The sequence below is a fragment of the Pan paniscus genome, chromosome 13 (assembly GCF_029289425.2).
Source record: "Pan paniscus chromosome 13, NHGRI_mPanPan1-v2.0_pri, whole genome shotgun sequence".
Lineage (NCBI taxonomy): Eukaryota > Metazoa > Chordata > Mammalia > Primates > Hominidae > Pan > Pan paniscus.
Genome location: NC_073262.2, coordinates 51,972,574 through 52,116,752, shown reverse-complemented (window position 1 = coordinate 52,116,752; position 144,179 = coordinate 51,972,574).

The following is a 144,179-nucleotide window of genomic DNA, read 5'->3' as shown; positions in this document are numbered from 1 at the left end:
ACCTACCCAATCAGAATTAGTTTTCTCTTTATCAGAATTCTCACATAGTTTTCTGTCTTGCATACATTTCTCATTAATTTTTAAAATTGTGGTAAGATACAAATAATGTAAGCTGTGTCATCTTGACCATTTTTAAATGTGTAGTTCAGAAGTATTAAATAGATTCATAATGTTATGAAATCATCATTGCCATGTATCTCCATAACCCTTTTCATCTTGTAAAACTGAAATTCTTTGTCTTAAAACTTAAACAAGAGCTCCCCATTCTCTGACTCCTATCCCCTAGCAACTACCCTTCTACTTACTAGGAATTTGACTACTTTAAGTACCCCTGTGTCCCAACAATTGTAGTAAGTACTGGGGATACAACAGCGATTAAATAAAATATTTGACAATTTTTTGAGAGCAGTTAAGCAATATTCACTATCATAAATAGGTATATCCTTCAACACAACAATTTGAACAGAAGAATTTAACCAAAACATCTCAAGTTAATTATAGAAAATTGCCTGGTACAGTAATATTTTTAATAGAAAAAATAAAATAAAATTAGCTTTACATTTACCCACAGTAGAGAATAATTTAACTACCTTATGCTAAAAATACAATGACAGAATATTCTATAGATGGCAATAAGAATTAGCTAGATTTTATTAAAGAACCAAAAAACAGAAGCGTTCACTGGACTACTATTATATAATACAAATGTGCATGTGTGTATCTGCCATGTATTTATTACTTTTATCAAGAGTTTATAATATGAAACTATTAACTATAATTCAGGAAATTAGATGCATGAGTCTAGTTGGCAACGTGTCTTACTATAACTTTTACAATATTTAAAGTTTTAAACATTTTGATGCATTTTTATTATTTAAAAGACTAAGAAATGAAAATATAAAGATTAATATTTTCTAACTAAAATGCTGTGCTTGATTTTACCTTATGCTCTCCTTATTAGGAGCTGTGTGATCTATTCCTTATAGAGTTTGATATGAGATAAAACAAGGGAAGAAATCTATGCAAATCTGTCTTCCATTTTAAATCTGTTAAAAGTATCCAATCTATGTGAGAGAGAAACCATTCTACCACTATTGGAAACAAAGAGGGGCTTGATAAAGACGTGTATAGAGGCATGGAATGAGAGTAGAGAAAGGGAAATTAGAAGCTCACTTCCCTAACAGCCACCATTCACCAAACTCAGGTGAGACTTCCCAGGGGTTTTTCTTAGCTCTGCCTCCATTCACACAGTTTCCTTATTTCCCTTTTCATTAACATTTTCCGAATTAGATTAGACTCTACAAAGAAAGATAAGCAAAACATACCAGAAGGAAGAAATTCTAAAATTTAACTCTATGAAACTTTAAAAAAATTTTTTATCTGGATGCAGAAATTTAAATTCAAATATATAATTAAACCATTAGCAGACTAAATCTAGGATTTATATCTTTCAATTGAATAAGGAGGTGAGGGTAAAACATGATTGATAAAACTAGAAGTAAAGAAAAAAATGCAAGGAAAAAAACATAATCAACAGAGAATATAGAAAAAGACAGAAAAAAACAACCCTTACGTATGAGTATTTCATAATACTACAAGGAAACTGATGTGTGTGTGTGTGTGTGTGTGTGTGTGTGTGTATGAAAGGATCTTGTGAAAATCTAGCTCAATCACTTTTATTAATATAGATGTAAAAACATGAAATAAAATATTACCAAATCTAATCCAGCAAGTCATGATCAATTACAGTGTCATAAGGGAATGCAATTTCTTCTAAAAGCATGAAATTTATTAATGTAGTTCATAATGTTAATGTATTAAAGTAGAAAAAGAAACATAAACTGGATCAGTATTTCTCAGCAGGGACACTGATTGCAGTTGAATATGATATTGCTATGTATGGAAGTACCATTGGTATTTCTGCTACTTTCCAGTAAATTCCTGTAATAGTCAACAGTTACCGGAACAATCAAAAACACCGCTTCCCTCTTTCACACCACACTCAAATGCTTTCTATGGGAGACTAATACTACCTCTGGTTGAACATTATAAGTCCAGCCAGATAGAAGCTGAAAAGCTTTTGTAAGATCTAATATCTATACTTTTTTTCAAGTATTGATAAACCAGGAACAGTTCAGTTTGTCTGTGGGAGAACAATAGCAAGTATCATTTTACAAGATGAAATGGTGAATATGTGTGGCATTGAAGTCAGAAAGAAGAAAAAGAAGCCTGATTTGACAACTAATATTCAACATTGTTGGAAATTGATGTCTATGTGGGTATAAGCATTGGGAAAAAAGTAAAACAAACATGAATGATAGTGGATGTGATTGTCTCCCTGGCAAATCAAAGAGACATATATGAATTAAAAATAAATAATTATGTGTGTGTGTGCAAGCGTGTGTGCATGATCTAAGCAGTGAAGGAAGCCAATAGAATACATAGATAAATACATAAGTTTGTCTACACATCAGCAGTGAATAATTTAAAATGGAATAAAAAGGAAAGCCCAAGAAAAGTAGCAAGATACGAATATATTTAATATGAAAAAGCAAACAATAATTTGGAAGACCTAAATGAAGGAAATACTAAACTTTACTCATGGACATAAAGAAAATTGAATTAAATTGAGAAACATTCTGTGTTCTTGGATTTTCTCCCAAATTAATCAACAATTTTAAGCAGAACTATCAGAGATAGGAACTTAGTGTGTGGTAAAACTGGCATTTCAATTCATTGGTGATAGGATATATAATTAAATGAAAATTTTTAAGTCAAATTCTTAGTGGATTTTCATTATTTACTTTATAGCTTGACAAAATAATTCTAAACTTTACAAGGAAGTACAGTCTCTGGAGAATAGACACAATATTTTTAAAAGAAAACAAATAATCAGTATTTGCCTTAGAAAATGTTAAGTTTCATTACAAAGGTATGTTAAATATACCAGTGTGGTATTAATATAGAGGAAAGAACAGATTATAAAATTCAGAAACATTAAACTAAAAAGAAACACTTAAAATATAATAAACATGTCATTTCAAATTACTGGAGGAAAGATATGTTGTTTAAAAATAAGAAAGGAAATCAGTATATCAAAGAGATATCTGCACTCCCATGTTTCGTGAAACATTATTTGGAATAGCCAAGATTTGGAAGCAACCTAAAGTATCCTCCAATAGACAAATGGATAAAGAAAATGTACACAATGGAGTACTATTTAGCCATAAAAAATATGAGATTCTGTGATTTGCAACAACATGGATGTAAATGGAGTTTCTTATGTTGTAAAATAAGCCAGAAACAGAAAGATAAACTTCCCGTGTTCTCATTTATTTGTGGTATCTAAAAGTTAAAACAATTGAACTCATGGAGATATAGAGGAGAATGATGGTTACCAGAGGCTGGGAAGGGGAGGACAGGACAGAGAAAGAAATAGGAATGGTAATGGGTACAACAATATAATCAGATAGAATGAATATGATCCAGTATTTGATAGCACAACAGGGGCACTATGATCAACAATAGTTTACTGCACATTTTAAAGTAGTTAGGAAAGCATAATTAAAATGTAACAACACAAAAAAAGGGTAAAATGCTTGAGTTGATGGATACCCCATTTATCATGATGTGACCATTAAGCATTGTACGCTTGCATCAAAATATCTCATATACACCATAAGTATACACACCTACTATGTACCCACAGAAATTAAAAATAAAAAATTAAAGTAAAAATAGATTTAGGTCAATATTTTAAAATTTTGATTCATTTGTTTTGATCTATAGATACTTTATAATTTTCACCAAAATAACTTGTGGGATGCTTATATTTGAAAGTATAAATAATGTTCCAAATCTACTGGAGTAAAATTTAGAAAGGAAATACACACAGATACACATGCATGTATGCACATATATATTCATAGTATTGGAGAAGTTTTAAGATTCACAGTTAAGTAAAATGTGCAAAGAGAAAGACTGATAGACCTAGCTACTTAAGAATGTAATGTTTCTTAATGGTAACTACAGACAACAAATTAAAGACCAAAAACTGAACTAACAAAAGTAATGAATGATTCAGATATGATAGCAAAGGATTAATACTGCTAATATTTAGGACCTTTTAAAAGATCAATAAGGAAATAAAATGACATTTTTAGAAAAATGGGCTAACATATTAATGGACAAAAGTTTAATGTACAGAAAAGACACGTGAAAAGATATTCATCCTCACCAGCAAAGAAATGCAAGTAAATGACAAAATGCCTTGCTCTGCCTAGGAGAGTAGGAAATATAAATAAGTATATACACACATGCACATGTACATACTTGTACTAACCGGCATTGATAAAAGTAATAAAAACAAACTTTCATTTGCTTCTTTTTTTTTTTTTATTAATGAAGAGTTCTATTGTAAGCCTTTGTCCAGAAATGTGATCTCTGTCAGGGGATTCTAAGGAAACACTAGGAGAAATAGAGAGGATATAAACAAGAATGCTTACTGCAGCACTGTCTTAAAAAGAAAAAAATAAGGGAAACGAAATTCTGTGTCTCTGTCTCTGTCTGTGAAAACACACATACACATAAGATTGTTTAATCACTTAATATTCATACAAAAATGTTATACCATCATTAAAATAACTGAATACTTTATTTCCTGACATTATGCAATGCCCATGACATATTGTTATAAGCAAAAGCTGTAATATGAATATAATTGCATCCAATTTTTATAAAAATGTATGCATAGTAACAATTTTGAAAACCACAGCACATGCCCACATTAATGTTTAGTATCTCTGGACTCTGAGATTATGGGTATTTTTATTTTCTTTTTAATAATATTCTATAAGTCTTTGAAATGTAAACACATTACTTTTATAATTATTAAATAATAAATTATCAACAATTCTAATTGTTTTTCTAATTAGAAGAAACAATAAAGCTATTTCCCTAAGCTTCTACAATTATGTAATATGCCTAGTTTGAAGATTTTTTCATGTTTTTTTACATTTATATAATGAATTCTGTTTTTCTCTTTTTGTTCAGGCTGGCTAGAAGCTCAGAAGCTGTTGTCATTTTCTAGTAAAAAGATTATTTTAGTCCTCATATTTTTATTTCTTCTCTTTTCTAATGTAGTATCTTTTTACACTTCAAAACTTCAATTTTCATCATTATTCCAATGACTTTCTTTTTAATATTTTCATTGCAAGTCAACTCAAATTCTACTTGAAAGTAGTCAGAATATCAGGACATAGATAAGGAATATAATAAAAAATGATGTCCTATTTCATGTCTATTGTTTCATGATCTATTGTTTTTATTTCACCTTCTTTCTACCCCCTGCTATCCCCCCAAAAAAGGAAGTAGGGTTGTGTTAGACGGGAAGCTAAGAGAGAAAGCTTTTTTGTCTGATCACAGACAAGTTTAAGTATTTACTAGCAGTGCACTCATGCTTCAGAGATTAAGTTCCCAAAAAGTGATAACATACAAAGAAATCAATAATAAAATATTCTGTGAGGGAATGTAAATTCTTAAAATTTCAAAACAGTGATATTCTCTCTCCAAGTATTCCTCTTACCCCTTTTTGATAAAGTCTATTTTCCTCAACCTAATCATACTATACACTTTGTATTTAAAATGTTTTGACTTAGTTTTTTTAACATACTAAAAATTCCTACAAGGTAGGCATTATTATATCTATTTTTCATGCTAAGAAAGAGAGACTACGGCAGGTCAAGTGACTTGCCCAAGATCAAATAGCGAGGAAAAATAGCAGAACTTGGTTTTGATCTCAGTTTTCTTAAAAATTTTGACTATAGTCCTACTTGTCATCTATCAAGATGCATCAGCTGCATTGTCAGTGAGAAAGATTTAAGGATTCTAAAGTTGCTCACGCTGCATGGTTTCAGCTAAATTTCCAGTTCCTAAAGGGATTACAATGTATGTAGCGTTAGTTCATCTTTGTAATCTAAGCTGATTTAAAATTTTAAATGGCTCGATGTAGTGCTGTACTCAAAAGAAAAGTGCTTCTTTTAGCCTGCCTTCTGATATTTATATATCAGAATAAATTTCTGTCAGAAATTTATTTTATCTTTATTCATTGGAATTTGTTAAGATTAGTTAACAAGAAATTCATTGCTACTAAACTTCTTGGTGACATTTGCAATATGTCGAGTCATTTACGAGGTCTACTTGTTTTGAATATATTGATGAGGAGGTTCTCTCCAAAAATTTATTTAGGTGGAATATGGACTTTGAAGTCATGGATAACTGGGCTAATATTATATTTCAAACAATTACTAGCTTTGTTACTGTGGACGAATTCCATGTTCTTTTCAAACCTCAGTTTCCTCAGCTATGAAATGGAGCAATTCCCACCTCTCAAGGCTGTTGTATGGAACTAATGACACAATTGAAAGGAAGCATGTAATCTAGTATTTGTCACACAGTGTGTACAGAACAAATATTAGTCTAAAAATTGAAGTAAGCTGTATAAGCATAATAGTAATATTTTTATCTGCATTAATTATATCTGTTCTAATTATTTATCATAGACACTGTCTCCGCTATGGAATATGATGAGAAAGATGATGATCCTATAGGTCAGGGTCCCACCTGGAAACAAATGTCTCACTTAATATCAGCATTCAAAGAGAGTTTCATAAAGGGACTATTTACAAAAGTGTGCGCAGCAGTAAGAAAAGCACATAATGTGTGGTGAAGTATCTCTTGATTGCACACAGTCACTACTGTCCTAAGGTCTGAAGGGATAATAACTGCAGCTGGAAGAAACAGCTCTCCAACAGAAGCTGTGGCCCTGGTGGATCACTGAAAAATTGGTCTAACATGGAGGAAAGCAAGGATGATCACTTTCTTCATTTGTCCTGTGATCTGAATGAACCCAATTGGATGTAACATGGCAAGACAGCTAGGTTCTATATGTCCGTAGAAGGCAACTTCATGGACACTGAACAAGAGTGAGAAATGAGTCTTAGGAGTCAAGACTTAGTAACACTTAAGCAAAAATAAGATATCATATATTAGAATTTGAAAGAAGAAAAAAAAGTTGCTCACATGTCCTTCTCTGTGCAGTATTACCTGTGGAAGCCTTTGAGTCAAATGAGCAAAAGATTATAAGTTAAACATTAAATCAAATGAAAACACATGTTATTTGAAAAATTAAAGATGAATAATAATAGTGATGAGAATGAAGAAGAAAAGAGGATGGGGAGAATAGAGAATTAGAAATGGTCAGTGAATGGGCCAAAGAAGAAAGAGAAAAAGAAAGATCATGGCCATGGTCTCTAGAAGAAATAAAAAGAGATAGATTTGGGGTGGAGTTTTTACTTGGAAAAAAGTTGGGGTTACTACCAACATAATTTTTGGTCTACCTCTTTGAAGTGTGTCTTTCACTCAACAACCCTATATCTAACTCCCCTCTTTCAATCTTTGAACAGTGGCTTAATAGTTTGTAACCCAATGACCTCTATGCTGACTTTTTTTTTTTTTTTTTTTGAAACAGAGTCTCACTCTGTCACCCAGGCTGGAGTGCAGTTGTGCAATCTCGGCTTACTGCAGCCTCCTCCTCCGGGGTTCAAGCAATTCTCATGCCTCAGCTTCCCAAGTAGGTGGGACAACAGGTGCACACCACCATGCACAGCTAATTTTTGTATTTTTGGTTGAGATGATGTTTCACTATTTTGGCCAGGCTGGTCTTGAACTCCTGAGCTCAGGTGATCCACACTCCTCAGCCTCCCAAAATGCTGGAATTACAGGAGTGAATCCCTGCTCCTGGCCTGATCATTCTGTTTCACATTGCACTCCTGATCTCAATACCCTGTTCATTTTTTCTTCTTTGTAATATAGATGTATATTACACACCATATAATTTGCTTCTTTGTAATAGATATTATGAACACTCTATCAACCCATGTAAAACTAAGCTCTAAGGGGCCAAAAAATGTGTTTGTTTTATTCATCCAGGTATCTTAAAAGTCTAATACAGTGCTGGGCGTAGATTAGCTGTGTTTCTGTATAGCAGCACAACTCTGGCAAGTTCTCTTCAACATATCTAGTCCTTTTGCAAACTGATTAGTTTATCTTCCCTGCATCAGAGTCTCCATAAGAAAGAATGATGCCCCTTCCTTGTACAGGCTTGGCTTATTGTGAACTATGTGACCAGATATAAATGGATTCTTATGCTGCTTAGACATTTATGACTTAGGGTAAGACATGCAGCATCTTTAGACATTTGAAAAGTGTTAAGTATTAATTCTTTATTTCTCAGCCTGAGAAAGCCACCAAGTACAATATAGGTACCGAATAAGTCATTCCAATTATTTTTTTAATTGCCTTCTACTTACGTCTATGCTCTTGCTTCCAAATGGATCACAGATCCAAAGAACCATGAAATATTTTGTGCCTTAATGGAGCAAACATCAGTACCATCCCTGGAGGCAACCTGTAACTGGGAAATTTTTCTCTCAGCATTGCAACTCTGGTGTTTGAAAACTTTGGCAAAGGATCAGACATGCAGCCATGGGCTTAGATACTTATCCAAAATTACCTCCTGAACATTCTGAAATTTTCTAATTGCTAATTGCCAATCAAGGGCTGTTTTGTAAGGCTTGATTCCTACCTTACTCCCTCGAATGTTAGCAGACTTTTAATTTAAACCTAGAAATGAAAACTAGTCTCAATTTTGATATGAGATCAGACTTTAAAAGTTTCCACTTCATTACTTTAATGCACGTGTACACACAAACACACACACGTATGAGAAACCAATTTGGGCAAGGGTCATAGCACCCATTTTATTAATATTAATTCCTTAGCAGATGCCAATCTTTAAATTCATGTTGGTTTTATAATATTCTTTATGTAAAATAAATAAAAAGAAATAAAATTAACGTTTTTTGAAGTTATAAGTCAGAAGAAATTGAAGTTTCTGGGTCCAAGTATAAGAAGATTAACAACCACACTATATATCAACCCAGTATAAAAAAAACACAGCATTGACTTTAAATAAACCATCCAAGAGATGGTGAACTTCCTTAAATGGCAAGAGATATATAGTTTCTCATTTCTATTCTAGACTCAAATCTTTAAATATTTTTTAAATAGCTGCTGTCTGTAGGAAAAGAGCAGTTAAACCAAGGTTTTAGACTTCCTTCAACAATCATAAATATATTTAACTAAAAGACTTGTTGTTATTATATCAAATGTGTCTTGGAATGGGTAACATTTACCTTTTCTGTATCACTACCTCAACTATTTCTATCTCCGATCAGTTACACAATGTATCTACGTTTGTTCCTGTGTTTGTGTGTGTGTGTGTGTGTGTGTGTGTATGCGCACAGAAGCAGTTTTGTGCAATATAATGTATAATGTAACTACTTTTCTTAGTGTTTTTAAGTGCCACACATCACTCAGCTCTTCCCAGGCTCGGGGTAGTATGGAATGTTCCAGCCTCGACTACTTGGTTTCTTACCTGTGGTGGAACTAGAAAAAGACAAACAAGTCAACGTATTCAGTTTGGATTGATTAAGTTTATTTATGTCAATGAAAAGATGTGGCAGACAAACCAAGGAAATTGCTAAAAAGAGAAGGATTGGAATAACTAATAGCTGCCCATAGGGATGACTAATCCGGCTGCCTCAAAGATAGCATCCCTTATCACAGGCACTGAGAGTGAGGCTAGTCTTCAGTGCACAAGTCTAGTACTGTACAAATAAGTGAGTTAAATGGTTCCTTTACTAACACAGACTCCATCTCCACCTGCTCCCTGGTCACCTCTCTTTCTGGTCATTAGCAGATGGAAAAATGTTAGATTCTGGGCCTGTTTATCTAACCTTTTGGTTTGGAGGCCAGGAAATCAACAAAGATCAAAGAAGACAATGTCATTTAGGGCAGTTTTCATGTCTAGTCTTCTTTCCTGCTGAAAGATTTAGATAAGCTGGGGATTAAATATAACTCATGCCCTTTAGATGGTGGCACTTTCATCTACAAGAGCATTTGAAAATTTAATTCTAACAAAGGCTAAAAACAGGCATTTCCATTCACAGCATGACAGGAATAGTTTATTGGGGAAAGGGAACCTTTTGGTAGATAAAAGAGAAGGGTTCTCCTAACCTCTTCCTACAATGTTGTTAGGTGTTATTTTAGTTTATATATTGTAATAACAGCTATAGTCTGGTTAAAATTTCTGTTTTCAAGATATAAAATCAAAGATGTTTTACAAAAGTTTAAGAGTGGCATTTATTGAAAGGACCGTAGGTTATCTTATGGAACCTGAAGATACAATATGATGCCAGGGTTGTTCCAGAACTCTTCATGGCTCTTTGTTTCTCATGGTCCAGACACTGTACAATTTTTGTCAGAGGACCTTCCCTGAAAACTATTGTGGAATTGATACATAAAGAGGTCCTCAGCCAGGTGTGGTGGCTCACACCTGTAATCCCAAAAGTTTGGGAGGCCTAGGTGGGCGGATCACTTGAGGTCAGGAGTTCAAGACCAGCCTGACCAACATGGAGAAACCCTGTCTCTACTAAAAATACAAAATTAGCCGGGTGTGGTGGCACATGCCTGTAATCCCAGCTACTCGGGAGGCTGAGGCAGGAGAATCGCTTGAACCTGGGAGGCCAAGCTTGCAGTGAGCTGAGATTGCACCATTACACTCCAGTCTGGGTAGCAAGAGTGAAACTCCATCTCAGAAAAAAAAAAAAAAAAAAAAGATGTCCTCCCCTGCACATATCCCCACCCAGTTGTCTATCATGCCATCTGTGTTGTTTTCTACATGGTACTTATTAATATCAGTGCATGCTTGCTTACCATCCTCTGTCTCAGTGGCTCCTAAGATAACAAAAATCTTACAAGCAAAAGGGCTCTTTTTTGCTCAAAACTGTTTCTGTAGCAGCCAAAAATGTGTCTTGTGCATAATGCATACTCAGTAAATATCTGTTGAGTGATTAACTTAATAACTGAAAATAAAATTGAAAAAAATTGAATGTTAGCAACTATCTCTCAGTTTACCTTCAAAGTTGCTCTTTACTGTACTCTTGTATCTTCCTTACTCTCTTAATGTTTTCTCACTTTCACTTTGGCAGCTAATCTTTAGCATTCTTCTTTTCCCTTTGACCTCATTCACATGATCTCGTCTGTTTTTTTATTTTTTTTAACATGTCGACAGTATTTATTGCTCTTTGCAAATGAGTTTTCTCTACTTTATCCATGTAGTGGTAGAAAACAGCTTTCCTCATAGAATCCTAGTTGATAACTTCCCCAGAAAGAATGTAGACTAAATTGGGCTCTATACATCTCTATTATAAATTTCTGAAAGAGAAATTTTGGTAGACCCAGCTCGATATTCCACATTTGATCAAGTCTCATGTGTTCAGAAATGCTGTATAAGATACAACAGAAGCTGCTGTGCATTTCCAATGCTGAGAGGTGAAGAATCTCACAAAGAAGCTACCATGAGTTCAAGAGGCAATTCAAAACAGTGCCTGGTACATGAATGGATTTCATCCTAATTTTGCAGAAGAAAAAACTAAGACTTAAAAGCTAGCTAAAGACTAAGCAAGTTGCAGAAACCATTAGTCATCAAGCGCCAGAGACAATTTCTAAAGTCAGGATGTTTGATTCAAGACATCTATACTTAATCATCTTGGTCTAATTATGCTATTAAACTATCCACAGGAAATTGAAAACCTTGTGAATATGATAAGCTACCCTTCTCTTGCTTAGTTATGTTATGTGACAAAGGTGAAAGGATTTTACAAATGCAATTAAAATTCTTAATCATTTGACTTTGAAGTAATCAAAGAAAGATATCCTGGGTGGGCCTGACCTGGACCTAATCAGAGAAACACTGAAATAAGGTCCTAGAAGCCTAAGAAAATTTCCAGCCGTCTTGAAAGAAACTAGTCCCTATGATTTTGACAGTCATGAGGAATCGAATTTGCCAAAAATGATGTGATCTTAGAAATGGGCCTTACACTTCAGATGAGACCACAGCCCAGGCTGATAGCTTGATGTGAGACCCTGAGTAGAGGATTTGGATAAACTGTGTCCAGATTCCTGAGACACAGAAACTGAGATAATGAACATTTGTAGTTTTAAACTACTAATCTGTGATAATTTGTTATACAGCAATAAACAATGAATAAATATTAAGTAAACATAATGCAATCATTGGGAAAATTACACAGATGCGAAGTTCTTTTTTTTCTCTTTCTTTCTTTCTTCCTTCCTTCCTTTCTTTCTATTTTATTTTATTGTGGTAAGAACACCACATGAAATCCACCTTCTGATATATTTATTTTAACTATGGCATTTTGAGCATGTCTTTTCTACCCTGTGAGCTTAATTTTTCTTACCTACAAAAATGAAAGACTTGGGCTTAATTTGTTTTTGTTTCTTTTTCCAGCTATCTGCTTGCAACATGATATATCTGATAAGAGAACCTTCAAATATTGAATATTGGGGAAAGATGGAACTGTAAAAAGCATTTTTTTCCAATATCCTAAAACTCGCAAGGATATGCCTTTTCTCCTCCTCAGAGCTGCCCATTGATGCCTTGCTTTGCTACTTCTGTTTATATGCCCCACCTTAAAACAAATCTCCATAAATACATTAGAGTAAATGGTTAATGCTGGGTTGGAAGGCCCCATCATGAGGCTTTACAACTAGGCCAGAGATGCAGTACTTCCCTTTGGGTAAGGTAACTGTTTCTATTAATAACTTAAAAGAGCCCATTATAGAAGTCAAACTAGAATCAATTAAAATGAATAATATACTCAAAACACCTGGGGAGACTGATCCTAATTCCAAGAACAGTAAACTTGAGAATAAAATATCATGAGAACTCATTTTCAATTAAATTATATTGAATGGGGTTCAAACACAGAATGTTTGTATAATTACTAACTAAATTACTATTATCTTAATGTTGAGATTAAATATTCTCCCCTCACCTTTGATTTCCCTCTTTTCCTGGATTCTGGTGCATACTGAAGCACCAACTGCTAACAAGGGCATTTGGTAGTAAGACTTACATCAGAAAAAGAGGATGTTACTCTCTTAACATGATTATGCCATAAGGAGATAAATACTGAAGTGCAAAAGCTCTGATTTACTAGTGGAAACCACACCTACAGTAAAGCAACATATTCCTATTTAAATTTTAGTAATATTATTCTGATTGTAATGTAAAGGTTAACAATGAGCAGTGGAAAGGCCTAAAGGGAGATCAGTTAAGAGAATTTTAAAAAGGCCTTAATGAAGATGATGGTGAAATAAACTGAATTAAAACAATAGCATTGGGGGTGGAGAAAAGCATATAAATCAGAAGGCACTAGAGAGATCAAAATGACAGGATTTTTGATTGATTAGCAAAGGGGGATAATAGAGGGGAAAAAAAAATCAAGGTGATACTTAGATTTCTGTCTTGAAAAAAGAAAACAAAGACAAAACACCTCAGGAAGGGAGGTGGAGAGATGACCTGTATTTTTAAATTTATTTTGGAATTTGATCGCTTGTGGAACTTCTTAAATTTAGCTACTAAAGAATTAAAGTCTGCATCTAAAACTCAGGAGGTAGGTCTGAGTGGAAGGATATTTGAGAAACATCAGCACTATCGCAAGGACAAAAAAGCAAACACCTCATGTTCTCACTCATAGGTGGGAATTGAACAATGAGAACACATGGACACAGGAAGGGGAACATCACACACTGGGGCCTGTTGTGGGGTGGGGGGAGGGGGGAGGGATAGCATTAGGAGATATACCTAATGTTAAATGACCAGTTGATGGGTGCAGCTCACCAACATGGCACATGTATACATATGTAACTAACCTGCACGTTGTGCACATGTACCCTACAATTTAAGTATAATTTAAAAACAAAAGAAATTAAGGAAGTTGATTCAGTTCCTCAGTGAGAATGGGTTATTAGAACAGTGCCTTTTCAAGAGAGGGGAGAGATTCAAGGAGAAAGAAAGTGTTGAAAGTTTCAAGTACCGCTGAGGTATTTAGAAGAGTGAGAACATTGTTGCACTTGGCATTAGGTTTATGGGCAGGTTTCACTGTTATGTTGCTATAATAAATAAACGTTATTTTCCATCACTGCCTCTTAAATTTACGTGGCAGATCTGTCTACTTCTGATCAAATTTGTTGTCTCTTCTTTGTGGTTATAACTAGATAACATTCTCAAGTGTCCCTTCCAGTTGGCTGAAGTTATGTGACTGAGTTCTGACAAAAATAAAACAAAGTTTTAGTCAAAATTTGCAAAAACTGTTTATTTATGATGTTGTGGTGTAAAGGAATCCCTCTGCCATCACATTCATTTCAACAGAGGTTCAAAGATGATTGAAAGGAAAGTGAGGTTGATATTTTAGCTCAGGTCACCATAGCAAACACCATATACTGCATAACTTAAAGAAAAGACATTTATTTCTCAAAGTCTGGAGACTGGAAAAGCCAAGATCAAGGATGCAAAAGATCTGGTACCTGATGAGGGCTCTCTTCTGGATTCCCACATAGCTGTTGTTGCCTGGGTGCTCACATGGCCTTGCCCATGAGCAGGCACATGGACAGAGAAAAGGCAGCAAGCTCTCAGGTGTTCCCATCATGAGCACTGTACCCTTATGACTTAATTACCTCCCAAAGACTCCAGCTCATCTAACACATCACAGTGGAGTTAGGGTTTTAACATATGAATTTTGGGAGGACACAAATACTTCATAATGTAGAGTAAAAAGAATAAAACACTGAGGCAATTTCTGAATGGCAAGCATGCTATTAGTGTGGAATTCGGACCAGCTGGCACCTGTTCTCAGACTCCCAGGCTTCACAAGATAAGAAATAAGTTTCTGCTATTATGAGCCACGCAGTTTAGGGTACTTTGTTATAGAAGGAGAACAAGGTGGTGAGGTGGTATAGAGATTCCGATGTTACCTCAGGGTTTTCCATACCACCTTCTTTTCTTTCAGTCTACACAACTTATTTTTGAGGAAGTTCATTCACCTGTATACTATTAATTGTTGTGTGTACAGCAGCCTCCCCTTTTCCTTGAGGAATACATTCCAAGACCCCAGCAGATGCCTGAAACCACAAATAATACGAAACTTAATTAGGCTAAATTGGAAAATGTTTCTGTTTATTTTTTCCACTCACAAATTTAGTGCCTTTTTCATCTTAATTAAGCATTCATCACACAGTGAGGCTATGGCTTCTGCAGTTTGAGGGGAAATGGCAACACAAGCAAGAATTTCATTTTCCTTTTTCACAACTTCACAGATAGAAGATTTGTTCTCACCTTGGATCTTAGCAATCTTTGTATGTGTTCTTTGTTTCTAACTAGGTGGAGAACTTTCACTTTTTCACTTACAAGAAGCACTTTATGGTTTTTCTTTGGCATATCCACATTGCCAGCACCACCACCATTGCACTTTGAGGCCGTTGTTAAGTAAAATAAGGGTGACTGGGTCACAAAGACTGCACAACAGTGGATCTGATAACCAAGAGAGCTACTAAGTCACTAATGGGCAGATAGTGTCTATAGCATGGATACACTGGACAAAGGGACAATTTACATCTTGGGCACAAGATTTCATCACCCTTCTCGAACTCATTATTTCTGAAATTTTCCATTTAATATTTTTGGACTGAGGTTGACTCCAAGTAACTGAAACCTTACAAAGTGAAACCTTGGATATGGTGGAACTACTGTACAATGATAGAATCTAAATCTAAACTCACATTGCCCTACTGAACTTCAGATAAATGTATGGAAATGCTTACTGCACATCACTATTTAGAACTTCCTGAGATATATCAAAAATATGCTACAAAAACTTATAACCCTTCACTACTATCATCATCACACACACGTAACCACACTACTGTTCTTTCTACTATGTATTCTCCAAAGAAACCACATCACTATTTCTTATTGAAGGCAAAACAATTATAACTTTGGCATCACTTTTATTTAATCCCTTGAAACAGAACAGCTATTCCATTCCAAGTCATGCTAATATTTTTATCTAAATATTTTTCATACACACCCACCACCCACTCTCTCTACCCCTATTCTGACCTCAGATTTATTATTCTGTGGTCTATAGAGCTGTGACTCAAGGTTATCAGTGGATCTAATTTTTATTCAGACAGTGCTAAGTTCACTGTGGTCCTCTGGAAGTCTGTGGTGGTCTCTGACAATATCTCAGAGCCTGGCCATACTACTCGAATTGCAGTCAGATTTGATGAGGCTCTCATATAAGCAAAGTGGGCTGAAGGACAGAGGCCAATTGGAGCTGATAAATGCCCTTAGGAACCTGGTGCCAAGAGATTCTTAATGAAGTGTTTTGGGATGAGCAAATGTTCGATAACCATAACATCATAATTAGTGATCTCAAAATGGAAGAAAACAATGAATATAAAAATTTGCTGATGACAATAAATAAATGGAGAAGTGTTGGACATGCTATTATGAGTCTAATATTTATAAAAGATTTATATGATTAGGCAAAATTTTAGAAAGTGATTTAACTCTCCAATTTGCAATGGAATATATTTCTGAGAGGCCGGCTAGACAGTAATAGGATGTAATGCAAATCTGTGAGGCAAGACATTTAAAAAAATAAATGAATTATTTAGTTTGATATTTTCCCACTAATTATCACACTATTTATTTTTATTTTTTTCAGAACAATTGATGAAAATAATGGTGGCTCAAAAAGTTGAATTAAAATCATAGTTACTTTATGGTAAAAATAATACTATGTTTTGATAGCTTAATTAGTGCTCTAGTATTATCTCAAATAATAACTAATCTGGAGAACCAATGCAGAAAAACCAAAAGCACAATATTTATCATCATTTTCCTCGTATTTGTATTGCCTGTTATGTAGAGCACTATACTTCATACTGTACGTTTTGTGTTTCAGAGATAAAGTCCATTTTCCTGGACTTCTCAGGTAAAATGAATTCTCTGGTTATCAGGAGAGAAATATAGGAATGTAATAGACAGAATAATGTTTTCCCCTCACCAAAGATGACCATGTCTTAATCCTCAGAACCTGTGAACATGTTAAGTCACATAGAAAATGGGACTTTGCAGATTTGAGTAAGGTTACAGACCTTGAAACAGTAAGATTATCCTGGATGCTCCAAGTGGGCCCATTAAAATCACATGGGCCCATGAAAGAAGACATATTCCTCAGGTTGCAGACACAGCAGAAGGAGAGTGGGAGAAGAATTTAGCTCACCTTTCCTGGGGGCCACAAACAAAAAATTGTGGGTGGCCTCTAGAAACATAGTACAACCATGAGGTGATAGCCAGCTCTAAAAGGATGTTAAATTCTGCCAACAACCTGAAAAAAACCTGGAAGCATATTCTCCTCCAGTCTGCAGTAAGGAAGGCAGCTCTGTGTATGCCTTCATTTCAGCCTGGGGAGGAGGAAGATGAGCCAAGCTGTGTGTGCACTGCTGATCCACAGAAATGTGAGATAATAAATAGGTTCTACATTTGATCACTAAGTCGTGGCAATTTGTTATAACAATGATATGCAACTAATACATTCAAACAACTAAAGGTGCCGATTAATGGAAATTTGTATTAGTCTGTTTTCATGCTGCTAACAAAGACATACCAGAGACTGGGTAATTTATACAGGAAAAAGGCTTAATGGACTTACAGTTCCACATGGTTGAGGAGGCCTCACAATCATGGCAGAAGGCAAAGAAGAGCAAGTCTCATCTTTTATGGATGGCAGCAGGCTAAAAAAGAGCTTGTGCAGGGAAACTCCCCCTTATCAAACCTTCAGATCTCATGAGATTTATTCACTATCATGAGAACAGGATGGAAAAGACCTGCCCCTATGATTCAATTACCTCCCACTGGGTTCCTCCCACAACAGGTGGAAATTTAAGATGAGATTTGGGTGGGGACAGAGCCAAACCACATCATTCCACCCTGACCCCTCCCAAATTTCATGTCATCAGATTTCAAAACAAATCATGCCATCCCGATAGTCCCATCAAGTCTTAACTCATTCCAGCATTAACTCAGAAGTCCAACTCCAAAGTCTCATCTGAGACAAGGCAAGTCACTTCTTATGAGCCTATAAAATCAAAAGCAAGTTAGTTACTTCCTAGATACAATGGGGGTACAGACATTGGGTAAATACAGCCATTTCAAGTTAGAAAAATTGGCCAAAACAAAGGGGCTACAGACCCCATGCAAGTCCAAAATCTAACAGGGCAGTCAAATCTTAAAGCTCCAAAATGATCTCCTTTGACTCCAGTTCTCACATCCAGGTCACACTGATGCAAGAGGTGGGTTCTTGGGCAGCTCCGCCCCTATGGCTTTGCAGGGTACAGCCTCCCTCCTGTCTCCTTTCATGAGCTGATGGTGAGTGTCTGCAGCTTTTCTAGATGCACATTGCAAGCTGTCAGTGGATCTATTATTCTGGGGTCTGGATCTATTATTCTGGGGTCTGGACGACAGTGCCCTTCTTCTCACAGCTCTGCTTGGTGGTGCCCCAGTAGGGACTCTGTATGGGGGCTCTGGCCCCACATTTCCCTTTCACATTGTCCTGGCAGAGGTTTTCCATGAGAGCCCCACCCTTGAAGCGAACTTCTGCCTGGACATCGAGGCATTTCCATACATTCTCTGAAATCTAGGCTGAGGTTCCCAAACTCCAGTTCTTGACTTCTGCGCACTGGCAGGCTCAACACCATGTGGAAGATGCCAAGGTTTGAGGCTTGCATCCCCTGAAGGCATGACCCAGGATCTACACTGGCCCCTTTCAGCCATGGCTGGAGCAGCTGGGACATAGGGCATCAAGTCCCTAGGCTGCACACAGCACAGGGAGTCTTGGCCCAGCCCTCAAAACCAATTTTTCCTCCTAGGCATCCAGGCCTGTGATGAGAGGGGCTGCCATGAAGACCTCTGACATGCCCTGGAGACATTTTCACCATTGTCTTGGGAATTAATATTCAGCTCCTTGTTACTTATGCAAATTGCTACAGCCAGCTTGAATTTCTCCCCAGAAAATGGGATTTTCTTTTCTATTGCTTTGTCAGCCTGCAAATTTTCCAAACTTTTATGCTCTGCTTCCCTTGTAAAACTGAATGCCTTTAACAGCACCCAAGTTACATCTTGAATGCTTTGCTGCTTCGAAATTTCTTCCACCAGATACCCTAAATCACATCTCTCAAGTTCAAATTTTGCAGATCGATAGGGAAGGAGCAAAATGCTGCCAGTTTCTTTGCTAACTCATAACTAGAGTCACCTTTGATTCAATTCCCAACAAGTTTCTTCTTTCTATCTGAGACCACCTTGGCCTGGACTTTATTATCCATATTGCTACCAGCATTTTGGGCAAAGCCATTCAACAAGTCTCTAGGGAGTTCCAAACTTGCCCACATTTTCCTGTCTTCTTCTGAGCCCTCCAAACTGTTCCAACTTCTGCCTGTTATCCAGTTCCAAAGTTGCTTCCACATTTTCGCATATCTTTTCAGCAGCACCCCGGTACCAATTTACTGTATTAGTCTGTTTTCACAATGCTAATAAAGACATACCAGAGACTGGGTAATGTATACAGGAAAAAGGTTTAATGGACTTACAGTTCCACATGGCTGGGGAGGCCTCACAATCATAGTGGAAGGCAAGAGGAGCAAGTCACATCTTACATGGATGGCAGCAGGCAAAAAAAAAAGATCTCATGCAGGGAAACTCCCCCTTATAAAACGGTCAGATCTCATAAGATGTATTCACTGTCATGAGAACAGCATGGGAAAGACCTGCCCCCATGATTTGATTACCTCCCACCAAGTTCTTCCCACAACAGGTGGGAATTTAAGATGAGGTTTTGGTGGGGACACAGCCAAACCATATCAAAACTTAAATATACAAATGCCACTTATTCATTTAGTTATAGGCTAGAACCCTATAGAGGCTAAAAAGAATGTAGAACCATTGGTTGTTTCCCTTAAAATGAGATATTGCTCAAAGTTGTTCCTGTGCAATTTTCTGTTCTATCATTTATAAATGTTGATCAAATACTTTTTTAAAAAGTAGGTAATTTTAATAACAAAAGTAGTATGTGCCTTGAAAAAGATGCAATACAGAAGTTTGCAAATTTAAAGTCAAAGTTGTTCCGTCATCTGTACTTCTAATATATAGAGTAAGTAGTGATAATTTATCTCAGATATGCTTCTGTATATTTATCTTCCTAGTTTTTTCATTCATTTTTAGTAGATAACACATCATGATAGTTAAATATTCAGACAAATATATGAGAAAATCTTTTCCATGTCTGTCCCTATGAAACCAGGTCTTCCCCACCCAAAATGAATAATCACATTTTTTTATTTCTGTATTCATCTGAAGATTTTAATGTATCTACAAATACTAATACACATTTCTTTTTATACTTTTTACTTATTTTTAAGATGCTATGCATCTCATTCTCTACTTTGCTTTTTTATAACTTAAAAACATATTTTGAAAATTTTTCGTATCATTAAATAAAGCTCCTAATTCAAGCAACATGATTGTATAATGATTACATTAAGAAGAAATTCTGGGCACAGAACAAATTACAAATGTACATAAACATACTCCCTTTCACTAATAACTATTTCATCTAGCAAATGGGTAGAGGAAGTAGGAAAGAGCTATCATGTAAAACAGTTCCAATAAAGCCCACAAGAGTAATGTAGGCACTAAACAGTGTAGAAAATATTGGTAGAAGGTCACTTTCAAATAGGAAGTTTTTATGTGTGTTCGCAATTGAAACAAGTAATTTATCCTGGCTAAGAAAACAGGAAAAAACATTCTAGGGAGATGGCAAGGGCCGGATCAACCTCATGGTCAGAAAGTGTAGCATTATGGGGAAAAAAGCAAATATAAAAATGGCCACATAAGGTAATAAAGATTGGCATATGAAGGTGTTTGAAGGTATTGGCTCCTTCATGATTGCCCTATGAAGGGAACTGAAGTGAAAACAGACCCAGTGTCAAATTCTGGCTCCCACCTGTGGCCTTATTACTGGGTCACCTAGGAGAGGAAGGAGTTTATGTTTGAAATAACCAGCGAAAGCCTTTCTGGAAAGATGCCTAAGTAGGGAATTAAATGGAGTGTGATGATGTAAGTTATGCAAGTCCCATGTGCTATGGACTGAATGTTTGCATCTCCACAAAATTCATATGTTGAAGCCCTGACTCCCAATGCGATGGTATTTGGAGGTGGAGCCTTTGGGAGGTGATTACGTTTAGATGAAGTCTTGAGGGGAGGACCATCATGATAGGATTAGCGCCACTCTAAGATGAGACAGGAAGACCAGAGCTCTCATTCTGCCTGTACCATGTGAAGGCACAGTGAGAAGAGTAGCATCTGCAAGCCAGAGAGTGAGCCCTCACCAGGGATCAAATCAGCCAGCATCCTCCCATTGGATGGCCCAGCCTCCAGAACTGTGAGAAATAAATGTCTGTTATTTAAGCCACTCCGTCTGTGGTATTTTGCTATAGCAGCCCACACTGCAAATGTGATGACATGGAATAAAAAGGTAGGTATGGCTGGGGTATAGGGAGCAGGAAGTAGAGTGAAATGAGGTGAGACTAGGGAGGAGAAGAGCCACAACTCATGCGGATTGTGTTCACCAGGATAAGGGGTGTGTATTTAAGAATACAGGACATGTGGCCGGGTGCGGTGGCTCACGCCTGTAATCCCAGCACTTTGGGAGCATGTCTCTACTAAAGATACAAAAATTGGCCAGGCATGGTGGTGCGCATCTGTAATCCCAGCTACTTGGGAGGCTGAGGCAGGAGAGTTGCTTGAACTCAGGAGGCGGAGGTTGCAGTGAGCAGAGATCAAGCCATTGCACTCCAGCCTGGGCAACAGGGTGAGACTCCGTCTCAAAGAAAAGAATACAGGACATGGAAATCTATTAGAATGTCTTAGACTAAACATACTGTATATAAAGAAATTAGTACTGTTTCTGCCCCATGGTTAGTGTCAAAATGATGACTATTATTCTTATTTATCCTAGATAGTAAGGTTGGCATAGGCATCTTTTCAATAAATTATTTCCACAGGACCTTGATAAATTAGGATAGATTATAAGCTATGTCATGGTACATGGGACCAAAATTAATACCGGATTAATATACAACCCTACTAATAGAGAATCAGAAGTATCTTTATGTACATAGAAAAGAAGAGGATGGGTTCCGAGTGTGAAATGTTAGGAGTTGCGGTCGGCAACAAGACAGGGGCTAAATCAGGCAGAGTCATGTAGGCCTTGGTAAAGGGTTTAAGCTTTTACTTTGAATGAGATGAAAATCCATTTGAGGCTTTGAGTAGAGGAGTGAAATGATCTGGCTTTAAAAGTTTACGCTGACTTCTGTGTGGTTGGAGGAGAGAAAGAATGGAGATCAGTTAAGAAGACGCTAAAATCACCAAGAACAAAGACAATAATAACATGGACCAGGGTGGTAGTTACGAAGTGCTGTTAATTGGTTAGATTTTGGATATATGCCAGTGGAAATCAAAATAAGTTTGCTACTTGATTGACTGTGCTCTGTGAGACGAAAAGAAGACACAAGAATATAATGCAATAAAATTGTACTTAATGTCTGTGTCTGCCTCCCCAAAACCCATCACCCCAGTCTAATAAAGGGAAAAGCAAATTCTAACAGAGGGACATCCTACAAAATACCTGACCATTACCCCTCAAAATTTGCAGGAACATCAAAAACAAGGCAAGTCTGAGAAACAGGCACAGCCAAGAAGAGTCCAAGCAGATACGATTGTTAAATTGCCTTCGTCAGTTCAAGATTCAATGACAAAAATACAGTAGACTGGCTGGCTTAAACAGAAAACATCTTTCCTCATGATTCTGGAGGCCAGTTAGTCCAAGATCAAGGCATCAGCAGATTTGGTGTCTGCTGAGGGTCCTCCTCTTGGTTCCTAGACAGCATCTTCTGATCTCTTAGATCACAAGACATCTCTTGATCTCCTTATCAGGTCACCAACCCCATTGTGGGGCTCCCCTGTCATGACCTCATCCAAGTCCAATTACCTTCAAAAGATCTCACCTTCAAACCCCATCACATTGTGACCTCAAAATTTTAATTTGGGGGAAACACAAACATTCAGTCCATAGCATAAATGTAATGTCATATCTTGGATGGGATACTATATATTTTTTAAAAGTCCATTAGTAAATACTAAGGCAAATTGAATGAAGTATGGACCTAATTAATTAAATGTGTCAAAATGTATTAATAGTTACAAATTTTCTATACTAATGTAAAACGTTAACAATAGTGGAAACTGGCTAATAGCTAGATCTTCACTTTTTTTGTAAATCTGTAAAGGAAAGCCTATATATAAGAAAAAAAGTAGAGTCCAGAATGACTTAACTTTTATGTCCTGAGCAACAAGACAAGTGCAGTTGTCATTTAGTAAAATGGAAAGAGTTGGGGGAGGAGATCTGGTGTTCTACAAAGTGGTATGACTTGCTTCTCCCTTCTTCCCAGACATTTATCCACTCCATCCTCAAGACACAGAGACAGAGGACTTATTGCCACATGAGTACCCAAGGCTACAACAGTCAGGTTTAAGAAAGTTTCAGTTTCTCGGGATGACTTCTTGGAAGAAGTGGTGACTGAGGAATGCATTGAAGATGGGAAGTATTTGTTTACATAGAGAGGATAAAACACTTCATTGCAAGGAACTTCATTCCTACCTTTGTAATCCCACATTTTTATTCTGCATATTTCCTTGCCTCTTTAGTTGATATGTATTCCCATTTAGTAGAGTTGTTTTGATTAACTTTTGCCCTTTATTCACGTTCATTTACTCTCTTTTTCTCAAAGCATGTTTATTATTAAGTAGTAGATAGCCCTTTGGGGACACATTAATTTTCTTAGGAATCCTTTCCCATGCTACATTGGTGTCCTTTATCTTCTCGTTCCATTTGGTTGCAGTCAGCACTTTTTCCTGTCTCGTGAAATGTCTCTGATGAATTGCATTGCTCTCACTGCTATTATTACAAATAGGTGATGCAACTCCCCACCATCTGTAATAACTGTGCTTACAGAGACACATTAGCTGCATTTAAAATTATAACTCCTTCATAATATTCTAAATAATTCTTCTGAAGCACAGGAATAGAAATAAACTGTGAGGTTGCTGATTCCCAGCTATGTTTACTTCAGGCAGCACTGAACTAAATCTACTACAAATATGGAGGCTTGCACATATGTAACAAATATACTTATCAATTTTTACCACTTTTAGGGATTAGTCATAGTGTCTCTCATGGCATCCCTTTTCCTTTTGGAATAACTGGAAAAGTCTATTTTTTAAATTTCCATATTTTACTACCCTATTGCCAATGGGAATCAGAAATGAATCAATTATCTTTGCCAATTTCATATATCATTAACAAATTTCTCCTTTCTCTTTTTCCAATTTAAAACCCAGTAGGTAGAACTATTTAGCAAATGGCAAACTATAGTTTGCTAACATAGGTGATCAAGTGTGAGAAAAAATGATTCAGGGAGTAAAAATGATCGTGGTAAAGTCTAGTTGCTGTTTACCCTTAACTAGATTTTGTCTATATTTCTAAAATGATTTGACTGCTCATCTAAGTATCAAGTAAGGATTGTAAGGGCCAGAGGATGCACTCAAGTTACAGATCAGCTCAGGGTATTACATTTTGGTTATGCCTAAAAATCGAGAACTGGCAAAATTTAATAAGCAAGAGTTTTTACAGCTGCCTCCTGACATATCCAGGCTGAAATAGAAAAAACATTGCTTCCAGCTAAAGGGTTTTCCCACAGCCTCATCCAATGTGTTGTGGCTGACACCTGCTAATGGAGGGGATAAAATGGACATGCTGCCACAACCTATGGGTGTAATGGCACTGGCCATTCTTATCTGCTCAGAGGCCATGTTTCTGTCTGTGGGTCATAAGTATTGCCAAAGTGGCAAGACTGCAGAGCTTGGCCCTGCTGTACCATTGGCATAGAGGGGAACTGGAACAACATGTGTTGTAGAGAGCTGAGCGGGTGTGTTTGTGATCTTTACCAGTAGAGCTCAGGTGGCTGCAGATGTTATTTCACCACCCACTTCAGTCAAGGTACTTAACTGCAATCTCAAAGCTGCATCATCCCAACATAATCATGTAACCCATATAAAAGAAGCCATATTACATGATGAGTTTGTATACTTAAAGTGACCTATCATGGCTATAAGATTAATGATAGCCACAGGCTCACTTCTCACTCAAACATCTCATGGGGCCTACACTGTGTGTCACTTAGCAATGTGATGTAATGTGGTCTGGGGAATTCCCACCCGTGCCCAGGGATTACCTGATCTTTATAATAATGAGACCTAAAAATACTGGTTCCCCCAGGGACAAGGCCACTTTAGCACAGATGCAAAATGAACCTTAAACAAAGCTTATCCTTACAAGAATTGCTTAAACTTCCTTCATGAAAGAAATACCTGGTAACTGACCTGAACTGTACACAGATAAAGAAAAGGGGTAAGAATCCCCTGAACTCTGAGAACAGTCTCTGGATGGATAATCTCGCAAGTAGGGGGGTCATCTGACCCCTCTCTGTATCTGGCCTATGCCACTAGCCATAGGCATAATGCATATGCTCCTGCTATCCATCTTGTACGAACATTAGCCATAGGCATCTAGCATATGCTCCTGCTATCTATCCTGTAAGAACACTGCCAGAATAAACTGTACAAGCATCACATGGTGTCTAAGACTCATCATAGGTGGGAATTGGAGGAAGGGGGAAAGGTGCCCCTAGGGAAGCTGGTTAAGTAGGACCACTCTGGGGAAAGATAGGCTCGAGAGCATCTTTCAGTGGTTTTTCTCCCATTGTACTATCAATCGATCAATAGAAATGAATCCAACAATAAAATAACTAAATAAGTATATCTTTTAGTTATACAACTGGCTTGTTTGTAACACAAAGGATAATTGCTTGAGGGATGGATAACTGAGTCTTCATGACGTATTACGCATTGCATGCCTGTATCACAACATCTCATCTACCTCATAAATATATACACTTACTATGTACCCAGAAAAATTAAAAATTAAAAAAAATATTCTAAAAAGGAAATGCAATAGGTGATTCTAGGGACAGCATGGAAGTCCAGTATTAGCTGTTAAGTGAAACACATTCGAAGGACTCCCAGGGTATGTTTTATAAAAAATGTGAAGAAAGATATTCTAAGTAAAAGAGGTGGAGGAATATGTATGTGATACAAATTCAAATGCTATCTATCTTACGGAAGTTATAGAGCAATTTTAACGAGAGCTTGCTCTAAGTAATTCAGCACATCTTCGGAATCGTTTTCTGTGGCCAATATCCAAGTACCTACAAGATAGGACTGCATAATAAATAATACCAAAGGTAGCTAACATGCCTGTGTGAAAAAGTGAGAGCCTTTGCTACTTCATAATCCAAAAGGGAGGGAGGAAATATTCCTCTCTTGAAAAAAGGCAACAGAGCTCATCCGGGTACAAAATAGGAGCTGTTAAGAGATAAGAATCCATGCAAGGAGCCAAAACAGCCACAGAAAGTTAGTGCTGAACAATATACCTAAATATCTGTTGAAGCAAGAAACTTCAGGACAGAAACCCAAAGTCATTTCTGGAAATAGCAGAGAAGAGTATTTGTTGGTTCTCAGAAATACTTGTGACCCAACTGAGGCATTCACAGTATTGGAATATGAGGCTGGCTTTGCACTCTACCATTTCATAACTGAGAGCCAAACTGGAGCAATTATAGTTGGTTTCCACTCTTTCAGTTTGATTTTACACCACAGGTTGATGTGAGTAGTAGAAGTATGGTCTATCTAAACAATTGAGGAGTTACTAAGTGGTCATCCTTGGGCTTGTCGTTGATGAAGAACAAAAATGAAGCCCAAAGCTTTGTCACTTCATTATTCTTTAAGTTCTTATTTTTAGGTTGTTGAATCATGAAGTGTTTGTGAGTAACTGAACCTAGTTTTAAATTCTTCCTTACTCGCTTTTTAGCTCAGTGTCCTTGTCAAACCCACCAAACCTTACAAATTTCACTTCTCTAATCTGTGAAGTGGGGATAATATTTTATGACATATGTATTGATATGGACTAAGTTTGTCCCCTTAAAATTAATATGTTAAAATCCTAACCTAGTGGGAAATGGCAGTAGGAGGTAGAGCCTTTGGGAGGAGATTAGGTAATGTGGTCAGGGCCCTCATGATTGGCATTAGTGCCCTTACAAAAGAGAACCCAAGAAGTTCCCTTGCATCTTCCACTATGTAAGGTTACACTAAAAAGATTTGTCTACATACTGGGAAATGAGGCCTTCACAAGACACAGAATCTGCTGGTGCCTTGATCTTGGACTTCCCAGGATCCTGACGATTCTGTTCTTTATAAGCTACCCAGTCTACAATGTTTTGTTATAGCAGCTTGAATGGATTAATAACATTCAAATATGAAGGTCAATGATTTATTTAGTCCTTTATAGAATCTGATGATCAAGGTTAGTGTTTTCCTTAGTGAGGAGGATGAAGCAGCAATGACCCCACAGGCACAATTTTAGATTGACAGCCTCCTGTGTCTTCACAGCTCCCTGTGATTTCTCCTATCATGCTACATCTTCAGTATAGCATCTGCCTTCATGGATGCCTCCCCACTAGACTGTGAACTCCTAGAGAAAATAAATGGTGTCCTAGTCACCTTTGTATGTCTATTATCTGGCAGAGATCTTGGAAAATATAAGGACTAGGAAAATATGACACAAATAAGTAAATGAGGTCATATACCATGACACTTTCAGTTAGGATAATGTCAAATAGTAGCATATAAAAATTAACATATTGTTTATATCCTAAATCTGAAATAACACAGATAGCCTCAAATAAAATTTCATCAAGAATAGCATTCATTCAAGGTAAGATTTGAAAGTATATTCAGTACAGCCAGTTTAGCTGCTGTTTGAAAATATGCACCCTGTGGGACTCTCAACTGAAGCTTACGTTGTTCACAAAGGCCAGTCTTCCCTAGAAGAACTTGAATTACAATTCGCATCCCCTCCTGTCTCCTACCCCCAGTATCACCCAAATCTCTGGCCAGCTTATCAGCCACCAGTTTCCGCCTGGCTTTCAGCCACTATGCCAGTTATGACAAATGAGCTTGTTCTTAAAGAGATCTCTTGCCAAAATTTGAACTCACTTCTTTACACTTCCATTCTCTCAGGTATTCTGACCCTTTTGTGGCTTTCTCAGTTGCTTTAAACTGTAATTCTTGTCCCCAAAGCACTCTAATTTCTACCAGCTTTGCTCAGCTTCTCAGTTTCTTTGAAGCTGCTTTCTTTCAGTTTTTCATCCTCTGGAACCCATTTATAACTTATGAATCTGCAAATGCCCTGAGGGGGGAAAATAGTGGAGCAGATTGGAAAACATATTATTGGGTATTTTTCTTTTTGCCAGCATCTTTGTTTTGAAATCCCTGGTAACTTTGATAGCTTTTCAATACCTAAAATCAGAGATTTTTAAAAATATACATGTTCTTCATTTTTCTGATTGTCAAAGACTAAATCTAGGCTTATTTTTCAGCAATGTATTTTCTGCTGTTATCTAATAAGCGTCTAATCTATGGGTTCAAGTCCCTGTTTGGGGCTAATAAATCACCTGCAAATTTCAGTCCCACTTCTCACATGGGCTTTATCCTTTGCTTCCTCCTCACTTGCTCACTCAGTTCTCAGACTCTCAACTAAATGATGCAAAGTGGAAGGTTGAATAGGAAAGGCCTACGCTAGTTCTCCTCAGTTGTCTTGTTGTTTAATCCAAATATTTAACACATTTTCAAGCCTGTAAGATCAGTTTTTCACAATTTATTCACCGGACCATGAAGCAAATGCAATGTATATCAGGATTCATTTTTTGATAACACTCTACTTCCATTGCCAATTGCTGTAGTATTCATGGAACATTACAGAAGCAACTACAACAGATAGATCCTGAATTTTCAATTGATTAATATTATAAAGGCTAAATTCTTGCTCACATCACATTCAAATGGGACTGGGAAGCTCCTCAGGGCTGCTCTCCATGCAGTGACTCAGGGATCAAGGCCACTTCCATCCTTGGTCACATCATCTAGAACCGAGGGTCTACCATATCCTGGCGGGAAAAGTGAAATCTCGAGGATCTTATGAGTTATTTAAAAAACTATCCCTGAAAGTGACTTATGCTACTTCCCTCTTAAACTCTTGGCCAGAATTAGTCACAGGACTTTAACTAGATGCACGAGGCCTGGGAAATGAGGACAAACATTCTCCACTACAGGTTGTGCACTAAAATAGTCAATGACCACCAAGCCTGAAAAGAACATTCACTTTATATGGAGAAGTTCATTTAAACAAATAGATGGCTTAAAAATATTTTCTAACTTTACAATTTTACCTTTTCACTCACCTTTCTATTCTAGTTATCATGCAATTTTACTGAAAGCCTGTAAAACAATTGATAATTTTAGGAATAATCTAAATTTACAGTTATTCATAGATTATTAAACTATTTTTATGTATCGTGTATATTAACGCAAAGCATTTAATTATGTCTAATGCATTCCTTATAATTAAGCACTTAATTTCCTCTTATTTTTAATATTACAGCCCTAGTATGAATAATTGTCAGAAACGTAAAGCAGAAAACTCTTAAAAAGTCTATTTATTTGATGAATATGTTCAAGGATTTATAAATGAGAATAGAATCATTTCATTCTATAACATGATTAGTAAGAGTTGAAAAAATTGGCATGATTAACATACATTTTTGAGCAAATAGTTAATTATTTAAACCAAATTATCAGAGACCAATTTGCTATCAATGCAATTGCAGAGATCAAATTGGTTTCAGAGCACAGAGCTTTCAGCCTCTAAATCGAGAGTGTGACCTTCATGCTTCCTGTGTTGCATCAACTCTGAAATACCAAAACCCAGTTTCCATGTGATTTTAAAGTTATACCACATTTATAATTATAGAGCATAATTGTGAGATTAACTTGATGTTTTATCTGGTACGCATTCACTCTCTTTTCCTCCCCCTCATGTGGTGTTTCTTCTGCTTATTCAACCTGGGATTGTCAATTTAGTTCCTCACTGCTTTGTCTTTGGGTTGCATCTGTGTTGTACTTTCCTATTTGTGAGTTTCTGCCTAGGTCCCTCAATGGGAACATTCATGTTAAATCCTGTTCATAGTTCTTCAGCCTCAAGAGCACATCCATATGACTTAATCTGTGCATGTATTGTGTATGTATATGTATATTTACATATGCATCCAGGTAAACATATTCAAGAAATATGATGTAAATTGAAGATGGAGAGATTAATAAGTATTTTTATTCTTATGTGTTTTCACTTTTATATTTATTAGGGATGCTAATATTTTATGGCCACAGATGATGGATAGTGACAGGATTGTGAGAGGAGGCAAAAATAATTTGGACATAGAATGAGTGATGTATCATATAAGTGGCAGAAACTGATATCCTTGGCTACCTTATTAAGATTAGATTGAGGGAAATGGCTGATAGGGATCAGAACTTAATTTAAATGCAGAAAAGCAAGAAGAAATTTACATAAAAGCTAAACCCTCCAACAGTGAATCTAAAAATGTATAAAACTTAAGAGACCCACGCTTCTCATTTGGGTGCTCATTGCTTTCATATTTTGCAGAGAAAGGGGGAAGCAAAAAGTTGAGAAAGAAGCATTTCACTTAGCTGTTTTTTCCACCTAATCAACTTCTGTTGTCAAGCTATATCTTAATTATTTGGTGGCCTGAACCATCTCTAATTTCTCCTCACTAAAGTTGACAAGAATGAATTATAGTTTTGATGTAATTACTAAAGTTCATGCAATTTTATCCTGTACCTTTATATGACCTAAATTACATAACGTCAAAAGGGATTTGATAAAAATTTCACTTCATGGTAAGTGTATATTTACTATTATATCTATGTCATACATTCGAACAAATACATTAGAATGGGACATTTGGAACAGGCTAAATTTCAGGAAGTCAGATTGAATGATGTTAAGAGTGAATATAAATCAGCTGGATATCACAGCACCTGAACACATGATCCTGTGTTTGAAAGGTAGCCTTTTTCTAAGGTCCCATTTTTATTGATCCTGATAGCTTTTGTGTTATATCCATCAATTCCATCAAATGAAGGAGGAAGATTAGGGTCATAAGAAAGGAAGTAGTACCCAGTCCATTTGTCTAGGTTGGCAGTAGAGCCAAAAGGAGAAACAAGCCAGAGAAAAGTTGAACTGAGTCTAAGCTTTGTATGAGCAAACCCTTAAGTGCTCTTTCTCTATACACAGAAGAGGCTACACCTGCTTCCTAAAACAACAACAACAAATAATACCCATAAATAACATACAGTTCCTAGGATCATTGTTTAGGTATCAAAGAGTGACCTCCAAGTTTTATATGATACCCACGTTAAATAAATATTCCTTAGCAGACTTAGCAAGATGGTAAACACCTCTAATCAAGTGACTTTTATTAGTTACTATGAAAGACCCACCATTAAAGGAAGAAAAAAAAGAAACGAGACCCTAAAACCGAGTAATTTAAATAAGTTTATTCCTCTAACATGGCAGTCTAGTTCATTAAAGTTGACTGGTCACTTTTTCTTCATAAGGTTTACAAAGTCCCAAGTTCTTTCCACCTTGCTGCTGCAGCAGTCTCTAGATCGTTGTATTCCACAGTGTGGCAAAAATTGACTGATTGCTGCATCTGCATTTTAGATCATGGGAAGGGGCAAAAATGTTAAGGTCCAAGAACAGAGGCTTTTAAGTTGGAAATGGCTGAAAGGATGCTCATGTCCTAACTTATGCACCTTTATTGTTCCAAATCTAGTTGCATTGTCCTAAGTAGATGCAAGGTAAGCGGGAAAATATAGTTACGTGTATTAGAAAACTGAGAACACAGCTTCTTAGGGATACTAGCCTGCTGCCACAGGACTGCATCAGGATGTGACTTCCCTAATCGAACCTCTTCCATCTTTTCTAAATGCCTATCCCTTTATGAGACAAGCATTGCGCGCTAATGGCCTTGCTTTAATGGATTAACTCACAACTAACTATGGGTCAAATAGTTCCTATCTGCCCATGTGTGTCCACTACCTGGAAGTCAGTAAGAGCTTTGATTTCTCTTTTCTTATCAAATCCAATAAATCTACAAAATAACTGCATAAGCTTGTAGCCGCAAACTGACCACATTCCTCATAAAGTAAGAGTTTGCCTTGCTATCCAACAATGGGCATGTAATAATATCAGGACCAAGGAGGATGTGGGTTTGAAAGTTGATTACAAATTTCCAGACTTCAGACACTGAGCTGTATTTCAAAATTCACAGTGTAATTGACTTAAAATCAGAACTCTTGAGTAAAATAATAAACTAAGTGTTTAAAAAGATTAATGACAAATAAAAACCCTAAAACTACTCATGCAGCAAGTCGAATAGCTCAATCAGTAGGAAATTCTTGTCAGACACTTTGATGTGATCATTTTTACCAAAAATATCTCTGTAAATTGCCATGTGATTAAACCAGAATCATTTATTTACAAATTCTAATTTTTAAGACATCGAGCATATGTTTTCCAGTCTATTTAATTTTCCTAAGTACTCTCTTGGACATTTTGATATTAACAAGATCTTTCTTTCATTATATAGCCTTGAATAATTTGGCCATAGTAAAAATGATTAATGAGCCCAAATGGAGATTGTGTGCATATGTTGTATATGAGTACTACCTATACAGGAGCTGTTCTTTACCCAAGATAAAGGTTTCCCCAAAGAACAGAGAGATTTTCTGCAGAGGTTACTTGAAAAGTCAAAGCAGCATTAGTGAGCCTCTATCAAATTCTGCACAAGGATATACAGTTTATTAAGTATTGTATGAAAAATACCTCCACCAGTCCCTCCATACGCACATATGTCTTCTCAGCTGTCAGAAAAGTCTCTTGATTGCTTGCCAGTCTTTTTCTTATAGTCCCGGGGTAACCACAACAAAAAAATGATAAAATACTTGTGTCAGATACCTAAGCCAGCTCTGTCTTACAGCCTGGCATCCAAGTCAAGCCTATAAATCCTCTCTCCATAAACATCCCTAATTTGGCTTCTTCTTCCATGGGCCCACTCTCTCACCCAGCTGATGAGTCAGTCAACAATGCCAGGGAAATTATAGCTTTGAAAAAGATAAGGAAGGGCAGCACTGTCATTTATCCCCCATAGAGTCTCACCTGTCCAAGTGCTTTCTGATTGCTGGCTGGTCCAGAGGAAACTCAAGGTAGAAGTAGGGAAATATCATGTGGGAGGAAAGACATAGTCAGGGCAGAGAAACAGGCAGGTCACTATAGGCATGACACCACTGGTTCTTCTTTACTTGATTTGCTTGTCAAGGTTGCTTTAGGTTTAGAGTTGGGTTAATAACATAACCACAGAAATTTAGTTGGGACAAAAAGTAGGCAGCTTGACAGTAAAAAAGTTTCCTTTAATAAGTCATATTCTGTTATTTATTTTGGCCAATAATGTCTATCTATAAGATATGCACAGATAGACAAGAGTATCTTTAATGCTGTCATGCCAAGTATTTCAATTATTTTCTCCTTTCAGCCACATGGTACAATTGCACTCCTTTTGAAGTTAGTAAGCCAAACTTGACTTGCTTTGAGTGATGAGACAAAAGAAGCCAAGGTATAGACTGTTCTGGTACCCACAATTTAAAAGAACCACTGTCCATGCTCCCCAGAAGGCTTTATTCCTTCCCCATTCAGTTTCCATAAACAAAGGGGAAACTGAACCCTTTCCTCATAAATCCCTAGTAGAGACATGCACCAGCCTGAATGATTTCCTTATTTATTCCCAATGCCAACCCGTGCTCCTCCCCTCATCATAATCAGTGACTCAAAGAACAATTCAGTTGGATTTAAAACAAGCTCTCTTGATAAAAGTGAAAGGTGTTGACCTAAGCCAAAGTTGTTTTTTGTTTGTTTGTTTTCGTTTTTGAGACGGAGTCTGTCTCTGTCACACAGGCTGGAGTGCAGTGGTGCAATCTCAGCTCACTGCACCCTCCACCTCCCAGGTTCCAGCAATTCTCCTGCTTCAGCCTCCCGAGTAGCTGGGATTACAAGCACACGCCATCATTCTCAACTAATGTTCGTATTTTTAGTGGACACGGGGTTTCACCATGTTGGCCAGGCTGGTCTTGAACTCCTAACCTCAAGTGATCCACCTGCCTTGGTCTCCCAAAGTGCCGGGAGTACAGGCATGAGCCACTGCGCCTGGCCTAAGCCAAAGTTTCAAATGGTGCACATTCCCTAATAATGGTGCCCTGTGAATTAGTGTGTGATTATATGCAAACAGATGATCATGAAATAATTATAGATAGTAGGCAATAAACGGCACAAACAGACAATATTGTAAGAAATCAGGAAGCAAGGGGGATTTAAGTGCTCAAAGAAATGGCCTATGAACAAATAGTCTGTGAGTTTTTGAATGTGACTGCCATTGTAAAGAATTGCAAAATGTCTTTTAGCATGCCTCTAACATGGTAACCATGTTGTTTATTTTATTTTATTTTATTTTATTTTATCCTTATTTTATTTATTTATATAAGAAAGAGCTGGCGGGGCATGGTGGATCACACCTGTAATCCCAGCACTTTGGGAGGCTGAGACAGGTAGATCACCTGAGGTCAGGAGTGCAAGACCAGCCTGGCCAACACAATGAAATCCTGTCTCTATTAAAAATGCAAAAATTAACTGGGCATGATGGTGAGCCCCTGTAATCCCAGCTCCTTGGAGGCTGAGACGGGAGAATTGTTTGAACCTGCAAGGCGGAGGCTGCAATGAGCCGAGTTTGCGCTACTGCAGTCCAGCCTGGACATTAGAGTGAGACCTTGTCTTAAAAAAAAAAAAAAAAAAAGAAAAAAAAAGAAAAAAAAAGCTGACAAGATGTTTACTAGGTTTTCTAACCCTGAGATCAACTATAGCTAATTAGGCTGGAGGGATCAAGAATATCTTCAGAGATGAAGGGCATCTACTTGCTTCTTGAATGATAGAAAGGCTGATTCAGGCAATCCTGTTGCAGAATAAGTAAAATTGTAGAAGTTGGGAAGCACAAAAAAAATTAGCGATGAAATTGATGATAGGTAGCACTGATTGAGTGCTTACTGCTTGTAAACAATAAAGGGACAGTTTTACATGGATAAAATCACTTAAGTTTCTCAATCTGGTGACGTAGGTTCTTTACCCTCATTTTATAGCTGTGAAAACTGAGACAAAATGAGGTTAAGTAACTTGTCCAAAGTTGAAGGTGTAACTGAAATTTCCCACTTACCTACTCTGCTCTATTTCCTTTGACAAACTGAACTGAAGGGAAGGTCATTATAAGGGACACTGTAGAAGTAAGAATGGAAAGCTAGAGCGAGGCCAGCTGCTGGGGGAGCCACACATGCCAGGCTAAGCAGTTCGTGCAAAATCGAAAGATATTAAATCTGCTTTCAGGATTCTTATATTTTTGTTGAGAGAGGTAAACATTAGCAAAGACTAAAATGACAGTGTGTAGCAAGAGATATATTGCACACAAGCATAGGTAAACACCTAGCACAGACAATACAAGTGCAGGTCATTTAACTTGAGCTTGAATTAAAAATAAAGGGACATCTTACCCAAGCCTTAGAAGATCTTACATTTTGAAATTTTGAATACATTATTCTATACGATAAATTGATTACAAAGGTGTGGGGAAGCTTCTTTAAATTTCTCTATTTAAAGAAGCTATAGAATCTTCACTTTAGCAGCATTTAGATGTTATTGTGTCAGTATCCACTGGTATAAAGCTGGTTTGGCTAGGATGTATTAAATCGGAGTTTCACCCCTACCTAACTGGATTATCCCATTTCTGATCTTAAATGTTTCAATCTATTTATTGGAAGAACTGTGTTTTATATCTAGCTGAAGAAAAACATAATTACACGCTATAGCAAATATGCAATCCTGTTTCCTGGTTGTTCAAATTTTCTGACCTTAAATACAAGAAAACTCTGTGGATTACTGAACAGAATATTCTTCTCGGCATTAGTAGTAGCATTCCATATAACCTACTAAAGATAACCTTTTATTGCATTTCTCATAAGGAGATTAGAGGGGATGGTGAACAATCTTCCTATAGCTTTTCTCTCTTTCTAAAAGCATACATTGCATCCCTGTGGAGATAGAAGAAAGGAAGACCCTCCAACCTTTGTTCCCTTTTGGTCATTTTGTTTTAGGGCAATCTCCTCTCACATCTGCAAGCAACTGATCATGTGTGACTTATTCTTGCTGGAAGTTTGTGACTAGTTCTCATATTGAGCTGCAAATGGCTCCTCTCTGCAGGACTACTCACTGACAGCCCTCTTGTAATAGGGAATGAGATTGTTTTTCCCCTCTGTGGGTTTTTGTTGTAGTTGTTATCGTTGGCTTTTTTCCCCCCAGTGGCATCTTGAACAAAAAAATAAAAAAAAAAACAACATTCAACCTCTAACTTATTGAATTTTGGAAACTCAAAATAGTATGGTGAGAAGATTTGTAATTATACCTATCTCTCAGGGCATAATGACTTAATTAATATACCCTTCATGAGATTTTGCTCTGTGGGAAGCACACAGCTGCACTGGCTGATGGAAATTAAGGTATCGTGAAGTGCAGAACTTGAGTGTTTTGATTGTGTGTGAGTTTTAAATGTTTAATAGAGATTTTTTTCTTCCTTTTGGTTTAATTTGTGCACAGAAATCAGCTCCTCCCCTTCATCAGACTGTAGATGATAAATGGTGAGGAGGACAAATGTATGGAAAGTTGAAGCTGTTCAAGTTGCTAATGACAAAATCAATCATAGCTAGATATCCATGGCTCAAGGCTATTTCAAAACACTTATGCTATTTGTTTTATTTTGCACAATTATTCAACCTAAGAGTCTTCCCAAGATGGTTTGGAATTAGATTTTTATTTTCACTCTCACCACCTGCCTGGATTCTTTAGAGATCTCATATTTCTCTGTTTTTTCAGTTTTTGAGAACTCATGTAAGTGTATGCCTTCTTCCTTTTAAAAATAAAAGTGACTTGGCCAGGAGCGGGGGCTCACGCCTGTAATCCCAGCACTTTGGGAGGCCGAGGCAGGAGGATCATGAGGTCAAGAGATCAAGACCATCCTGTCCAACATGGTGAAACCTCGTCTCTACTAAAAGTACAAAAAAAAAAAAAAATTATCTGGGTGTGGTCAAGCGCGCCTATAGTCCCAGCTACTCAGGAGGCTGAGGCAGGAGAATCACTTGAACCTGGGAGGTGGAGCTTGCAGTGAGCCCAGATCATGCTGCTGCACACCAGCCTGATGACAGAGTCAGTCTCCGTCAAAAAAAATAAGTGACTTTATCACATTATACTTGAAAGTTCTTTTTGCTTATGAGAAGCAATAACTGCCCTCTTTGATCCCTTTGCACTCCCTCCCAGGAAAGCTCAAAAGTCAATGATAATTTCGAGACCCTCAAGCACTTCCAATGGAGGGAAACTGTGTTGAAGCAGTCCTGCCTCGGCTAAGGCAGCATGGGCATGTTCCACATTCTAGAACTCTTTCTCTCTTTTTCTGTCTTTCTCATGCTTGTGCTTTCTCTCCCTTTTTCATACAAACTTTTAGAAAGAATAAACTGATATATGTATGAGTGATTTTGACTATTAGGTAAAATTCATGTGTTGTGAACCTGGGTAACAAGAAACCAGGAAAAGCCCAATCTAGTAAAACAAAAAGAAGACTGATGAAATCAAAGGCCATTTAAACCAAAGGTCAGGTCAAGAGAAGTTAACAAACACAGTGAAGAAGAGGCTAAAAACAGAATTTTGTTGGCTTCTTGATGGTTGTTGTCATGGTGGATTTTTATAAGCTAAAGAAGGTCAAAAAATTCTGTTATTTCACTTTTATTATTTTTTTCAACCAAGTGAATGATTGTGAACCTGTAGAACAAAATGGGCAAAAATGAAATCTAACCCAGCTTCATGAGGACCAGGAAGAGACACTTTCAGTTATTTAAATCTTAGGGTTCAGAAAACAATACCCCAAAATGGAGGCCTTAGAAGCAGTCTCAGAAGCAAAAGTTTTTCCCTGACCTTCTCCTGTCCAGTCGCCCAGTCCCATTCTCCCCCTAGACTAGCCATAAAAATTAGAATCTTTCTTTCCCAAGACAAGTCATAGAAATCATTACCCCTTTCCCAAAAGCCAGCCATAAGACCTAGAAACATTCCGCTAATTTTATCTCCATCTTTCTGAATAAGAACTCACTGAGAAGAAATTATTTGACATACCTTGTTTGACTGTAGATCATAAGACCCTTATTCCCCCTATTCCAGAGAGGGCCCTGACCCACACCAAGAGAAAGGAATGCATGCTCAGACAGGCTAAGAAGAATCTAGACAGACAGGCCTTGCTGGGTTTCCCCACTCAGTCCACTAGCATTAAATCATACCCATTTTGTTGAATCATGTTTCTACATAGCTGTACATATTTTGTTGAACCTAAGCACAAAAAAGACAATTTCCTCTGTATCTTTGTGTTTTCATTCTAAAGGCCCCCATGTACACACAGTAAATAAATTTTTATGCCTTGTTTCCAATTAATCTTCATTTTGCATGTTGCTTTTTCAGTGAATCTTCAGAGGAAAAAGAGGAACTCAGCCCTTGGCACTACATAAACAACGTAATGTCAAAAATCTGTAGGAATCATATACAAACATCCGAAACAAAAACTACAGATACACCTAAGATTTTTCTGAAACATCTTTGGCCACTAGAGAGGCTCCAAGCATCTGAATATTCATCCACTGAGTCATAAAGTTTACAAAAGAATAAATGTAAAGTCTGAGAATTAGCAAGTAATAAGTTTGACATTGAGATGAAGCATACACTTAGGACCCAGAAGGCTGGTGCTGGATTCCCAACTCTTACCAGCCATGTGAATGGGGACACAGTGAACTGTGAACTCTCTGGTGGCACAGAGGACTTGCCTAAACGCTGTGCTAAGAGGACTGACCAAACTTTACCCTGGCATCCCCCTACAATATGTCATGTTCCTAAAGGTATGCACAGCCCCCAGACTGAGTCTTTCTTCAATAAAATGCAATGCTGGCCACTGAAAAATATATTTTGTCCAAACCATTTGCCAAATGTCTTCCAGTAGTTTTTGACTGATGCCCTCTCCTATAAGTTTCCATTTCCCCTAGGCTTCTTCTTGTTCTCTTTAGCTCTCCAACCCCAATTTGTTTGTTTTTTTATCACTTCCCCATAGCCTCTTTATGGTCCCTCCTTGTTATTTCTTTAAAAATTTAAATAATCTTTCTCTTAGTTGGAGTTAAGCTTAGTTTATACTGGAGTCTCTCTCCCTTACTGCAGTAGTCTGAATAAAATCTATCCTGTCACCTTTACCAAGTGTTCATTGCTTTTTTTCTTGGACAGCTTTCTTTTATGCCTCAGTTTTTTGGTCTCTAAAATGGGGGTACTTACAATACCTTCTCTCAGGTTTGTCATGAAAATTAAATGGATAAATATTTGTAATGTACCATATGTGTTTATTGAATAAATACAGCACATTTATTGAATAAACACCTATGACACATTAATTTTAAAATTTAATTTAAAAAATTAATTTAAAAAAATTCAGCAAATTTATAGTAACCCTAACAATATAGACACTTAAGCTTTACAATGATTTTTCTGTAAAGATGTCCCCATTCCAGGTCCTAGACAACATTTCTGGACACACACTGGGCCAAAAGGGAACCCACTGCCTTGAAGGGAATGACCCAGTCCTGGCAAGATTCATCAGCTGCTGACTAAATGGCACTCGGGCCCTGGATAACCAGCAATGAAACCCACAGAGTGTGCTATGGGCCTTGGGCTTCGAGACACACTAGCTTCAGGTGTGACTGAACATTGGTTTGTAGTGATCTTCTGGCTCCAGTCTACTACCCCAATGTCACAACTCAAGGTCAAGTGTATTAACCATTCCTTTCAAATGCCCACTCTGATTTCCACCTGTGGTGCTCATTTCTGCTCCTCTGTGACATGACAGAATCATGTGCAGTTTTTGTGGTCTTGCTTATGTATCTTTCTCTATAAAATCTTGCATTCCTTTTCTCTACGGTACCAAACATTTTGATTATACCTCTGCCATAAAACTCAGTACAGTGTCTATATACCTTTCCTGTTTGATGTCCTTGTATTTCAAGAGCATTTAAATTTTTGCTGTCCAGTTTATAAAGTGTGTGTATACACATGATATTCAATTCTTACAATTCCATGACATATTTTTATTTTATTTCCAATTTAATATATACAGAAACAAAATCTTGAATAATAAATAATTGAATAAGTTCAATTTACTTGAAAATGGTGAGACCAAGACTTATTCCCAGTTATTCTGTTCAATAGAAATCTAGCTTTACTACTTTTTAGATGAGCCCTTATGGGCCAACTAATGAATTGTTTGGATCCTATGTAAAATGGGATTGGCCAGGCACGGTGGCTCACGCCTGTAATCCCAGCACTTTGGGAGGCTGAGGCAGGTGGATCACCTGAGGTCAGGAGTTTAAGACCAGCCTGGCCAACATGGTGAAACCCCATCTCTACTAAAAATACACACACACACACACACACACACACACACAAATTAGCTGGGCATAGTGGTGGGCGTCTGTAATCCCAGCTACTCATGAGGCTGAGGCAGGAGAATCACTTGAACCTGGGAGGCTGAGTTTACAGTGAGCTGAGATCGTGCCATTGCACTCCAGCCTAGGCAACAAGAGTGAAATTCTGCCTCAAAAAAAAAAATGGGATTATGATACGCACTTCAGAAGGCTATTGTGACACCCCCAAACCATGGCATATATTAAATATATTAAAGAGATTTTGCTTCATAGAAGACTATTAACAAGTGCTTTCACCCTTCTTTTGGTCAGCAAAACTGATGGTGTCTTAAAGTCTCTACTAAAATAGCCTTTCAGAAGCAGCACGAAGTTCAAGTTAGAGGAAACAAAAAGAGGCTGCTAATTTCAATTAGAAATTGCCAATGTAGATACTGTATAACACATAGATTGGACATGCTTTCTTTAACCAAAGCATGGAGTTTTGTGATGCACTGAGTTATACAATCATGAGATCCTTGAGTTTTCTCCTTTTCACTTTTTAAGAAAGAAAAAGTCCAGGCCTGAATGAGATTGCCTAACTATTTTACTAAATAATCAGAAAAGCTTGGAATTATTCAGAGGGTGGTGCAAGATGACAGATTAGAAGCCTACACTGTTTGTTCCCCCACTGGAACACCAAATTTTAACAACTATCTGTACAGAGAAAAGCGCCATCACAAAAAAGAAAAAATCAGGTGAGCAATCAAAGTACCTGATTTTCAACTTAATATTATGAAAAGAGGCATTGAGGAGGGCAAGAAAGACAGTCTTGAACTACCGATGTCACCCTTACCCATTTCCCTGTAGCAGCCATGCAGCAGGAGAACCTGTGTACTTTGGGGAGGGACAGCACAACAATTGGGAGATTTTACATTGAACTCAGTGCTGCCTTGTCAGAGCAGAGAAAAAAATGCTGTGCTGGGATCAGTCAGAGACCTTGAACTTGGAGGAAGTATTTGGACTAGCCCTATAATGAGAGGAATTGACCCTCCCAGAATTCAGAGCTTGAATTTTTTGGTAAAACTTGCCACTGCAGGCCAAAGTGCTCTGGGGTCCTATTAGGTAAACTTGAAAGGCAGTCTGGGACACAAAGACTGGAATTCCTAGCCAACTCCTAGTGCTAGGCTAGGCTTAGAGCCAGTGAACTAGGGTGGCATATGGTGTAAGGAGATACTAGCTGGCATGGCAAAGAGAGGGCTGGTGCCATCTCTCCCCCAAACTCAGGCAGTGAAGCTTTTAGCAATGAAAGTGACTTCTCACTTCTGCTTAAGAAGAGGAGAGCAAAGAGTAAAGAAGACTTTGTCTTGCATCTTGGGTATCAACTCAGCCACAATAGGACAGGGCACTGAGAAGAGCCATAAGGCCCCCATTCCAGGCCCTAGACAACATTTCTGGACACACACTGGGCCAAAAGAGAACCCATTGCCTTGAAGGGAATGACCCAGTCCTGGCAAGATTCATCAGCTGCTGACTAAATGGCACTCAGGCCCTGGATAACCAGGAGTGATACCCAGGGAGTGTGCTATGGGCCTTGGGCTTTGAGACACACTAGCTTCAGGTGTGACTGCACATTCCCAGTTGCAGTGGCTATGGTGAAAGACTTTTTTCTGTTTGAGAAAAGCAGAGGGAAAAGTAAAATGGACTTTGTTTTCTACCCTAGGTACCAGTTCGATCATGGTGGGTTAGAGCAACAAGTAGGCCCTTGAGGTCCTCAAGCAAGTACAGACCTAGGTTCTTGGATAGCATTTCTGGACCTGCCCTTGGCCAGAGTAGAGCACATTGCCATGAAGGGTGAGTCCCAGGCCTGGCAGCATTCACCACAAACTGACAGAAGAGCTTTTGGTCTTTAAACAAACATCAGCATTGGCCTGGCAGAACCCTCTGTGGATTGGTGGTGATGGTGGCCACTAGCAGAGAGGCTCCTCTGCCTGTGCAAAGGGGAATGAAAGTGGGAAGGACTTTGTATTCAGATAGGAGTGCCAGTTTAGCCATAGTGGAATAGAATATCAGGTATATTGCTAAGATTTTTTACTCCAATATCTGCAACTCAAACAGTATCTCTGGATATGCTTGGATCCTGGGGGAACTTGCCATCTTAAAGAAAAGGATCTTGGGCAAGACCCAGTGTTGTGCTGGTTTCAGGTCTCACACAGCACAGTCCCAGTTGTGATTGCCACAGTGGTGCTTACATCATCACATTTCCAGTTCCAGATGGCCCAGTAAAGAGAAAGCCTCCAAATGGTTAGGAGAAAGTAAGGGAAAAGAACAAAAATTTCTGCCTATCTTATCTAAGACCACCAAGCTGGCAAATCTATGAGTCTGCAGAAATTGCAGCATTATTGATTTTGGGGTCCAAGTTCCCTCAAACACTTGGAAAGTCTTCCCAAGAAGAAAAGGCATAAACAAAGCAAAACTGTGAAGTCTAAAATAAATAACCAACTCTTCAATGAGCAGACACTGAGGAACATCTATCAGCATCAACATCATCCAGGGAAACATGGACTTACCAAATAAACTAAATAAGGCACCAGAAACTAATCCTGGAGAAACAGAGATATATGGATTTTCAGAGAGAGAATTCAAAATAGTTGTTTCAATGAAACGCAGAGAAATTGAAGATAACACAGAGAAGGAATTCAGAATTCTATTAGACAAATTTAACAAAAATATTGAAATAATTAAAAAGAATCAAGCAGAAATTCTAGATCTGAAAAATGCAACTGACGTGCTAAAGAATGCATCAGTCTCTTGATAGCATAATTGATCACACAGAAGAAAATTAGTGGTTGTGAAGATAGGCAATTTGAAAAACCACAGTTGGAAGAGACAAAAGAAAAAAAGAATAAAAACAATGTGAGAGGCAGAGGTGGGCAGATCATGAGGTCAGGAGTTCGAGACCAGCCTGGCCAAATTCTCTACTAATAATACAAATATTAGCTGGGTGTGGTGGCTGGTGCCTGTAATCCCAGCTACTCAGGAGGCTGAGGCAGGAGAATTGTTTGAACCTAGGAGGCGGAATTTGCAGTGAGCCAAGATTGCACCATTGCACTCCATCCTGGGAGACAGGGCAAGATTCCATCTCAAAACAAACAAACAGAAAACAAAAACAATGAAGCACTACCTAGAGATCTAGAAAACAGCCTTAAATGTGCAAGTCTAAGAGTTATTGGTCTTAAAGAGGAGGTAGAGAGATAGGAGTAGAAAATGTATTCAAAAAGATAATATCAGATAACTTCCTAAACCTAAAGAATGATATCAACATTCAAGTAAAAGGAGGTAGGACACCAAGATTTAATCCAAGGAAGACTACCTCAAGATATTTAATAATCAGAATTCAAAAGGTGAAGGATAAAGAAAGAATCCTAGAAGTAGAAAGAGAAAAGAAACAAATAACACACAATGGCATTCCAATATATCTGGCAAAAGACTTTTCAATGGAAACATTACAGGCAAGAAGCGAGTGGCATGACCTATTTAAAGTGCTTAAATAAAAGATTAAAAAACCTCTTATCTTAGCATAGTATATCTGATGAAAATAGCCTTCAAACATGATGTAAAAATAAAGACTTTTTCAGACAAAGAAAAGCTGAGGGATTTAATCAACACCAGACCTGTCTTTTTGACTTTCCAGACAAAGAAATGCTAAAGGGAGTCATTCAATCTAAATGAAAAAGACATTAATGAGCAAGAAGAAATCAACTGGATGTACAAAACTCATTGATAATAGTAAACACACTGAATAACACAGAATAGTATAACACTGTGATTGTGGTGTGTAAGCTTCTCTTGACTTAGATAAAAAGACTAAATAATAAACCAATAAAAAATAATAACCACAACAACTCTTCTAGACACAAGCAGTACAATAAAACATAAAAAGAAACAACAAAAAGTTAAAAAATGGGAGGATGAAATTAGTGGGTAGGGTTTTTATTAGTTATTTTTTAATGTTTATTATGCAATCAGTGTTAAGTTTTCATCAGTTTAAAGTAATGGGCTATAAGATAGTGTTTGCACACCTCATGGTAACTTCAAATCAAAAAACGTTGAACAGATAAAGAAAAAATAAAACAAAAGAAATTAAACCATACCACCAGAGAAAATCATCTTCACTAAACAGAAGTTAAGAAGGAAGGAAAGAAGGAAGAGAAAATCACAAGACAACCAGAAAGCAAATAACAAAAGGGCAGGAGTCAGTCCTTACTTATCAGTAATAACATTAAATGTAAATGGACTAAACTCTTCAATCAAAAGTCATAGAGTGGCTGAACGAATGAAAAAACAAGACCCAATGATTCATCGCCTGGAAGAAACATACTTCACCTATAAAGATACACATAAACTGAAAATGAAAAGATAGAAAAAGATATTTCATGCCAATAGAGACTTAAATAGAGCAACAGTAGCTATAATTACATCAGAGAAAATAGATTTCAACACAAAATCTATAAGAAGAGACAAAAAGGTTATTATATAATGATAAAGGGGTCATTTTAGCCATATGATATAATAATTGTAAATATATGCACCCAAACCTGGAGCACTCAGGTATATAGAGCAAATATTATTAGACTTAAAGAAAGAGAAAGACCAAATACAATAATAGTTGGAGACTATTTATTACATTCAGCATTGGACATATTTCCCAGACAGAAAATCAACAAAGAAACATCAGACTTAATCTACACTCTAGAACAATTATCGGGGAAACCAGCCCCAATATTTCAATGTAGATTCTTTCTATTTTCCCTAAGTGTCAGCCAGTCTGAGAAATAAAGAGAAAGAGTACAAAGAGAGAAATTTTACAGCTGGGCCTCTGGGGGTGTCATCACATATTGGTAGGACCACAAAGACAACCCCAAGCCACAAAACCAACAAGTTTTTATTAGGGATTTTAAAACGGGAGGGGTTGTACAAACAGGGAGTAGGTCACAAGGATCACATGCTTCAAAGGGCGATAAAGATTACAAGGCAAGGCAAAATTAGAATTACTGATGAGGGTCTATGTCCTGCTGTGCGTGCATTGTCTTGATAAACATCTTAACAGGAAACAGGGTTCGAGAGCAGACAACTGGTCTGACTAGAATTTACCAGGTTGGAATTTCCCAATCCTAGTAAGCCTGAGGGTACTGCAGAAGACCAGGGCATATTTCAGTCCTTATCTCAACCGCGTAAGACAGACACTTCCAGAGTGGCCATAGATAGACATACCCCCAGGAATGCATTCCTTCCCCAGGGTTACTCCTTGCTGGGAAAAGAATTCAGCGATATTTCTCCTACTCGCACGTCCGTCTATAGGCTTTCTGCAGGAAGAAATATATGGCTCTATTTTGCCCGACCCCGCAGGCAGTCAGACCTTGTGGTTATCTTCCTTTGTTCCCTGAAAATCACTGTTATTCTGTTCTTTTTCAGGGTGCATTGATTTCATATTGTTCAAACACACGTTTTACAATCCATTTGTACAATAGTGGTCCTGAGGTGACGTACATTTTCAGCTTAAGAAGATAATGTGATTAAGAGAATAAAGTAAAGACAGGCATAAGAAATTACAAGAGTATTGATTGGGGAAGTGATAAATATCCATGAAATCTTCACAATTTATGTTTGGAGATTGCAGTAAAGACAGGTGTAAAAAATTATAAAAGTATTAATTTTGGGAACTGATAAATGTCCATGAAATCTTCACAATTTATGTTCTTCTGTCTTGGCTCCAGCTGGTCCCTCCGTTCGGGGTCCCTGACTTCCCGCAACAAACAATGGACCTAATATATATTTACAGAGCATTTCATTGAAAAGCTACAAAATATACATTTTTCTCCCCAGCACATGGATCATTTTCAAGAAGAAGCCATTTATTAGGTCACAAAACAAGTCTTACAACATTTTAAAAAGTTGAAATATCAAGCATTTTCTCTGACCTTATGGAATAAAACTAAAAATCAATGATGAGGAATTTTGGAAAGGATATAAACATGTGGAAATTAAATAATATGCTCTTGAATGACCAGTGAGTCAATAAAAATATTAATAAGAAAATTGAAAAATTTCCTGTAATAAATGAATAATGGAAACACAACATCCCAGAACCTATGGGATCCAGTGATTGCAGTACTAAATGGGAAAGTTAAAGCTACAAGTGCCTATGTCATAAATGAAAAACTTCAAATAAACAATCTAATGACGCATCTTAAAGAGCTAGAAAATCAAGAGTAAATTGATCTAAGACTTATTACCAAAAAATTAAAGATTAGAGCAGAAATGAATAAATTTGAAAAGGAGAAAAAATACAAAAGATCAATGAAGGAAAAATTTAGTGTTTTAAAAAGCTAAACAAAATTGGCAAACCTTTATCCAGTCTAAGGAAAAAAAGAGAGAATACCAAAACAAATAGAATCAAAGATTAAAAATGAGACATTAAAACTGCAGAAATCATACTGCAGAAATTCAAAGGATCATTAGTGTATGGTATGAGCAATGATATTCCAATAAGTTGGAAAAATCTAAAAGAAATGGATAAATTCCTAGGCACATACAACCTACCAAGATTAAACCATGAAGAAATTCAAAACCTGAAGAGATAAATAAAAGGTAACAATATAGAAACCACAATAAAAAGTCTTCCAGTAAGAAAAAGGCTGGAACCTGATGACTTTACTGCTGATTCTACCAAACATGTAAAGAATAAATACCAATCTTACTCAAACTCTTCCAAAAAATAGAAGAGGGAATACTACCAAACCCATTTTATGAGGCCAGTATTACCCTGATACCAAAAACAGACAAGGACACATCAAAAAAAGAAAAATACAGGTCAATATCTCTGATGAATATTGATGCAAAAATTCTCAACAAAATACTAACAAACCAAATTCAATGAGAAAGAGATAATTCCTCATGACCAAGTGGGATTTATTCCGGGGATGCAAGGATGGTTGAACATAACCAAATCAATCAATGTGATATATCATATCAACAAAATGAAGGACAAAAACCATATGATAATTTCAATTAATGCTGAAAAAGCATTTGATAAAGCTCAACATCCCTTCATCATGAAAGCCCTCAAAAAACTGGTTATACAAAAAGCATACCTCAACATAAAAAAGCCATATAATGCAAACCCACAGCGAGTATTTTACTGAATGGGGAAGAAAATGAAAGTTTTTCCTCTTAGATTTGAAACAGAACAAGGTGGCTCACTTTCACTACTATTGTTACATTGTCATATTTCAACATAATACTGAAAATCTTAGCTACAGCAATTGGACAAGCGAAAGAAATAAAGGGCATCCAAATTGGAAATGAAGAAGTCAAATTATCCTTGTTTGAAAATGATAACTTGTATTTGTAACAACCTAAAGAAACTATCAAAAAACTACTAGACTGATCAATTCAGTAAAGTTGCAAGTTCAAAATTAACACAGAAAAACATTCAAATTGGGTTTGGTGTATACTTCCTGGGTGTTGGGTGCACCAAAACCTCACAAATCACCACCAAAGAACTTACTAATGTAACCAAATGCCACCTGTTCCCCAAAAACTTATGAAAATTTAAAAAAATAAAAAACAACATAAAAAATCAGTAGCATTTCTATATGCCAATAGTGAACAATCTGAAAAAGAAATAAAAAAGTAATCCCATTTACAAGTCACAAATAAAATACCTAGGAATTAACCAAAGAAGTGAAAGGTCTCCACAAAGAAAACTATAAAACACTGCTGAAAGAAACTGAAGAGGACACAGAAATGAAACAATATTCCATGTTCATGGATTGAAAGAATCGGTATCATTAAAGTGTCTATACTATCCGAAGCAATCTACACATTCAGTGAAATTGCTATCAAAATACCAATGACATTCTTTAAAAAAATAGAAAAAAGCAATCCTGAAATATATATGGAATCACAGAAGACCAAGACTATTAGAAGATATCCTGAAAAAAGAGAACAAAACTGGTGGATCAACATTACCTGACTTCAAATAATGCTATACAGATATAGTAACCAAAACATCATGGTACTGGCAGAAAAACAGACACATTGGGCCAATGAAATAGAATAGAAAACTCAGAAATAAATCCATACATCTAAGGTGAACTCATTCTCAACAAAATGCCAAGAATATGCATTGGGGAAAACACAGTCTCTTCAATAAATGGCCCTGGGAAAACTGGATATCCATGTACAGAAGTATGAAACTTGATCCCTATCTTGCCTTATACAAAAATCGAATCAAAATACATTAAAAATTTAAATCTAGGGCCTCAAACTATGAAACTACTACAGAAAATAATTGGAGAAACTCTCCAGGACATTGGTCTGGATAAAAATTTATTGAGTAATGCCCTGCAAGCACAGGCAACTAAAGCAAAAGGACAAATAGAATCCCATCAACTTTAAAGCTTCTGTACAGGAAAAGAAACAATTAACAAATTGAAGAGACAACCCATAGAATGAGAGAAATTATTTGCAAACTACCCATCTGATAAGGGATTAATTATCAGAATATATAAGGAGCTCAAACAACTGTGTGGGTAAAAACCTAGTAATCCTATTAAAAATGGACAAGGGATTTGAATAGACATTCCTCGAAAGACATACAAATGGAAAACAGGCATATTAAAAAGTACTCACTATTGTTGATCAGTAGAGAAATGCAAACCAAAACTGCAATGAGATGCCAAAATGACTTATATCCAAAAAGTATGCAACAACAAATCCTGGCGAGGATGTGAAGAAAAGGGAACTCTTGTTCATTATTGGTAAGACTGTAAATTAGTACAGCCCCTATGGAGAACAGTTTGGAGGTTCCTGTGAAAACTAAAGCTAAAGCTACTGTATGATCCAGCAATCCCACTGCTGGTTATATATCCAAAAGAAAGGAAATGAATATATATCTGCACTCCCATGTGTGTTGCAGCACTGTTCACCATAGCCAAGATGTGGAAGCAACTAAGTGTCCATCAGCAGGTGAATGAATAAAGAAAATGTGGTACTTATACACAATGGAATATTATTCAGTCATAAAAAATAATGAGATTCTGTCATTTGCAACAACATGGATAGAATCAGAAGACTTCATGTTAAGTGAAATGAGCCAGGTACAGAAAGACAAACATTGTATGTCCTCACATATTTGAGAGATGTAAAACTGAAAACAATTGAACTCATTGACATAGAGAATAGCAGGCTGGTTACCAGAGGCTGAAAAGAGTAGTGCAGGTTCAGAGGGGAGGTGGGAATGATTAATGGTTACAAATAATAACAATAATAATAATAATAAGTGGCTAGAAAGAACTAATAAGAACTAGTATTTAATAGTACAACAGGATGGCTACAGTCAATAATAGCTTAATTGTACATTTAAAAATAACAAAAAGAATATTATTGAATTGCTTGTAACACAAATAATAATGCTAAAGGGGATGAATACCCAGTTTTCCATGATGTGATTATTAAGCCTGTATCAAAATATCTCACGTACCTCATAAATATATACACCTACTTATTTACCCACAAACTTTTTAAAAAGAATTGGTAGTGAATTCAGCAATGAGAACCAATTTTTAGAAAATAAATGTAAGGAGAAAGGATTTTAATTTAGTCCAACATATGATAATAATAGTAATTCTACCAACATTTATTTTAATGTAAAATATATTAGAGTTTATGCTATAGTTTTTTATATTTGCAAATATATTTCATCATCACAATAATGTATATAGGTAGTTACTAACCATTTTCCCCACGATAAAGTTTGTGCAACTTCCCCAATGCTAGCTAGCCAATAAGTGGCAGAATCTGAACATGGACCTAAGACTGTGCATCCAAAGAGCTGACTCTCAATGCTCTCTATAGGGAAAAACATTTTAGTACTTATGTAGAAGTTCTGTAAGAGACAGAAGATTAAAGAATTAAAACCAAAAATCATCTAGGTATTAGAGTAGGGATGCATGTAAAAATTTCTAATTTTAATCTAGGTATTGCCTATACACGTCAAAAAATAAATTTAAAAGTTAAAAAAATTCAATTGATACTTTTGTAACCTCAGACACATCCAAGCCAGCCCCAGCCTACCTAGTGAACCAAGTTACAGAACCACAACAAATAAGTGAACTGTAAAACTGGTTTCTGAAATTTTGGAATCTCAATGCTCACAGAAGAGAATATATTACTAGACATCACTTGATAATTCATGTATTTTGCAAAAAATAAAAAATCAATTTTCTTCTTCTTTACAACTCCAACTTTCTGTATTTGGCAAACATCATACATTTCTCTGCAATTTCTGTTCAAAAATATTTCAAATAATCTGGAAACCTAAACAAAGAGAATTTTGCCCATTATAGTACAATTTTGATGGGTGGTCACATATAATGGAAAATAAATTTTCTTAATATTGACCCTAGATACACTGATGAACTCGGTATTTTTGCAACCAATAAATACATATCAAATTAAAGTTAGAATAAGCGTAGAGTGAACCGTGTTTTTTATTTGTTGGATCAAAGAGGCAGAAGAGTGCAGTAGTTTCAAGCATAGCCTTTACAGTTACACATACCTTAATCAGAAGGCTCCTCGAAGAACTCTGAAAATGAACTTGAGCATATCATCATGTCTTTGCTTCAGCAGCGTCTTCATCTGTATATTTAAGGTGCCGATGGACCAATTGCAGGACCTTTCTCAAGACTGAAACAGATAACATAGTTACTATCTTTGACATTTACTACATTATAAATATATTATTATATTATGACCTGAGCATAAAATATAAAATACAAATATTCAAATTATAAGCACTAATTGATAAATGACAGCATCCTAGTTTATAGCACAAGCCACAGTCTTTCATAAAGAAGTTCATATTTGAAATGAGGAGACATATACTTCACCTCTTTTAGTTTTAAAATTTATGTAAGCAATAAAGGTCAATTCATCACATGTACATAACAATTGCTCTTGTGGTACAGCACAGGTATATTGAGGAAGAAATGTAATAAAATAGGTTTTTGAACTTTAGGAATAAAGGCAAAAACTTATTTGCTATTAAAATGACCCAGTGTGGAGTTCAAGAAACTCTGGAGAATTGAGCCAACTCTGCAGATTAAATGACAAACCAGGATTCTGTTTCCCAACAGGGGATATGCCCTTGGTTTCAGTAGACTATGACTGAGTGTCCAAATGTCTGTGAGAGAAGGAATTTATAAATTGAAATAAGATATCTTGGCACAAGGCTTTGCAGATACATATTGACGAAAAAAGGATAGATGCTGGTTGGGTACCAAGACACCCTGTGAGATGGCAGTTCCCATGGTGATATCTACAATCTGCTGGACTGCAGCCCTCCAGGCTCTGGAACTTAGATTTGTCGACACCCCTGTTTGATGGGATTTTTAGATGCCAGTTCATGCTAACAAATTTCATGAGACCAATGTTTAAGACTAACATGCCAACCAAAAAATTCACAATAAACAGAAACAGAACTGCAAAACATGCTGGCATGTTGCATAAAAGACACCAAAACATTCGCTCTCTAGTGGAAGATTACATTTACAGGAAGATGAATGGTATTTGGTACTTCAATATCCATTTACCACATTTCTTTATATATTCAAAACCCTAAATTCCAGCTATACACATGACCATCCAGATAACAACTTTTGTGCAGCTTGACCCTATATTAAATAAACATATTATGTGCAGTTGGCCATATTGTGCAGTTGGCCATATATTAAAAATCTTACCAATATTTCTATGGAAGAACTTTATAAGTAACATCTGAGGAAAGAGTTATACAATGCAATATTAGGTGGGCTAAACATGGAGTGATAGGAGAGAGAACATTCACATTCCTCTAGAGGATTTTAGTCACATAGTGAGACTGTCAAAAAAATAAATTTGAAGAATTCTGTAATCCTACCACAAGGAGCTTCAATATTAGCCCTATGCTGTTTAGTCTGGGCTGATTCGATAAAGAGAGAAATAAGCTTCTATCCTTTTAAGTTATTGATGCTTTGCCCTTTGCTACAAATAGCCAAATAAATTTCCTAACTAATAACCATATTGGCATAATTTCAAGTTCTTGAGGTGATGAACCTCTGTCCAATTCATGTAATATCTGGACCAGTTGTAAGTGCAATGGAAGTAGAGAGAAGTTTGCAGTCAATGAGTTTTTGAGGAATTAGGGAGGTATGTATAGGAAAGGTTGGCAAGAGGGAGCCATGCTGAGCAAAGGACAAAGAGGAAATGAGCTTGGTATATAGTGAGAATAGTGTGGAGCCTATTATGCCTGAAGCAATAAGGCTCGTTTAGCAGACACTGTCATATAAATGAGGCTGGAACATGCTAATTATTAGCTAGAACATTTTATTTACTAAAGTATTTTGCTTTTTTTCATGACTCTGAAATACTTCCAGAAAGCATGTGCAATGAAGAAATTGAGAAATTGATTACAGATACAATGAAGAAATTGAGAAATTAATTATGGATCCTTATGACCTATTTCACTTATCTGTTTCCTTATTTATTTTGCCATATATTCCTGTAGGCCCATAGAGAAATCCAGTACTGTAAAGTAAATGGAAGCTTGCATTCAGAATGGTTCATCATTAGCAGTTTCTTTTTTCAGTGAATGGAAGAGTTCAACATAAAAATAATTTTGTAAGCACACATTCAGAAGAAGTTATTTGAAGAAGCTTCTTTCTGCCATAGGCACCTATACATCCAAAGAGACATCCAGCCCTGAATGGAATTTGTCTACAAAATAAATCCAGAGAGGGCATTTGGAGGCACAAAGGACAGTGACAGGAACATAGAATCTAACTCCTCAGCTCCTTTAAGCTCTTAAGAGGAAAACTGTTACATAAATCCCATCAAATAAAGCATGTATATGTGAGCTTCACACTAGAAGTTTGGAAATGATTCATAATTTCAGATAGCTTCATCCTGCCAATTGTCTGAAATAAAATTCTGTTTTCCCACTGATGATTAATCATATTCAAAAATAGGAGAGCTTAAAGCAATGGGTAAAAATAGGAAGAGAAAATGAAGAACACAAGGGTCATAGATAAAAATGTAATTTTTGTAGAAAGATTAGGTAACTTTCCCTCGTTTTTTTTTAAGCTATTCTCTAAATCAAAGTCATCTGGGTTAGAGGGACTTTGTTTTTCTCTGTCTGTGCCTTTTTCAAGACAATACCATGTGATGTGGTTAATATATGCCCACCTTAATCTCTACTTAATCTGCTTATACACGGCAGAGAATGATAAACCTAGAAAGAATCAATTCCTGAGAATCACTTATCTTACTCTTTGACTCATTGATTCAGGTTAGCTTCAAGATGATCTCCCCATGAAAATACTGCATCTGTTTTATAAACGTAGGGTTTCCTGTACTTGACAACTATTCAAAAGTACTTGATGAAGACTAAACATTTATTGAAGAATTAGAATATTTACTTTAATCAGATGACATCGTCTTGTCTCCTTTAATCCTTGTGAGATATTATTGCCACATTAAGTAATTTTCTGAAGATCGTGCAGTTGGAATGTGACAGTGCTAGAATACATGCCCAATGTTCCCCAACTCTTGTAAGTCCACAGTTTAGGGGCCACATATTGCTACTTCTCCCTGTCTTGAAACAAAATCTGCAGTCACCTGTAGATTAGGGATATTTACATATGACTCTTCCCTCTCTCCCTACAAAAACATACATGTTCTCTCATCAGAGGTTACAGGCTTACAGCAGTGAGAGATACTGGCAACCACTGGAGGGTTTTGAAGTTGAAAGATATTATCTAAACTTTAACAGGATCTTTTTGGCTGCTAGCTTGAGAAGAGACTTGAGGGATACAAGCATAGAAACAGGAAGATGTATTAAGATTCAATGTCTTATATACAGCAATAGAAACAGTAAGAAGTAATAAGAATCGAGATATATTTTAAAAGTAAGTAGAATTTCCTACAGAATTGGACTTTTGGAATGAGAGAAAGAGAGTAGTAACAAAAAAGTTCAGCATTCAGCCTGGGTAAGCGAAAGGCTGCTATGAACTGAGATGGGGAAAGCTCCAGAAGGAGCAAGTTGGTGGGTGCATGAGGGCCAATGTGAATTAGGGATTAGGTTTTGAAAATGTTCAGTTTGAGATATGATTTGCACATGCAAATGGAAACATTGCATAGGAAGGTAGGTATACAGCCTGAAGTTCATGAAAGTGGTCTAGGGTGAATATATAAATTGGAAGTTCATATATACAATAGTATTTAAAGCCACGGGGCCAAATGAGATCATTTAAGGTGTGAGTGTAGTTAAAAATTAGAAGAGAAGCAATGACTAAAATTTTAGGCCATCAATATTGGGGTATTGTGGGGAAAAGGGGGAAGCATCAAAGGAGACAGCTGTGGGATATATTGTACAGAAAACTAAATCCAATAAAGTTTCACTTAAGAGATTTTATATTGATTGGATCCACTTTTGACAAACATGTACTCTAAATAAACTTTATTTTGTCCATGAGATAACACCTCTATACTCAATTATTCATTATTTCAGGCAACAAGCATTAAACATATTCTCAATGCCAGGTGTTCTACATACTGACAAAATCAAGACAAATTTTAAAAATCTCTACCTTCAGATAATTCAGTCCAAAGAAGAAAAATTGCATAACATAGGAAAAATTGCAATTAAAGTTGTCAGAGTATTATAAGAGTGATATAAACCAAGTGCTTTACTCCAGGACTTCCACCAAAAGTGCTACTCCAACTTTTGCCGGCAGCAGGTGCAAGGAGGGAGGTTGTGTTTGCAAATGTAAAAATGGGAGCTTATAATCACCCTTGGTGCTCTTTTTTTTCTTAATTTAAAAGCCCTCTCTAAAGCTCTGATGGCCCAGCAACTCCCATATTTCATATGCAGGCATTTGACTTATGAGGAGCATCTAGTTAAAATGGTAGAGTCCAGGAACACATCTTAACTTGTTTTTCTCCTAAAACCAAATGACCTTCAACCCCACTCAACCAACCCCTGCAGATGGACGTGGAATAATCTTAACTGACACTGAAAAATTTCCCAAGATGGCCGAATAGGAACAGCTCCGGTCTACAGCTCCCAGCGTGAGCGACGCAGAAGACGGGTGATTTCTGCATTTCCAACTGAGGTACCGGGTTCTTCTCACTAGGGAGTGCCAGACAGTGGGCGCAGGTCAGTGGGTGCGCGCACCGTGCGCGAGCCGAAGCAGGGCGAGGCATTGCCTCACCTGGGAAGCGCAAGGGGTCAGGGAGCTCCCTTTCCGAGTCAAAGAAAGGGGCGACGGACGCACCTGGAAAATCGGGTCACTCCCACCCGAATATTGCGCTTTTCAGACCGGCTTAAAAAACGGCGCACCACGAGACTATATCCCACAACTGGCTCGGAGGGTCCTACGCCCAGGGAGTCTCGCTGGTTGCTAGCACAGCAGTCTCAGATCAAACTGCAAGGCGGAAGCGAGGCTGGGGAAGGGGCGCCCGCCATTGCCCAGGCTTGATTAGGTAAACAAAGCAGCCGGGAAGCTCGAACTGGGTGGAGCCCACCACAGCTCAAGGAGGCCTGCCTGCCTCTGTAGGCTCCACCTCTGGGGGCAGGGCACAGACAAACAAAAAGACAGCAGTAACCTCTGCAGACTTAAATATCCCTGTCTGACAGCTTTGAAGAGAGCAGTGGTTCTCCCAGCATGCAGCTGGAGATCTGAGAACGGGCAGACTGCCTCCTCAAGTGGGTCCCTGACCCCTGACCCCCGAGCAGCCTATCTGGGAGGCACCCCCCAGCAGGAGCACACTGACACCTCACACGGCAGGGTATTCCAACAGACCTGCAGCTGAGGGTCCTGTCTGTTAGAAGGAAAACTAACAAACAGAAAGGACATCCACACCAAAAACCCATCTGTACATTACCATCTCAAAGACCAAAAGTAGATAAAACCACAAAGATGGGGAAAAAACAGAACAGAAAAACTGGAAACTCTAAAAAGCAGGGCGCCTCTCCTCCTCCAAAGGAACGCAGTTCCTCACCAGCAACGGAATAAAGCTGGATGGAGAATGACTTTGAGGAGCTGAGAGAAGAAGGCTTCAGATGATCAAACTACTCTGAGCTACGGGAGGACATTCAAACCAAAGGCAAAGAAGTTGAAAACTTTGAAAAAAATTTAGAAGAATGTATAACTAGAATAACCAATACAGACAAGTGCTTAAAGGAGCTGATGGAGCTGAAAACCAAGGCTCAAGAATTACGTGAAGAATGCAGAAGCCTCAGGAGCCGATGCGATCAACTGGAAGACAGGGTATCAGCAATGGAAGATGAAATGAATGAAATGAAGCGAGAAGGGAAGTTTAGAGAAAAATGAATAAAAAGAAAGGAGCAAAGCCTCCAAGAAATATGGGACTATGTGAAAAGACCAAATCTACACCTGATTGGTGTACCTGAAAGTGATGGGGAGAATGGAACCAAGTTGGAAAACACTCTGCAGGATATTATCCAGGAGAACTTCCCCAATCTAGCAAGGCAGGCCAACGTTCAGATTCAGGAAATACAGAGAACGCCACAAAGATACTCCTCGAGAAGAGCAACACCAAGACACATAATTGTCAGATTCACAAAAGTTGAAATGAAGGAAAAAACGGTAAGGGCAGCCAGAGAGAAAGATCGGGTTACCCTCAAAGGGAAGCCCATCAGACTAACAGCAGATCTCTTGGCAGAAACCCTACAAGCCAGAAGAGAGTGGGGGCCAATATTCAACATTCTTAAAGAAAAGAATTTTCAACCCAGAATTTCATATCCTGCCAAACTAAGCTTCATAAGTGAAGGAGAAATAAAATACTTTACAGACAAGCAAATGCTGAGAGATTTTGTCACCACCAGGCCTGCCCTAAAAGAGCTCCTGAAGGAAGCGCTAAACATGGAAAGGAACAACCGGTACCAGCCGCTGCAAAATCATGCCAAAATGTAAAGACCATCGAGACTAGGAAGAAACTGCATCAACTAACGAGGAAAATAACCAGCTAACATCATAATGACAGCATCAAATTCACACATAACAATATTAACTTTAAATGTAAATGGACTAAATGCTCCCATTAAAAGACACAGACTGGCAAATTGGATAAAGAGTCAAGACCCATCAGTGTGCTGTATTCAGGAAACCCATCTCACGTGCAGAGACACACATAGGCTCAAAATAAAAGGATGGAGGAAGATCTACCAAGCAAATGGAAAACAAAAAAAGGCAGGGGTTGCAATCCTAGTCTCTGATAAAACAGACTTTAAACCAACAAAGATCAAAAGAGACAAAGAAGGCCATTACATAATGGTAAAGGGATCAATTCAACAAGAAGAGCTAACTATCCTAAATATATATGCACCCAATACAGGAGCACCCAGATTCATAAAGCAAGTCCTGAGTGACCTACAAAGAGACTTAGACTCCCACACATTAATAATGGGAGACTTTAACACCCCACTGTCAACATTAGACAGATCAACGAGACAGAAAGTCAACAAGGATACCCAGGAATTGAACTCAGCTCTGCACCAAGCAGACCTAATAGACATCTACAGAACTCTCCACCCCAAATCAACAGAATATACATTTTTTTCAGCACCACACCACACCTATTCCAAAATTGACCACATACTTGGAAGTAAAGCTCTCCTCAGCAAATGTAAAAGAACAGAGATTATAACAAACTATCTCTCAGACCACAGTGCAATCAAACTAGAACTAAGGATTAAGAATCTCACTCAAAACCGCTCAACTACATGGAAACTGAACAACCTGCTCCTGAATGACTACTGGGTACATAACGAAATGAAGGCACAAATAAAGATGTTCTTTGAAATCAACGAGAACAAAGACACAACATACCACAATCTCTGGGATGCATTCAAAGCAGTGTGTAGAGGGAAATTTATAGCACTAAATGCCCACAACATTAAAGCAGGAAAGATCCAAAATTGACACCCTAACATCACAATTAAAAGAACTAGAAAAGCAAGAGCAAACACATTCAAAAGCTAGCAGAAGGCAAGAAATCAGAGCAGAACTGAAGGAAATAGAGACACAAAAAACCCTTCAAAAAATCAATGAATCCAGGAGCTGGTTTTTTGAAAGGATCAACAAAATTGATAGACTGCTAGCAAGACTAATAAAGAAAAAAGAGAGAAGAATCAAATAAACGCAATAAAAAATGATAAGGAGGATATCACCACCGATCCCACAGAAGTACAAACTACCATCAGAGAATACTAGAAACACCTCTATGCAAATAAACTAGAAAATCTAGAAGAAATGGATAAATTCCTGGACACATACACTCTCCCAAGACTAAACCAGGAAGAAATTGAATCTCTGAATAGACCAATAACAGGATCTGAAATTGTGGTAATAATTAATAGCTTACCAACCAAAAAGAGTCCAGGACCAGATGGATTCACAGCCGAATTCTACCAGAGGTACAAGGAGGAACTGGTACCATTCCTTCTGAAACTATTCCAATCAATAGAAAAAGAGGGAATCCTCCCTAACTGATTTTATGAGGCCAGCATCATTCTGATACCAAAGCTGGGCAGAGACACAACAAAAAAAGAGAATTTTAGACCAATATCCTTGATGAACATTGATGCAAAAATCCTCAATAAAATACTGGCAAACTGAATCCAGCAGCACATCAAAAAGCTTATCCACCATGATCGAGTGGGCTTCATCCCTGGGATGCAAGGCTGGTTCAATATACGCAAATCAATAATTGTAATCCATCATATAAACAGAGCCAAAGACAAAAACCACATGATTATCTCAATAGATGCAGAAAAAGCCTTTGACAAAATTCAACAACTCTTCATGCTAAAAACTCTCAATAAATTAGGTATTGATGGGACATATTTCAAAATAATAAGAGCTATCTATGACAAACCCACAGCCAATATCATACTGAATGGGCAAAAACTGGAAGCATTCCCTTTGAAAACTGGCACAAGACAGGGATGCCCTCTCTCACCACTCCTATTCAACATAGTGTTGGAAGTTCTGGCCAGGGCAATTAGGCAGGAGAAGGAAATAAAGGGTATTCAATTATGAAAAGAGGAAGTCAAATTGTCCCTGTTTGCAGACGACATGATTATATATCTAGAAAACCCCATTGTCTCAGCCCAAAATCTCCTTAAGCTGATAAGCAACTTCAGCAAAGTCTCAGGATACAAAATCAATGTACAAAAACCACAAGCGTTCTTATACACCAACAATAGACAAACAGAGAGCCAAATCATGAGTGAACTCCCATTCACAATTGCTTCAAAGAGAATAAAATACCTAGGAATCCAACTTACAAGGGATGCGAAGGACCTCTTCAAGGAGAACTACAAACCACTGCTCAAGGAAATAAAAGAGGATACAAATAAATGGAAGAACATTCCATGCTCATGGGTAGGAAGAATCAATATCATGAAAATGGCCATACTGCCCAAGGTAATTTACAGATTCTATGCCATTCCCATCAAGCTACCAATGCCTTTCTTCACAGAATTGGAAAAAACTACTTTAAAGTTTATATGGAACCAAAAAAGAGCCTGCATCGCCAAGTCAATCCTAAGCCAAAAGAACAAAGCTGGAGGCATCACACTACCTGACTTCAAACTATACTACAAGGCTACAGTAACCAAAACAGCACGGTAATGGTACCAAAACAGAGATATAGACCAATGGAACAGAACAGAGCCCTCAGAAATAACGCCGCATATCTACAACTATCTGATCTTTGACAAACCTGAGAAAAACAAGCAATGGGGAAAGGATTCCCTATTTAATAAATGGTGCTGGGAAAACTGGCTAGCCATATGTAGAAAGCTGAAACTGGATCCCTTCCTTACACCTTATACAAAAATCAATTCAAGATGGATTAAAGACTTAAACGTTAGACCTAAAACCATAAAAACCCTAGAAGAAAACCTAGGCATTACCATTCAGGACATAGGCATGGGCAAGGACTTCATGTCTAAAACACCAAAAGCAATGGAAACAAAAGACAAAATTGACAAATGGGATCTAATTAAACTAAAGAGCTTCTGCACAGCAAAAGAAACTACCATCAGAGTGAACAGGCAACCTACAAAATGGGAGAAAATTTTCACAACCTACTCATCTGACAAAGGGCTAATATCCAGAATCTACAATGAACTCAAACAAATTTACAAGAAAAAAACAAACAACCCCATCAAAAAGTGGGCGAAGGACATGAACAGACACTTCTCAAAAGAAGACATTTATGCAGCCAAAAAACACATGAAAAAATGCTCATCATCACTGGCCATCAGAGAAATGCAAATCAAAACCACAATGAGATACCATCTCACACCAGTTAGAATGGCAATCATTAAAAAGTCAGGAAACAACAGGTGCTGGAGAGGATGTGGAGAAATAGGAACACTTTTACACTGTTGGTGGGACTGTAAACTAGTTCAACCATTGTGGAAGTCAGTGTGGCAATTCCTCAGGGATCTAGAACTGGAAATACCATTTGACCCAGCCATCCCATTACTGGGTATATACCCAAAGGACTATAAATCATGCTGCTATAAAGACACATGCACATGTATGTTTATTGCGGCATTATTCACAATAGCAAAGACTTGGAACCAACCCAAATGTCCAACAATGATAGACTGGATTAAGAAAATGTGGCACATATACACCATGGAATACTATGCAGCCATAAAAAATGATGAGTTCATGTCCTTTGTAGGGACATGGATGAAATTGGAAATCATCATTCTCAGTAAACTATCGCAAGAACAAAAAACCAAACACCGCATATTCTCACTCATAGCTGGGAATTGAACAATGAGAACACATGGACACAGGAAGGGGAACATCACACTTTGGGGACTGTTTTGGAGTGGGGGGAGGCGGGAGGGATAGCATTGGGAGATATACCTAATGCTAGATGACAAGTTAGTGGGTGCAGCGCACCAGCATGGCACATGTATACATATGTAACTAACCTGCACAATGTGCACATGTACCCTAAAACTTAAAGTATAATAATAAAAAAAAAGAAAAGAAAAATTTCATAAGATGTAACATGAGGAATGCTTTTGCACTTCTGTACAATAATAGTGAAATGACAAACATATTATGAATAGCCTCTTACTTTAAAAAATACTGTGCAGCATGTTGGAAGTCTTAAACATGAGGAAGATTACTCTGAAAGGTGCAATAAAGTTCCTTACTTCGATGCCTAAGTCTAGAGAGTGTGAGAGAGACAAAAATGCCTCTAACCACATCATGTATCTCAGAGAGACACTGGACCAGCCCAAATGAGGCATCGAATGGAAGTGTCCTGTGTTTGAGCTGCATAGATAACGAGTAACAGAGAGTTAAATGACTACTGATCTCACTAACATGAGGAAACATAAGCAAAACACCAGCATACACAAACACACTGTGTCATACAGGCTTGCACAATTAGCCATTGAGACATATTATCTCAATGAGATGAAGAAAACTGGGTACATGGCCTCTGCAATAGACTACATATCGGAATCCGTGAGAAAGAGAAACAACATAGAACAGTTCAAGCTGCCTGCCTCCAGCTTATACCCCTAGTTCTTCCCTAAAATATTCTTCAGAAAATAGCTATCCTAGAAAACACATGTGTCATTCAAAGATGACTAAGAATCATAGGAGAATCAGAATGAAGTCTATGGCTACAAATTGCAGAAAAAGAGAAACAAATAAGTTAAAAATAGAAAATGAATATAGAATAATAGAAAAATCACATCATAAAGTAGATGTCAAAGACACATTTCTATACGATATCAAATACATTAACAAAACTTTAACATTTAAAAATAAAGTTTAATAATACAGCAATATAAAAGCAGATGTAAATAGCAGTTGATGCAATTCAGCAAATAATTAAATTTAAGAAATCACAGCACTTATGTGAATATCCACCATACAAACAAAAAGAGAAAGTCATTGCTGAAAACAGAATTGTAGATATTAAACAAAATTGATAACATCTAGAAAAATAAATTGAAAAAAGGCAGTGTCCCAAATAACAAGAGAAAGAATGACAGAAATTTAAAAAGATTCTAATCCAACATATTTTTTATCCCTGAACTAGAAGAATGCAACAAATAGGACATAGAACTATGAAAAATATAGCAGAAGAAAACTTCTTCAAAAAAAGAATATCTTAATCTGTATATTGAAACATGTACCATATCTAGGAAAATTTGATAAGAACAGTTAACCTACAATGTATCCATTTGAGGCTACAGTACTTTATTTAAAAAAACAACAACACTTTTTGTTAATCCAGGCAAAAAATGTATATATCAAATAATCTAGAGGAAGAAACAATTCAGGTTAGTTGTAGCCTGTCCAGCAATAACTAACTGTAGAAAACAGTGGAAGAAAGTCTGCAAACAATTCATGGGAAAAAAGTGTGAGACAAAAATTTGATAACTAGAACGTTGTTGTTCAGATACAAAGACACGATAAGCATTGTCCATACTTGCAAGAATGTTGCAAAACTAGATGAGTCCAGGAAATACAGTACCCATTATTCTTTCGTAAAAATACCTTTTTTGAAATCTAGAAAATTATGGAGAAGTGTTTTAAAAATTAGATAGATTTAAACATATAATTGAAGCAAAATAAAAACCTGTGGTAACCAGGATTGTAAAATATAATTTATATTTTAAAAGATAGACCTAATATAAATTTGCTTATCTATGCATTTTTTATTCCACAGTTAATAATACTGCTTAAAAACAAATCAAATGATGTTTATAGAAAGGAACAGCAGCTTATGCTGTAATCTTAGTAGTTTGTAAGGCCAAGGAGGGAGGATCACTAGTCTTGACAATATAGTGAGATCCCCCAACTTTACATAAAATATAAAAATTAGCTGATCATGGTGGCACATGCCTGTAGTCTCAATTACTTGGGAGGCTGAGGTGGAAGGATCACTTGAGCCCCAGATGTCAGGGATGCAGTGAGCATGTGATTGTGCCATTGTACTCCAGCCTGGGCAACAGAGTGAGACTCTGTCTCAAAAAAAAAAAAAAAAACACATATATACATATATGTATATATATGTATATATGTGTATGGGTATATATACACACATATACACACACACACATATATGTTTAAGCACATTCTTAAAAGTTATACAATAATCAGCTAATAAAGAGGAAGATTATAAATACTCTAAAAGTATCAAAATATTACAAAATTTAAAAGTGAAAATAAGCCATAATGTAAACAAAAATACTTCAAATATAATAGAAACTAAGGCAAGATAATTATACAAAGAGAATACAATTATAGGATTATGCCTTTTGATAAAAGGACAGTATCAGGCAGTTGATACAGATACCATATGGACCAAAGAGCCAAACATATTTACTATCTGACCCTTTACAAAAAAAGTCGTTGGCCACTGATTTATTATATAAAATCATATTATGAATATTAAATATCTAAATGCTAGACATCATTCCTCATATATTATTGCATTAAAATGTATAAATAAAAACTCAATTTAAAGAAAATATAGTCAAAATACAACTCTATAATGACTAATAAGCTTAACTATCTCCTTCTATAGTGTATCAAATATAAAATGTAAGGAAGCATGAAGCAGATCTAAATAACAAAGCAAATTTAACAGTTCAGTCTATAACAGGGTATGGATACAGGCACATTATATACTGTTAGTGTATATTACATACAGATTCAATGAAGGGCAGTCTAGCATTACCCATCAATAGCTACAATTCTATTTCTAAGAAATTGTCCTGAATGCATATTTTCACATGATGGAAAAATTTGTATTATCAGAATGCATTACTGAGGCATCGCCCATAATAGCAATTACAAACAAATGAAAATTCAAGAAATAACACAAATAAAACTGGAAATAACTTAAAAATTAATAAAGAATAATGAATTAATTTTAAGATTGGTATGATGAAGCTATTAAAAACAGTAAGAATTTGTAAGTTTTCAAGAAATATTAAGTGAAAAGTGTAAGCAAACAGAAAAATAAAATGAAAAAACACTCATATGTAAGTGTATGTAAGAAAATTTTCTTACAGATTATATAAAAATATAGATGTTTATATTTTAGAATTAAACATACTAATTAAGGTTGTAAAGAGGATTTTTTTAGTTCATTTAAAAAAAGGTTTATTTTTCATAACAATAAAATATTCAACTTAACTTCTTAAAAAAGTGAATGTCTCAGTTAAATGGTAGTGGTTGGTACTGGGCTAGATTTCTATGGGTAGATTAATGTGGAGTATATCAGAACCAAAAGACTGCCTATGCTTATTCATACGTTCGCCCATGGACACACTCACCCATGACAAGAGTGGCTGCCATCAGGAACATTAGTATAAAGGAAATTAATCATCTACTTCCCTTGGAGAAGTTGTATGGACATAGCTGAAAGCTTCATTTTCCTACTTTGCTCCTGGGATCTCATGACCAAGAACCAGAACTACCTATTTGTATAATTTTGTAATATCTGAGAAATTCATGTCTGGCGACTGTGGGCTGCGGGCCTTCACTTTGCCTCGTTCTCCTTAATGAGATCTTCAACTTGGAGATCTCATTTCACACTTGTTTTCTCTCACTGCAGGTGATGTGGCACTCATCACATGCTCATATCCCTAAATGTAAACACATTGTCACCTACTGACTATTCTTACACAATATTTTCTGGGTACTGATTCAAATAAGGCTTTTATTTTTTTAATGTGTTATGAATTTTCTTTTTCTCCCAACTCTGTGATTCCGTTTTCTCTCTTTTTCTAATCTTAGGGGAATCTATAATAAGTAGGAAAGCAAAACCTGTACTTAAAAACTTGAAGAAGAAACTATTTTTGTAGTTCTCATTAAAAAAACAAAATACAGTTTGTATGCTATACCTCTTCACATTTATAGAAACTCAACGTTTAGAAATTCTAATTGTGATAGTGTTCCTGTATCTCTGCAGATTGGAATTCTGATCGTAAAAGACATGTAAGTGGGCCAGGCGAGATGCCTCAGACCTGTAATCCCAGCACTTTGGGAGGCCAAGCTGGGTTGAGCACTTGAGGTCAGGAGTTCAAGACCAGCCTGGCCAACATGGTGAAACCCCATCTCTGCTAAAAATATAAAAATTAGCCAGGTGTGGTGGCGCGTGCTTGTAATCCCAGCTACTTGGGAGGCTGAGGCAGGAACCTGGGAGGCAAACATTGCAGTGAGCAGAGATCACACCACTGCACTCCAGCCTGGATGACAGAGCAAGACTCCGTCTAAACAAACAAACAAAAAAAAACAAAACAAACAAACAAACAAAAAAAACCAGACTAAATGATTTCAATCACCTATAAGCAACTAGAGCAATATGCAAGGTTAGAGCTCAAGAGAAGTCCAATATAAATCCACTCTCATTTGATAGATGAGGAGCTGATAATCAACACAATTGCCTTTCACGTGTTTAGGGTTTTTTTTTTTTTTCCACCTGTTCAAGATGCTGTAGAAACGGTGCTCATCCTCCAGAGGGCGACCTCTTATAACATCACAGCCTCCAAGACCAGGGACTTTGAGTTAATGATGCCTACCAAGCTTTTATATCTAGAACAACACTTGGAATTAGGACTCTTAAGTTTTGGTCAGCTGGTTAAGGGTTTTGGAGCAGTGAGTTACTGTATCTCTGGAAATATGAAGTCCATTTGCAAACATGTGCATCAAAGAGACAATTAGCTGGTCTGCAGAGAGAGAATAATGAAGTCGTTGTGTAGAAAGAAAAGGAGTGATTGTGCATCCTAGGAGAAGCAGAGAAAATTCCTTTGACTCTGTACTCCAATGCTGGTTGTCTCTGAATTTTTTATTTATAAGTGACAGAAAATGTAACCCAGACTTCTGAAGGTCAAAATAGAAATTACATATTCATGGAGTTAAAATATTAGGGTGTGTTTTCAGTGCAATTTGTTCCAGAACCCAGATGTTTTTCCAACATCATTTTTTTCCTTTCTCCAGTCCTTGATTTCACTTCCCTAAAATCTACTTCACCGGGAGACAATCTCATCCCATGTGTGCCAAAATAGTTGCCAATATTTTTTTGAGGCTAAATCCAGGTTAAAGTAAAGAAGTAAAGGAAGAAATTTTCTTTTCCAGAAGTCCATTGAAATTCTCATTGTATCTTACCAATTGAAATTGAGTCCTTGAACCCAAATTTTGCATTCAGGGTTGTTATGGACTGAATTTTGTCCCCACAAAATTCATATGTTGAAATTCAACCCAATAAGTGACGGTATTTGGAACTTTAGGGAGGCAATAAATTTTGATCTTCCAAAAAAACTGTGATTACCTGTTCCCAAGAAATCACAAACAATATATCTACAGCTGAAATCATCATTTCCCCAACAAACCTCTTCCCGTGTCTATCCTTATATGTTCTTGTTTTGGCCTCTCTTTCAAGCCTGGAATCTGGAAAATATCTTTGAGATCCCTTTGAGGGCACATGATTCTACCCTCCCTAATATGATTTGATTACATTCACATGTTTTTATCCTCTTTGACAGTGTATAAGGTGAGGGCCATCACCTATCTACTCTGCAAGGCTGTAAGACTGTGGTAGCTCTCTCAAAAACAGTCAGTATTAGGATGACAGAGACACGTGACCATGTCATTTCCTTGCTGAAAATTCCTGGATGATTTTATGTTGCTTACTGAATGCAAGCAAGTTCCTTTACAATAGAGTCACTAACGGCCTTTTATCTTCTATCCTACTCACTTCACATCCTATGCTCTATAGAACTGGTTATGCCCTTAAACATATTTTTTTCTGAACTGACTTCAAGTGTGTCCTTCTGGAGGTTTCTTTGGCTACTGTCTCCAACAAGTCTGCCGGACCCTATAACATCACATTCCTCATTGCATCACAATTGTCTTTTGCTATATTTGTATCTCCCACTGATTGTGTGGAAACCGTGAATGGTTTGGTTGTGGCTGCGATTATTAATATCTTAATTTTATTTTATTCCTCAGTACCCGCTACAGTAAATGACACACTGTGGCAGCTCAGTAGGGAGAGTTTCTTCCTCCACCACATCCTCAATCCATGACAGGGAAGTAGTAGCCGTGACTGTGGGAAGTTTTGCAATTTAATTACCTGTGTGTCCTACTGAGGAAGATGCATATCCTAGTATGTATGTATGCATAGTCTATTGGTCAACCTTTCTACAGCCGGTCTTCACAGCTCTCCAGGTGAACTGTGGATACTAAATGTCTTGGTAAAGCTCAGACACCAATTTTTGAAGAGAAAGCACATGCTTACTCTTCTGAAGATCCAGTTATTGTAATGATGTAGGAAGCTTTGTGACATATGCAAATTGATGACTTCCAAAGTATAAAAAAGAAACCTGAATATGTGCATATTCAATTAGAGCAGCTTATTCTTGAGGCTAGCTTAGGAGAAAAGATAATCATCTGTAGACAAATGTGATTTTGCAGTGAATAAACCTCTTAAGATTAGAGAATTAAGACTGACGTTAATTATATATGTCATTATTGTACTTAACTCCTTGGTTAGGAAGAAAAAGACATATATAATGATGATGAAAATTACTAGTATTTGTTCACATTACAGTTAGAAATCTTCTCTCTTACATCCTTGAGGAATACCACCTGGCTTGAAATGTTGGAACTTGCTAAATGCTCTCTAATAACAAAAGTAAACCGAATTGATTTGAAGAAGGTGATTTTTTTTTGTTGTTGTTGTTATTGTTTGTTTGTTTGTTTCTATGTTTTGTAAAGGGGCACTTTTTTTTTTTTCTACTCTGTCTCTCTGGATTCTCTGAAAATACACATTCCACACATGTGGGATTTAATTGCCTGAATCACCTTTTTGCCTGATAATTTTTGTTTAATGTTCCTGACAGCTTGACAAATTTGACATTGACTCATTGATATACTGCAGTGATTCCAAAACATTCAAATAATTAGATGGGTAAAAGTTCAATGTCTCTTCCTTCAAAATTGGTCACGGTGATAGCGCAAGGTAGAAGGGCACAGAATCTGGGAAGCCTTGGCTTCACTTGTGTGATACCATTAGCAAGCTCTGAATCTCCACATGGCTGAACTTTCTCCACAGCCAAAAAGAAATTAAAATGTCTTCCATTATTTCTCATGGATAATTATAAACTTCGGGAAATTAATACGTTTCAAGGAATATTCTGTTTCCCTTCTGAGAATTTGCAACAGTCTCAAATATATCTTTATTCTGTTTGTTTTATTTTATTATTTTGTGTTATTTATTTATTTATTTATTTTTAGAGACAGGGTCGCACTCTGTCACCCAGGCTGGAGTGCAATGGTGTGATCATAGCTCACTGCAGCCTGGACCTGGGCTCAAGACATCCTTGCGACTCAGCATCCTGAATAGCTGAAACCACATGTGTGCCCCACCATGTTCAGCTACTATTATTATTATTTTTTAGAGATGGAATTTTACTATTTCATCCAGGCTGGTATTTTGTGATTTTTTTATAAAAGTTGCCCATGTTTTTTCTATGAGCTTCACAGCAGTAGATGCACATTTGTGTTACTTGTATTGCAGCCTCAGTACCTAGCTCAGTGCCTGGCACACAGTGATAGCTCAGTAAACATTTGTTGAATATTTGAAGAACCATTAGAGTTTTAATCAACAGCCATAGCTCAATACTTGGCTTCTTAAGTGAAGGGAGAAAGTACCTTAATGTTTTCTGAGTACAAAAAATGGAAGGAAGCATGATTATGAACATGCTCAACAGTTCTAGACAGTGCAATACACAAAAAAAAATGTATGAATGAATGAATGATGAAATATAAAATAATCATTCCTTACACTTCGTGCTCATTGCAGTAGTGTTTATGTTCTGGAAACTCCTTGAGCAGAAACCACCAAGAAATGTTGAAACCAGAACTTATTTACATTTAGATTGTCATACACTAATGTCCTTGCCATATTGGAATATCAGATTTTCTTAATAAACAGATCTTAAGAAATTATGTAATTCAACTCTTTCTTTCAGAGACTGGATACCTGAAGTCTTATATATGTAAAGACTTGTCATCACAAAGAAGTGATTGAACTGGGCCACGGTGTCTTAGGGAGTTAATCTTAAAGGTGATTCTCTGAGAGTATCAGTAAATTCATTTTTTAAATAGCTCTATTGAGGCATAATTGATAGGCAATAAACTGCTTATGTTTAATTTATATATTTTGATAAGTTTGGACATATGCATACACCTACAAAACCATTACCATAATCAAGATAATATGTGTATCCATCACCTTCAAAAGCTTCCTTATGTCCCTTTGGGTTTGGTTTATTTGTTTGTTTAATTTCTTTTAGTTTAGTTTAGTGTTGTAGTAAGAACACTTAATATGATATTGCCCTCTCAACAAATTTTAGTGCATAATACAGTATTTTTGGCTACAGGAACTATGCTCTACAGCAAATCTCTAGAATGAAGTCATCTTGCATAACTAATACTTTAAACCAATTAAACAATAAGTTTCCATTTTGCTCTACTGCTGGTCCTTGGTAATCACCATTCTATTATTTGTTTCTATGAGTTGATGACTTTGGGTACTTAAAATAATTATGTTTTAAAATAGAAGGAAAACGTTAGGCTAAAGTCTTATAGAAAGAAGCCAAACTACTAGAATAAGTATTATAAATGATGTTTGCAAGATGAATGAAAAGATATGAGCTTCCTTAATAATATGGACTTTAATATGACACCTTAATCTTCAATATCTGCTACTTTCCTCCCATCTTTCTTCAGAATAAAAATTAAGACATTCTAGTCAGCCCCAAAGATCTTTATGCAAACCCCTGACCCCAGACCCAGCATACAGCTTTGAAAAATTTTATTTAGAACAGGGTAAAAAATGCTGAGATTTTTAAATTAAAAGAGAAAATGTAAAGTTGATCTCTTCTCGATATACTGTTCTAGAAATTTTAACAAGTTCATGTAGCACAGCTATAATGAGGATACAGAGCAGTTCCATCACCATAAAACCTTGCATGTTATTCCTTTTTTCCATCACACCAACACTGGCAATACTGATGTGCTCTCTTTCACTGTAACTTGACTTCTTGAAAGAATCGTAAATGACATCATACAGTATATAAGCTTTGAGACAGGCTTCTTTGACTCAGTATAATGCCATTGAAAATGTCTTTGAGATTCATCCAAGTTGTTCTGCATATCAAGAGTTTCTTCCTTTTTATTAGGGAGTAATATTCCATTCTATGGATGTACCTTGGTTTGTTTATTCCGTCATCTTTTGAAGGATAATGGGTTGTTTCCACTCTTGGTGATTATGAATAAAATTGCTATATACTTCATACACAGATACTTCTGTGAACATAAATGTTCCTTTCTCTGGTGCAGGAATAAGCAAACTAAGGCTTACAGACCAAACACAGTCTACTGCATGATTTGTAAATATACTTTACTGGAATGCAGCCATACTCATTTGTTTACCTATTATCTATGGCTGTCTTTGAACTACAGCTGAGCAGTTGCAATAAAGCCCTGTGATCCTCAAAACCTGAAGTTTACATTATTTACTGGAGACTATGAAGTTTTCTGACTTCTGCTGTTACATACATGTCCAGGAGTGGAATTACTAGACACTATCATGAAGGGAGTGAACTGTAAGGTGGGCCTCAACAATCTCTGTCTTTCGGTGTTCACTACTTTGTAATCCCCTAGAGTGTGGGAAGGACCTCTGATTTGCTTGTAACCAACAGAATATGACAAAGATGCTGTGTCATTCCTGTAATCATAAGACTCTCCTTGATGACTTGACAAAGTAGGGAGCCATATTGTGAAAGCCCACCTGGTGAGGAACTTGCCAGCAGACTCCAGCAGCTGTGGGAAGACTCTACGGATGACAGGCAAGAAGCCAGACTGCTCAGACCTAGAGCTATAAGGAAACCTGGGTAAGCTCAGGATGAATCTATCCCCAATCAACCTACCAGGTAAGAATAAAGCCTGGGGGACACCTTGATTGTATCCTTGTGACCCTAAGCAAAAGATACAACTAAACTATCCCTGTGCACTTGACCCATAGACACTGTGAGATAATGTGTATTATTTCAAGCAAATGAATTTGTAGTGATTTGCTGTGTTAAGAGATAACTAATACATGTTCTAAATTTAATATAGCTATTACAAGAGCCAGTAAAGCTATTTTCCAAGATGTATTTACCATTTTGTGTTCCCACTAGTAATCTATGAACTTTTCTAGCCATTAGTTGATGTTGTGTGTGTTTTAAGACACTAATAGGTGGATAGAGATATCTAATTATGGTTATAATTTGAATTACCTTAGTGTCTAATGATGCTAAACATATTTTCATGTTATTTGTTTATCCATATACTCTCTTGGTGACATAGCCTGACTCTGTGTCCCCACCCAAATCTCATCTGGCATCGTAATCCCCACGTGTCCAGAGAGGGGCCTGGTGGGAGGTGATTGGATCATGGGGGTGGATTTCCCCCTTGCTGTCCTCATGATAGTGAGTATGTTCTCATGAGTTCTGGTTGCTTCATAACTGTATAGAGCTTTCCCCTTTCTCTCTCTCCTACCACCATGTAAGATATGCCTTGCTTTCCCTTCACATTCTGCCATGATCGTAAGTTTCCTGAGGCCTCCCCACCATGGAGAACTTTGAGTTAATTAAACATCCTTCCTTTACAAATTGCCCACTCTCAGGTAGTATCCTTTATAGCAGTGTGAGAATTAACCAATATACTTGGTGAAATTGCTATTCAAATATTTTGTTCATTTTTTTAAAGTTGTGTTTTGTTTTCTTAATTGAATTTTGAGAGTTCTTTATATATTATGGATACAAGTTTTTTATCAGGTGTGTGAATTGCAAGTTTTTTTTAGTTCATAGATTATTCTTTCCTTTTCTGAAGAGTGTGTTTTATAGAGAAAACATGTTAATATAATGAAGTACTAATTATATTTGTATGTCTTGCTTTGGTGTTATGCCTCTTTACCTAAACCCATATCTCAAAGGATTTCTCCAGTTTATTTTATGCTTTTTACTTTTTATATCAGTGGTAAATTTAGAGTTAGTATTTACATGAAGTTTGACAACTGCATCAGGTTTTTTTTTTTTTAACATTTTTTCATATGGATGTTTAATTATTACAACTCCATTTGTTAAAATACTCCATAGGTCTCCTGACTTGTTTTTGTGCCTCTGTCAAACTCAATTGGCCATATTTGCACAGACTTTTTCTAAAGTTCTTTGTTCAGTTTCTCAATTTGTATGCCTATCTTTTTGCAAATACCGTAATGTTTTGACTGCTGTACTTCTATAGTAAGCCTTAAAATTATGTGTTGTAATTGCTCCAACATTATACTTCTTTTTCAAAATTGTCTTAGCTATTCTATTTGCTTTACCTTTACATGTAAATTTTAGAAACAGCTTGTCTATATTTACAACAAATTCTTCCACAATTCTGATAGGGGTTGTATTAAATCTATAGGTGCATTTAGGCAAAGTTGACAGCTTCAAAAGTTTGAGTCTATCAACACATGAACATAGTGTGTCCTCCAATTATTTAGGTCTTGTTTGAATTCTTTTGTGGCTTTTAGCATCAAGCATCTGAACTCTTTTCAGATTTGTAGCTAAGTATAAATTTCAGCTTAAATTAAGAAAGTAGTATTTCTGCCGGGCACGGTGGCTCAAGCCTGTAATCCCAGCACTTTGGGAGGCTGAGGCGGCCGGATCACGAGGTCAGGCATTCGAGACCAGCCTGGCCAACATGGTGAAACCCCATCTCTACTAAAAATACAAAACTTAGCCGGGCGTGGTGGCGCTCGCCTGTAATCCCAGCGACTCAGGAGACTGAGGCAGGAGAACCGCTTGAACCCGGGTGGTGGAGGTTGCAGTGAGCTGAGATCGGGCCACTGCACTCCAGTCTGGGCAACAGAGTGAGACTCCAGCTCAAAAATAAAAACAAAGAGAAAGTAGTACTTCTGAATCTATTAAAAGTAGTACTATTTCTTTGAATTTCTAATTGCTTATTGCAAGTATATAAAAAATACAATAGCTCTTTTCTCTATTGACTTTGAATCCCGTGATGTATTGCTAAACTCACATCTGAGTTCTAAGAATGTCTTTGTAAGATTTCACGGGCTATCCTACATACACAATCTTACTGTTTGCTAATAGTGGCAGTTTTGCTGTTGTACCAATATGTATGTCATTTACATCTTTTCCTTGCATTTTTGTACTAACAAGAACCTCTATTTAGTATAAAAATATTAAATAAGAGTGGTAAATGGGACATTTTTTCATTGTTCTCTGTCAAGATAAAGACAAAAGACGCTAGGCTTCTGCACTGTCTTTATTAATGTGTGGGTGCCAGATGCAATATTTAAATGTTATTTTCTAGTGTGGCAAATTTCACTAAGCAGCTAGGAATCTTCAATAACTCTCTCTGCCCTCCCCACTCTCCTGGAGCCAGCTCATGCCCAGAAAATTCTGCTAATTCAATATCTACCATTGGAGATGTTACAATGGTTTCTCTGAGCCCTTCTTGGCTGAGAGAGTTAAACACACTTGCTCTGTGTTAACGCGACAACAAGGAAAGGGGGAAAGACCTAATTTGAGAACCTGATTTTATCCTTTACTCCTATAGGAGCTCCTTCTCTGTGGTGATAACATGAGGCAGTATAAATGGAGTAGGCAATAATCTAGAGTCATTTTGATTCAGATTAAGAAGACCAGGATGCTTGACAAGCAAATGCAGTCAATAACCAGTAGCTTTTGTTCATATTCCAATTTTTTTCTAATTTGAATATTTTATTTATGTCAAGGTACTATGTTTCGTGCTTTAAAATATAGGTAATTTTATTTTTATCTTAGATCCATGAAGTTGTAGTCTTATTTTCATCCTACAAGAAAGAAAACGGGAACCCAGAAAAATATGGAACTTATCCAATACTATAATGCAAATAATAAGCTATGTGAAGATTTAAACCCTGATGTAATTGATTCTAAAGTCAAAGGAAAGCCAAGAATTCCTTTTAAGTGAAGAACAACAACAAAATCACCTCTTTAACATGCAAATGAAGTTTTGAGAGCATATGATCCTCTTAGCATTGGAAGAATATCTTAGATAAATTAAGCAAAATGCAATTATGTCAAAAGATAGAAATGTACATAAACATATAAATGGAGAGATGTGATGAACCATAAATCAGAAAAGGGGAATAAATAGATTTTGGTCTGATAAGATTTCACTCCCTTTGCTGCCAACCCTTGCGGCTTAACTGACCAAAAGTCACTATGAAAAAAAATAAAATAAAAACAAACTACCAAGAAGCAACAAGAGCAATAATAAAGCAGGATATGTGAGGCTTCATGTTTGTACATCTGAGGAAGTGGTTAATGATGCACATTACAAAGGGGAGCAAGACGGCAGCATAAGGGGGCTGCCACACACGGTTAGCAAAGCAGAAGTATGTGGGTGCAGTGCAGTAGTTGCTCTTTAATATAAATGCAAGAAAATGAGCACTGCACTTTTCTCTTTTTTTTTCAGAATTTTGTTTTTCTGACACTCTGTGCCCTTATGCTGTCTGATGTGGCCATGGACAAGCTTTGTACCCCAGCTTTGGGCCTCTGCCTTCCTATGGATATAAACAACTAACTGCGGTTTGCCTGACCTGGCCACATTTTAGCTTTATGTGAGGGGTTTGGCTCTTAGCCTCTATATTTTACCTCTCCTCAGCAAGGATGCTTCATTTCAAACCTGGCACCCAGGTCCAAAAGAGATCCAGCTCATGTAGACTTTGCTGAGGAAGAGTTACCGTAATAGTAATTTTAAAACTCTTAGATTTTATCTCATTCTCAACTAATCCCTATAGGTAGGAAGAGCAGATGGATTAGCTCAATCTTTTGTATGAAAAAATTATGGTATAAAAAAGGACCAATGCTTATGGCTATCAAGTGGCTGAGACTGTACTCCAAATACCCAGATCACAACTATTTCCATGATTCAAGTCTGCCAAATGAAATTAGAATTGCCACTGCTAAATCATCCTCTTGGTGGATTTTGGAACTTCTTTGGAATAAGGAATTTATTTTTTAAAAATTCCAGGATTGCTGACACTGTTGGAAGCATCAGAAAATGATCATTGTACATTCAGAGTGAGCTTTTTCTTCCCCCATACAACAAGTAATTCAATTATAATAACACTTTTAACAATAATGCAGTGCTTTGGGGTAAAATTGCTTTGCCATCATTAATTAATGCATTCCCTCAAGGACATGTGTCTTAATGCCTCACTTTTCTTCGGTCTACCTATCTTTTGCAGCTTAGAGGAAATAACTCAGCAGAGCTGTTTCTCTTGGTACAGACAGCATGACTCAAAGCATGGGGTCAGGTTAACTTGCGTCTATATTTGCCACAAATGTCACAGACATTGTGGAATACATAATTTAGCTTGGCATTATTTATAAATCTATTTTCAGCAGCTTACTCTTAATTGGAGATTAAAAGTCAATAGGTAGATTAAGTTTAATTCTACTAAGATATGAGCAGTTGCTTGCTCAATCAGCTCCACCTGCAGAATTCCTGTGTCCCAGGCTAGGTACACATTAACAAAATCCACTTTATTTTTTCTTCTTGTCTTCATGTTGTGAGACATTGTAACATGGAGTCCTAGCAAAACAGTTGACTAAAAATGTAAAATGTTTCATCACTGTCCAACAAAATGACTGAGAAGACAAATTTTGGGGGAGCTTTAAGTTTACACTGAGATGTACACACAAAGACGATGCAGTCGTTTGGGGAAGTAATAGAAAAAATGTATAACATCTTTTAAAAATGTTCAGTTAAATAGATGAAAATAAAGGGTTCTTGAGAACAAAGTAATGAATTTAATCAAAATTTTATATAAAAACTAGAATGTTGACACTAATTGATTGATAATTTAGAATATTTATGAGAATGCACTTTGCTAATGTCTAATATTCATCAATTATCTAGTCTGTCCAAGACTATGCTGGATACTACAAGGCTAGTGACTCCCAAAACCCACTGGCCATTATAATCATGCATGCTTTTAGGTTTTTCTTTGTTTATTTATAAAATAGATGTTCCAACTCCTTCAAGCCCTAACAAGTCAGAACCTGGGTTGGGGCTGGTAGCAAAGAGAAAATTTATAAATATAATAATCTTCTCAGGTGATTCTGAAGCCAATAATTTGGTCCTTGGAAGTTTGTGCTGTATGGAAAAAAAATCACCCTTCTTGGCTGACATCTGTTTTGCTGGTAACACAAATGCAACTTATTAATCATTTAATGCATTGCATATAAGAATCTGTCCTAGGGGTAAGCAAGGCAAGATTTGTGGGCCAAACCTGACCCTGTCCCCTTGTTTTTCTATGCCTTGAGAGTTGAGATTTTTACATACATATGTGTGTATTTACATGTTTGAACAAAATCAAAAGAATTACAGTGTTCCATAACATGCAAGATTTATGTGAAATTCAAATGTCAGTATCTGTACAAAAGTGTTATTGGAATACAATTATACCCATTTGTTTATACACTGTCAATGGCCATTTTCATGCCATGATAACTGAGTTACATATTTGCTACAGAGATTGTATGTGAACTGCAAAGCCTAAAACATTTAATATCCACCCATTTACAAGAGAGGTTTACTGACCTTTTATTCCCCAGTTTGAAAAGCAACTTCAAAGCACATGGTTTGCCAAGGCAATTTGGTGAGACACAGGAAGTAAAAATGCATCCAAACTCCAGTATGGAAAGTATTATCTCTCAGTAAAGGAAATCCGGACTCATTATCTTGTTTGCAGAAGTCCACAGTAAGAAAGACATCCTCCAGAATAGTGGTTTTCAATGTGTCACCATGAAACAGCAGCATAAGCATTAATTGGGAAGATACTCAAAATGAAAATTCTGGGCCACCACCCTGGACCTATCAAATCAAATATTCCAAGATCCAGGTCCAGTAACCTCTATTTTAACAAGCCTTCTAGAGGATTCTCACACACACTTACAGTGCATGGAGACTACTTCTTGAGAATCACTGTGCTAAGGAATATTTAGGACAAATAGAAAAATAGTCATGACCATGAATGTGGATAAAATCTGTTTACAACCAAATAGTCAGGCCCATTGTTTTTGTCACCCCTTGATGCTGACAGAGTAAAGTAATTTTCCCCAAAACAGACACAAAAAATAAGAAAAATAAAAGGAAATTATATTCTGTTTGGTGGAACACAAACTTATGAAGTGCCTGAGCTGAGATTTTAGTGTAACCACGACCTTGAATTTAGCATTCACATGAGGCTCCTGATAGAGATCAAACACTGAGTGAAATTTAACATTTCTCTGACATTTGACATAAAAAGCCAATTTAAGGGAGGCGAACTATGCTTATTCCTTGTGCAAAAGACAGGATATCATTAACCTAACAGCTCCTCTGCAACTATTCTCTTATCTCACATTCTCAAGAAATCTTAATCATTCACTGTGAAGATTCTCACTTCTTCAAAGCACATTTCTAACACGTCATCCTACCTTCTTTTCAGAAATGTAATCCTGAAAATGGCTTACAAGAGAAAATCTTGGAAGATAAGACCGTAACACTAAAACGCCTCTCCAGATGCCTTAGGAACATCCCCAAGCAGTTACAGATAAAGTCCCTCCGTAGGATTCTTGGCTATGTTTAGTTTCTCATAGAAAAAAATAAAATAACAAAACACAAATATGTTTTCTAGTCTCAACGACAACCCTAGTAGCAGGATGGTGATGTAGCTCTCATTTATTGAATATACATTCTGTGCCATGCACTGTTTCAGAAGTATCCCATAAAGTATCACAGTTCATCTTTACAGAAAGCTGGTGAGGTAGATATTAGCATCTACCTCTTAAAGGTTTTTGCTTTTAAGATGTAGATTGGTTTTGAGCTCCTTGGTGAAAGAGAGAATTTGAGAAGACACTCAGAAGTGTAAAAGACCGGAAAAAATAAGTTCTTCTTGGAACAAGAAGAAAAAAAATGTGTCAAAACTGCCCCATCCCCAGCAGAGAACACAGTAGAACATTTTTCCTGACCTCCCTCTCTACTTCCACCTCCCATCAAGGCCTGAAGCTCGAGAGGATCTAGCAACATATCCTTGGTGCAGACTTGATGGGCTTCCTCTCTCTATAGCAGCCTATGGGGACAAGCAAGATCCAAGGCAGAAATGCAGACCTGGGCAGAGTCAGCATGGTGAGGGGCAGCAGGTGGGAAGAAGCCAGCTGTCACTCTGGTGTCTCCCTGAATTCCAGGGAAGGTGAGGGACTGAGATCTTCCTCCTGTTCAGTTGGGACCTCTACGTTAGTGGATATGAGGGGGTTGGTCTCTCTTTTATTAGTATTTAAATTATTGTTAGTATTGAAATTATTATTGATTTGAAATTTGAAGGTGATCCTGACATGGATTATTGTTCTCGAATGTAGTAGTTGGAAGTGTACCAGGGTATAAATTCATGGTAGAATTTACTCTGCAGTCACAAGAACCAAAAGACACAGTCATCTCATGGGGTAGGAAGAAGACATATAACCCTATTCCCTGGCTAGGCTCAGCAGGCTGCAGAGTAGAATGGACATAGAAATATCACTTTTATCACTGATTTTCACCATGAACATCAGGAAGCTTGAACCTGAGAGGAGCTAATGTGCTGGCTCAGGAAGAAAAAGCCAGCTCACCCTTCTCTCCATCTTGACCATGGACAGCTCATCGTTTTCTCTACCAAGAAGACTTTCATGTGCCTATACTCTCTGTCTCCTTCTCTCTTACTCTCTTTTTATTTTTTTTCACCTCTGTCTCACACACACACACTCAGAGGTGAACACTTGCATGCACACTAACATTCAGATCTACAAAGAGAATGCACTCATTCCTGAAATCAATCCAAATGTTTCACTGTTGTTGAACTGCTTTGAACTCTACATGTATTATCAATGAAGACACTACTCTGTGCTTTGTATGTAAATAATCACACTTATTCTGCCTCCTGGCTCAGTAAATATTATAACCATTTTTTTCAGATGAGGAAATTGAGTTCAGAAAGTGAAAACAACTTGTTCAAAGTCATAACCAGAGTTGACTTCAAATCGTTTGAGAGCTTCTGTGCGTCATTCACTCATTATCATGATCAAAAGTCTCCTGACTCTAGATGGAACTTTGAAATTGCTACTGAGATAAATGTTGCTCTCATGTGTTATTTCCACTTCACTAAAAGCATTTAGATGGACTGCACTTTTCCAAGTGATTCTCAACCTGGTCCAGTTATTCGAAATTCTAAAATAAAATCTTCCTTTGAACAACCACAGATTCGAATTCACCATGAAAAGTCAAACAATTTTGCTTTTAAGACAATTGTCATTGAGCTTTTCACTGTACTATTGACACTGATATTTCAAAGAAAGAAAGAAGGCACTCTTCAGAATACACACCAACATTTCAATTCAATGTCTAGAGATTTCCTCCTCTCCAGGTCCTTTTTAATTATAGAGAAGGAGTTCTTTTTGTCTAGGACCTCATCATTTCTGCCACAGAGTACTTTTTTGAAATAGCTATTTCATCAAAGAAACAATTGACAGACTAATTATTTAAATAAATACAACAAAATTCTGTTGATGTGTGACCCGAAGATGATACAATAGCAGAGTCGCCATAGACAGGGTTACCCCTTTAGTGGAAAATTGTGAATCTAGAACATTGCCTTCCCCATTATTTTAACTTCAAAGTGAAGCTACTTTTTTCATTGTGCATTAATCTTTTAAGTTAATTTTAATTTTCTCAAGATGTAAATCTTTTACAACTTGGAGATGAACCGATATAAAATATTCATTGGTTCTGAATAGAACTGGACGATTTCAGCTGTGTCCCACAAGCTTTTACAAATGGAAGATAATCTCCGTGAAGAATTTAGATGCCAGCCTGAGTTATGACTTTTGAAACAAAATGACCTCATGCATATTTAGATCCTGTATATTCATGGCTGTTTTTTTGTAGGAACATTTATTATTGGTTACAGTAGTTTTCAGCCAACAAATCAGCCCTAAATTTTGACTTACTAGACTCTGTACTGTCAGTTAAAATGTTAATCTTGTTGAAGTCTTTTAGTTTGCAAGAGGTTTTAAATAGACAAGGCCTTTATCTGAATTGTATTATATACACTGACTCATTGCTGTTTGGGCCAAGAAATGCATCAGAAATAACTTTTTTTTCATTAAAACAAAAAGAAAGTATATATTCAGGATGTGGTTTAATTTCAAAACTTAGGGCCAGAAACGTCTTCAGTAGTGAAAACCTCGAATCATCTTAAAGTCCTCCTTTTACTTAACCTCTCAGGTACCACCAGTCACCCAGGACTAGAGGCTCTAACTTCAAAACACCTTTAGAATCAGAATATTGTTTCCTCTGTCACTTTCTCACTTAACTCTGTCACCTTCTATCTGATGTTGAAGCTTTGCAGGTGGTTTAGTTGCCCTAATATCATTGCTTCATCTCCAGCACTACAGTATTTTCTATCTCAGACATGTTTGAATTGCATCACCCTGCTACTAAAAAAAGTGCAATGACTGACCACTGCCTACAATAAAGTAATACTCCTGAGTATGTCATTTAAAGCTGCTCAAAATTGGCCCCAAATTATTTTTCTGGCATCATCTGTGCCACTCTTTCCAGCCCCACCCCCAGACACCCTATATTAGACCACTCTGAATCACTTACTCTTCTCCAAATATACTATGCACACTGGTATATCCTAGCTTTGGCTCATGTTGTTCCTTCTGTTCAAATTTCCTTTTCTCCCTTTTTTTCACAGTTGATATATTATGCTTGTTTCTAAACCTGGATAAAATATCAGCTCCTTTTTTAATCCGCACAGCTCCCACCCGCAGAAGCAGTTAATTCGCTCATTGTACTTTCATAATTCCGTCTAATTCCTAACTATGCACTTAGCATGTAGCTTGTTGTATTTGTCTGTCTCCTGAAGAGCAGCAATCAGATTTTATTTACCTTTACAAGTGCAGCAGCTGGCTCAGTGCCTGGCATGAATAGGTGTTTTTGGATTGTTTATGAAAGCAGATCTGGACAAAGGTGGGGTAAATCTTCGTAACATTAGACAAAAGATCATGGTCAAGAGTTGCAGTCATGTAGTCCTGCTATGTTTATGTTCTGGAATTCTATAAGCAACATCTGGATGTGGACTTGAGCTACTAATGAGGTTTATGTTGGCATATCCAAGGGGCTCTAGTAAATAGCACAGGTTTAGCAAATGGGTTTACAAATGCAGATAGAAGCCACATTGAAGATTACATGCAAGGGGTCAGATTGACACCAAGAATATGCTAAAGGACAGCTGCTACTCTTGGAAACAAGAATAAGTATTTTACTTCAACACTCCCGATGTGCCAGACACTTTATATATGCATCATTAGATTCATTGATGACAATGAGGAATATAATAATAACAGTATAATAATGGCAAATAATTAACTATCATCCACATTCTAGAAAAAATTGCAAAGATCTTAATATATTGTCATAATCATTCCCCCAAACACTTTTATGGATTAAATGTTTTCGTGCCTATTTTACAAATGAGGCACGTAAGGCTCACAGACTTTACTGACTTAGTGTAGGATCACATAGCCATTGTTATTCTAAATATCTTTAAAACCTCTGAAGTTGAACAATTTATCTGCATTTTATAAAAGAAAAACTGTCACAAGTCTGTATGTTGCAGTAACACAGCTCTCAAACAGGATTGCATGATCACAGCCATTTCTCTTTCCTATAATAAACCTATTCAGGTGTGGGAGACTGCTCACTCTTAAGCAAACATCTCCAAAGAGACATAGAACAGGTCGGGCACATTGGCTCACACCTGTAATCCCAGCACTGTGAGAGGTCAAGAGGGCAGACCATTTGAGGTCAGGAGTTCAAGACCAGCCTGGCCAACATGGTGAAACCCTGTCTCTACTAAAAATACAAAAAATTAGCTGGATGTGCTTGCTTGAACCCAGGAGGCAGAGGTTACAGTGAGTCAAGATCATGCACTGCACTCCAGTCTGGCTGACAGAGCAAGGCTCTGTCTCAAAAAAAGAGATATAGAGCAAGTTGATTTTCACCAACACTCTTAGCCTGAAACTCCTTTTTCTAGCACAATTCCTATTAATTTCTTTAGATGCAGCCTTGTTTCCTTTGGAGCGCTGAGGAATTACTAGTAATATTTTTTAAATAATTCCAAAAATTTGGGTTTATTATAAAACTTTTAATTTTCCTAAAACAAAAAGTGTGCTCTTGAAACATGTCGAATGAGGACATTGCCTCAATATACAGCAAAGCAATAGTTGTCTAAATTGGTTTTAGGGTTCTACTATGATTACACAATCACTATCAATATTTCCCAATTATTATGAGTAAATGTTGAAAAAAGACAGATCTAAATGTTTTTAAAAGTGAGCCAAACTTTATATTTTGTTTTTCTACCTAACACCAAATCATTTACTTAACTAGACTTGATCATTTATAACTTGTTTCTCTCCTTTTGGTCATGAATTAGAAATACCCCAGTAGACCTTAAACTGAGTCTGTGCTTTTTATAGGCCATCAAAATCCTTCTAGCTAGAAGTTACAAAAATGTCAGCTATATTCTTGGGCAATACTCACGACCTGTTTCAATGGTCAGTCTGTTCAACAATAAGGAAAAAAAGCAGAAAAATGAGAAGATGGCAAAATAATGAGAGAAAGATAAACTTCACAGAACACAGAAATAGGACTTAACTATCTACTGGAACCAATTTCTTCATCTTAGCACGAGTATTTGCTCCCTCACTTCCCCTGATAGAGCCCCTGTAAATCATGCTCTCTTCTTGTTGTTGACACTCTTCAAATGCCCTATGTTGCTCTCTTTATTGTAACTTGCCTGGGGCTGTTATGACAAGTACAAGATACATGCAGAAAAGACATGGAATAAGAATGCTTAAGGACAGTTCCCCCCAGCTATTGCTAGATCATGGTAAACATGTTGATTCTTTTGGTTTTACTTCATAAACTGGATCCTCCCAGCTTTGACTCAATCATTTGTATGTGTGTGTGTGTGCGTGCATGTGTGTGTGTGTGTGTGTGTGTGATATCAATGCCATTATCATCTAAAAGCCCTTACTGGGTATATGCAGATGAATGCAATTTGTTATTCAAAGCAATTTGTACAGCTGAGACCCATTTCCTTTGCATTCTAATGTTAGGAGGGAGGCTAAGGGCAGGACCCTGAATCTTCCAGCCACTATTACCTGTAAAAAAGAGAAAGATTTTGAGTTTGGTACATTTCAGATAGACGTGGGTCTCATTTTCTGGCCTTCTCATTGATAGATGAGGTGGTATGAAGTACAAAGAAATATTTGTAATTTTACATAGAGGTTGGCATAGTTAAGTATATTATGCAAATATTTATTGAGTATTCAATTCTAACTCAGAACTATAGTTTCATTGTAAATGGCTAAAAGAAACTTCTTTCCCTCAAAAATTACACATATGTAAAATGAAAAATAAACCCATGAAACACATGAATTAAACACTGTCTCACTTCTTATGGATAATAGATGTTTAATCTGTCGTTCTACATCATTTGTGCTGCTGTAACAAAATACCGGAGTGTGGTATTGTTACAGCCCCACAAATGGACAAAATTCATTTCCTTAGGGTTCTGGAGGCTGGGAAGTCCAACCTAAGTCACCAGCAGGTTTGGGGTCTGGCAAGGGCTGTTCTTTCTGCTTCTAAGATGGCTCCTTGTTGCTGCATCTTCCAAAAAGGATGAACACCATGTGCTCACATGGCAGTAGGGACTGAAGTGAATAAATCCACTTCCTCAAGCCCTTTTAGCAGGGCCTTAATCCCATCCACCATCAATACTACCCTTCTGACTTAAACTTAATCACCTCCTAAAGACTCCACTTCTTTTTTTTTTCTTTTCTTTTTTACTGAGACAGAGTCTCACTCTGTTGCACAGGCTAGAGTGCAGTGGTGCAATCTCGGCTCACTGCAACCTCCGCCTCCCGGGTTCAAGTGATTCTTCTGCCTCAGCCTCCCAAGTAGCTGGGACTACAGGTGCCTGCCACCACGCCTGGCTAATTTTTGTATTTTTAGTAGAGAAGGGATTTCACGATAATGGCCAGGTTGGTCTTGAACTCCTGACCTTGTGATCTGCCCACCTCAGCCTCCCAAAGTACTGGGATTACAGGTGTGAGCCACCACGCCTGGCCAACTCCACTTCTTAATACTATCATTATAGCTATTACATTATAGCTATTACATCTCAACATGTAAATTTTGAGGAGCATTCAGACCACAGTAAAAAACTTAGGCTCAAATAGCTAATGTGAGGTAGAATCATAATGTATCAAATATCTCCTGATTTTAAATTATATGCCCTCTTCATTATTTCTACGCAGTTGACAATTCAAAGTGGTTAATGAATAAGTTCATAAAGCAGTAGAATAGACTTCCCAAATAATGTTGAAGTCAAAAGAAGAAGAAATCACAGAAAGACAAGAAATAAAAGAGAAGAGGCAGCCTCAAGTAATGATAATATAGGGCTTAGAATGATAAATTTGGAAAGGAAAATACCAGAGGATTCCAGATTGAGGAATCAGCCCACACAAACACACGTATAGGAAGGAGCAGGCTTCTTATGAAAAAGGAGAAAAAAAGTGTGTGTATTTCTGATCTATTCTGTTCAAAGGAAAATGGTAATGACAAGAAAATATATTTTTTTTTGCCAAGTAACAACAAATCCTTGAACACTGCTCTTCTTTACAGCTTGAAACTGTGCATTCTTGCTGCCTGCAAAGATTATTGGGCAGAAAGAGGGTGCTGGAATTTCATATATCTTAAATCACTTTAGAATTGACTTTAGTGGTTTTCATTCTGCTTTCAAGCATCTTCAAAATTAGAAAGTTTAACTCACAGCAATTATTTTCTCATCCACAGATGTAATCTCACATTTTATGGAACTTGAGTATCTGTCCAATTACCTAATATCCACATGACACAAATTCTGCACCTTAACTACCACAGTCTAAAATCTGACCACCTCCCACCCATCAAAAGACTACCTATTTTCTCTGTTTTAGCATTATGCAGCTAAGTTATCATCTGTTTTCTAAATGTTGCTATTAAAGAAAAATCCCAACTAAAATTTTATTAGACTTAACATTACTTTTGTGTAAAAGTAAATATTGAGGTCCTGTTGAAATCATTTAATGGATCTTGTGGAAAATTACAGTCAAAGGGGTTGTTCTCTGGTGGGCAGGGGCAGGGGTCACAAGGTGCTCAGTGTGGAGTTTCCAAGACTCATCATCCAGGAGAAGGAATTTCACAAGATAATGTCATCACTTAAGGCAGGAATTGGCCATTTTCACTTCTTTTGTGATTCTTCAGTTGCTTCAGGCCATCTGGATGTATACACACAGGCTTGGGCTCAGAGGCCTGACATTCCTGTCTTATTAGCATAAGTGTTGCCTTGAGCCATGGGGTTTGAGGCCCTTTGATGGCCTTTGCAGTGAATGACTCCAGCTTCCTTTGGAGGTAAAGCAGCCTTGAGAAGAGTTTTCATTAAAGAGGCATTAATGATGGGGGGACCTTTTCATAGTGAGGGAACCTCTTTCAGCCCATATAACAGCATGATGGTACAGGATATGGAAGGCATATTTAAAATCAGTGTAAACATTGACACACAGTCCTTTTGCAGGAGTGAAGGCTCAAGTTAAGGCAATGAGTTTGGCTTGCTGAGAAGTAGTGGAGTGGGGCAGAGCAGTAGCTTTAATGATAGATATGGAAGATACTATAGCATAGTCTGCCTTTGTTGGTGAGTGGCGATTAGGCCTGGTGGGACTGCCATCAATAAACCAAATGTGCTCAGGGTGAGGAATAGGAAAGAAGGAAATATGGGGAAATGGAGTGAATGTCTGGTGGATCAGAGAGATACAGTCATGGGTGTCAGGTGTGGTATCAGGAATAATGTGGAGGCCAGCCTAAAACAGTAAGATCAAGTTGTTTGGACAGAAAGGCTACAGGGTGCAGTCCCAGCTCTTGTGTAAGAATTCCGACCACAAAGCCCTGCACTTCGGCTGTGTGTAATGAAAAGGGTTGGGATGAATAAGGGAGAGCTAGTGTGGGAGCAGCTTCTAGGGCTGTTTTTAGGGAACAGAAAGGGGAGTGGGGCAAGGATCTAGGATCTATGGGGTCAGCTAGGTTTCCTTTTGTGAGTTTATACAGTGGTTTAGTCAGGATGGCAAAACCAGGTATCCAAAGGCAAAAGTACTTAACCATGCCTAGGAAGGAAATGAGTTGTTGCTTTGTAGAAGGGGTTGGGTTTTGGGAGATTAGGCAGACACAATCAGCAGGGAGAGCATGTGTGTTTTTATGAAGAATTATGTCGAGACAGGTAACAGATGAGGAAGAAATTTGGGCTTTGGAGGGTGATGTGCGATGTCCTTTTGAGAATAGATGTTGGAGGAGCAGGAAGGTGTCTTGTTGGGAAGATTTGTAGGAAGGGCTGTGAAGGAGAAGGTGGTCAAAATATTGAATAAGGTGAGAAGAAGATGGACTGAAAAAAATTAAATCATGAGAAAGGGCTTGGCTGAAGGTAATGGGGGCTGTCCCTGAAGCCTTGTGGCAGTACAGCTCAGGAAAGTTGCTGAGGCTGATGGGTGTCAGGGTCAGTCCAGGTAAAAGCAAAGAAAGGCTGGGATGAGGGGTGCAAGGGAATAGTGAAAAAAGTGTCTTTAAGATCAAGAATGGAATAGTGAGTCGTGCAGGGAGGTATTGAAGACAAAAGAGTGTACGGGTTGGGCACCACAGGGTAGATACGCAAAACAATTTGATTGATAAGGTGCAGATCCTGAACCAACCTGTAAGGCTGTCCGGTTTTTGGACAGGTAAAATGGGGGAATTGTAAGGAGAGTTTATAGGCTTTAGAAGCCCATGCTGTAGTAGCAAGTGATAACAGGCTTTAGTCTGTTTGAAGTCCGCTGTGGGTTGGGATACTGGCATTGAGTGGGGTAAGGATGATTAGGTTTTAATGGGATGATAAGGGATGCATGATCGGTCACCAAGGAGGGAGTATAGGTATCCCACACTTGTGGATTAAGGTAGGAAGATACAAGGTGAGGATGTGAAGAAGGCTTTGAACTGGGGAAAAGGGCAGCAATGAGGTGTGGCTGTAGCCCAGGAGTAGTCAGGGAAGAAGATAATTTAGTTAAAATGTCTTGACCTAATAAGGGAGCTGGGCTTTGATACCGAAGTATTATGTTAAACTCAGGTACCACTTTCTCTTTAACCAATAAATCATTTTTCTCCACCAAAATGCTAATTAGCAGAGACATTTGAGGGACAGGACTAGCTGGATTTCCTAGGCCAAGTAAGAATTCCTAAGCCTATCTGGGGAAGGTGACTGCACCTACCTTTAAACACGGAGCTTGTAACTCAGCTCACACTTGACCAATCAGGTAGTCAGGAGGGCTCACTAAAATACAAATTAGGCTAAAGCAGAGGTAAAGAAATAGTGAAATCATCTATTGCCTGAGAGCACAAGGGGAGGGACAATCATCAGGATATAAACCCAGATATTCAAGCAGGGAGCAGCAACCCCCGTTGGGTCCCCTCCCATGATATGGGAGCTCTGTTTTCACGCTATTAAATCTTGCAACTGCATACCCTTCTAGTCCATGTTTGTTATGGCTCCAGCTGAGTTTTCGCTCACCGTCCACCACAGCTGTTTGCCGCCGTCACAGACCTGCTGCTGACTTCCACCCCTCCAGATCTGGCAGGGTGTCCGCTGTGCTCCTGATCCAGTGAGGCATCCATTGCCACTCCCGATTGGGCTAAAGGCTTACCATTGTTCATGCACAGCTAAGTGCCTGGGTTTTTCCTAATAGAGCTGAACACTAGTCGTTGGGTTCCATGTTTCTCTTCCATGACCCACAGCTTCTAATAGAGCTATAACACTCACTGGATGGCCCAAGGTTCTGTTCCTTGGAATCCATTAGGCCAAGAACCCCAGGTCAGACAACAAAAGGCTTGCTGCCATCTTGGGAGCAGCCACCACATCTTGGGGACTCTTAAGAACAAAGACCCACCCATAACACATTGACAGTATGAATGATTTCTTTTTCTCTTTCCAGGCATGAAAGATATTGAAAAACTATGGGAGTAACAAATAGCCAAATTCTCCCCTCCAGAAAGACGGAAAGAGAGAGAGCAAGAAGGACCAATAGCTACCACTTGTGAGCACTTCCTATTGGCCAGATGTCTTACCATATTATCAAGAAATGCTGCAAGGTAATAGGATTATCTCATTTTCTAATAAGCTATTAAAAAGCAGAACCCATATGTTATTTGACTTTAGAATCCCAGTGCTCCAGTGCCAGTACATATTGAAGCTCAAAAACGTATTTTCCATAAAGGAAAGAAGCAAGGAAGTGAGGACTAAACTCTGATTTTTTTATATTGCCCAAATTCCTGTCTAAGGGGTCTGGGGAGTCATGCCCTACAAACCATAAATTCTCATCAGATGAGTTTTATTTAACCCTGTATATCATGACTTATTTTCCAGTCTGACTCTGGTATAACATGCATGTTATACATACATTCTTGGGTATGACAAAGAAGAAAGTAAAAGTATTTTATCCCAAAAGCACGTTTCTTTGCCGTATTTTGAAATGGTCCTGAAAAGCTGTTCTTTGTGGCGGGACATATGCATCTGTAAAGAATCTCTATTGACATAGCTAGATCTTTTTCTTCCAGGCCCTACCAATCCTGAAGAGATTTAAGTGAGAGTCCAGCACCTTTTAAAGATTTGAATAGGAAACATTTGTCATCTACTGTCTCTAAGAGCTGGGCAGCCAGTATAAGACTTTAAAAGAAACTCCTGGGTCTCCACAATCTTTCATCTTAACCCAAACATTTCCTTTCTATTGATCCCAGGTCTTTAGAGAAACTCAACCAATTGTCAATCAGAAAATGTTTACATTGACCTATAGTCTGGAAGCCCCCCGGCTTTGAGTTGTCCAGCCTTTCTGAACCGAACTAATGCATTTCTTAAATGTATTTGATTGCTGTCTCATGCCTCCCTGAAATATATAAAACCAAACTGCACTCCGACTACCTGGGACACATGTTCTCAGGACCTCCTGAGGGCTGTGTTCTGGGCCATGGTCTCTCACATTTGGCTCAGAATAAATCTCTTAAAATATTTTACAGAGTTTGACTCTTTTTGTTGACAGAAGGTAGGAAAAAAAGAAGAAATGAAGGGAGTAAGGAAGGAAGAGGCGTGAGCCATTAAATAACTGCCTCAAAGTCCTTAGGCCAGCAGTGAGCAGAGCAGATGTTCATAATCCAAACCCTCATCCTTTAATCTTCAATAGTCTTCTAACCATAGATACTGCCAACCAATCTTAAGTCATAGCTGGTCAACTAGAGCTAAGCATCATCCTTAACCAAACAAAACAAAACGGAAGTGTTTTCAACCTTGAATATACGCATAACCAGTCTATTCACTAGAAAATAGCTCCTTTTGCTGAGAGTAAGCCAAGTGAAAACATGGAATTATGAAGTGCTTGCAACCAATTCCTATTGCCTTGGCTCTGTGTAGTTATATTGAGCTATATTTTTTACTGAATTCTATGGAAATTAAAACTCAATTATTTAAAATGCAATGCATTTAAACAATGATAGTTGTTCTGCAGGACTTGCGGGGAGACAAATAACCTCCTGGGTGGTATTGATGGTTTCAAGTAGCAGACTCCCCTTAACATCAGCTGGCCATTTATCCTAAAGAAATATTTCCTGCAAGACAGTTATTGCTAGTATATGCTACTTAAAAAACATAAACACATGGATGATTCAGGGATTTGCTGGTATATGCATTGAATACTGAGAGCAAGCAACATATTGATGAACTCATCATAAAATTTGGTAATTAACGTTGTTCAAATGACTCAAGAATCCTAGGAATGTGGCAACTTTTGCCAATAATAGCAAAGATATTTATTCTCTCCCTGTTTCCCACAACAACAGAGAGAATCACAGGATTTCTCATTATAGTAAACCCATTCTATTATTCATTCCTTTCCTTGCTCATTTACTGATTCATCTGTACTTTTTCATCATGGTTGCTTGTTTTTGTTTTTGTTTTAGAGACAGTGTCTCACTCTGTTGCCCAGGCTGGAGTGCAGTGGTGTGATCATAGCTCATGGCATCCTTGAACTCCTGGGCTTAAGTGATCCTCCTGCCTCAGCTTCCCAAGTAGCTGGGACTATAGGTCTACTGTACCTGCCACTTATTTATTCCACTTAAAATTAGGCCACTGTACCTCCCTAATTTAAAATTTTTTTATAAGGATGAGGTCTCACTATGTTGCCAAGGCTGGTCTTGAACTTTGGGCCTCAAGTGATCCTTCCGAAGTGTGAGTTTACAGATGGCAGCCACAGCATCCAGCCATATGTGTGCTTTTAGCCCTTAACAATACATTTCTTTTAAACAGTATGACCTATTTTTTTCTTAATTTAGGGATTCAAAGATGAAAACAGTATAGTCACTTTCCTTAATTGACTCAATGTGGACAAAGAAGCAAAGACACAAATAAAAATATATGATACAATGTGGTAAATGTACTGATACAGATATAAACAGGGTAGGAGAGGACCACTGAACAGGGACAGAAACACTGAACACAGCTTATCCCAGCTGGATTTCTATTGTGCAGAAGTGTGTAGTGTGTGTGTGTGAAGTGGAGTGAAGGAGAGGTAGTGGAGTGGATGGTTGAATGGCAAGACATTCTGTCAAGGCAGGCTTATTGGAGGTATGGATGTCTGGAAGAAGACTTAAAATAGGTGATAGAGTTATGCAGACAAAACAGAGATGAGAAATAGCATCAGCAGGCCAGATAAAGCAAATCAAAGGAGGGGACAGGTGATATTGGCCTTCCTTGGAAGTACTTCCTTTGAAGTACCTTATATTATAAGGAGTTCTGTACTGCTAGAACAAAAACATCAGAGCGAGAATTGGCCAAAGATAATTCTCGTTCAGTAAAACTGAATTCAATCACAGAAGATCTTTTCTACCACTTCTGGAGTTTTGAAATTTACCATGGTGTAAGTAACTGGGCAGCCTCTGAATCACTAGAGGCAGGGGAGTTGGCATGGCCATACTAAACTTATAGAAAACAGCTCTACAATAACTTCCCTATTGGTATTAACAAAACAAAAAATAAATAATTTTTTAAAATCTGAAAAAAATTTGCCACGAACTCAATTGATGATAACAGCTTACCTGAAATAATGCAAACTGTTTATAGTCCTTATTTATTTCACTTAAAGTGCATGTTCCTTAATTTTTCTGGAGACATAATAAGTTTAATGCAAGATACTGCTGCAGACCTCACAGGCCCAACAAGTACCATATAAAGGAAATATAACCAGACCACCCAAGAAGCTATAGAGTTGTAGAAAGGCAAAATTGTCAACACTAAATAATATGGGAAAGTTCTCTTTTTTTCCCTTTTTAAAGACACAGAAAATTATGCATTTCTATAAAAAATTCAAAAATTTAGCTGGGCATGGTGGCATGTGCCAGTGGTTCTAGCTAATTTGGAGGCTGAAGTGGGAGGATACCTTGAGCCCATGAGGTCAAGGCTGCAGTGAGCTCTGTTCCTGCCTCTGCACTCCAGCCTGGGTGACTGAGTGAGACACTTTCTCAAAAACAAACAAACAAACAAACAAACAAAAAAACACCAGAAAAAGAAAAGTATAGACCAAACATTATAGGACATTAAATTACTTAAATCACAGAGGAATTGATCCTAAGAAAAGCAGAGATTTTTTGTTGTTGTTGAAAGACATATAGGCTTAAATATATAAGCAGGACATATGTATTAGTCCGTTTTCATGCTACTGATAAAGATATACTTAAGACTGGGCAATTTACAAAAGAAAGATGTTTAATTGGAGTGATTGTTCCATGTGACTGAGAAGGCCTTACAATCATGGTGGAAGGTGAAAGGCACATCTCAATGGAGGCAGACAACAGAAAAGTGTTTGTGCAGGAAACTCCCCCTTTTTCACCCATCAGATCTTGTGAGACCCTTTTGTTATCACGAGAATAGCATGGGAAAGACCTTGCCCCCATGATTCAATCATCTCCCACAGGGTCCCTCCTACAACACGTGGGAATTATGGGAGCTACAAGATGAGATTTGGGTGGGGACACAGAGTCAAACCATATCAGCATAGGGATAAACCATGGTTATCTTTTAATTCTTCTTGTCCTACGTAAGACAATCATATAACAGAATTGGACATATTTACAAAAATCTGACATTTTCTTGGTTTATACTTTTTTTTTTGAAATGGAGTCTCACTCTGTCACCCAGACTGGAGTGCAGTGGCGTGATGTTGGCTCACTGCAACCTCTGCCTCCAGAGTTGGAGCAATTCTCCTGCCTCAGCCTCCTGAGTAGCTGGGATTACATGTGTGTGCAACCACGCCCAGGTAATCATTGTATTTTTAGTAGAGACGGGGTTTTGCCATGTTGGCCAGGCTGGTCTTGAACTCCAGACCTCAGGTGATCCACCCACCTCGGCCTCCCAAATTGCTGGGATTACAGACATGAGTCACCATGCCCAGCCTGGTTTATACATTTAACTGCCTAGTAATAATTACATTTTACTTTAGCCACCCAAATAAAGGACTAAGTTTCCTTACTCTTATTTTACCCTTCAGAAAACTGAGCCTTAGTGTATGGCAAATAAGAGCTCAAGTCTTGTGCACACAAATACTTGAAAAACAAAGGCAACAGTGGCCTGTGTTGTTCTATCCTTCTTTACTGCTGACATCCTGATTGGTGATAGATCTGGATTATTTAAACTGTCCCCTAACCGGGATTTTTGTCTGTTTTGAAACAATTCTTTTGCTTACAGCCAGATTTTGTAAAGCAATGTGCTACACATTGTGCTTTGACTTTATTATATAATGTTTTTCTGGTTCATTTCTGGTGGTCTATCTGCTCATCCACCTTCTTTGCACTATTGTTTCATGGCTCCCATACTGATACATTTCTGTTTATTATGCATTTGGGAATGTCTTTTATGTCTCACTCATTTGAAGACAGTGAAGGAAAGAGGCCAAGGGAATAAATTGAGTTCATAGACTAATAGATGTTCCATTGTTTTTGAACCCTTGAGACCAAGAGTCGATTCTGTGAGCTTTGGTCTTCTGTGGGCCAGCAGGAAATCACTTGAGTAGAAATGATGCCTTTTATGTCACAGATCCTTTGGAGGCCATTTTATGTTTACTTCTTTTTAGCTAAAATAAGGAATTTAACTGAAGAAGTGATTTCCATCCTTCATCCTAAAATTGTATTTTTACAAAAATATAGTGTCCCTCTATTTCTTTATTCAGCCAGTCCTTCCATGGTACTCTGCAGCCTCAATAGGAGTTCAGAATGCTTTGGAAATTCGTCCACTCACCTAGAACATGTTGATCTTAACAAAGAAATTCTAGTAAGAACACTACCTTTTGGAAATCTTTGTGGTCAATCCCTCTTTAGTACAGGTTTGTTCTCAACTTCCTTACTTAGCCTATGTTCACCACAACTAGCAGAATTTCATAGATTAAGGTTTGCAGTTGGACAATTTTTCAGTTTTTATAGATGACATTTACTGTTTCTTGTTCTTTCTGTTTTGATTTGGTTTCAGAAAGACAAGTCTTACTTAGTTCTTTTGACTGGAAGTGCATAGTAAACTTTTTAAAACGTAACCCTCATTTCTTTGCCTAAAATCTTTGTGTCTCTACTCAATTCAGTGTATATCTAAATTTCTTAAGTTGGCTTTTAACATCCTTCATGACTTAACCCCTGCCAACTTTCCTGTTTCATTGATCAAAACTATCCTTTCATATTTTTGACTTGAGATAGTCTGGATCATAACCATTCACAATTCCCTGCACATATCCAAATCTTGTTCACTTCGAGGACTCTGCCATCCATCTGGAAATTTCTTTAAAGGGAGATAAGACAATTTTAAGTTGCTAGTGTGTAGGTGGGATAATTATTTTAAATTATAATTTCTATTTATAATGGACCGTATGGTAAAATAACAGTTATATTTTTGTTTTCCAGGGAATTAGTTTTAAAAAACAGATTCATTACCATCTCAAAAAATTAATATTATAAAAACTAATCATGTCTATCTGCTCATCTTTTAGTAATGTGTTAATAGTAGAATGAACAGTGATACTTAGAAATAACTGGTATAGAAATTATTCCATTTTTATTTGATTTTGTATTAATTAAAGTACCAGCAGGTACTCAATAATTAAACCCCCAAATTTTAGAAGTTTATTTCTCCTTTATGCAACAGTTCATTGCAGGTGTTTCTGAGTGGGGGGGTGACTTACCTCCATATGGTAATTCAGGGACTCCAGTTACCTCTATTTCATGGCTCTGGAATATTTTAGTGTCTCAGAGATCTCCACATGCAGATGGAAGATTAAAAAAAAGAGAGTGTAGAGAGAGCATCTGCTCTTTTTTAAAACCCCAAGATTGTTACTGAAACAGTAGGGGTTTGGTCTAGGTTCTGCTGCTTGCTGCACAGAAAGCCGATTACTGAGACAACGATTATTGCCAAGGAGGAAAACTTTAATAGCATGCTGCAGCCAAGGAGATAGGTGATAAGTCTCAAATCCATCTCCCTGACCAACTAAAATTAAGAGTTTATATAGCAGAGGATAATTGTAACAATGTGTAAGAAAAAAGGAACTAGGAAGGGGTAAAGAAGCAATCATGATGAATGAGGGATCTGGCATGTGGTGATCTGGTCAGTTTCAGTTATTTTATACTTTTCTATTGAGAAGCCACAAGGTCGTTTTCCTGAGGAAGAAACTAAGATAAAACAAATGTAAGTTTCAAGCTTCAAGACCAGAAGGGTCAATTTCTATGTTTATCCAAAAAAACTGTCTATGGGACTATTGGGTCAATTTCAAGGTTATACTATATACATAACTTGAGCTATTTCTTTGATGAGACCTAGTTACAGGGTCAAACCTGTATGCAAGGGGAGAGATGGAAAATTAATCTTGTGACTGAGAATCTTCTTCCCAGGGGGCAACTTCATGTCACAGAAGAGGAAGCATGAATGTTAACCATCTGTAGCATTGTTGTATTCTAGCTGGTATATTTTCTTTGAGTTAATCTTTCAATATATTTTTCTTTGAAAGTGTGTATCCCAAAATTAATACTTTATCAATGTCAAATAATTCACCAAAGAAAAGAAATAATTATATCATTATAAGGAGGATCTGTTACTTTTGTAACCTGGCAAAACAAGGTGACAACATCTTTTTCTCTCAAGCCCAGTTAGAGTAGGCAGATTGTTCTTCAATCTTCAGGGATAGGGCTTAATTGGCATAAGTCAATCAATATATTCCATGCTTTGGATAATTGCAATTGATCAAGAATGATTATATGCTCTATTTGGGGCCAATAAGAGTCAAGTTTGAAAGTTTTATTTGACTTCTGCAGATGATGGAAGTTTTGGGGTTTTTTGTTGTTGTTGTTGTTGTTGATTTGGAAGCTGAGAAGACATATGGTATGGAACGACTATCCATTTTCTCTGCCAGGAGATTTTATCTAAAATAGAAGGAGAGAAATTATCTAAAAGTAAAATCAGCACAAATAAGATGAGACCAAGAGACACAGAGAGAGAAATTAGACTCTGTTTACATATCTTGGGCATTTGAATCAACCAGTCATGACGTCTACCATTGAGATTTTTTTCTGAAAAAAAAAATCTTACATTTTGCTTATGTATATTTTTGTTCATTTTTTCTATCAATTGAAATACAAAGAATTCTGAGTGACACACATGCCAAATTGGTATTGGAGAGTCTAGCAGATAATGGCTCTTCTTCTTAAATCTAATTGAGGAAAACAAATAAGTGACCTATAAAAGCCAAAAGAAACAGCCAAAAAACTGAACATCCCAGATATGATTGCTAATGGACTTTCTTCATTATTGATAAATATGTTTCCACCTGAGTAAAGATATCAAGTTGCCCAACATCCAATAAGAACAAAAACAAAACACTAATTTTAAAAATGAATTATAAGCTATTTGAATTTGAAAAGAGCGAAGGGAGAGTTTAAATATTGTCTTCTGGTGGCAGAAAGAGAGCTAAATAATACCTCGAAATTTCTTAAGCTATCCAAGTTTAGTCTAGAAAAAAATTGCAGGTACACAATTAGTTGGAACATGATTTTGCTGCCATTATGCAAGATATCAAGATATGAATTGTGTGTATTTGTATATATGTCTATTTTTATTCATTTTTCCTATTAATTAAAAATTGTGTGTGCATATAGATATGTATTTATTATATATTCTTTAAAAGAGAGAGAGCCTTCTATATTAGAAAATGAGGTAAATATCAACATGCCACAATCTTTCTTGACTCATATTTGGTATGGATCAAAGGACATAATAGGCTATGTGAAAATATTTTTATATACAGTTATGCATCACTTAACAACAGGAATGCATTATGAGAAGTGTGTCATTAGATGATTTCATCATTGTGCAAACATAAATAGAGTGTACTTACACAAATCTAGGTGGTATAGCCTACTACACACCTAGGCTGTGTAGTATAACCTATTGCCCCTAAGCTACAAACCTGTACAGCATATTACTGCACTGAATAGACAATTGTAACAAAATGTTTAAGTATTTGTGTATTTAAACATAACTAAACATACAAAAGGGACAAGAAACATAAGGTTTTATAATTTTACAATACTACCATGATATATGTGGTTTCTCCTTGGCCAAAATGTCATTATGCATCACATGACTATACTATAAAGTGTTAAACATATGACAAGTATTATTGGCATGGGTATAATTATGCAAGAAATTAAATGTCCACTACAATTCTAGTGGGAGAATAATAATAAAATCTTAAGTAGACTGGAAAAAAAGTTTTTAAAATAGCATTGAAAATAGACATCCAAATTCTTTAAAAATCAAAGTACATTACATGCAAATTAAAAGCTTTTAAAATTTGCTTAAGCCTATAAAGGACCTTTACCAAAAAGCATTATTTTGAAAAACACAGAATTGCAAATGAGAATTACATCATTAATATTATAATGTATTTATTTTTTCAAAAAGTCACCAAGCATTTATGCAAAACACTCAAAATTACATGACATAAAATCATGCAGAAGATATGGTGCTGCCTAAGCACTGCAGGAATTGGAAAGCATTAAAAATGGAAAAAAGAACACTGATTAAGAGATATATAAATATATTTAAACATACCGTAAAAGAGAACAGCAATAACAAATCTACTGCTTTTGTGTGATTCATATTACATGCGAGACTATTCACTTATCTTTGTTTAGCACAGGCTTCACAGTTTCTTTTATTTCAAACCTTTCTGTGTGAGTAAGACAATTTGGCAAGCAATTTGAGAGGTGGTTGTAACATATCCTACTAAATTGTCTTGTTTTTCCCCACAAAACACTTAAATAGCACAAATACTTTGTCAGATCAACGGTAACATACTCTCTAAATGAAGGACTGAAGACCATTAATCAAATCTAAATCAAAGTGAATGGCTTAACTTTACTCCATTTGGAGATTAAATCTAAGCATTTAAATAGACACACCATAAAAATACACGGTTTACAATATTTTCCATCCATTCATTTTCTATGTGACAGTAATATTGCCAAATTTGACGTCTTATTTTGTTCAAGATCTGTCTTACAAATTATTTTACCAAGTATTTTATACACTTTAATCATAGAAAAACAATGTTAAAAACAGTTCTATAAAAAGTAAGAATTGAAATGTCGAGGCCTGAGGGAAGTCAGTCACAAACAAATTGAAGAGTCTGTTTGTGGCCTTAGGAATTTCCCAGGGTCTGGGCCTTCCATCTTCTTGGGAAACGCATGGTTCTCCCTGTCTCCCCCTTGCTTATAAGCCTCCCCTCACCCAGATGCAGACTATGAAGGAAACTCTGGTTCAGAAATCCGCCATGACTTGAGCTCTGCATTTCTCTCTCTCCTGTCTAACTCGACGCCATTTACACCTGTCCTTCTCCCCTGTCCCATTTCATCACTTTTGATGGATTTTCTGGTTTGCCATCCTTTTCTAGCCGCACTCTGTTGTTTAGCTGATGGAGAGACGACTGCCCCTCCATTTGCTAGCTGTTCCCTCTATTGCTGACCTTCTTGGTCAGAGTCTTCTTCATGTAAACTCATCAACCAGGGTTGGTTGTTTGCTTAATTTTCCAGAGCTTGTTATAGGATCCTTGGCCACACACTCCTTTTATTTAAAATCTACAACCTGGAAATAGTTTCTAGGGTTAAACCTTCCCCCAAGAGTACACGGAAATCCTCACTTTCTCCTAAAGATGAAAGGACACCTTCCAATTCTTATTTCATCAAATTAAAAGAAGGTGAAACTGCAAACAAACCTTTTATTTAAAAACAAAAATGTAATTATAATATTTACCTTTATATTATTCAAGTACTTCTTATTTACCAAAAATGTGTTATGAACTTTCTAAATAATGTCGCTAATTATTATTTAAAAAGTAATTGGCCTGAAATTAACCCCTGAGTTTAAATGTAAATATGCTCTGGTAGATTATGGTGAGTAAAAAGACAGCACCCAAGAGTTTTAAACAGTTTCTATATAGTAAGCAATATAAATTAAATTTAAACTTTGAGTAATTTTCCTTAATCTGAGATTGGGCCATGGTTGAAATAAATCTTTCAGTAACAGCAACAACAAAAATATATGTCAAACAGGTACTTATCTCATTTTTTGGGGGAATAACACTGGATGCATGCTGTTGATGAGTCCGGATAGGTTTGATAGGAAGCATGACTTTATAAATATTTTAGCTGTCACAGCTAAGTCTTGTTCTACTTGCTTGAGATTTTCTTTTGTCTGATAGGTATACATAGCGTGCACTGTGACCAACACACTGTTGTAGGATCTTGAGATATTTTTGTGTTCTTGTTTGAGCAGTTACTCCTGGGAAATGAGAAGCTGAGATGAAAATGGCTGGAAAAGGCCATAAAAGACATGTGAAGATTATGACAAGTAGCTTTAAAGAGTTTGCCAAAATTTAACTTGGATGGGAATGTTAATGTCCTACACACGATATTATTTATGGAAGTAATAATGTCAAACTATAATTTTTTGATGTCATTGTTATATTTAATCAGTGTGGGAGGACATGACTTGTTGATGAGGTTTTCCCTGGGGAAAGAAAAAAAATACTTCCAGCATAAATATACTGAAATGATGCTTAATTTTGGAAGTGAGGTGAGAAATGGGGAAGCCAGACTTAGATTAGATGGAGAAAAACCTTTTCTCTTAGAAATGTAAAGATAGTTGAATTCCTAGAGTATGGCTATTTTCAAAATGCAGTAACCACCCACAACATGGGAATAACTCATCTAAAACAATTCCTGATGTTCTTTGCCCTTAAAACTTACTTGGGATCAGTGACGACTAATCCTTCCAATGGCTCAGTCCAATAGACTTGGAGCCGTCCAGATTCCTTTCCTTTACTCACATTGTACATCCAGTCTGTAGGCTCTTGCTATTCTATGGAGACACTAAATAAAGAACTAGAAACTGACTAAAATAACTTTAATTATTTCACTGAAAATTAGTCAAATATCTACAGCATCCAAGAGAACACCACTCAAAAAAAAAAAAAAGTCAGCTTAAAAACATACAAGAAATGTCACTGTGATTTGACTCACCCTTGTTTCCTCTCCTCCCTAGCACAATGTGTCACAGTTTTAGGGGACTGACAAGCTGGCCCCACTCCCCATCAATGAAGCACAGAAAGCCGAGCTGATCAAATTTGCAATTTCCACCTTGTGTAAAGGCTGACTAAGGGATTTGTCTCTGTGTCGCCTAACACACATCTCAAAAGGCTAAAAGCCAGGAGAAGCAATGGATCCAGGTTGTGAAAATGGACTACAGACTTGCAGATGCTTGGGAACAAGATATTTCAGACAGAGAAATATAATAGAATAGTAAGGCAGTAAGAAGAAGCAAGGGGCAGTAAGAAGAAATGGGGCAGTAAAAAGAAGCAGGGGCCAGGGGTGAGACTATTAGGGAAGTTAAGATATTGAACTGTTATTCAATATCTTGAATTGACTGTTAAGGAAGTTAAGATATTGAAAAGCAACTTGTGTATACCAGGGAATTGGAAAAAACAAAACACAAACAAAAAGCAAACAAATCAGAAAACAGACACACACACTTCCAAGAAAGACACATGCCCAGAAAAGGCCAGAAAAGAGCTTAAGACTCCATGCTGGTTGATTAGAAAATGTCTTCCCACGCAAGAGCCAGTCTGCAAACATGGAGAAAGGTAAATGTCTCTTCAAATGCGTAATACTATGGTTTGAATATCTGTGCTCTCCAAAACTCATGCTAAAATTTAATTGCCAATACAACAGTATTGAGAGATAGAGCCTTTAAGAGGCCACTGAGTCATGAGGGCTACTCTCTCATGCAGTATTCATTAAGGATTCAATGCCTTAATAAAGGGGCCTTCAGAAGTGGACTCTCCCTTTGCCCTTTTGCTTTCTGCATTGTGGTGACACGTAAGAAGGTCCTCATAAGTTGGCAGCACCTTGATAATAAACCTTCCACCCTCCAAAACTGCAAGCCAAAAAATTGTGTTAATTATAAATTACTCAATCTATGGTATTATAAGAGCACAAAATGGACTAAGACACCCAATTAAAAAAAAATTACAAGGCACACACAAAAAAAGGAAAAATATGATCCACTTAAGGGAACAGATATATAAATACATCCTCAGAAAATGTTTCTGAAGAAACACCAACTTTAGGCTTACCAGAAAAGACTTTAAAACAACTGTCTTAAATATGCTCAAAAAGCAAAAGAAAAACAAATAAATAACTAAAAGAAATCAGGAAAAAATATATAGGAACAAAATGAGCATATGAACAAATAGAAAGTATTTTTAAAGTACCAAACCAAAATTCCTGAACTGAAAAATGTAATAACTGAATTGACATTTTTAACCACATGGATTCAACAGCAGATTTAAACCAGCAGATTAAATAATTAAGGAATTTAAAGACAGGCCATTTGAAATTATCAAGCCTGAGAGGTGAAAGGAAAAAAACAATAAAGAAAAGTGTGCAGACCCTAAAATTTATGGGACACCACCAAGAAGACCAGTATACATTTTATGGAAATTCCAGAAGAAGAAGTGTAAGAGAAGGGGTGGGAAAGCTTACTAAAAGTAATAATGGCTAAATACTTCCAAAATTTAGGGAAATAAATAAATATACAAACACAAGAAGCTCAAGTTCTAGGATAAAACCAAGGAGACACACTACAAGAATCATTATAATCAAATAGTTGAAAGCGAAAGACAAAGAGAATCCTGAAAGAAGCGAAGAAGTAACTCTTCATGTACAAGGGATCCTCAATAAGATAATGAGCAGATTTCTCAATAGAAATGTTGCAGATCACAAGGCAATGGGTAATATATTTAAACTGCTGAAAGAAAACAAGCAAACAAACAAAAAATAGTGTCAGCAGAGAATTTTATATTTAGCAAAAATGTCCTTCCAAATGAAGAGAAATTGACATTCTCAGATTTTTTTTTAAGCTGTTGACTACAAACAGACCTATCCTACACCAGGAGTGAAATCTAATGTATAAACTATGAATTTTGGGTGATTTTGATGTGTCAATATTGGTTAATCAGTTGCAACAAATGTACCACTCTGGAAGGAGATATTGATAATGAAGGAGGCGATACCTGTGTGTGCCTAGGGATATATGAGAAATATTGTACCTTCCTCTTTTCTTCTGAACCTAAAATTGCTCTAAAAATAACATCTTTAAGAATTAAATAAAAAAAAAACAGAAAATGTTAATGTAGATGTGTCAAAATTTAAACTTTTGTATACTGCTGGTCAGAATGTAAAATGAGGTAGCTGCTATAAAAAACACTGTTGTGGTTCATCAAAAAATTAAAAGTAAAATTACCACATGATCCAGCTTGACACCTTCTGAGTATATGTAAAAATAATCGAAAACAGCATCCCACACGTGTATTTGTATGACTGTTTCACAGAAGCATTACTAGTAATAGCTGAAAGTTGGAAGCAACCTAAGTGTCCATTGACAGATGAATGGATAAACAAAATGTAGTAAATACATACAATGGAACATTATTCCACATTAAGAAGGAAGTACATTCTGGCACATGTTACAACATGGATAAATCTTGAAGACATCATGATAACGAAATAAGGCAGTGATTAAAAGACATACACTGTATGATTCCACTTATAGGAGGTACCTAATACTCAAGTTTATAGAGATGAAAAATAGAATTGTGGCTGCCAAGCAGTGGGGGAAGGGGATAAAGGTGAGTTATTGTTAATAAGTATGGTTTGACAAAATAAAAACAAAATGTTCTGAAAATAGATGGTGATGATGTTTGCACAACACAAATGTACTTCATGTTACTGAACTGTAGACTTAAAAATTGTTAAAAGGACCAATTTCATGCTATGTATATTTTAGCACAATTTAGAAGAAAAAACCAGGCAACATCTTACCTCAAATTCTTTGCATTGCCTCTTTCCTCCGTTCTTGTCCAAATTTATCAACACAATGAATTCTCTCAATGCTTCCTGTCTTTACTCAAATGTAATGTCTCAATGAGTCCAACACCGAGCATTCCATTTAAAAAAAGACTGTGCCTAGAAACTCTAAAGCTTCTTGAACCCAATATAGTTTTGATAGTACTGATGATGTCCTACCTGACAATTTAAAAAAGTATATTAATTCTATTATATTTTTTCTATTTCCCCAGTAGAATGTAAGCTTTGTAAGAGAATGGATTTTTATCTGTTTGCTTACTAATATAATTCCAGCAACCATGACACTGCCTGGCTTACAGTAGGTTCTCCACAACCTTAATCTTGAAAGCTGAATGGAGGTTGCTGCCTAATTAACTACATATTTAATGTCCTGCCTGAGCCTTTTGATCCTAAAGATGTCAAATTTAGTTATAAGCTATGTGTGGGTTTTACCTCCTTCCCATTCTCAATGAATCTTTATCAAATGGTACAACTTGATCTCAGCTGATATTGTGGTGAATTAGCCAAATATCTATCCAAGCTTGAAAATAATATATAAAATAAAAATGCATTGAGGGCAATTTAGGAACATCTAGAGGTAATCATACAAAGCTAACTAAAGACTTCCAAAGAATCCCAAGAGAAAAACAGATCAGTCTCCAGAACGAGATGGATGGTCAAGGTGTTAAGCAGTACTTAGATTTCATTTGTAGCCATCTTCAGCATGTACCCAGAAATACCTGGTGTTGTGGAAAACTGGATTTCCAGCAGTCAAGAAGAATGGGATCCTATAGACAGTGTTTTGTAATATTACCAGAAATCATACTCGAAAGTTGATGAAGGATAGAATTGTCCAAATAACCTCATAATGATGCAACTCTAAGATATATTAATAATTTTTTTTGAGATGGAGTTTCACTCTTGTCACCCAGGCTGGAGTGCAGTGGTGCAATCTCGGCTCACTGCAACCTCCACCTCTCGGGTTCAAGCAATTCTCCTGCCTCCACCTCCCGAGCAGCTGGGATTACAGGCATCTGGCACCAAGCCAGGCTATCTTTTTTTTGTATTTTTAGTAGAGACAGGGTTTCACCATGTTGGCCAGGCTGGTCTCAAACTGTTACTTCAGGTGATCCACCCACCTCAGCCTCCCAAAGTGCTGGGATTACAGGCATGAGCCACCGTGCCTGACTTAATAAATTTTAATATTATAAACAGGAAATTTTAAGCACAAAAAATGTCCCACTGGTTATTCAAATATGTCAAACTCACAGACATCTGATTTTAGCATAAAATTCTCCAATGCATAAATAAATTGCTGTCTTCTTTTAAAATTTTTAAATAAAGTATAAAATTAATTATAAAGGTTAATTTTACTTTCAGGAAGCCAAGATTTAATGAGAAAACCTAGACAATTAAAACTTTCCTGGATGAATCAAATTATACCCTCTTCTGTACTATAAATGGAAATGCTATAAAAAACAGTTAAGAAAAGAAAAATGTATATTAATAAATATGTAAAAGAAATTAAAAAGGGTACAGAATGCAAGGTAACATATAATTCATGGTTTATATCTTTCAAAATGTATTATATTTTAATGAACATCTTTTGAATGTAGTCAAGTAATTTTTCTAAAGCATTTTTCTTAGAGATTGGAATAAAACATTGGTGAAAATATCATCAAATATCTATTTCAGTTGTAGAACACAATACATCTGGGTTTAACTTACTGGTTTACTTATTAAATTTCTCATCTTGTTCTGATGAGCAGAAAAGTGCTTTAATATAAATGCAGTTAAGTTTGTCATTTTACATCTACTCAACTTAGTTCCCCAAATTTATTATTGGTATCATCAAATTGCTCTTAGCAATTTGAAAGCATTTGAGGAAGAAAAACGTATCAAGTTGAAAAGGAAGTAAAACTTTCCTCAACATAGTTAATGTCCATTTTTATTTTTATTGTCTGATCAATTATTTTAAAAGGTTATAAGATAATGCAATAAAATTTTGATTGATATACATGGCCAGTATCTCAGAACTTCAGGAGGTAAAACAAATTTCAATAAAAACAATTATAATAAATTTTACCAGAGGAAAAAAAGAACTTAGTTCAACTGAGATTTCCTACTGGGCTTAAAAAGGTATGAAATTAAAGGCAAGGAAAAAATCATTACAAGCTATTTCTACAGGATGCCCAAAAATGTGCTTAATTTACTTCATTTCTAGACTCATTTTCAAGCTAGTTACTTCACCTTGTGCTACACAAAACAACTATTTAATGTAAAGTTTTCTGGTGATTATCTAAATGGTTGCATATAAATGTGCCTTTTCTGGTTAAAGATTCACCCTATGCTCATGTATAAAAATAGTGGGCAAATATTAGCCTAATAATAATCCATGTGCTTGTTTACAGTTCTGCTCTTGTAAATAAGACTTTTTTGTCTTAATTAGAGACACTAGCCTTCATAGATACAATCATTATAAAAAAGCTATCTGAATTAGATTTTAAATATATTTTAAATATAGATATGTGGACTCTATGAATAATTGCATGTGATATATAAATAGTTTAAGTAAAATTCTCTTACAGTCAACCAAAACTGATTGAAGTAATAAAAGTTTTCCTGTTTTGATTGAAAACAAGAAAAAAAAGGGGCAGGGAAAAGCTATGTACCATTAACTACAAAATGTAATAAATAAACAGTGGTTAAATACTCGCCCTACTTCTGACCCTTTGCTAGGCCCTAGAAATACACATGCCATCTTTTGTGTCAAGTATGAGTAACCAAAGTACCAGACAAAGTTTACTGCAGAAGTGAGTCTTGCTTGTTAAAGATGTCTTAGGAGTTAATCAACAGAGGCAAAGGGCAGCACATAAGTGCAAGGGACACTGTTCCCAGTAGAGCCAATCAAAAGAGAAATAGCACAGCTTACCCAGGAAACTAACAAAGTGCTATCAAATTGCTGCCAGTGAAGTGAAAAGAGAAAGATAAAGCAGGAAAGGGAGGAAGAAACCAGAGAATTAGAACTATACAAGGAGCTTGAATTATATTTGGTGGGTAATGCAGAGCCATTGAAAATTTTTACCAAGAAATTATATTATCAGACATAAAGAATTATAATTGTTTATGAAGCAAGACAACAACTAAAGATCAAAATTTCCCAAATAGCCATTAGGAAATACTAAGAACATGCTTTCTTCTGTAATTTTATTTATTATTATTTTTTAATTTTTCACTTTTCATGTGTCTGTTGCTCTAATTACATAAATGGAATTGATAGCTGCCACTCAAAACATTGCATAGAAAAAACTCAACTGGACCTTAAAACCTGCGTGGGAGAAACAGGCTCAAAGGCAGATTCGAACACCATTTAACTGAGTATACATGAATTCAACCACTCATCTGTCCGACCTTGCATAGATTATTTCACCCACTCATGCATCAATCATTTATTGATTGCTGAGTTCACTTATAGGAACAAGCTCCTTCTTATCTCTAAGACCTGCATATGTTTTTCCTTTCCATAGTGCTTGATAGCATCCACGTTTCAAATGTAACAAGTCATTTCAAACTTACCTAGTATGTTTCTTGCTCTAGACCAGAGATTGGCCGTTTATTTTTTCAAGAAGCCTTTTGGTTCCTTTCGGTAGAATATTATTTTATCTGTCTCAAGGGGTGCTTGTTGTTACTGGCTTGGTCGTTATTTTCAGGCCTTGTCATTGAACACAGCTAATAAATATATTTATTATTTTTTAAAGATAAAATACATCATAAATCTATAATGATATTTTCAAATATTACTATATCAAAAATATATAAATATACTCAGTATGATTCAATTTATATAACAATAAAGAACATGCAAAACTAAATAGTTTTATTTGTGGATGATTCATAAGATGGTAAGCCTATCAAAGAAAGCAAAAAAGTTTTCTCTATACCTGGCATAATTAGCTTACCTCCATGCATGAAGAGGGTTGCAACCCTAAAGTGGTGCTCAGAGGCCACTGGGAGTTTGGGCAATGCTCTTTCCCTTTATGGAGGTAGTTACATAAAGTAGCTGTTAACTTTACAGCAATTTACTGATTTATAGATATGTTCATAAAATTGTCCATGTGCCTTAGAGTTCTCGGTGTAAAGTCAATTTTAAAAAGTTGCTGTGTCCTGCTCTTCCTAACTTTTCTCAAGCATCACTATTTTTTTTCCCAACATTTTCCCCCAACCATTTCAGTGCTATTTTTGAATATTTCATGCTTTAAAAATTTCATGCACAGCATCTGGAGCTTGTTGGAGGAATGACACCAAAGGCTCCTAATAAATAAATATACTTTGGCTTGTTAGATTAACTTTACTAGAACTTTTTCTTTTCCTTCTCTCTGGCACTATTGGCTCACACATCAGAAATAAATAACTCCATTTGCTTTCATTAAATAAATTATCAAGATTATACCGTCCCTGTCTCTGTGTCTTAGTTTAAGTTCAATTTATTTTAGACTGAAAATGTTTGCTGAGCACTTCATTGGTGCTCTGAACTGTGCCACACACAGAGATGGCAGCATAGACCACCTGCCCTTGAGGGAGTTTTGGTTATGATGAAGAAATATGTTGGGAAGCTAAATTGTTGGAAAGGCTTTTTCACTCAAAGTCTGCAGCCAGTTGAAAGGCAAATGCTATTTTTATTTATTTTCAGATTTGAAATTGTAAAAAAATCTGGTTCCTGGTATATATCTTACTTATCATTGACTAAAGTATCTGGGAAGTGAAGGTAAGTATTATTGTTTAATTCACTTTAGTAGACTCGAGAAGCATATCACTTTCATGATTTTTTTTTGTCTATTTGTTTGTTTTTGTTTTTATTGTTGCTTAGAACTGGTAAATGGTGGTGCTGGGATTTGATTTCTGGATGTAATTCTCTTACTGTACATAGCATTTATTCCAAGAGTTTATTCCAAATTTTTCTATTAGCCATACATGATGCACTAACGCTACTAATTATTACAAACATAATCCAATCCCATTTGTGAGCCAAGCCTTTGCCTGGATCTATTTGGTATTTCAGTGTAATGCCCAGCTTTGTTTTTACTAACCCTATTTTTAGGCTTGTTTCCACCTGAATTGACTCTCCCTTAGCTAAGAGAGCCAGGCAGACTCCATCTTGGCTCTTTCACTGGCAGCCCCTTCCTCAAGGACTTAACTTGTGCAAGCTGACTCCCAGCACATCCAAGAATGCAATTAACTGATAAGATACTGTGGCAAGCTATATCCGCAATTCCCAGGAATTCGTCTGATTGATAACGCCTGAAGTCCCGAGTCTATCACCTTGTAATAGTCTTAAAGCCCCTGCACCTGGAACTATTTACGTTCCTGTAACCATTTATCCTTTTAACTTTTTGCCTACTTTATTTCTGTAAAACTGTTTTAACTAGACCCCCCTCCCCTTTCTAAATCAAAGTATAAAAGAAAATCTAGCCCCTTCTTTGGGGCCAAGAGAATTTTGAGCGTTAGCCATCTCTCGGTCGCCGGCTAATGAAGGACTCTTAATTCATCTCAAAGTGTGGTGTTTTCTCTAACTTGCCTGGGTACAACATAATGGAGGCCCCAGTGAGATATTAACACCACCTGGCAAGAGCTGGTTTCACTCCCGGCTCCCCCGGAAGGACGGCCGGCTCGGAGGGGAGGCACCACCTGAGGAAACAATTTTTAGGTTCCTGAACAGTGACCATCTTCCAGAGGAGAGCGGATCGACTACCGTATCAGTGCCCTAAAATTCAACATCTGAGTCCTCAGCTTCTCACCCCGGGGTCAGGTAGGTCAGATTTGACTTCGTTCTGGTTCTGGTAAGAGGGAAGCGGCCCTGGCGAGGGTGTCCCTCTTTTGAGTCAGCCTGTTACTCTAGGACGCTGGTGTGTTGAGCCTTGGTTTTCTGGTAGGCGCCTTTGTGTCTTGGTTTGGGTGGGAAGTGGTCCTGATGAGGACCCTCCCTTGGACTTAGCTTAAGACCCAGGACGCCTGGTTTCTGGCAGACCGGTCTCTCTCTCTCTCTCTCTCTCTCTCTCTCTTCTCTTGTTCAGGTTTCTTGGAAAATCCCCAGGAAAGAAAAAAAAAAAAGCTGTTATAAACTCTGTGTGAATCGTGTGTGAATGTGGGAAGACAAAGGCTTGCGTTTGTCTTCCAGTTTGTAGCTCCGCGGCGAAAGCTACGGAGTTCGAATGGGCTTCACCTGCGGTTCCGTGGCAACCTCATAAGGCTTAAGGCAGCATCGGACATAGCTTGATCTGAGCCGGGGGTTTATACAGGCCTGCGAATGCTAAGAGGAGCCCAAGTCCCCTCAGGGGGAGCGGCCAGGCGGGCATCTGAATGATCCCATCACGGGACCCCCTTCCCTTGTCTGTGTAGTAAAGAAGGTAAAACAGGAAAACTGTCATAATTGTTTACATGCCCTAGGGTCAATTGTTTATGTTTATTGTTTTGTTCGGTGTCTATTGTCTTGTTTAATAGTTGTCAAAGTGTTACATGTCAGGATGTGGATACTGTTCATGACATCTGGGTGAAAATTTCTTCAAGGTCCTTAGTGCTGATTTTTTGTCACAAGAGGTTAAATTTCTCATCAATCGTCTAGACTGGCCACCACAGTCTTGTCTTTTCTGTCATAAACAAGTAAGGTGTTGTTACGGAAAACAGTGTGGAGAACATTCACCTGATTGGAATTTCTGGCACCATGAAGGTTGCGGGTATTTAGATTGTCATACCCCACGTCCTAGTGATTGGTCCTTTTCTAAACTGAACTAGTGATGGGTTCAAAACTGCCACCCTGCAGACCTTCTTGCTCACCCTTTTTGTCATTCTGTAACTTTTCCTGTGCCCTTAAATAGGACCTTGTCTAGGGAAACCTACGGCCGTCATGCTTTACTTTGTTTAGACTCCTGTTCTGTTCCCCTGTGGCTACTCTCTCATCATAAGTGAGAGGTGACGGCGTGCTGGCAGTCCTCAGAGCCCGTGCTTGCTCTTGGCACCTCCTCTGCCTGGGCTCCCACTTTGGTGGCATTTGAGGAGCCCTTCAGCCCACCATTGCACTGTGGGAGCCCCTTTCTGGGCTGGCCAAGGCTGGAGCCCACTCCCTCAGCTTGCAGGGAGGTGTGGAGGGAGAGGCGCGAGAGGGGAACCGGGGCTGTTTGCCGCGCTTGAGGGCCAGCTGGAGTTCCGGGTGGGCGTGGGCTTGGCGGACCCTGCACTCGGAGCAGCCAGCCAGCCCTGCCGGCCCCGGGCAATGAGGGACTTAGCACCCAGGCCAGTGGCTGCGGAGGGTGTACTGGGTCCCCCAGCAGTGCCAGCCCACCAGCACTGTGCTCGATTTCTCACCAAGCCTTAGCTGCCTTCCCACGAGGCAGGGCTCGGGACCTGCAGCCCGCCATGCCTGAGCCTCCCACCCACTCCATGGGCTCCTGTGCGGCCCGAGCCTCCCCGACGAGCACCACCCCCTGCTCCACGGCACCCAGTCCCATCGACCACCCAAGGGCTGAGGAGTGCGAGCGCACAGGTGCGGGACTGGCAGGCCGCTCCACCTGCAGCCCCGCTGTGGGATCCACTAGGTGAAGCCAGCTGGGCTCCTGAATCTGGTGGGGACATGGAGAGTCTTTATGTCTAGCTCAGGGATTGTAAACACACCAGTCGGCACTCTATATCTAGCTCAAGGTTTGTAAATACACCAATCAGCACCCTGTGTTTAGCTCAAGGTTTGTGAGCGCACCAATCGACACTCTGTATCTAGCTGCTCTGGTGGGGCCTTGGAGAACCTTTATGTCTAGCTCAGGGATTGTAACTACACCAATCAGACCCCTGTGTTTAGCTCAAGGTTTGTGAGTGCACCAATCGACACTCTGTATCTAGCTGCTCTGGTGGGGACGTGGAGAATCTTTATGTCTAGCTCAGGGATTGTAACTACACCAATCAGCACCCTGTGTTTAGCTCAAGGTTTGTGAGTGCACCAATCGACACTGTGTATCTAGCTGCTCTGGTGGGGACGTGGAGAACCTTTATGTATAGCTCAGGGATTGTAACTACACCAATCAGCACCCTGTGTGTAGCTCAAGGTTTGTGAGTGTACCAATCGATACTCTGTATCTAGCTGCTCTGGTGGGGACATGGAGAACCTTTATGTCTAGCTCAGGGATTGTAAATACACCAATCAGCACTCTGTATCTAGCTCAAGGTTTGTAAACACACCAATCAGCACCCTGTGTTTAAATCAAGGTTTGTGAATGCACCAATTGACACTCTGTATCTAGCTGCTCTGGTGGGGCCTTGGAGAACCTGTGTGTCTAAACTCTGTATCTAACTAATCTGATGGGGACGTGGAGAACCTTTGTATCTAGCTCAGGGATTGTAAAGGCACCAATCAGCGCCCTGACAAAACAGGCCACTCCGCTCTACCAATCAGCAGGATGTGGGTGGGGCCAGATAAGAGAATAAAAGCAGGCTGCCTGAGCCAGCATTGGCAACCTGCTCAGGTCCCCTTCCACACTGTGGAACTTAATTCTTTTGCTCTTTGCAATAAATCTTGCTACTGCTCAGTTTTTGGGTCCACGCTGTTTTTATGAGCTGTAACACTCTTCCGTGAAGATCTGCAGCTTCACTCCTGAGCCCAGCGACACCACGAGCCCACCGGGAGGAACGAACAATTCCAGATGCGCTACCTTAAGAGCTGTAACACTCACCGCGAAGGTCTGCAGCTTCACTCCGGAGCCAGCGAGAACACGAACCCACCAGAAGGAAGAAACTCCAAACACATCCGAACATCAGAAGGAACAAACTCCAGACGCGCCACCTTAAGAGCTGTAACACTCACGGCGAGGGTCCGAGGCTTCATTCTTGAAGTCAGTGAGACCAAGAACCCACCAATTCTGGACACATAAGGACAATCCGAGTGGTCCTTTTTCCCCTCGTCCCTGCCCCCTACCCCACACATCTCGTTTTCCAGTGCGACAGCAAGTTCAGCATCTCCAAGACTTGGCTCTGCTCTCACTCCTTGAACCCGTAAAGGAAAAAGCTAAATTTGAACTGTTTGCCTTTGAATCGTGGAGACATCAAAAATATTTAGGATAAAGGTCTAGAGGAAGATGAAGAGGAAGAACGCCTAGATCAAACGGGCCGGAAGACCTCGGGCTGGCCCCTAGTCCCCCTCCCTTAATCTTAAAGCTACGGCAATGTGGCAAGTGGTATTAGCTGTTGTGGTTTTTCTGTTCTTTCTGATCGTGTTAATTCCGTTTTTCCGACTCTCCAGCCCCCCAGGGAAAGAGTTTCTCTGCCCGTGTTGGAATCTGATATCTCTGCTTAAGACTTTGCTAAATTGCCTTTAAATATTAATAATAGCAATAAAAAATGGGAAACACTTTCTCCCAGCCCTGTAAGAGTTGGAGCCCTCTCCAGTGTATGCTAAAAAATTTTTCTTTTGGTTTCTCAGAGGATTATGGAGTCTGCCTTAAGAAAGGCAAGCTCCGGACACTCTGTGAAGTAGAATGGCCAAAGTTTGGAGTTGGGTGGCCCTCTGAAGGGTCGTTGAATCCTATAATTGTTCAAGCCATGTGGCGGGTTGTTACCAAAGCTACCGGCCACCCTGATCAGTTTTCCTACCTAGATGAATGGTTAAGTTTGGTTAGTAAGCCTCCTCCATGGATCTGTTCATGCACCATTCACAATTCCACCTCCAAAGTCTTCCTGAGCCAGGCCACGTTTTTGCCTCGACCCTCAGCCGGTTCGGCTCCCCCTGTACTGCCCCCCTCTGAAGAGGAGAGTGTCCCTCACCCAGTCCCATCGCCTTACAACCATCCTGATCCCTTAGGGTCGTCTCTTGTTTCCTCGACGACATCTCCTGTGGGCTCGCCATCCATTGCCTCCTGACTGCAACCACGGCGGGAGGAAGTAGCCCCTCTACTACCACTGAGAGAGGCACAAGTCCCTCCGGGTGATGAGCACTCAGCCCCCTTCCTGGTTTATGTCCCTTTTTCTACTTCTGACTTGTATAATTGGAAAACCCATAATCCTCCTTTCTCTGAAAGACCCCAGGCTTTGACCTCATTGATGGAGTCCATACTCCGGACCCTTCGGCCCACCTGGGATGACTGCCAACAGCTCCTTTTAACTGTCTTTACCTTGGAGGAGAGGGAGTGTATCCGAAGAGAGGACAGAAAGCACTTCCTTGCATCAGCCAATAGGCCGGAGGAGGAAGCTAGAGACCTCCTAGAGGAGGTTTTTCCCTCTACTCGGCCCAGTTGGGACCTAAATTCCTCAAGTGGAGGGAGAGCTTTGGACGATTTTCACTGGTATCTCCTCGTGGGTATTAAGGGAGCCGCTCGGAAACTCATAAACTTGTCTAAGGCGATGGAAGTCGTCCAGGAGCCCGATGAGTCACCAGGAGCATTTTTAGAGCGCCTCCAATCGGATTTACACCCCTTTTGACCCGGCAGCCCCCGAAAATAGCTGTGCTCTTAATTTGGCATTTGTGGCTCAGGCAGTCCCAGATATTAAAAGAAAACTCCAAAAACTGGAGGGATTTGCTGGAATGAATGTCAGTCAGCTTTTAGAAATAGCCCAAAACGTTTTTGACAATCGAGAGTTTAAAAAACAAAAACAAGCAACACAGGCAGCTAAAAAGGCCACTGATAAAGCATTCAAAAGACAAACAAAAATCTTAATAGAGACCATCCAAGAGGTACAGGATGAAATGGCCCATTAATTTGGACAGACACAGAAGAACAGACTTTTCAAAACCTAAAAAAGGCATTAACTGAAGCCCCTGCTTTAGCCTTTCTTAATATCTCAAAGCCGTTTCACCTGCTTGTCCATGAAAGCCAGGGAGTTGCTAAAAGGGCTTGAGACTCCAGACTTTAAGATCCTGGAGACGCACAGTGGCCTATTTATCTAAGAGACTGGATCCTGTGGCCTCCAGATGGCCAAGTTGTCTGTGAGCTGTACCGGCTACAGCAAGCCTAGTCCAAGAGGCTGATAAGTTGACTCTGGGCCAAAATTTAACTCTTACGGCTCCTCATGCCGTAGAGGCTTTACTTCAAAGTGCTTCTGGCGAATGAATGTCAAATGCTCGCATCCTGCAGTATCGGAGTTTACTGTTAGATCAGCCTCCTTTGACTTTCTCTCTCACGTGGTGTTTAAATCCAGCTACTATCCATGACTGTCAAGAACTGTTAGAAACCACCGAAACTGGCCGACCCGACCTTCAAGATGTGCTGCTAGAGAAGGTGGATGCCACTGTGTTCACAGATGGTAGCAGCTTTCTCGAGCAGGGAGTACGAAAGGCTGGTGCAGCTGTTACCACAGAGACAGATGTGTTGTGGGCTCAGGCTTTACCAGCAAACACCTCAGTGCAATAAGCTGAATTGATTGCCCTCACTCAGGCTCTCCGATGGGGTAAAGCTAAACGTATTAACGTTTACACTGACAGCAGGTACGCCTTTGCTACTGTGCATGTACATGGAGCCATCTACCAGGAGCACAGACTACTCACCTCAGCAGGAAATACTATCAAACACAGATCAAGCAGCTCTCCGGTGCACAACCTGCTCCCAGGTAAATGCCAAGCAAGGTCCTAAACCCAGCCCAGGCCACCGTTTCTGAGAAAACTCACCAGAAGAAAAGGGGAAAATTGACTTTACAGAAGTAAAACCACACTGGGCTGGGTATAGATACCTTCTAGTACTAGTAGACACCTTCTCCAGATGAACTGAGGCATTTGCTACCAAAATCAAAACTGCCAGCACGGTAGTTAAGTTTTTACTCAATAAAATCATCCCTCGACACAGGCTGCCTGCCGCCATAGGGTCTGATAATGGACCTGCCTTCACCTCATCCATAGCTCAGTCGGTCAGTAAGGCATTGAACATTCAACGGAAGCTCCATTGTGCCTATCGACCCCAGAGCTCTGGGTAGGTAGAACGCATGAACCACACCCTAAAAAACATGCTTACAAACTTAATCTTAAAAACTGGTGAAAATTGGGTAACTCTCCTTCTTTTAGCCCTACTTAGAGTAAGATACACCCCTTACTAGGCTAGGTTCTCACCTTTTGAAATCATGTATAGGCGGGTGCCGCCTATCTTGCCTAAGCTAAGAGATGTCCATTTGGCAGAAATATCACAAGCTAATTTACTGCAGTACCTACAGTCTCTCCAACAGGTACAAGATATCATTCTGCCAGTTGTTCGAGAAGCCCATCCCAGTCCAGTTCATGAACAGCTGGGCCATTTGTTCCAGCCAGGTGACCTGGTGTTTGTTAAAAAGTTTCAGAGAAAAGGACTCACTCCTGCTTAGAAAAGACCTCACACCGTCATCCTCTCAACGCCAACGGCTCTGAAGGTGGATGGCATTCCTGCTTAGATTCATCACTCCTGCATCAAAAAGGCCAACAGAGCCCAACTAAAAACGTGGGTCCCCAGGCCTGGGTCAGGCCCCTTTAAACTGCACCTAAGTCCGGTGAAGCCATTAGATTAATTCCTTTTATCTACCTCACTTGTTTGTTTTTGCCTGTTATGTCCTCTGTGCCTTCCTATTCCTTTCTCCTCACCTCTTTCACAACAGAACGTGTATTTGCAAACACCACTTGGAGGGCCAGTACCTGAAGGAAGTCTCCTTTGCAGTTGATTTATTTGTACTGTTCCCAGAGCCAGCCCGTACCCACGAAGAGCAACACAATCTGCCGGTCCCAGAAGCAGAAAGTGTCAACTTTGCAGCAGGATTTGGACGCTCCGGGAGCCAAACTGGATGTGGAAGCTCCAAAGGTGCAGAAAAAGGACTCCAAAATGTTAACTTTTACCTCTGTCCTGGAAATCACCCTGACGCTAGCTGTCGAGATACTTATCAGTTTTTCTGCCCTGCTTGGACATGTGTAACTTTAGCCACCTACTCTGGGGGATCAACCAGATCTTCATTCCATAACTCGTGGTTCTCGTCCTAAATCATGAACTAAAAAGAATTGTAATCCTGTTACTATAACTGTCCGTGACCCTAATTCAGCTCAATGGTATTATAGCATGTCATGGGGATTGAGACTTTATATCTCAGGATTCGATGTTGGAACTATGTTCACCATCCAAAAAAAAATTTTGGTCTCATGGAGCCCACCTAAGTCAATCAGGCCTTTAACTGATCTAGGTGACCCTATGTTCCAGAAACACCCTGACAAAGTTGACTTAACTGTTCCTCCACCATTCTTAGTCATAAAATATACACTCCAAAAGGTGCGAGAAAATCTAGATAGGCACCAACAAAAATAAAAAAATAACATCCCCTGGTATCAAAGCATGTTCAGCTGGAACCCATGGCTAACTACTCTAATCACGGGGTTGGCCGGACCCCTCCTCATCCTACTATTAAGTCTAATTGTTGGGCCTTGTATATTAAATTGGTTTCTTAATTTTGTAAAACAACGCATAGCTTCTGTCAAACTTATGTATCTTAAGACTCAATATAACCCCCTTGTTATAACTGAGGAATCAACAATTTGATTCCCAAAAACACAAGTGGGGAATGTAATGCCCAACCTTGTTTTTACTAACCCTGTTTTTAGGCTTTTTCCACCTGAATTGACTCTCCCTTAGCTAAGAGAGCCAGACAGACGCCATCTTGGCTCTTTCACTGGCAGCCCCTTCCTCAAGGACTTAACTTGTGCAAGCTGACTCCCAGCACATCCAAGAATGCAATTACTGATAAGATACTGTGGCAAGCTATATCCGCAATTCCCAGGAATTCGTCTGATTGATAACGCCCAAAGTCCCGAGTCTATCACCTTGTAATAGTCTTAAAGCCCCTGCACCTGGAACTGTTTACTTTCCTGTAACCATTTTTCCTTTTAACTTTTTGCCACTTTATTTCTGCAAAATTGTTTTAACTAGACCCCCCTCCCCTTTCTAAACCAAAATATAAAAGAAAATCTAGCCCCTTCTTCGGGTGGAGAGAATTTTGAGCGTTAGCCGTCTCTCGGTCGCCGGCTAATAAAGGACTCTTAATTCATCTCAAAGTGTGGTGTTTTCTCTAACTTGCCTGGGTACAACATCAGAGCCTTCTGAATGTGAACTCACCTGTGGGAAGCCCAGGACACTGGAAAAGTTAGGCTGTCACATATATAAATACAATCCAATATACTGAACGGAGCTGAAAATATCACTTATTCACACAAATGGGCAGCTCTTACGGCCAATACTGTTGCCATTAAAATGAGATAAAAGCAAAATGCAACCATTTTTGAGGCAATACAGTATAGTTGAAAGAATCTTAGTTTGATCATTGGAAAATATGGACTCTTATCCTGTTCTGGTGCCTACATGGGGTGGTGAGTAGGCAGTGAAACCTTGACAGCTTCCCATTGCTTTGCTTACCCAACTTCCTCCACATTTTGGACCTAGCCTCACTTTCTAGAATTTTAATAAATTACTTCAGTGTTTCCTCCCTCCTTTCCGTAACACCCATTCCTACTATCACCAAGCGCACATATCCTAGTCTTTCTGGATTTTGTACTGAGCAGGCCATGCACCCTTCTGGCTCAGGGCTAACATGGGGTCAACTCTGAGGAACTGTTCTTTGATTTCTTGCCTAGTCATCTAAGCAGTGTTTTAGTGTCTTTGTCGAGGTAACACACAGACATGAGATAAACTGACCTAAATTCCCTAACGCAAATAACTTGCATATTATGCGAGGACTCTCAATGAAATTAAACACAAATGGATCAAAGATAGTAGACAGTGAGGAAGTATCTGACTGCTGAGGTAGTGCTGGAGTAGGAAAACTTAAACTGTAATTGACACATTGCTGGAGGCCTGATGTGGACAAGTCTGTGAGTTAATGACTCTGCAGATGGGGGTATGGGAGGCCACATTTTATAATTTTTCCTTCCTGGAGTTCTGCTAGGTTGTGATAGTGAAATTAGAGAAAAATTCCCTTATGTTTCCAGAAGGGATAAGGAAAAAGTGTCCAGTTTGAAATACAGCAGAGCATTCTATTCTTAATAAGGCTTTCCCTCAAGAGAAACTATTTTACTAATGCCTTCCCTACTGAGATGTTAAAAAAAAAAAAAAAGAAAGAAAAGAAAAGAAAGCGTAAACAGCCTGTGGGAAAGAACAATACCCAAGTTCAGCTCCTCCAGCCATCCTGTCCCACCAAAGGCTTTGAAAAACAAAATAAAAGGAAAGGCATTTGTCAAGTTAGCAGCCAACGGGGCATAGGCTCACTATACAACTAATATCTAATCACAGTACCTCCCCACAAACCTCACCACTATATTACTAAAAGCATATTTGCCAGAGTTCCTTTGACACAGTACATCATGTCCAGCTTTCAAAAAAAATTGCAAGACATATTATAGGAAAATGGAAAACAGGAGCCAGTTTGAAGAGACAAAGCAAGCTTCAGGACCAAACTCAGCTATGGCAGACCTGTTGGGATTATTAGACAATGAATTTAAAATAACTATGATTAATATGCTAAGGGATCTAATGGAATAAGTAGACAGTATGCAAGAACAAGTGAGTAATGTAAGCAGAGAGATGGAAATTCTAAGAAAAATCCCAGGAGTGCTAGAGATCAAAAACAGTGTGACAGAAATGAAGAATGAATGAGCCTATTAGTAGATTGGACATGGCTAAAGAAATAATCTCTAAACTTTAAGATAGGCCAGTAAAAATTTTCAAAAATGAAAAGTAAAGAAAAAAGATTGAAAAATAAACACTACAACAGACTATTCTAGAACCGTGGGCCAGCTACAAAAGATGTAACATGCATGTACTATTAAAAAAAAAGAAAAGGAAAAGAGGAAAGAGAGGAACCTAATAAATTTTTGAAGCAATAATGATGGAATATTTCTCTAAATCAATGTCAGACACCAAGCCACACATTCAGGAAGCTCAGAGAACACCAAGAGGATAAATGCAAAATACAAACAAACAAACAAAAGCGTATACCTGGTCATATTATGTTCCAACAACAGAATATAAAAGATAAGAAAACAAATCTTGAAACAAGACACAGGCAAAAAACACCTACCTAGAGAAGAGTAAACTTTAGCATTATATTCATCTCTTTTTCAGAAACCATGCAAGCAAAAGAGAGTGAAGTGAAATATTTAAAGTGTGGAGAAGGAAATCCCAACTACCTAGAATTCTGTATCCTGCAAAATTATCCATTAAAAGTGGACAATCAAGGACTTTCTTAGACAAATAAGCATTGAGGGAATTTGTTGTCTGTAGACTTGCCTTGCATGAAGTGTTAAACAAAAAATAGCTCCTCAGAAAAAAAAGTAAATTGAAGTAGATTAGAAACTCAGGCCCATATAAAGAAAAGAAAAGCACTGGAGAAGAAATAAGTGAAGGTGAATACAATCTTTCACCTTTCTTTCACCACTTTTGTAAAAACAAATATATGTATATTTGTTGTATGTATGTAAAAAAGTGGAATGTGTGTCCAAAATGTGTGTATAATGTATGTATAAAAGTGGAGTAAATGACAACAGTGATACAAGTGACAGGAGGGGAAAATTGGACAGTTGCACTAACTAGGAAGTAATACAGTGTTATTTGAAAAGGATGAATCGGCAAAGCACAGAGGACTTTTAGAGAAGTGAAATTATTCTGAATTGTACTGTGATGCAGAGATATTTTATTATACACTTATTAAAACTCATAGAATGTACAATCCCCAAAGTGAACCCTAATGCAAACTATGGTCTTTGGGTAATAACATGTCAATGTAGGTTCATCAACCGTCACAATTGTACCACTCTAGTGGGAGATGTTTGTAGTGGGGCAGTGTGTGCATGTGTGTGATAAAAGGACATAAGGAATAACCCTCTTCCTCTTCCTCTTAAGTGTGTTATGTATCTTCCTCTCAATTGTGTTATGAACCTAAAACTGCTCAATGAAAATATTCTATTTAAAAGAAAAATATCAAGGAAAATACACCACAGAGTTTTCTGGCTTTGGACAAGAAGTTAGAATAGGTGTAGCACTAGTGCTGGAGATTTGTGTAAGATGTAATCTAGTCTTATCTAATCAAATGAGATGTAATCAATGCGGAAATTTTTAATTGAGAATATTTATTTGTTATCATTAGTAGTAATAGTTATAGCCTAATTTAGCCCTTTTGGAAGAAAGTAAGTGTCCTAAAAGATAGTGTCTTAGACTGGTCTGACTCAAGCCCTACTGCTGATGGACAGGTCATCAGAGCAAATGACCATTCATTCATTCATTGAAGAATAATTTATTTGATGCCTATGTAGCAGACATTTCTTTGGAAGTAAACTAGACACATGAACTTTTACTGTCTGAGGCTAAGCTATTTGACTTTAGACTAATTTTTTTCTCCCTCACTTTCAATTTCTACACCTATTGGAGGCATGTTCTCACTTTGGACCTAGACTATATTTAAATTTTATCTGTGCTTTTTCTATGTGACTATATGTAAGTTAATTTGAGCTTTCTGAGCCTCAGTTTCCTCATCAGTATAATGGGTACAACATAACTTATTTCCTCAGGCTGTGTTGCAGTTGAAATTAAGATAGCTGACCATTGGTGTGGTTGCTACTGACTCATTCCTGCTGACCCTAGGGATCCTATGTGGACCACCAATGGGTGTTACTTAGGGTGTGGCTCTTCACTCCAGAGAAAGGTAGGGGCATGGGTGGTGGAGGTCAGGATTTATAAGGTCAATGTTAACATAGGACTTCACTCTGTCTTGGACTGCACACCAGAAAGGCCACTCATGGATGCACACATAGAGAGCAGAGCTACCGCCTAAGGATGAGACAGGAGCCCAGTTCTCATGAGGCAGCCACACCAGTGCGGTGGTGGTGGTGGTGTTGGTGCTCCAAGTTGTGGAGAAGCTGCAGGTGCCATGGCCACAAGCCTGCACCCTTAGAACCTATAGAAAAAAATTGAAAGAACTCTCTACCTTGTCTATTATAGTAGACATCCTTAAGGAGACTGAAGTTGAGATAATAGTGAATAGCTTCAGAAAAAATTACAAGCATTTTAGGAGCTTTGCCAGAGATTCTCTGTGGCAGTGGAAGAAGTTCTTGTGCAATGAAACAGTAAATCTGATGAACTGGACTTGAAGAAGAGCAACTCCAGAAAGTGCCACAGGATTGCTCTTCAGAAGGAGGAGGAAATGAAAACTGAAAAGCCTCCAGTCAGACAGCTGAGACCACAGACAGAAAAAACACAGAACACTCTCAGAGATTAAGCATCTCCAAAGCATCTCAAAGTCAGAAGAAGAGAAATGAAAGAATGCAGTTTCACCAACCTTCACCAGCTTATCTTCAGACCAGGAATCTTCTGATTATGGCCGTGTTTGGACCCCATCATCTATCAGTCCTCAACCGCTGTCTGTGGACTATTAGAGATTCCTGGAGGAGGACCCATTGTTCTATACCAGAAACCTGGAAAAGGCCACACTAATGCCGTTTAGGACAGATCAAGGGTCAGCCAAGAAGGAGCTGCGGGTCAAAGCAAGAAGCAAAACCTTTCCATAAGAAAAAGTACTTCATTGAGTGCAAGACTGATGAGAAGTTCTGCTTTGATCAGTGAGAAATCACATGGGCCCTCTCCAAAGATGAAAACCAAAGGCCACCCTCAGAAGATGACACAAAATAGAAATGACCCTCTAGTGTCCCTTGTCTAGAAAGAGAAAGAAAGAGAGGACAGCAGCATCAAGACGGTGTTACCCCTCTTGGAGATTGCTTGGATAGATAGCCAGTGAGACTCCTATGTGAATTTGAGGAAGCAGATATGGATGATGAATTTGAGCAGCCCACCATGTGTATCTCAGCCATGACTAGTCTTAGAAGAAAAATAAAAATACCATGAAAAATTCAGACACTATACTTAGAAAAAAAAGTTGAAGGAATGATTCTAAAACCACGAGTAAAATTTGGATCAGTTCAGAAATTACCTAAGGTAAACAAAAATAAGTCAGAGAAGCTGCAGCAGTTTGAAGCTCATCCAGCCAAGCTGAAAAGGGTCCCCACACCAGTATCGCCTGACGTTCCATTTCTCAGGACACAGGCTGATTGCCATTCACCTCCATCCGTCTCCTTGACTCATGTCCTCCTTCCAACCAAAGTGAAAAGCATTCTCTTCACCCTGGGAAGAAGAAGAAGCTGGATCTACTGTACACAGAATTAATTCTAACCTTCAGGCATGTTCGGGTTCTAAATATCCCACTCCTCCAAAATTATTAGCATGCACCAGCCTTGCGTCCAAATACTTAAAAGCATCAATTCAATCTTTGAAGTGGAATGAATCTCCTATTTTGTTCTAAAACACATTTTAAAAAGATGTATGCCTCATCAGTTATATCACCTACAGAAGTACAATCATGTACCAGTTGAAGAAACAGATCAATTTATAAAAATTCACTGTCATCAAAACTTTAAAATTCCATGAAAGGCTGGAAGATCATGAGTTATCAGGAAATGTACTTGTGTTTCAGGATGCCTGAGAGCAGAAGCTGTGAATGCTGATATGAATAGATATTCATCTCCACATGCCAGTTAGCCCAAGGGCTGACAAGCAAAAATTGACTCTGTCAACTCTGTGGCTAAACCACCGTACCATGTTTGAAGGGGGCAAGAGAAGTTTGGGACAGGAGGAGCAGCTGGTCAGCAAAAGTAGATTTTTGTGATATACAATCAAGTATCAGGCTGGAAAAAGCCAATGTATGTTACCACTTGCAAGTGATAAGCCATATCACACAGGAAGCAGTCACACTTCCTCCAACAGCGTCAGAAGCAGCAGTAGTTTTATCCTCATGCCTCAGAGACTGGTCTGTGCCTTCCTGAGCATCAGCAGTACCCACTTGGTGAAGGCAGTCAGCAGCATGTGAAAGAAGATTGCCCTGATGATGGCTAAGACAATTCATGATTTCAAGAACAGATTCTCCCCATGGCAAAATGGGGGCTTGCCTTGGAGATGGGATTTGCAAAGGAGAAATACAAGACAATGGGGGTTGTGGAATGGAGCTTCCAAAGGAGAGTAGAGTCTTTTGCTTTGTGGATTCTTTTGGGTTCTGAATCCTGCACCTTTGACCCTGTATTCCATAAACAGTCTCCCTGCCTGGACAAAGTGTCAGAATTCTGAAGAGGGGAAGCCTCAGTCTCATTGAGGATTTTAAGGTCAATTATGTTTTTATTGTTAGCTGGCCTCTTTGTCAACAATAAGACATAGTTTTAATTAATAAATATCTCCAGACTGTATTTATACTAACAATATTAGACTGGGTATGGTTGTGCATGCCTGTAATCTCAACTTCTAGGGAGGCTGAGGCAGGAGGATTCCTTGAGCCCAGGAGTTTGAGGCTGCAGTGAGCCATGATCATGTCACTGCACTTCAACCTGGGAAACACAGTGAGATTCTGACATAAAAAAATTATTTATATATATTATATGTGTGTGTGTTTGCATATATGTATTAAATACATACATAAAATCTATATATATTTATCTATATATAGATATTGATATAGATATATATCTATATATAGATATTGATCTATATATATCTATATATAGATCAATATCTATATATATTTATCTATATATAGATCAATATCTATATATTTATCTATATATCGATATATAGATATATATCTATATATCGATATATATAGATATCTATATATCTATATATCTATATATAGATATATAGATATATATCCATATATAGATATATCTATATATCTATATCTATATATGGATATATATCTATATATCTATATATGGATATATATCTATATATCTATATATGGATATATATCTATATATCTATATATGGATATATATCTATATATCTATATATGGATATATATCTATATATCTATATATGGATATATATCTATATATCTATATATGGATATATATCTATATATCTATATATGGATATATATCTATATATCCATATATGGATATATATCTATATATCCATATATGGATATATATCTATATATCCATATATGGATATATAGATATATATCCATATATGGATATATATCTATATATCCATATATGGATATATATCTATATATCCATATATGGATATATATCTATATATCTATATATGGATATATATCTATATATGGATATATATCTATATATGGATATATATCTATATATCTATATATGGATATATATCTATATATCTATATATGGATATATATCTATATATCTATATATGGATATATATCTATATATCTATATATGGATATATATCTATATATCTATATATGGATATATATCTATATATCTATATATGGATATATATCTATATATCTATATATGGATATATATCTATATATCCATATATGGATATATATCTATATATCTATATATGGATATATATCTATATATCTATATATGGATATATATCTATATATGGATATATATCTATATATCTATATATGGATATATATCTATATATCTATATATGGATATATATCTATATATCTATATATGGATATATATCTATATGTCTATATATGGATATATATCTATATGTCTATATATGGATATATATCTATATGTCTATATATGGATATATATCTATATGTCTATATATGGATATATATCTATATGTCTATATATGGATATATATCTATATATCTATATATGGATATATATCTATATATCTATATATGGATATATATCTATATATCTATATATGGATATATATCTATATATCTATATATGGATATATATCTATATGTATTTATCTATATATGGATATATATCTATATGTATTTATCTATATATGGATATATATCTATATATGTATCTATATATAGATATATATCTATATATATTTATCTATATATAGATATATATCTATATATATTTATATAGATATATATCTATATATATTTATCTGTATATAGATATATATCTATATATATCTATATAGATATATATCTATATATATCTATATAGATATATATCTATATATATTTATCTATATAGATATATATCTATATATATCTATATAGATATATATCTATATATATTTATCTATATAGATATATATCTATATATCTATATATATTTATCTATATAGATATATATCTATATATAGATAAATATAATATCTTAATTAAATATAAATATAAATATCTATAGATATTTATATAGATATATATCTATAGATATATATCTATATATTTATCTATATATGGATATATATCTATATATATATATCTATATATGGATATATATCTATATATCTATCTATATATGGATATATATATATCTATCTATATATGGATATATATCTATATATCTATCTATGGATATATCTATATATTTATCTATATATGGATATATATCTATATATTTATCTATATATGGATATATATCTATATATTTATCTATATATGGATATACATCTATACATTTATCTATATATGGATATACATCTATACATTTATCTATATATGGATATACATCTATACATTTATCTATATATGGATATATAGCTATACATTTATCTATATATGGATATATATCTATACATTTATCTATATATGGATATATATCTATATATTTATCTATATATGGATATATATCTATATATTTATCTATATATGGATATATATCTATATATTATGTATTAAATATATACATTCAACCTATCTATATATATATTTAAGTCACAGTGTCAATTGAAATGCAGGTCTATTTGACTAATAATGTTCTCTTAATCTCTGACTTGTCTGTTTTTTCAAACCAATCTCATTACACTATTTGATAAACATACGTCTCACCCTCTCTGAGGACAAAGTCATGCATCATTCATCTTTGTATCCCTGATCTAGTTTCCAGTGAGTAATCAATAGATATCTGTTGAATGATAATGTGTGTGTAAGTATATATGTGTGTGTGTGTGCAAATATATAGAGAGAGAGTAATTGTTTTGTTTTGCCTTTTTTTTGCCTTTGTCATGTCACTTTATGTCCTTTTTGTCTTTTATCTAACAAAAACATAAAGCCAGCCAATTCATACATAGGACCCCTTCCAGTTCATCTTCTAGGATTAGCTTATAATTCAGAAGGCTGACACCTCTCGTTAATTTACATGTTCTGTTTTAAAAGACAATGAAACTAATACTATTGTACTTTTATTTTCTTTGTTGATTTTCTTCTCAGTTTTCTTTGCTATTTCTGTAATTCCTTCTTCATATATATGACTATGTAGAATCTATTATTATCAGAGTAAGACCCCTGGACCCAAAGGGAATTGCAGAGGTGAAGTTCAATAACTCAACAATAGCCTATGTAGAATAATAACGGAAGACAAACAGGGTGGAATTTTTAAAATATTCTCAGCAGATGTCAACATCAGATGTGCCCCAATCACCACACCTACTACCTTGGCACTACTTAAGATTACCAGAATTCAGAAACATAAGAAATGAAATAAATGAGAAATGAGGGGTACACTAAGTTAATTATAACTGGATTTCTGCTAGCCTGGTAGAATAATAGCCGAATATAAAAATAAAATTGTTATATAGATGAATAAAGAAAGAAAGCTATATTCCTTGTATATCTGAGTTAGTGGAATGAGATTTATACCAGTTATAAATAGTTGCTGGTGACTTTATTGTGTCTTCCCTTGACAACCAGAAAATCAATATTTATGGAGTCTGTTTAACGAGCATAGTATTAGTATACTTTTCATAACTGCAAAATGAAAAGCCGCACTTTCTTTAAACCTGGAAATCTATTCAGGAAGATAGTTTACATACTAAGGGACAAACTTAGAAGTGTGATTCTTCAGTCATAATTTTTCAGGGATATTGTGGAAAAGTGCTTCTTGGGTCCGAATTTACTTTTAATTAACAATGTTCTTTAGCACCATTGCTTTAAATGACATTTCCCACTTATCACTTGTAAGTTCAGCACGACACAAAATAAGCAATTTGTATGTATTCTTAAATACTTTTAAGGTCATGTCCCTTGTGCTTTTCTGTTTAGAGAGCAACAGGTATAATTTAGCTTATTTATAAAAAACAGAGGTTTTTAATTTTCTAAAGTTTCAAACCATTTATGTTGACAAGAAGTTAAAGTACCTTGATCAAGCCAGGCTACAATAAAAACGTTGAGAATGTCCACATTTGGCCAGGCACGGTGGTTCATGACCATAATCCCAGCACTTTGGGAGGCCAAGGCGGGCAGATCACCTGAAGTCGGGAGTTCGAGACCAGCCTGACCAACATGGAGAAACCCTGTCTCTACTAAAAATATAAAATTAGCTGGGGATGGTGGCACATGCCTGTAATCCTAGCAACTCCAGAGGCTGAGAGAGGAGAATTGCTTGAACCCGGGAGGCTGAGGGTGCAGTGAGCCGAGATCGTGCCATTGCACTCCAACCTGGGCAACAAGAGCGAAATTCCATCTCAAAAAAAAGAGTCCCGTGTTTATAACTGGTAACCAACTTGTGTTTGGAAATGGAAAATAATGTATATCTTAATAAGCCCGAAAAATAGTTGGAATGAAAAACGGCTATTGAATGAATAAAATAATTATATATTAATTAAAATGAGTTAATATTTAGGACACATATTTGAGAACTGAAGGACTGTGGAGGTTTAATAAATGGACTTTTTTTTCAGAATAATTCTTAGGCAAAAATGCAAATATTTTTTCACTTGCAAGTGGTAACATACATTGTCTTCTTCCAGCCTGATACTTGATTATATATCACAATAATTACTGGAGAGATCATAGAATGGAAGAAATTAGATGAAAAAGTGATATATAAAGAGCGTTTTTCATAGTGCTTGAACCTAGTAAGTATTATATGTTCTGACTATTGTTATTATCATTGCTGCTAATACTACTGACAATATACATCCTCACATAAAGCACAAATGTAAAAATATCAAGAATTTAAAATTTAAAAAGTCAAAATCTACTTCGAGTCTTTATTTGAATATGACATGATTATCTATGTAGCAAACCCTCAAAATCTACAAAATCCTCGTAGAACTCGTAGGTATTATACCAGTGTCACAGAATATAAGATCAATATATAAAAATTAATTGCTTTCCTATATACCAGGAATAAATTTTTGGAACTGGAATTTTTAGAAATACTATTTCCTATAGTACCAAGAATGAAAGTACTTGGAGATAAATCTATCTGTCTATCTATCTATCTATCTATCTATCTATCAATCAATCAATCATCTATCTATATCTATCTATCTAATATCTAATATCTATCTATCTAATATCTAAAAACAACAGAATGCTGATGGAAGATCAAAGATGATTTAAAGAAATAAAGAAATACTTTGTTCTCATAGATGGGAAAACACAATATTGTTAAAATATTAATTCTTCTTAACTTGATCTATAGATTCAATGCAATCTCACTCATAATTGCAGCAAGGCTTTTTTTTGTATGTTAACAAACTGGATTTTATAAGTTATATAGAAATATAAAACATCTACAATAGTCAACACAATACCAAAGGAGAACAACAGCATTGGAAGACTCTCACCACCTTATTTCAAGACTTATTATAAAGCACAGTAATTCAGAAAATGTGGCATTAGTAAAATGTTAGACACATAGATTAATGGAACAGAATGAAAAGCCTAGAAATTAAACTCACACAAATGTAGTGAAATAAATTTTTACAAAGTCACAAGACAACTGAACAGAAAAGGTTAGACTTTTTAACAAATGGTTATGGAACAATTGGAAGCTTACATGCAAAAACAATGAACTCAGACCCAGAACTTATACCTGAATAAAAAATCAACTCAAAGATTGATTGTGGACTTGTATGTAAAATCCAAAGCTATAAAATCTCTAGAAAAAAATAGAAAAGAAATCAAATGTGTCCTCTGGTTTGTTGATACGTTTATAGATACAAGAACAAAAGCACAAAATCCATAAAAGAAAGAGAGAGTAAAAAAGACAAGTTGAAATTTATTAAAATGACAAATTTCTGTTCTGTGAAAGACGCTATTAACAGAATTAAAACAAAGCACAGACTGGGAGAAAATATTTGCAGAAGACATATATGATAAATAAAACTTGTATCTAAAACATAGAAATCTTGGAACTCAATAATAGATATTTTAAAAAGTCACTTAAAATAGACAAAATATCTGAACAAAAAGCCCACCAAAGAAGATATTTAGATTTAAACTAAGAATATGAAAATATGAACAGCATCATTTTTCATTAGAAAATTCAAATTAAAACAACCAATAGATACCTCTAAAAACCTATTAGAATGGCTAAAGTAAAAAAATAACAACAACCAAAAAATCCCTGATACTTCAAATTGCTGGCAAAAATGAGAAGTAAGAGTAATTCTTACTCATTGCTAGTGAGTTACTCTCCCTCATTGCCAGTGAATGTGCAAACTAGTACAGTCCTTTGGAAGAAACTTTTAGAGTTTCTCACAAAGTTAAATGTAGTTTTACCTTAGAAACCAGCAACCATGCTCCTAGGAATGCACTCAAATGATTTGAAACATTTGTTCACACAAAAACCTGCACACAAATGTTTATAGCAATATAATTTGTAATAGAAAAAAACTGGAAACAATGAAGATGCCATTCCGTGGTTGAGCAGATAAACTGTGGTATACTTATACAATGGAATACAGTGAATACAGTGATGAAAAAAAGAATGTGCCACTAAGCGATGCAAATACATGGATGAATTTTAAGTGCATATTGCTATGTGAAAGAATCCAGTCTGTAAAGTCTATATGATGTATAATTCCATTTACATGACTTTCTATAAATGCCAAAACTGTAGAGAAAGTAAACAGATCAGTATACGCATTTGGCAATGAAGAAGGTTTAGCTAGGTGAAACACAGAGAATATTTTAGGATGGTAAAATTATTCCGTGTGATACTCAAATGATGTATACATGACACTAAGCATTTGTCAAAACTCACAGAATTTTACAGCAAAAAGATTGAAATCCAATATACCCAGATTAAGAACAATAATGTAAGAGTTTGAGAACTCCAAAGATAAAGACTATTGCAAATATATGTGACTGTATTTTAAATGTATGAAGCAGTTTTACCATAGGGTGAGGAGAAAAGGTGTTGATAAAAATATCTTAGAAATGGAGTAAAATTTGTAATATTAAAGACAAAAGAACTGTGCATAAGTACTGCTGTAGTTATTAAAGGTGTTTTCTACAAAAGCATGTGTTAAAATTATAAAACCAATATACATTTGTATAAGAAGTGAAAAATGTATAATGGATAGCAGATGGCAGGAGCCTGTATTCTTGCTGTGGGAGCAGAAGATTACAGTAAGCGAGGGGAGAAGACTAGAATGATCTATATGGTAATTAATTAGGGTTGATGACAATATAAACATGTTTAGCTTATTATAGAAACATACTAATACACATAGAAATATATATTTATAGATAATGTGCATAAACACCCATTATTATATGCTATGTTATATATATTCTCACTCTATCAGCTAAGAGCCTGGAAGGAAAGACACCCCAGTAGAAATAAGCATAGCTAGTGTCCGGATCTTGGTTCCTAATATCATTCTGCAATAAAACAAGATCCAGAATACTTTGGAGAAATAGATGATTCTAGGGCTGAGGCCAGGAATAAACAAGATGAGCCTGGAGCATCTTGCAATACCAGAAAGTAAGAAAGTGTTCAAAGAAACCATTATTGTGGAAATTTGCCAAAGGGATACAGAAGTCAATTTAAAGAGCTTCCAATGACCAAAGCTATATAAATTCAAGCAATGAATAATACAAATCACTATCGGATTATGACACAGTATAAAATAAATATTTATGAGTCCGTATTGATATCAATAAATGATTGAGTAAATAAGTAAATGAGGAAAAGTAGACAAATCTTCCATATAGCACTCAATATAATTTATGTAGATACTCTGTTCTTCAAAAGATGGAGCCTAACTCCCAACCCCATAAGTGTAGGCTGCACATAGTGACTTCCTTCTTTTTTTTTGTTTTGTTTTGTTTTGTTTTTTTGAGACGGAATCTCTCTCTGTCGCCCAGGCTGGAGTGCAGTGGCGCGATCTCGGCTCACTGCAAGCTCCGCCTCCCGGGTTCAGGCCATTCTCCTGCCTCACCCTCCGGAGTAGCTGGGACTACAGGCACCCGCCACCACGCCCGGCTAATTTTCTGTATTTTCAGTAGAGATGGGGTTTCACCGTGTTACCCAGGACGGTCTTGATCTCCTTACCTTGTGATCTGCCGGCCTCGGCCTCCCAAAGTCCTGAGATTACAGGCATGAGCCACTGCTCCTGGCCTATAGTGACTTCCTTCTAAAGGCTATGGAAATGAGGAGAAAGAGTAACTTTATCATGAATAAATCTGACAAACACTACCTCAACCAGGTGATCAAGTTTAATATTAATCATAATGTCATGTCAATAGTATGAGCCTTTATTAGAATGTGGTGAAAACAGCACTCTGGTTTTCCTCTCCAAAACCCCAAACCCTATTTTAATCGTTTTAAAAAAATCAGACAGGCTGGGCGCAGTGGCTCACGTCTGTAATCCCAGCACTTTGGGAGGCCAAGGTGGGCCGATGGCGAGGTCAAGAGATCAAGACCAACATGGTGAAACCCTGTCTCTACTAAAAATACAAAAAATTAGCTGGGCGTGGTGGCGGGCGCCTGTAGTCCCAGCTACTCGGGAGACTGAGGCAGGAGAATTGCTTGAACCCAGGAGGTGGAGGTTGCAGTGAGCCGAGATCGTGCCACTGCACTCCAGCCTGGCGGACAGAGCCTCAAAAAAAAAAAAAAAAAAAAAAAAATCAGACAAATTCCAGGAGAGGGGCATCCTGTAAAATACCTTGCCATTACTCTTCAGAACTATTAATGTCATCAAAACTGAGGGACATCTGAGAAACTTTTACAGCCAAACAGAACCTAAGGAATCATGATGACTAAACGGGATGTAGTATCCTCAATACAATCCTGCAACAGAACAAGGATATTAAGTAAAAACTAAATAAATGTAAATGAAGATTTACCAATGAATCAATATTAGTTTGTTAATTGTGGCAAATGTACTATGCAACATGACAACTCCCTTCACAACTTTTATAAAAATATAAAACTATTCTTTAAAAAGTTTATGAAAAAGCTACTGGAAGTTTTGAGTCATTTTATAAAAACAAATTAACCAATTAATGCAAAAAAGATAAAAGTGAGAATGTAAGGAAAGAAAACGGCATAAATGGATATATGTGGATCATATAATATGCACAAGGTGCTTTGCTAAGCATCTTGCACATATCATGGAATTTGCCAACTTTGTGTCTTATGACACTTTACAAAAAGAACATTGTTATTTCCAAATTTTAAATTAATAAATTCAGTAAGAGAGGTTGTATGACATGACCTAATATAAAAAATTGCAATAAATAATATTAAAAGTTTATAGCAGCATGATTTAGAGTCCTTTGGGTATATACCCAGTAATGGGATGGCTGGGTCAAATGGTATTTCCAGTTCTAGATCCCTGAGGAATCGCCACACTGACTTCCACAATGGTTGAACTAGTTTACAGTCCCACCAACAGTGTAAAAGTGTTCCTATTTCTCCACATCCTCTCCAGCACCTGTTGTTTCCTGACTTTTTAATGATTGCCATTCTAACTGGTGTGAGATGGTATCTCATTGTGGTTTTGATTTGCATTTCTCTGATGGCCAGTGATGATGAGCATTTTTTCATGTGGTTTTTGGCTGCATAAACGTCTTGTTTTGAGAAGTGTCTGTTCATGTCCTTCGTCCACTTTTTGATGGGGTTGTTTTTTTTTTCTTGTAAATTTGTTTGAGTTCATTGTAGATTCTGGATATTAGTCCTTTGTCAGATGAGTAGGTTGTGAAAATTTTCTCCCATTTTGTAGGTTGCCTGTTCACTATGATGGTAGTTTCTTTTGCTGTGCAGAAGCTCTTTAGTTTAATTAGATCCCATTTGTCAATTTTGGCTTTGGTTGCCATTGCTTTTGGTGTTTTAGACATGAAGTCCTTGCCCATGCCTATGTCCTGAATGGTAATGCCTAGGTTTTCTTCTAGGGTTTTTATGGTTTTAGGTCTAACGTTTAAGTCTTTAATCCATCTTGAATTGATTTTTGTATAAGGTGTAAGGAAGGGATCCAGTTTCAGCTTTCTACATATGGCTAGCCAGTTTTCCCAGCACCATTTATTAAATAGGGAATCCTTTCCCCATTGCTTGTTTTTCTCAGGTTCATCAAAGATCAGATAGTTGTAGATATGCGGCATTATTTCTGAGGGCTCTGTTCTGTTCCATTGATCTATATCTCTGTTTTGGTACCAGTACCATGCTGTTTTGGTTACTGTAGCCTTGTAGTATAGTTTGAAGTCAGGTAGTGTGATGCCTCCAGCTTTGTTCTTTTGGCTTAGGATTGACTTGGCAATGCGGGCTCTTTTTTGCTTCCATATGAACTTTAAAGTAGTTTTTTCCAATTCTGTGAAGAAAGTCATTGGTAGCTTGATGGGGATGGCATTGAATCTGTAAATTACCTTGGGCAGTAAGGCCATTTTCACGATATTGATTCTTCCTACCCATGAGCATGGAATCATGCTGCTATAAAGACACATGCACACGTATGTTTATTGCGGCATTATTCACAATAGCAAAGACTTGGAACCAACCCAAATGTCCAACAATGATAGACTGGATTAAGAAAATGTTGCACATATACACCATGGGATACTATGCAGCCATAAAAAATGATGAGTTCATGTCCTTTGCAGGGACATGGATGAAATTGGAAATCATCATTCTCAGTAAACTATCACAAGAACAAAAAACCAAACACCACATATTCTCACTCATAGGTGGGAATTGAACAATGAGATCACATGGACAAAGGAAGGGGAATATCACACTCTGGGGACTGTGGTGGGGTGGGGGAAGGGGGGAGGGATAGCATTGGGAGATATACCTAATGCTAGATGACGAGTTAGTGGGTGCAGCGCACCAGCATGGCACATGTATACATATGTAACTAACCTGCACAATGTGCACATGTACCCTAAAACTTAAAGTATAATAAAAAAAAAGGAAAAAAAAAAGTTTAAGCCCAGACTTGTTTGTTAAATTTTTTCATTATATATATATAAACATGAAATTTGCCATTTCAACCAGTTTTTAGAGAATAATTTAGATACATTAATTACATTCTCAGTGCTGTATATCCATCCTCCACTACTTCCAAAGCATTTTTATCACTCCAAACACAAACTCTGTATTCACTCTCCTATCCCTCCAGACCTTGGTAATTTCTAATCTTTTTGTCTCTGTCAGTTTGCCTATTCTAGATATTTATTATATAAGTGAAACCATACTATGTATATTCTTTTTTTGTGTGGCTTATCTTACTTAGTGTAATGTTTTTAAGATTTATCCATGTTTTAGCATGTATACAAATTTCATTTCTTATTATGGTTGAATAGTATTTTACTGAATATATATTCCATTTTTAAAATTTTTTACCCATAATGTAAACTTGGTTTGCAATTTTACGAAAATTTAACTATCAGCTTTTTGATTTATGCAAAAAACAGGCTTTTGGGATTTAGAAATTTAGGGATTATGTTAAATATATATATACAGATTGATACTTTAGTTTTGACATCTTAATGCTATTAAGTGTTCCTGCTTATTAATTAAGCAGGAATTAAGTTTATGAATTAATTGAATTCCTTCAATTAATATTAGGTCTTCTGAGATTTCTTTTAGCAATGTTTCATTGTTTGCTGTACAACTATTTAACTTTGTGGTTAAATGTATTCCTAGATATTTTATTCTATTATATTATATGCTATTGTAAATGAAATTGCTTTTTAATTTTTTTTTTCAGATTGTTCATGATGGGAGTTTGGAAATACAACTTATTTGTATGTGTTGGTTATGTAATATTCAACTTTGCTGAATTCATTCAATTGCTCTAGAAGCTTCTTTTGTGGATTCCTCAGGATTTTCTATAAATAGGATTTGCCACTGTGAATACAGAACTTCATTTCAATTTAGATTTTTATATTTTATTCTCTTCTTGTAACTGCTCTAGGTAGAACATCCATTATAATGTTGAAAAGCAATGACAGAAGCAGATATTCTTGTCTTGTTTCTGATTTAGGGGTAGAGACTGCATTCTTTGACCAATGAATATGATGTTAGTAATGCATTTTTTAAAAAGTACATTAGTGTATTTTATCATATTTTGGAAGTTCCAATATATTGGTGGCTTTCTGAGTGTTGTCTATATCAATTGAGATGACAAATTTTTTTCATTATTTCCATTAATATTGCATCACACTGATGACGTTCTGTGTTGAACCATTGTTGTTCTCTGGGATAATAAATTCCACCTGGTCATGATGTATAATTGTGTTAAAATATTGTTGGATTAAGTTTGATATCACTTTGGAGAGAGACATTTGTACTTTTATATTTATAGGGGATATTGATCTATAATATTCTTTATCATGATATCTTTGGTTTCTGACTCATCAAAGGATTAAGGAACTGTGGCCTACTCTGCTGTTGTTTAGAAAAGTTTGAGAAGTATTGCCATTTATTCTGCTTTGTTTTTTAAAATATAGTGTAGTAATAAAAAATTGAGGTAGAGTAAGATCAACAGATCAGAAGATATTTTCCATTAAAAAGATAATATGTTACAGTTTTGAAGAGGGATGCACAGACAGGTACCAAGGGTCTATCAGGAGGCAGAGCAAGGTCAGGAGCCATGGACAAGAAACTTTTTTGTGTTTTATATGAGAACGAATGGGCAAAGCAAAGTAAGCAGGTTTAGGACTTGCTAATTTGAATAATTTCAGTGGGATCTGGGACATAGGGACTGTTCCTAGTTGTCTGATACCTGGCCATGGGGTAATCAGGGCTGGTGGATAGTGGTCTGACATGTTTGGGCCTGAAAAATGAAGTGGTAGGTGTGGGTTCTGTATTGGTTGGTTGGTATTTGAAAAGCATGCTTGCAGGTGAGTTGCTTACTATCTCAAGGAACCAGCTAACCTTGGGAGGGGCAATTCCTCCAGGATCAGTAAGGCCCCAGATGTTAAAGCATCACAGTACAGAAAACAAAATGTTTGGTAGAATTCACCCATGAAACCATCTGGTCCTGGGCTTTTCTTTTTTGGGAGGCTTTTTGGAAAACTTTTGATTACTGATTCAATCTCTTCACTGAGTCAAAAATAACTTTTTCTTGAGTCATTTGAGGCAATTTTTTGTGTTTCTAGAAATTTATCCATTTCATTTGGTTTTACAAATTTGTTGGTATACAGTTGTCCTTAAGTATTCTTGTGTAATTCTTTTTATATCTCTAAAGCCAGTACTAATGTTTACTACTTTCATTTCTGATTAAATTACTTTCTCTCTTCTCTCTTTTTTTTTTTTTTTGGTCAATATATCTAAAGGTTTATCAATTTCATTAATCTTTCTCAAAGAACCAACTTTGGCTTTTGTTGTTTTTCTCTCTTGTTTTTCTATTCTGTATTTTATTTATTTCCTCTCTAATCATTATTATTTCTTCCTTTATGCTAGGTTTCATTTTAGTGTGTTCTTCTTTTTCTAGTTTCTTAGAAGGTAAAGTGGGTTTATTGATTTTAAATCATTCCTTTTTCAATGTAGCTGTTTGCTGCTATAAATTTCCTTGAGTACCACCTTCTTCATATCCCATATATTTTGATGTGTTCTATTTTTATTTCAGTCACGCCTGAGTATTTTCTAAATTTCTCTCTGATTTCTCCCTTCATGCATTTGTTGTTTAAGGCTATGCTATTTATTTTACACATATTTGTGAATTATTTTTGTCTTTTACTGATTTCTATCTTAATTCCATTCTAGTCATCAAATATATCTTGGACGATTTTAATATTTTTAAATTGATTGAGACATGTTTTGAATCTTAATATATGGTTTATTTAGGAGAATAATCAATGTGGACTTCTGAAAGATATGTTGTCTGTTGTTGCATGAAGTGCTTTTCTTATGTATGCTAGGTCTACTTTGTTTTTAGTATTTTTCAGTCCTCATTTTAAAATTTATGTTGTGTCTAGATGTCTAACCATTATTTAAGGTAGTGTAGTAAAGTCTCCAGTTATTACGGCATCACTGTCTAGTAATAACCTTAATTCTGTCAGTTTACTTCCCAGATTATGCGCTTATTGTTTATAAACAATGTTTATAATTGTTATATCCTCTGGATGAATTGAACTTTATATCAATATATAAGACCTTTCTTTGTCTCCTGCAACAGTTTCGACTTAAAGTCCAGTTTATTATTAGTTTAGCCACCTCAACTTTCTTTTGTTTAATATTTGTGTAGCATATCATTCTTCATCTTTTCTTTTGTATCTAAATGTGTCTTTGGATCTAAACTGAGTCTTCTGTAGACAACATACATATAGTTGGGCATCTATCACTCTCTGTCCCCTCTAGAAATTGGGTTCTTCTATGTAACAGGCATGGAGAAACAACAGTGTGCTGCTTGTTTGTTTTTTTGTTTGTTTCTTTGTTTTGCTTTTAATGTTGAATCTTATAGTAGCCCGTTTATTTAGTGACTTCCTGAAATATTTGTGCAGAAAGTGTATGCCTTGTCATGTGTGATAGCTGAAGTCTCTGTCCCTTAGCTTGTGTTCAGCTAATGTTTTGACAGAAATTTCCTTGAACATCAGGAATAAAAAACAAACGTAAAACCTCTCCCAATTTTTGAACATTGACTCTGTGTTGGATCACTCCTAACACTACTCAGCTTTTATTGAGTCTAGGAGAAAGCTTATCATCTTCTCAGATTTTTCTGAGGATGCATCTTTCTTTGGGTATGAATGGTATGAATGTGGTTTTCTAAATTCCCAAATACAGGGGTGTTTTTGAAAGTCTAAAATCTCCAATGAATCTTTCTCAATTTTTATTCAGTGGCCTTAGGTAGCTTGCTGTATGTATTCACAATGTATTTTGCACCCGGAATCTCTGGGTAATTATTTTACCTTGCAGCACTTTTTAGCTTCATTATAACTCACTTCACTTCATCGTAATTTGTTAGCTATTTTCTCTCTCTTGTTTCTTCTTTCTTTCTTTCTTCTTTCTTTTCTTCTTGCTCCTCCTCCTCCTTCTTCTTCTTCTTTTTTTTTTTTTTTTTTAGAGTCTCACTCTTTCACCCAGGCTGGAGGGCAGTGGCATGAATGTAGCTCTGTGCAGTCTCAGCCTCCGTGGGCTCAAGTGATCCTCCCATCTAAGCCTCCTGAGTAGCTGAGACAACAGAGATGTGCCATGATGCCCATATAACTTATTTTTTTTCCCACAAAGACAGAGTCTCACTATGTCATCCAGGCTGGTCTCAAACTCATAGCCTCAAGCTATTCTCCTGCCTTCGCCTCCGAAAATGCTGGGATTACAGGTGTGAGCCACTGCACCTAGCCTCATTGGCTATTTTTTCATATACCCTCATCTTTCCAATATTATTTCTTTGTACTCTTCAGATTTCTTTGTACTGTGCTATAGCCATACATAATTTAATTCCGTTCCAATAACTCACCATACGTAAAACCTCTTGCCATAGTACATGTGTTTCTTCTGTAAAGGAATGACTTACTCTTACACGAGCTATCTCCTACTGAACTCCATCTCCCAGCATGGACATTTCTAATACTCAGCTGCAGAACTCAAAGTCCTCACATGCATCTACAACTTGTTTACTAGCTTCACTCTCCTTTTACTGCTGCTGCATATCCATGTTCATTGTTCCTGCATACTCAGACCTCTGAGACTGCTGCTATGGGAATTTGGCTCTTCCTACTACTTCTGGACTCAGAGAAAGTGTCACAACCCAGGGTATTGGCTTTAACTTTCTAGCTCTTTCTAAAGGGTCCAGGTGATACAAACTAGAAGTTCAAGCTGTTAAACTCCTCATGGTGGTAAAACCTGGCCATAGGAGATAAGACATAGAATGGATCTGGCAGATAAATTTCTTCTCTGACATCCCTCAGAGAAATTGTTACACATATGCTGAGGTTCAGTGCACTATCTCTGTGAAAGTGTCATAGACTGATGAAAAAACAGTGCTTTCCTGAGAAGTGTGCCTACCTCAGTAGCACATCATCTTGTATTCATTTCCCTCCTTCCCTACCTAATTCACTTTACCTATTTTTTTTTCTGTTGTTGTTTAATCTGGGATTATCTCTTTTCCATTTAATTCCTAGAATATACATTTTGGCTCAGTCTCTATTTTCATGGAAACTGAGGCACAGAGAGGTTAAGTAATTGGCAATGCTGTAATTTAGACCTAAGCTGTATGGTTCTACCATATGTGTGCCTAACCATTGGGATAGGATGCTTCAGAGTTCCTTTAATAAGTTCCCCATCACCTTGTATATTTTGTCATGTCCCTATACATAAACTATATAGTAGTTACTCAATATTTTCCAGGAGCTCCACGAAAGCAGGCCACAAGTATGCCTTGTTAAGTCTTGCATTACCAGGCCTAGCACAATACCTGCCATACATAAGTACTAAGCAAATATTAAGATAATTCATTAAATAGTATGGAAATTACAGAAATGTTATCATATTGTTTTGCTGTCAGGCCCATATGCTATGCCTGTACCAGATTGAATGATGATGAACCACCTGCCCAGGCCTAACTTCATGCCTTTTAGAATATGTAACATTTAGTTTTTATTTAAAGGACTTGCTTACAGGGATATTATTCTTGTAAGTGAAAAATATATAAGGAGAATTATGGACAAAAGAACATCTATCACTCAAGGTTAGATGCTGAAGAGAATTGTGACTGCATATATTTAATTACCATTGGGAAAAATCAAAGAAGAACTTTATTTTAATGAACTTCATAATGTATAACATGACGTTCTTTCTGTACTTTGTGCTTATTTCATTTGTGACTGAAATGTCTGTGCCCACTCTCTCTGCCTAGTAAATGCCCAATCATTCTTTAAGGCCCTGATTAAAAGATGCTTTCTCCAGAAGGCTTTATACGTCCATTTGCCCCATGAAGAATCCATTACGTCCACTTCTTTTCTTCCAGGACATTTTGTTCATTTCTCTATTTTATCAATTACAGTATAGTTATAATTATATTTGTTGAGGTCTAATATTATTAGTCTCATAGAGGCTGATGTTATTGTAGAATTAACAATGAATGTTGAAAAAGAATAGCATTCACAATGCTTAATTCTTCTTTTACTTGAGCTAGTGTATTTTTAAGTCAACAATCTGTGAGTAGTCATACACGTGTCCGATCACTTTTCTTTTATTTCTGACTTCCCCAATTAACTCAGGTAGCTTGGCTCATATATAGATTCTAAATGCCAGATTATAGTATAAGAAGTTTGAAAAATGTAGGTTTAGAAATTTGCATATTAAAGGATTAGCTAAACACTTTAGCAAATTAGAGTTTTAAAAACTGAAGAAAAATGGCAAAGCTTGCTACCTGATAAAATGTACTTGTGTGTGTTGCGTCTGAAAAAAAAATCTCTTCCTTCGCTTCAATACATATTTATTAACCCTGGGTCAAGTGGTTAAGATTCCATCCAGTATTATGGCATAGGGAGGTAGGAACCCAGGAAGAACCAGGTAGTCTACCTGGGTTAAGGAAAGATAGCTGAAAATCTGGGAAAACTGAGGCAGCTAACATTTGCAAGATAGATGACCAGAAGAGAAGTTGCACAGAGTCCTAAAAATCTGCAGAGGGTCCTCCTCAGGTATTCAGCACAGTCCTGATAAAAGCACTTATGTAAAGAAACTACCCGTGTTTGAGAAAAGAAGCACCCAAAAGTGTTAGTTTAAACAGTACTTGGTCCTCATACAAGGCTGGGAATTGTGCCTGTTCCAACAGAAAAAAATGGAAAGCCTCATACATGATGGGAAGTTGGGCAAAGTGTTCAGTGCCAGTCAGATAATCTCTAATTAACACATCCTAAAATCAAAACCTGGAAGGGTCAAACCATTACCTCATAACTGAACTGCATACTAGAGCAAATCTCTAGAATATTATCAAGAAACCAATATTCAACTGTCTAAAATTTATGATATCTGGCATACATGCAAAATTATCAGGTATTGAAGAAGCTAGAAAATACGACCTCTGCTGAAGTGGAAAAAAAAAGTCAATCAAAACTCTGACTGACTGATGTTAGAATTAGCATAAAAAAACACAAAATATTTACTGCATTAGTTCTGCATTTTGTGTGTTCAAAACATTAAGTAAAGATATAAAAAATATTAAAAAGACCAAAACACACTTACAGAGACAAAAACTTTAATGTCCAAGTTGAGAAATATGCTGTATGAGAATAAAGATTAAAAATTGCAGAAGGAAAGATTAATAAGTTTGAAAACATGATAATAGAAACTAAACAAAATGAAACACAGCAGGAAAAGAAGAATTTTTAAAAATAATTAAGGCTTCATAACTGTAGGATAACTTTAAGCAGCTTAATATACATGAATGGAACAGCAAAAGGGGTTGAAAGAAAAAAAAAGGATTTGAACATATAATGAGTACTTTTTTTTCTAAAGTTAACCAAAACTATTAACCTGCATATCCAAAAATCTCAATGAACCCCAAGCATATAACACATGAAGGAAAATACACCAAAGTACACTGCAATCATATTGCTCAAAACTAACAAAAAAGAGACAATATTAAAAACTAAAGAAAAAAGGCACATTACATTCATAGGAAAAAGTGCAAATTTCTCATCACAGACAATGAAAGTGAGACAACAATGAATGAAGATTTTTAAAGTACTAAAAGAAATGTAAACTGTCTGCCTAGAATTTTATATGTAGTCAAACCACCAGCAGTGACATAGAATAGTTAAGCAATACTATCGAGTGACTTGTCCTAACTTAATTTTATAGAACACTCTACCCAAGAATAGCAAAATACACATTCATCTCAAGTGCACATAAAACATTAAGATACAGGACATTTTAAAACAAAAAGCCCAACTCTCAATAATTTTATAAAAATTTAAGTCATACAAAGTATGTTCTCTAACCACAATGAAATTAAATTAGAAATACATAAAAAAGATTTCTGAAAAATCCCCAAGTATAGGAAACTAAATAACAGATTGTAAAATATATGTAAGACAAAAAAAAACTAAATGAAAATTAAAATGTATTTTGAATTGATTAAAACTGAATGTACAAAATATCAAAAATTGCTGGTCACTACGGAAGTAATTCATAGGTGAATTATGCATCACTAAATGTTTATATTAGGAAAAAAAAAAAACAGTCTTGAGTCATTGTCCTCAGCTTCTACCTTGAAAACTAGCATAAGAAGCCTAATTATTCCAAAAGAAAGCAGATGAAAACAAACAATAAAGATTACAGTGGAAATTATTGAAACAAAATATCAAAAACATATAGAGAAAATAAATGAAACAAAAAGCTAGGCCTTTGGGAAGATTAATAAAATTGATGAGCCTTGAAGCCAGCTAATCACAAAATAGGGAGATGACACAAATGATCAATAACAGGAATGAAAAGGTGACATTGCTACAGATTCTAAAGAAAGGATATTAAAGAGATTATAGAGCAGTTTATTAACAACTCTATGCAAACAAATATAAAAAATAGATTCCTTTAAAGACAAAACTACCAAACTCACTCAAGAAGAAATAGACAAACTGAGTAGTCCCGTATTTGTTAAAGACACAAAATATATATTTAAAATTGTTTCCACAAAGTAAACTAGTGAAGTGTGCCAACAATTAAGAAAGAAATAGTATAGATTGTATAAAAACTGTTCCAAAAAGTTAGAGAGGAGGGAATGTTTCCATTTTCATTCTCTGAGAATAGAATCATCCTGTTGTCAAAACCAGATAAAGAAAAATGGAGGCTAATATTCCTCCTGAACATAGATGCAAAAATTATACAAAAAAAAGAAACAATAGCATAGAATTAGCAAATCAAATCCAATCATATTATTAGGGATAAGATATAATGACCACGTGTGATTTATTTCAAGAATGTAAGATTTATTTAAAATTTCAAAATCAATGTATCGCAATATTAACACAAAAAAGATAAATAATATGATTACCCCAATAGATGCAGAAATAACGTTTGACAAAACCCAACTTACTTTCCTGATAAACACATTCAGCAAATAGGAATAGGAGGGAACTTTGTCAGAAATTAATCATCGGAACACCCATGTGACTAATTCTTTAAACATTTGGGGAGAATACAATATACAAGGAAATTTCAGTGGCCAAACATAATTTCATATTACAACAAACTCTTTATCTGTTTCTTACATATGAAGCTGGGTATGCTGACTCAACCTCTCCCCTTCAACACACACTTTTGTCTCTCCTCTCTTTATTCTCCCTCCCTCTTTTCATTTACCCAACTAACTTCTGCTCACCTCCCTGCCCTTCTCTTGTCCATT